The following is a 144179-nucleotide window of genomic DNA, read 5'->3' on the forward strand; positions in this document are numbered from 1 at the left end:
TGTAAATAATGCTGCAATGAACCTATGGGTGTTTATGTTCTTTTGAATTAGTGTTTTGTGTTCCATCAGATGAATCTTCAGAAGTGGAATAACTGGGTCAAAAGGAAGATCCATTTTTAATTTTTTGAGGCATCTCCATATTGCTTTCCACAGTGGCCACACCAGTCCGCATTCCCACCAACAGTGTAAGAGGGTTCCCCTTTCTCCACACCTTCATTAGCACTTATTTGTTGATTTATTGATGATAGCCATTCTCTCAGGTGAGAGGTGATATCTCTTTGTGGTTTCAATTTGCATTTCTCTGAACATCTTTTCATATGTCTATTGTCCATCTGTATGTCCCCTTTGGAGACGTGTCTATTCTGGTCCTTCCCCATTTTTTAATTGGATTGTTTGGGGAGTTTTTGGTGTTGAGTTTTATAAGGTCTCTATAAATTTTGGATATTAACTCTTTATCAGATGTATCAACAACTCTTCTTACTTTGTTCAGGCCTCCTTTGCTGTGTAAAACCTTTTTAGTTTGATTTAGTCCTATTTGCTTATTTTGTTCTTTTGTTTCCCTTGCCTGGGGAGATATATCAGATACAGTATTGCTGCGTGCAATGTCTGAGACTTTACTGCCTATGTTTCCTTCTTGGATTGTTATCATTTGAGGTCTAATATTTAAGTTAATGGAACAGAATAGAAAACCCAGAAACAAACACACATATTTATAATCAATTAATATTCTACAGAGGAAGCAAGAACATACAATGCACTAAAGATAGTTTATTCAATAAGTGGTGTTGGGAAAATTAGACAGATGAGTGCAGAAAAATGAAATTATACCACCTTATTACACTACACACAATAATAAATTCAAAATGGATAGAAAATCTTAAAGTTGAGACAGGCATATGGAATTACAAAGATTTTAGGTAGAGAATTTCTCTACTGAGGTCAAAAATTTGTTTCTGAGACATTAGTCTCTTACAGAGTTTGTGAAACATGTTATGCTATCAAATTATATCAAATGATGGTAAAAGGTATGATCATTTGGGGAGTGATATGCTCATAAACACCAGAAATACCAGAATCCTGAATTGTCAATGTTTCATCCCCACTTCAAATAAACAGGCCATTTATTAATAAAAGTATAACAGACAAGGATTAAGATTTTAAAATGCTTCCCACTCATTAAACATCAAGCCCAGTCTTAACATATGAATTACTTTGGTAGAGTGGCCATAACAAAGTACTGATAAATGGATAGCTTTAAACAGTAAAAATTTAGTATCTACAACTCCTGCAGGTTCGAAGTCTGAAACCAAGTTATGGCAGTACTGGATTCTTTGGAGGACGGTAAGGCACCAGGAAATATAACTCAATTCAAAATCCTCCCTTAACCCAGAAAACTGCCTCACAGTGGTAATGGAGAAAAAACATAGTTTCATTGTTGAGTAAGAATTAAAGTAGAATGTGCTGTTTTAACAGCCAGACCACTAAGAGGATGAGAAGACAGAAAGAAAATGTACCCTTTTATATAAGCAAGCAGCTACAACATATTACATATATATTCTGAAGATAAGTAATAACTGCAAGTGTTGAAATTTGTGAACCGGGGATAACAGCAGAAATTAGCAGATAGCAAAAATTTGAACATTCACAATAATTTCTAAAAGACATTATTGCAATCAAAATACAAATGGAAAGAAATGCATATTGTTGAGGTGTGCATTAATTTAATTTTTAAAATATAACTCAATATTTGCCAACTCTTATGATGTATGTGTGTGAGTAGAGGACTAAATCCAATGAATCTGGAGTAGAACATTAAAAGAAATATTTTATTTTATATAGAATTAAATGTATTAAAATTGTATACCAATTTTATCATTAAAATACTTTTGAATCTAAATTAATAGGTCTCAGGTCACATTAAATTTAATTAACAATAAAATGTACAATTTGAATATGTTATTATATAAAATATAAATATACTGAAGCAAATGGCTTCCTTTTCTCTCATTATGTATTGTGGTATGTACCTCAGGAATAAAAAGGCACAATACATGAGAAAAGTACAAATTCACAAAAAAGTAAAGAGCAATGAATAAGCCACAAATTTCATTAAAATGGTTAATTTACACAAAACAGTGGTTCAGCAAAACTCAACACTCTGATTGCATGTAGCATGCAAAATGTGTTGAATCATATGTTACCTGATTTCCATTGCTCTAAGTATGATTTTTTAAAAGAAATAACTTTATAAATAAGAATTAGCCATCTAAAAGTAAGCTAAATCTTCATTAACTGTTCGAATGGATATTCGTGATTAATTATTAACTAGAAAAAGTATGTCAGAGAATAATTTAGTAAATGATACATACAATGACTTTGTAAGGTGTGTATGTGAACACATAAACACATAAATGTATGCATACATGTGTATACACACACATACACATAAATACATAATTTAATGATTTCTGAGTTGCAATGTAGGAATTCATTTCTAACTAAATCTGATATATAGAAAGTTGAAGCATGTTCTAGTTTTAAAGAGATGAGATGGTGATTTTGTTGGCCTTCACTTCCCTGTCGATGATTTTTTCAATAGTCTCTAAGGACAGATAATGGTGCTGTATCCCTGAGTATCTCATCTTGAGAGAGCACAAGATTATCCTTCTTAAATGATAATGAGTTTGAACTAAATTTTGGCACAGTAATGAGATCGGAGCATGCCATTCTTTGTCCTCACTTCAATCTCTGTTTTGAAAAGGAAAGGTAGACTGTTAACAATTGATATTGTCAGAGCAAATAATGGCAATGCAGACATCTCTTTCTGAGGAATTTTGAGTCAATGTGGTGTACCATGGAAACAATCTCTCAGCAACAAAATAGTTCAAATTGGGAATTAATCCCCAGGTCTATTTACTCTTTTTACATATACTTTTCTGGTTTTCTTTAAGCTATTATAATTTTCCCATTAAAGAAACTCCGGTGATAAAAATCCATGCCTACATTATTAGAATATCCTATTTGAATTAGAAAATCAAACAACAGAATTACTGCTTTGAATGTTCCTGTAGAAATAATCAAGGGTAGTATATTCATTGGAAACAAGAGGAAAGCAAGATCCAGGATGCCAAGTGCCTTGCCCAAGGCCAATCGGCTAGTGACTGACACAGTCTCCAGGGACATACAATCTTCCTCTTCCTTGGCAAGGGCTATTTTACTGAAGCTGTAAAAACTATACAATGTAAATTGAGGAGTTATCCACATAATTAAGAATAAAGTACACTTTAAACAGTGTGTATTTTGTTTTAAACTTGATTCTGGAAAATATTTCCCTTATGAAACTTTTTCATTAATTTGATATTTAAAATGTATATTCATTAGAGGTGATAATTTAAAAATTTTAGTTAATATCTTTTAATATCTATTAAATTGGGTTTATTAAGTATTACATCATATCTTTTATTTTTTGCAAAACAAAATAAAAAACAGTTATGTATAAGAAACTTCTCATTTTGCTGTCAACTGTAAAAGGAACTTGCTTCCAATTAAGACCTTTTGGAAATAAAAATATTTGAGTAATGATTTATAACCAATCTTTAGGAAAATAAACTTTCCTGTATATGTAAATATATCATCCATCTAAAGACATTTTGTTTTTGAGTTTTGTTATTTGACATTAATTCAGTTCATTTTTTATGTAGCATGTATTTTTTATTTTATATCAGCAGCTGCCATCTGTTCAAACAAAATAAACAAAAGTTTCCAGAATCCTCATTTTCTTTTAGCTTGTATAATTCTGAACAATTGGTTCCAGTATTGCCTCTGGCATCTCGCATCCAAAAAAAGAAAAGAAAGAAAAAGATACAAATGTGCTTTAGGTAATTTAAAAGCAGAATGCTTCCAGTGGCGATGCCTTTGGGAATATACTGTGTTGTGTACTCTATGGAGCATTATTGCTCTACATCACTGGCTCTGTATACTGTAATCCATTTATTCTCTCAAGTATTCAATGAGATCATTCTATGTGCTCAGTTTAAAGTTGAAATAAGCATGCAAGTTTCTTAACTTGTGGAATCTCAACCTGATGGGATATTTAGTAAGCTAGCAAACAATCAGAGAAATAAACAAATACCTGTAAAATACCATAGTTGTGCTGAAAACAGTCGTGTTTTAACTTTGAAATACTGTAAGAGGAGGGGTTAATCATTTAATTAGATCAGAGAAAACATCTCTGAAGATTTTACTTATAATTGAAATTGGAAAGAAAATATAACTTCACAAGTGGAAGGATGTGTGAGGCAGAATGAAAAGTGTCCCAGGCAATGGAGACAACAACTGTGTCTTTGAACAGAAGCACATCTCATTTGCAGAACTGTGTAAAGACAGTTGGCTGGTATCCAGGGGGAATGGGGGGTGTATCTGAAGCAGAGCTGGAAAGGCTTCTATGTCCTGCTAAAGAGTTTAAGAGCAATGGGAATACATTAATTTTTGCTTTTAACATTATTTTTAAGAATATGCAGTAACAAGATTTTAACTTTGTAAAAATAATCTTTAATGCAGTATAAACAAAATGCTTTGAAAAAAACCTGAAGTACTAAGAGGCAAATTAAAAGGCTATTGCTAACCTCCAGAAATGGTAATGGCAGTATCTTGGGGTAAGAAAGTGTTTTGCATGTGGAAAGAAGTTGACGCATTTGAATGACATTCAAGAGAAAAAAAATTGACAGGGTGTGATAATGGATTAGGTAATGAAGGCTACAGGAGCATGTGGTGTTGCAGAGCTGGCTTACATAATTGGTTGAATCAGTTCATTTACTAAGATAGGGAAGGCTGGAAAATAATGATTTTGTGGTGTGGAAAGATCATGCCTTCTTTTTGGTATTGTTGAGTTTAATTTGTCTTTGAGTCAACCAGAGGTTGATTCAAGTAGGCATGTGGGTCATACATCTAGAGCAAAGAATATTTTATGGTAAAGAGTTTTATATGTGGAAGTAGTCACGACTAGAAGTAAAAAGAAATGTAATTTTGGCTGACAATATAGAACTGTTATTAAAATTGTATTCATCCCAAGCCAAATTAATGTAATCCTATCTTAAATTCCATTCTCAAGAATGGCTGTTATGAACATGAATAACTCTTTTATTGTGAAATTACTGCTAATCTTAAAATTACTATTTAGGCACATATTGAAATTTGAAGTAAAAATTACAATCTAATTGAAACAAAATAAATAGACGTATCTGAATGGAATACTATATATACATATAGATTTAAATATATGCCAAAATAAAGTCCATCAACCAGGTCAAAGACATTTAATTGACTGGTTTTATTAGTAAAGAGATTTAGGCTTCAGAAGCATTAAGACACTTTAATTACTCCAAATGTCATTGAAGACATTGGTGCTTATACAGATTTCAGGGAACATAAGCAGTGAAATTTGGAATATTTGTTAGTTACCATGCTGAGGGAGTTGTCCTATATGTAAAGCTTATATGGACTTTAAATTGTATCTCTTATCTAAGACTTCCTAATTGCATAAAACATCATTTGTTCCTTCCATAAAACACAGTAGGAGAGTATTACATGAAAGTCACTAGGCATAGCCTGCACTGTAAGACGAAGTTCTTACACTTTTGAGGTACTTACAGGCTATCAGAGTAAGACCGCTATAAAACTTAAGTGCTAGAGAGTGTTAACAGGAGCACAAGATTCAGGGTCAAGTACTAACCCAGAGGAAAGTGGTCAATTGTCTTGGTAGTGGGGTTAGAGTCCTATCAGGGCACAAAGGAGTAAGTGCTGGCACTTCAGATGGAATTAAGCTGAGTACAGTTGATGGCACAGAGGCACTCTCTTAGATACCTATGTCACATCTTCTCTCCTAAATCATTTTACCACTTCATCTTCCTGCCTCGTTCCCAGAAGGCTTAGCTCTTTTTCACTGAGAAAATGGAAGCAATAAGAACAGAATGTCTATACACATCTACCATCAAATTTATGAAATCCATCTCGATCTGTGTTCTTGTCTGTCTTCCTATCACAGTGTGCACACTGTTTGGATTCCGTTTCAAAGCAAAAAGACCCACTTGTGATTTTTATCTCTTTTCTTCTTTACCTTCACTTCCAAAACCGCCCCCTCTTTCTACTTCCTCTACCGGCATGTTCTCTTTCTATTGAGTCATTTTCATCAACATATATCCTGGCTTTTAATATATCCCTAGTTTTGACTCCAAGTTCCATCCAGCTGACAAAAAATTTCATTGGCTCTTAACTTAAAGGAAATTATTTTAATGGGAATTTTTCAATCTTCTGGTTTACTCCTTCCTTTCTCCTTTGAAAACGCTTCAGTCGTTATTCAATTCTAATGAGTCCATTGACACAGCTCTTCTCATTATGTTGAGAATCCATACCTCTAGCCCATGTCTGACCCCTGACCTCCAGAAAGGCACCTCCTCAGTTGCACATGTATATCTAGGAGAGACTTCAAACTTAATGTGCATAAAATAAAACTTTGTAATTGCCTCATCAAGCCTACGTCTTCTTCAGTACTCCACCCTCCCTAAAAAGGCACATCCATTCTTCTACTCATTCAGAGAAAATTTATGGAATCATCTTTGGTCTTTCTCTACCATAGTTCATATTCCAATAAATCAATAATACTGTTGGTTGTTCCACTGAAATTTATCCCTTGTCTGAGCACTTTTCATCACTTGGCAGCAGTCATTGCCTATGACATCAAATTTAATCCTTTAAAAATATAGCACATCATTGCACTTAAAGTTGTGGAGGTTCTCCCAATCTCATTCAGACTGCAGTCCAAATTCTCTGTGATGGTCTCACAGGTTGTATGTAATCTGGGCCACAATTTTATAAACAACATATTTCTTACCTCCTTACCTTTTTCTCACCCTCAGTTGATGCTTTGTTGTCACAAGATAATTTCTGCCTCAATGTCTTTTCATTTGTGTTTCTATCTGGGAAATATTTCCCCAGAATTTTCAAGGTATTTTTTCTGTATTTTTATTTTCTTATACTGTCTGTTCAAATATTATCAGGGAGCCTTTCCCAATATCCTTATATGAAACAATACACACCCACTTAAAATATTTGTCTTGCTTTACTTGCTTTATTTTCTTTCTAGCAACTTAACTGTCTATTATAATATACCTATGTAATTAATTTTGGTCTATTTCTCTATTAAAATATAGGTTACATCCACTAGAATATAACTATAATGAAATTGTGTAGGTCCCTCAGCTCTATTAATTATACATTGATCTGTGTATAGCATATATTAATCCCATAATATTTGCTGAACAATTGAGTGATTGACAGACTAAATAAATCAATGAATGAATAAATGAATGAAAGACAATGTGAGTAAGCTTTCTGAGGTTATGGAAAACTCAATGTGCCTAGAAATGTGTAAGTTTTAAAATATTGCCAGAATAGCCCTGTCTGGTGTGGCTCAGTGAATGGAGTGCCAGCCTGTGAACCAAAGGGTGGCCAGTTCCATTCCCAGTCACAGCACATGCCTGGGTTTCAGGCTAGGTCCCCAGTAGGGGGCGCACGAGAGGTAACCACACATTGACATTTCTCCCTTCCTGCCCCCTCTCTAAAAATAAAATAATAAAATATTTTAAAAATAAAATATTACCAGAATATAGTTAGAATTTGTTTTGTGTAAGAAAAAACAGCATGGTTAATTATTGTTTTTCCAGAAACAATTAATTGCTCTTTTTCTATCTTCATCTATACAATCTTAGGACTCGATTTCATTCAGGATTTCCTGATGTAGATGAATAATGTTGAGTGTTTATCATGTGTTTGGCATCATGTTAAACCATTAACACAGAAAACGAAAGCAGAAGACTAGACATCATTGATCAGGGAGAATAATCATTATGCAATTTCTATAGAAAAAGTAAGTGCTATAATTGGAGAACATTGTTCTAAACTACACTTAGAAGAGGCATTTTATATGGTCTTTATTCTAGGCCTTGGAGATTTAACCATCAGATAAATTAACCACTTGCTTATAGCATCAATTAAAAATGAATTTATTAACATTTTGATGCTAAAACAGGCTCCAAAAAGTTTTAAAATGGCCTCTCTTGTTTTGTTTCTTCAAGTGGCACCGATCATAAAAGTCTTTAACCACATTTTTCTGAAGAGAAGCCTATATCTTTAATTTTATCACCACACATTCAATATAAAAGCCTTATGTTTAATGCTTATAACTACATTTATCTAAAAACTCAAACAATCGTTGTTGAATACTGATAGGTAGAGACATCTGCCAATGCAGATCAAAAGTATGCTGCACTATTTAAACTTACACATAGTGGACCATAACAAGTTAAAAGTGAATGTTCTTATTCTATTTCCTATTTTCTATAACTTTAAGTGCTTCTTTCATCTTGCTCAGTAGCTATAATTGGGACACTTTTGAGTGAGAGAACCAGGAGTTTCACTGACAAGGGAATAATTTTGTTTCCTGAGGGTATGATTATCATTTCATTAATTTGCCAAGGATATATTTTAATTCAAATATGATTATTGGATTCCTAAGAAAAATATACAATTTTTCTACTGGGAACAAAGGGATAACACAACTGCCTTTCTAAAATAAAGTTATAAAGAGATCACACTACACACCGGAATAGCTATTTTGCATTGATGTTAGTATTGCAAGAAGTGAGATGGAGGGACAGAAAAAGAGACACACTAAGTGGCAGAAGTAGAATCTTCAAAGAGCAAAAAATAGCATGGGAAAAGTGAGCAAAAGACATAGAGAGTTTATACATTTTCTCAGTGAGTACAATGAGGGTTCATTTGAATTCATCCTTTTTACACATTGGATCATTTTAGAGAACAGTAATATCTAAAAATCATACACACAGGCAAAAGTCAATGGATGTACAGAAAATAATTTGAATGAAGGTGGACCACAAAGAATGAAGTTTCTAAACATTCATCCCTAAATACAGTCTTACGAACCACCTAATGAATATCTTGACACAAAATTAAATGACTATATTTTTAGTATATTGCTATACTAGGTGTGTTTTATTTACACTAAATGTATAATATTTAATGTAATTACTTAATAAGTCTAAGTATACAATTAATCATAAACTAAATTATTTGTACCACATTATATATTGGCTAAATCATACATTATATTTGGTTGGCTTAAAATGGAGACATAAGTCAATGGAAAGTAATGAAACAAATCACTTTAAGTGTTATTATTTTTCTTGTTACCCATAGTGTCATGGACTAAACCCTTTATGGTGAATAACAACTTAGTTTTGTAACATTTTTAGCCCTAGAATACTCAATTAGTTATACCTGTACTCATTTTTCCTATTTTTTCTTTAAAATATATTTTGATTTTATTATCTGCACTGGAGAATATTTTTCTTGATTTTTAGAGGGAGAGGAAAGAAGAGAGAGAGAAAACGTGAGACAGAAACATTGATCAGTTGTGCCTCTGCATGGCCCGGCCGAGGATGAACCTGCAATTCAGGGATGTGGCACGCGAAGATGCTCCTAACAAATAGCAACAAGGCTAGGGTAGTTTTTCTTTCTAAATATTTATTTTATGTGAACAAATTCTCAGTGTGACATCTGGAAAGACAAGTATATAATTTTATTATAAACTTTACCTGAATCTTTTATTGTAACCTTGATTAAAGTGTAACCAATAAATTGTACAAGTGGTAGTTGATATATCACATAGTTTTAAGAATTCAGAAGAATAAAATAAGAATTTCAGATGATGATATCAAGAGAAATATTACAGACTTCCACAGTCCCTTTTGGGGCATAATGGTCTTAAATGATATTGTGCAAAATGTTGTTGGATTTATGCAAAATGCTGAATTTACATAAGATTAAAAATGATTTTCTGAAGTAATTTATGCAGCCATTTCTTCATGCTTTGGGGAAATTTCTTCTTTCAGCTGGACTTGAATTATGTTTTTGTCTTCTTAAGTGAATACATTAGGAACTTTTACTTCAATAAATAGCCATAAACTCTTGTGAACCTCAAGGGCTTCTACCCCTGGCTCCCATTCTTTCACTCTGAAGTGTAATGGGCCAATCATTTCACCATAGCCCACTGATAAACTCACCACATGGGAAAAGACTAAATCCATTCCAATCAGATGTAGGAAAAATATGACTATGGCTGTTAGTGTTTAGAAGTAAGCATATATCTCCTAGGTATTGGAAAACAAGTTTGCCCTTACTATGACCTTTGTGTATTTTTCCTTCCTGCCAATATGGTCTCACAGCAGATTCAAAGCGAGTCCATTAACAAGCATCCACATATCCATTACCTTGATCCTTTCAAGGTTTGAGATAATTGTTGTATTTTATTCTTCTACAGAGGGAACAAATTGAATATCTTTATGTCAAGGTGTAAAATAGAATTTTATTTTATTTTTTACAGAGGAAGGGACCTACAAAGGCAAAATTTCTTATACTCATCAAAGCTATAACTCAGCCATGGACTATATCGTACTGCAAGACTTGGAATAAAGATGTGTTACTTCCTGTGTCCCCTACAATATTAACAATCAGAGACAAGTCAATACCGATAATGCTCAACTTTCAGATGCGTAAGTCTCATTTTTATGTAACACTGAAAACATACAAATTGTTCATGAAACATTTATGGTTAGAAATCCCTCTGATATTGAAAAATGTACAATTCAGAATGACTCTGGGAAGTATCTATAATAAAGGTGCTCAATCCTTTTCTCAACTTGGCCAACTCAGTGAATGATCTTAGTCTGGATCAAAATCAGAAATGATATAAATGTCATTTTACATTAATAAGTGAGGCATATATTATAACAGAAAAAGTGTTCTAAGAGAAACTCAGTAGAAGGCCTGGTCCTTATTCTGATATTCAAATAGATACTACAGGCTGAGAGACAGCAGAATGAGTAGGACACCAAAGCCTTGGCTGGATGTCCAGATAAAACCTGCTCAGTAAGGGACACTTCATCTCGATGACATGAGAATTACAGTTCTCCAAATGATAACACTTGATAAATGCTCACAAATCTAAATTGCTATTGTTCTGTATTTGGAGGACATCTACTACATAAGCCAAATTCAGTTTTTTTCTAGCAAATATATCATTTCTTTGGTACTGTTAATTATATACTTTTCTAATTAGTATACTTGTATTAAACTACTTAATAATTTCCTTTTTTGGGTCATGGCCAAGTTAGTCTGTAACAAAGTGATACAAATCCTGGCTGATATTTAGAGCTGATTTATTTTCCCACTATAAATATATCATATTTGACTTATTCAAAAATTTTGCCATCTTCAGGCTCCGTTATTTAATTCATCCTTAAGGAAGCAGATTCGAGGTTGATTAAAATAAGCAGTTTAAAAGTTCACTATGATAGCCCTCCCATAAAATATCCCTGGCTTATTACATAGTGGTTACATCAACAGAATTTAAAGGCAGAGTGCCTGGGGAATATTTTCAGCTTTGTTACTTATTAATGGTGAGAATGTATGCAAATTGTTCATTCTCTGTATTTGTTTTTTTATATCAGAAATGTATGTAATAATAGCTCTACCTCAATAATAGATTGAATCAATTAATAGCTTTAATGAGCTTAGAATAGTAGCAAAGCCATAGCAAATGTTCAATAAGTAATATTAAATACTATACACTAAAAAAGTACTTTGATGTGAGGTAAAGAATAAGGAAGATGTTGGTATCTCTTTTTTGTTTACTGTTTTTCCTGTAAGGCCCAAGTCCATGGTAGACAGTTATTTTTGATGAATTAATAAAACTCAAGGCATTCCCACCAAAATACATCATTTATCAATTTGCAAATGAAAACTCAATACTCAAAGTATCATTTAATGTAATTAGCATAGCATAAAGTCTGTGAACCAACATATTGGGATGAATCTTTCTAATTTAAATGCTGATCTTCCACACTCTATGGTTTATTTAACTTCTGAGTCTCATTTATCTTATCAATAAAATAAGACTAATAAAAGCACATCACTCAAGTTGTTTTAGGATCAGGTAATATTATATGCCTAAAGTGCTTAAAATACTGATTAGAAAAATGATACATGTATTACTACATGTACCATGTAGTAGATGATACATTACTAAATGATACATGCATATAGTAATACATGTATCATTTTTCATATATTTCATACATGTATCATATATTACTACTATTATTATTACTTACCATTCAGGTAATCATTAGAAGTATAGAGGTTCTCTTTATGCTTTAGTTTCATTAACATTCAGTAGGCCCCCTTATAGTCTCCTTTTTTTTCCTGCATTAACTTTTAAAATGCTTGTTTTCTCAGTAGTCATGTTTTATACCATTTTATATTCCATCTGCTCTCACTGGTATATGACTGCAATGAATGCCAACTGGTGATTCATCCTAGTGATTTAAGAAATAGTGCTCTTTAGATATAAAATCAAGTAAGCCATTTTCTCTGTGATCAATTACTCATGTCCTTCCTCCTTAAAACAGAGTTTTAACAGATCTGCCACTCAGTAACCTCTTAGAAACACGCTCTTCTCCAATACCTTTTTCATTTAAGTGAATTTTTTTTGTCATCATGCCCTAGAATAGAAATACTTCTTTCAGACATTTGTTACTAATCAAATCAGCACAGCTGTTGAGAATGGTTTCCACAGAATTTTGTACTTACTGTCTTTTGTTAATTCTCTCACTGACAAAGGACAAGCAAATAATCTTTGACTTTATCATTATTATTCAATAAGTCTTATTAGTGGAGACAATCTCTTTGGAAAGATTCCTATCTTTTATCTAATTTTCTGTCCACAGAATCATTTTGGTTTTTTTCCCAACTAATTCATTCATTCATTTATTTATTTAAAATTAATGTATTTATTTTTATTCAGTTACAATTGTCTGCATTTTCTCCCCTTCCCTCCACCCCACCCCAGCCAGTCCCACCTCCCTCCCCCACCTCTACCCTCCCTCTTGATTTTGTCCTTGTGTCCTTTATAGTAGCTCCTATAGACCCCTCTCCCCACTATCCCCTCCTCACTCCCCTGTGGCTATTGTTACAATGTTCTTAATTTTAATGTCTCTGGTTATACTTTCAGGGATCATTTCTATAGTTTGTCACAGAATCATTTTGAACACCCTCTAACTTCTATACAGCAAGGTTTATCTAGTCTGCTCTACTCTTTGAAGACAAGCAATATGCATCCCAAATATACTGACTAATTCTTAAGTGTTGGCATGTGCTTTGTGCTCAGGATGAGTGAATAAATGGGATTTGGTTTGTGTTCTCCTGGGGTTACCACTCTAGTATGGGAGATAGCTGAAGATGAGTAAGAGTAATAAATATAGCTAGTGCATTTAAAACTTGTATTAAAGGGAACTAATTTACTAAATTTTGAAAAACACAGGGAAGGAAATGTATATATCTTACCCAGGATATTAATTAGGTTGATTTTCAAACTTTATTTTACTGTCAGTCACTATATTTAAAAAGACAGTCTATTACAAAGAATAGGAATCATTTATTTTAGACAATAGCGCCCTTCTTTCTCACATTTTCTACTGAAGCAGTGCTTAGATGAATAAAGTACAAAAAACCACTAAATCATCAAAGAGATCACATTTCCTGAGAATTTATTTTCAGCTTTTAGGAATCTAATACCTTCACTTTTTATAGATTTATTAACATCAAGAAGTTATTGCATAATGTTAAAGTTCAGTAATCTTTTAGTTTTTAGTGTAGTATAATTTTTTTAGAATACAAAACAATTGTATAATCATAGTTTGATTTTCAGAATGTTTTATAATAATAGACTTCTGTTATGCTATCCATGTAAGTTAATTTTTTCTTACGTATTTTTGGCTAGTCAGGATGTTATTACCACTAATCTAAAAATTGTAATTCTATCATAGATATATAAAATTGAGAATTAATTATGTTTTGAAATTTTTATGAAAATTGAAATTATTGAATGCATATAGATTGATGATTTGGGTAATATTACCTTTCAAAAATAATTTAAAATTACTTTCTATTCAGATTATTCTTTGTACTATAACTAACCTGATGATTTTTAAAGCCTCTGAAGCAAATCACAGTCCAGTAAGGAAATGTTCAGGTTGATAGAAGATACTGTCTGCTTTGAGATGTAAGAATGATTACTGACTGGAGTTGAGTCTTTTGGAAGGAGTTGACATTGGTGATCATTTAGCTTGTTCAGAGTTCTCTTAGGAGATTCTTAGGAGACATCTTTAAATCAACTGGGTGATCTGCTGAGAGCTACTTACTAAACAGTCTTCTTTTTCATTTATTTTCTTTCTTTCTTTTTCATTTTAATACAAAGTACTATGTTAGAGTTTGCCATCCAGGTTTTAGCGGAAACATTGTACTCAATTTCCAGGGGTAGACTGAGAGAGACTGTCTCTTACAATTTGACTGAGCATGTGCGTATAGATGGCTCCTGGCTGAGTGCTGTGTTTGTGGAGAACGATAGACTGTTGGCACCTCTAGCTACTCAGGCTCATTTGAAAATCTGCTTTAATTTCTCCCTGTTAATTTCAGTGGTGCTTCTTAGCCCTGGGTTTTAAGGGATGCCAGCATTACTTATTTCACCAGTAGCGATATTATGGAATCTTTTCAAAGTAATGCAGAGAAGTTAGCAAAATTATATGCTCTGGCTCCAGACTGCATTTTTGAATCTCCAATCTTCTTCTTTTTAGCTGTATGACCTTGGAAAAAATAACTCTATATACTCCGGTTTCCTCAACTGTGAAATAAGGATAATAATGATGCTAACCTCATAATGTTTTCAAGAGGAATATATGCATTCATGGACAGAAAGCACGATGCCTGACACTGAGTGCACTCAGTAAATATTAGCTTTATATGTGCAGAATGTCACGGATGTTGAACGGAACTTGTACTAAGGTCTTATAATAGACAACCTTGATGGCTCCTTTTTGTTGCCTTACCTGATCAGTTTCCCAGGCTTTTCTGACCTTCTTTGTGTTCTGCTCTATGATCCAGAATGCTAATACTGCACACCGTACCACAGGTCTTTCTTGTTTTTTGTTTTTTCTCATAGGGTTTAGCCAATGGATACCACCCAAAGCAAATAAAGTGGCAAGAGGGGAGAGGTCAAAATATTGTTTTCCTCTCCTTGCCATGGTATAGTATTAAACAGATTTCTCTAACCCCCGATGCTGACTAGAACCTTATTTCATAAGTTATTTCTGTCGCATTGCTATTCTCCTTATTCTTGTAGGACTGTGTATAAAAAGTGTCCTCATTGTCATTTTTCAGTGGGATATTCACACACCTTTAGTTTCTATAATTGGTTGTTTCTGTCAAGGCTATCCACTCTTTTGTACATAATACTTTTCTTCAGTTAAATATTCCAAGCACATGGGACATGACATCTTTATTTATTGATGAATTAAATAAATGACAAGGACAAAAATGTGTCACTAAATATTCCTTTGAGGTTTATTAAGAGACCACTGAAAGGTCTGTGCTCTCCAATCACCAAACACCCACTGTTCATCTATTCTTGATGGGATGAGCTACAGAAAATTTATGTCCAATTTCTTTTCAGTCTGTCGTAGTTCTACCTTTCAAAGTCCGGTGAAGCGTCTCCAAGAGAATCAAACATAATTCAGATCAATAATCCTAGATCAAACAGATCTAGGATAATTAAAAACATACAACCCATTTCTTTTTCTCATTAACTAGATGCTTACTAAACTCCTGAATGGGTGCTTCATTCTATTTTGTCATCAAAGTGGAAAATCTATTATGTGTCCTAATTTTCAATGATGGGGGAAATTCCAGAGGCTCTTTCTGTTGCCAGAGGAGGACTGAGATGGGGCAGGTCTGCCCTGGTATGTCTAGAAAGTAGTTTCTTGCAGTGTCACAGGTAAGAAATGTCAGGGACACTTGAAAAGGAGAAGTTTAGCAGTAGTGGTGGAATTTATTAGAATGGAAAGAGATAGCACACCCTCCAAGAGGCAGAGTGCAGTCAGGTCATAGCAGTGGTTACCCCAAGGTCCTTACTGACTAAGCCTCCATAGATTTCCTTGGGTTTGGGGAAACCACAGGCTTTCTTTAACTCCTTAGCTCATTGTCACTTTGTCCTCAGTGGATGAGTACTTAACTAATTTGTAAGGTTGATTTTATTCTCTTTTGCATTTAATTTTAGATTAAATTCTAATGAGGTAATATGCTTTTCCTCATAAATTGAAGAAGAATAGAGGTGAACTTTCTCCTTTTTCTCAGAACAGAATTCTACTTTTTAAAACATATTGAAATTACAACTACCCTTTGAGATTTGTTATACACACACATATACATATATGTATATATACATAAGTATACATATACACACATATACCTACATGTATACGTGTGTGTGTGTGTTAGCTTGGGGTTTTCTTTTTGACCACTTACATTCACTGCTTTTCTCCTCGGACCTTTCCTAAACTTTGAAACAGAGTTATCCCCTCGAGGATGAGCGGAATTTCCTCTTAATCTAAAGTTCACACCCTTGATCCCAGTTATCAAAGGTGTTTGCCTCATACACAGAAACTAGTCAAAAATAGATACCTAAAATTAAGTGAGCATTTATTTTTCTTTGGAAATATTATTTTATTTGTAGACTTTTATTTGTGTGTGGCATTGATATTTATTTATAAAAGGAAGACAACTACATTATTTAAAGAATAAATAGAACATATTTTTTGTTAAGCTGCTGAGAATAACAAGTCATGCTAATTAGTCATATATGAACTAAAAGCTAGCAGTTTAGTTCTATTAGTTTCAACTGCATTACAGTAGGATTTTAAATAAAATATTTTAGGAATTCAGTTCACTCTTTTATTTAACATAGATTTGCATTTAAATATCTTTTAACATTACTTTTAATTATTTGTTATTCAGTGAACAAAACTGATGGTTATTGCATTAAAGTTTTAATGAGAAAAGGTTGAGAATATTTAATATAATTTCATGATAATAAGTGTGTGAGTAGATTAATAATAAAAAATGCATAATATGATCTTTCATTACAGCTGGAAGGTTAAGGAATTAATTTTACAGACCGTGAAATGGAAATAATGTCCCCACTATTTTATTAACTAATGCTTAGATCAGTAGAATAAACTTTTCTATTCAGAGCATGTCTGTTGTCTCACTTAGTGTCACTATAAAGAAATTTCTATCAGGCCATAGGGTTACTATAATTCAATAAATAATATACAAGAAGTAGATTATATTATGTAATTTTCTTGATGTTTTATATTACTTAACAAATGCATCAACAGCTCTGAAAATGAAATTGTTAGCTACATTAATTATAAGTTAAGCAGTTTATTAGCATGATGCCATCAATGTGGAAAGCCACCATTAAACAGGCAAATAAGCTGAATATTTAGAATATTGTAAGCTTCACAGTTTTTTCCCGTTGATTGGGTAAGTTGTAAGTCAAAGTACAATTTTTCTATAAAAATTAAAATCTGAGTGTACAAACATACTCAAATAATTTAGATGAATAATCCTCCATATTTTAAAACTATATAGTATTAAATAGATGCAATCCACGACTGAGAATCAATATAAGAACTGTTCAGTGCAATGTTTTTCTTATTTTACCCTTGGTGATGGCTGAAGTTTTCAATCACTGAAAAGCTGTCTCAGCACTTGAAGAACTACTTGCCTTTTGACAAATTTAACATCATGCTTGAGAAAGTATTTGTGGGGGTACAGGGGAGAGTGAGCAAAATGTCTCCCTGGCTTTCCCACTGTATTTTGATTTAATTGAATGAAAATGACAAAAAAATACATTTTATTCATTGACCAGATAAATAAGTAATGGGCTTTGTGTTACCACTGTCCATTTCTCTATTCTCCCATATTACTAATATGTTCCCAAGTTTCAGATTGAACTCTTTAGAATGAATGTGGCTAATGACATGGGTAATCTTCAATCTTGTGCTTGGAATTAGACTTGACTGCTTCTAGCCCACATCTTCATTTGCTTGCTCCACAGATTAATTTACAGGTGGTCTTTTCAAGGTTTCAAAGCACCATATAAAAATTCAAAATGTATGATCTCACTTCTGTCCTCAAATTACTGTTGTTTCATAGTGCTTCTCCACCTCAATATTATGCAACAGGGCAAACTTCCCACTGAAACCTTCCTTCAAGGTGTGAATACAAATTTACCTACTATTGTCAGTTTTAATAGAAGTGGGGATTAATGTAAAGTTATTTTCCTGCATCTACCAACCTCTTTCTTCTCGCAATAGTCAAATACACATCACGTTATAATTAAAATCATAAATAGATTCCAACTAAAATGTTTTAATAAAGTTGAATATTTTATTAAGTGGATAAAATTAAATTTTGAGAAATTTAATGATTAAAAGAAGCATTAGCAAATATCTGAAATAATATGACGATGAGCATAAAAAGCAATAAAAACATATATTTTAGAATATTTACAAAAAGTCCATGAAGGTTATTAAAGTTGTTTTTAACCTTACTAAATTATTATTTTATATCAAAAACTTAGCTATATTTGTGTGTTATTTTTGCGTTGCTGTCACTTGATCAAGGAGACGGACACCCCCTCAGGTCTGGGTTGCATGTGCAAACTGGGGATGCTGTGCAGGAACACCGGTGGGATAGGAAAGGCTTTATGACTTACGTAATTGATATCCCTGGGGAGAGCAGCTCGTATCTCCAAAGCAAGTTCAAAGTGGCTAGAGAGAGGAAGGAAAGGACACTTGGCCTGTGTCATTACTGTGCTGTCACACTGGGCCAGGTGAAAGTTCGCTCCAGTGCGCAGGACTTCTGAGGTTGGAATTTTCAGTCTGTCCCAAGGAAGAAACACACAGGCTTTTTTATCAGCTTGTCTAGATGTGGGCTTAAGGAGAAGAGGAAAGAGTGAGGCTTTAAAACTATCAGTGGTCAGATGTCGAAAAACGGTGTCAGTGTCTTCATTATATTGTGACTTTAAATTTTAATATTAAAATTGACTGAATTTAAGTAGTAACAGTTTTTTACCATATTTTATTCAGAGACTGATTGGTTTTTTACTAGATATAGTAATTCTCATTCATATACTGTATTTTTTAAAAATCTAATTTTAAAACACATGTGAAGCTAAAAAATATTTCTTACTTTTTTCAACCTTTAAAATCATTACCAAGCCTCAATCAAATACCACTTTTAGTTACTTTTTTGTTTTATCTATTCAATTGAATTGTAAAATATTAAAAGGAATAGGTTCTGCATTGTACCATTTTTTTCATTTTTTTATCTAGTGTCACATGTGTTGCATTTAATAAAGATTTGCAAAGTTAGTAACTCTGTTAATCATTAATTTACATAAGATCCTTTCAATAAGGTTTCTTTGTTGATATAACATAATGAATACATTATAATTTAAATTATAACTTATAATGTGAGACAAAATTGTTTATTAATCATACTTTTCTTAGTATACTGTTCCTGTAACTTATAGAATAAAGTACCAATGCTTCCTATAAAAATAAATTTTGAAACATATCCCACAACTAAGACAGTCATTGTCAATTAGCATTAGAGAGTGGTTGCAAATGTCACATACTTTGATAATTATAAGTTCTAATTCAAATAAACATAAGAATTGTATATTTGATTTCTTTTTAATTACTCTCATATAAATACTGTTCCACATCAAGTTGTATTTGATTATTAAATGAGTGTGAGAATACTAAATTCCAAGTATATAAAAGGTATTAAATGAAATTTGTAGGATACTATACATTGAAAAATATTATTGAATAAACATAATGAAAATGATTAAAAATTGATCTGAATGTTTATATTTATCTCAACAACACAATCACTTAAGTACATTTCCTTATAATCCATATATGTGAAGTTATTATTAATATCAGTAATAATTATATACTAAATATATAATGATTAAACCCAAATAAATATATTTATTAATATAGCATTCATACATTTTTAGAATTCTGTTCAAAATTATACAAGTATCATAGGATTTAAAAATGCAATGCCTAATGCCTATTAGGAGCAGTCAAGCCATATAAATTAATGAAGCAATTAAGTGTTCATAAAATAAATTTCTGGTGACTAAAGAAAGAGTTAAAGCACTTCAAAATACTAAGAAAACTTCAGGGTACCAAATACGTCTAGAGCAAAAATAGAAAGAAACTAATTGATTACCAAGAAATAATTGTTGCTTAAAACATAGTGCAACCATCATATTAGAGACAGATAAGCAGTAACATTATTTGGAAGATATATAGATCAAATTAGCTTAAATATAAAGAGGATGAAGAACAAGGGAAGCAAACCAGAAGTGCTTGACGTGAGCTGTGGAACTCACGACTTTAACCCTAAAGGAGAGATCCAGGAAGTGTGCAGTTTGATTGGGGGAGGTGGTATCAGGATGTACCTGGAAGAGAGGGCAATCAAGTCCATCCACTGGAATGTTTCAGTGACTGAAAAGATATCTTCAAGGGGATAAAATTGGCTCTCTGCTTTTTGTGGTTGAGAATCTCAAGAGAGAAAATTTAGATGATTGACAAAGAGCTTGGAGCCAAATTAATAAGAAGGACACATATAAAACCAAGCAAATTACAGCAAGGAAACTGTAAACCATAGAGAGTATAATTTTGATAACATTGAAATTAATCATAGTAAAAACCACATATTTATGAATGTTATTTATATTGTTGAAAAACAGTTGCTATAAAATTTATAATTATGCATTTAGACACAGTAAATTAAAAGTATCTAAAAGAAAACTGTCTCACATAATAACTAGCAATTTATGAAATTAACTGAGTGACACATTAATATAAAGGACTAATGTGTTAATCTCACTAGGAGATTCTTCAAGAAGAAGGATCGGAAGGGATAGATTTGTAGGTAAAATATTTGACTTGTAAATGCTGGCAGTAATAGGAGATTTTTTTGTCCCAGTTGTTAACACCATGTTAGCTAGCGATCTGCCAAACAACGAAGACAGCAGGGCAGATACGACCGGCTGTCTGTGCACTGGGGCTTGACCACACACACTGAAAGCGCTGGTGTCCATTTCATACAAACTACCATCAACTAATATCTATTCTTAGAAATGGCTACACGTTATTTCTGAAATTGGGAAAGCAATTAAATATTTAAGTAAGAAAATATTTTGAGGGTCAGGTAGCTTGCTTTTACCTACATTCTATCACCCAAGTATTAAAAAAAAAAAAAAAAAAGCGAGTTAAGACCAGGCCATTGATTAGGAGATTACGAAGATAATTAAAACTTCAGAAGAGACGATTATTATTTTATCCCTTCTTTGGGTTGGCTTGTGATTTAATTTTGACATTTGTATTTGGTGGCCTGAAATCTAGTTACATTTCATTACTATATTCTTTTACAAGCAAAGATCATCTAATGCTATTGTAGCTCAGTGTGAGGTTTTAAAAAATACTGGAAATATTATTCATGCTTTTCTGTAATTTTGAAAATATCTTTTGAAATAGTGACTAAATTAACATAAACCAGAATTTAGGAACAGTACTTGGATTTAACAGTTTATGCTCTAGTCAATGTGATGTTGAATGAATGCATATTATTATAAATTTGAGTAAAATTTATTTTATTTATGTCTTTTATTTTTTTCCTAATTATTCATAATATTTTATCAAATTAAGAAGAGTATCATACTAAATACTGAGCACGTCATTTCACATTTGGCAAACATTTATAGTATAATATCTAAGTAAAAGGCACTAACCTATGAGAATTAAGTGATAGAAACTAAATTAATTGGGTGTATTTTTTGCATCTAGTAAAATAAAATCAAAATCCAACAGGGTAAATATTTTCATGTCCACTTTTCTGGAGAAAGTAAAGAATTATTTTTAACTTGTCAGTAAGAAAATAATAAAATCTGATCTGATTCCTAAATGCATTTTTTTCTCACAGTAGTCATTCCCTAAGTTACTGGAAAATTACACGAAGTATTGGTATTACATAGATCTGGTAATTTCACTGATAAAATCAGATCTGATTTATCACAAAAAAGATTATTAACTATATCTATTAAATTTGAAATCTCTTATATCTGTCTTAATAAAGATTCAGTATATTAGTCATTTCCAGATGAAGAAACAAGAACTCTGAATCAAACTTCATTATTTAATTGCCAAATTGCCAAAAAACTGGTAGTCAAATTAATAGTTCTTCAAATAGAGCTTAAAAAGTCAATGTCTTGTTCTATGTAGTATATGGTTAAAATATTATTTTATCATAGCTGTTTTCTGAGACATTCCAATGATTAAAAAAATCAAATAATTTTTAAGGGCACAGTATGTTTTTTTCCTTAACATTACATTAAATCTTTAATATGTGTTAGCTAGCTGTAGTAAAATTATTAAAACAATCTTACTTTTTAAAAATGTTACCACATAGTACGATGATAGAACACAAAAGTGCCTCTTTGTGGTTTGGTAGGTATAAGTTATTTGAAAAGTCTCAGTAACAGCCTATTCAATGTTAAATTTCTATGTAACTTTCACCTGGGAATCACCCTGACCATGACTTTTGCTCCTTGAAAGATAAGTAATAAAAGGGAAAGAAGATGATCGTTAGTGGCACAGAAAATGGATAGCGAGGAATCTCACTGTGAAATTTTTTTGTTTAGGTTTTATTTTCCAGGCCAAACCAGGGCAAGTGTTCTATACAGCAGTCTTTGAAACATTGCAAAAATGTTATTATGCACAATTCTCCACCTCCTTCTTTCCCGTGTGTGAAAGTGTCTGTGTTCTGTTTTTGGACTATCCCATCATTAATTAAATTTTACATTTCTTCAGGTTTGCTGTGTTTAGTCTGTATGTCACTAGTTTTTCCAATATTTCCTCAAATACAATGACTACGTATCTACTCAATAAAATAATTAAAATACTTCTTTAGTTCATATACACACATTTTAAATGTTACCCAAGTTATACTGCATGAATTGCCTGATCATGAAGAAAAAAAAAAATCAGAAGTATTAGTTCTCATTCTGAAAACTACTATTGATAGAAGAAGAGAGATTTGGATATCATCTACATTACATTACTGACAATTTCTCTATGAATTCACCCATCTATTTCATAGAAAAGAATTGTACAAAAAAGTTAATCACTCACAATTGTAATATTTTCTATTCCAAATGTGACTTATACTCTATTGATGAGTAGACACCAGTGGCTCTGTAAACACTTGTCCGTATTTAAGTTCTGAAGTAGAAAATCACAGTTTGTACTAAAGTTCTTTTGCAGTTCCAGTACATTCCAGTTCCAATCGCATGTGTACCATAGCTGCTTTTTCCCTGAGTACATTTACCTTACCATGTCTTCCCTTTAAAGATGTAAAAAGTTTTGTTATAAGTGACATCTGAACTGCTTCTAGCAATTAAATAAAATGAAATTTATTTTATAAATACTAGTTTATTTCATAAAAATACAAAAATATAAATATACATTTATAAAAATATGAATAAATTAACACCAAGACATTCTTCAACTAAATAAATATGGCAGTAATATTCATTCCTATTTCTTTAGGGATATTTTTTCCATTTTAATTTACAAAGCAGTTGCACAATATTTCATTTAATAGTAAAGGTAACTGTAATTCAGTTAAGAAAACATTTATAAAGTTCTTATAGCTAAAGAAAGGCACAAAAAGCCTTTATATATTTTTATTTATTATTGATGTGATACACTTTCCTTCAGAGATTGTTAGGCAAAGAGGGTGAACTGGTTTATTATTACTTTTTAAAAAATCTATGTCATTCATATTCATTCACAGAAACTTACTGATTAAGCAAACCCTCACTAAGACAACACCTACGTATTGTTTGCAATTTTGACTTTTTAAAAACTCCCTCCAAGGAAGAGAATACAGGCCACTCAATCCAGTAACAAAGAATACTTCCACTAACATCGATCAAGTCATAAAATACTGTTAATCTCGGTCACTCTCATCGCCCCCATACATATCTGCCAGTTTTTTAAACCGAGGCCCCCAGTCGCTGAGGTAATCATAATCTTGGTTACAATCTGCAGTGAGAGATTCTAAAGAACTGAGTGAATCTGCTATGGAATCAGTGCCTTCATAGGCATATGTAGCCAGTGAATCATAAGGAGGTGCATTTGGGTCTGTGTCATTTTCTTTTAATCTTCTATGGATAAAATCTTGTACATCAATATTTTCCCACAGAGGCACAGCTTTCCTTATCTGAAAAATAGTTTCTGGCATTACATCCCTTCTAAGTTTACTTTCTTCTCTTGCTTCAGGATTCCTTAATGTGCCTATGTCAAAAGCCTGAGTGTCTTCTTCCCCACCGCCTTCATCGTTGTAGGTCACGATGTTGTCCCGGACATCGTCTTTTGAAATTATGAGAGGTTCCTTTTTTCTTTGCCTCTTCAATGCAGCAAACAGCACTACTAAAACTATGGATAGAGAGAGAGAGAGAGAAATAGTGAGAGTCCATGATTCAGATTTAAATTATATATAGCACATTTCTGTGAATTAAGTTTGTGTGGGGTGAGAAGTTTTATTATCCAATAAAATTGGATAAAAATAGTAACTGTCATATACAAATGCGGGGTGCTTTGAGCCAATGACTAAGTACACTGAATTGATAAAGTATATATTACAGAGTCATTTATTTACTTTCAAGACTCAGCCTCCCATTGAGCCCTGGCATTGAAAAAGATTTATTCAATGATGGTTAATATATCTAGCCAACTATAACTATTTGATATCTTATTTCTCCCAAATGTATGTTTTTATTAAATACTAAAATTTTAAAGCTGCAGTAATTATTATGGCAAGAGAAATTGAGCATCAATTTAACATTTTCTTAGTGACCTAAGGGAACATACAGAAAACATTACTCATGTATGTGCATATATACATTTGTACATTCTATATATGTAATGCATATATAATGCATATATATGCATAAGTATATGCAAATGTACATATATAACATATATAACAAAGATGTATAACATATATGTGCATATATATGTCTGTGCTGCTCATCTCATCCCTTCTATTGCTCATACCTGCTTACTTAAATTTCTCTCTTTACTGGTTTTGAAGCCTGCTTAGGATTTCAAATATAACTCAATATTGACTTTTACATTTACAACATAAAATACAAACTCAAACGAATCTTAAGCATATAATCATCTTACAAGATAGTTCTGATCATATCTTGTTACCGAGGACTTCCTTGAATTCCAAAATTGCATTAGACCTTTTGGGCTAAAATGTTAATTTGTACTCCCTATGCTTTCTGTTTTGTTTTATAATTTACCTATATTATATAATTACCTACCTATATACCTATATTATCAAGTTTGATATACTTTTGATATACATTGATATACTTTATGTTTCACATTTGATATTCTTTATTTCACATTATATTGCAGGAATTTAACATACTGACAGTGAAGATATGCAGAATAAATATTGACCTTATGCCATTTAAAAATACATTTATTTGAAAAATAAGAAAAAACACATTGTTACCAAAATACAACTTTTCCATTTATTTAATTATTTATTTATTTACTTACTTACTTACTTACTTACTTACTTACTTACTTACTTATAGAGAGGGGAAGGGAGGGAGAAAGAGATGGCCAGAAATATCAATGTGTGGTTGCCTCTCATGTACCCCCTACTGGTAACCTGGCCCGCAACCCAGGCATGTGCCTTGACTGGGAATCAAACAAGTGACCCTTTGGTTTGGAGGCCTGCACTCAATCCACTGAGCCAAACCAGTCAGGGCAAACTTTTAAAATGTACTACATCCCTGTTTATATGTTATAAGAAAATTTAAGAAATAACTAAAAAAAAATCCCCAAAAGCACATTACACATTGCCTGAAATAACAAACAAGTTTCCCTTACTTTAGGGCAGTTTAATATTTTACCAATACTATTCATGTTTCAATGCAACAAGAAAATGTTGGCTCAAAAATCTATTGTTTCTTTTCTCCATCTTTGTTTCAAGATTACACAAAGCAAATGAGACTATACCTCACATTGGCCCTTAAGGCCTTTATACCTCCACTAAAAGCCTGGCCAAACCTGTTGTCAAATTGGCCAACAAACGTTCCTCAGCTCCTACTAATTGGTAGAAAGAATTTTTTTTTAAATCATTCAAATTATCTTCAATATCCACACAATGGGCTTTGAGTGATGAGCTATACCCAGAATTACCTTAGAGAATTTTTTTAATTTCAGTAAAAATAAGACATACTATACTAAAAAAGATAAAATTAAACTGATTATGTCAAACATATATTTAAAATCCAAACCCCGAGGGAACCATGTAGTAGTAAAAAAGGGTTCTTTGTAAACTTAACATTGAATGCATTAATTTATAAATTTTCTACTTTTTATACTCAAAAAAACAACTATATAGTCAAATTATTTTAAAATTTATTAGCTAATATACTGTTTCCTAACTCTCACAGATGGTCCTTAGTACCTATTCTGAGTGTCTGTTTGGTTTTTTTCTCTACCAGGTCAAAATTATCTGCTTCTTTTCCCTAGACTGAGGTTCTCAGTCTGGGATATGTGAATGGAATGTAGAGAGGCTAAGATATGGAAGAGAATAAAGTACACCATTATGTTCACTAGGCTGTAACTGGAATTTAACATTTCTTTCTATTATGAACTTCAGCATAAACCATCATGACAGTAACAGTACGTGTGACTATAAACCAGTACCAATCACTCAGTTAACCTTGCATTATAGTTACAACCTATTTCAAGTGATTATTAGACTTGTACCCGAACGAGGCAATGTGACAATAATCAAGCACGGTTTGTTTTCTTTTTCAATTGACATATTTGTTTTGTCTTATATATCTGATTTCTATAAATTGAAGTTATTCTAAATAGGTCCATAAGCTTTATCGGACTGCCAAAGGTGTCCTAGGAACCAAAAAGTTTAAAAAGTCCTGCCCTAGGTTTTAATCCCTTACTTTGTCTTGAAACACAGATATAAACTAAGAACTACATTTCCTCCCATTGCAACAGGGCGTGTGTAAAGTATCACTGCCCGTGCTGTATCACTGTCTTGCAAGAGCAGACTCTCTTAACTACACAAATGCAATAACTCTGTCCAGTCATCCGCATGCAGCCTCGAAATAGCAGCAAGACTGCACTGGAACTGTGATAATGAAACCTGACGTTTTATTATCTGGTTCTAACCAATTTTAACTAAAATAATAGCAAATCACTCTACATTTAGGCAATAACTTGGAAAGATGAACAAGTGTGTGCCTTCTATATTGCTCTGGAAAGAAAAGTGACACTTTTTAAAATAAAATAACAAGCCTTATGGGATTTCTGCAGAGGAAAATATACAAGTTAGTTTAAGAATGCTATAATATCTAAACTTATTTGGGAGGGGTGCTTTCGCCCCCCCCATGTATGCATCTATCTTTATGAATGTGTGCATATTATGTTAATATGTGAAAAAATCAATTTTGAAATATACATGATTTCATGTTATTAATTAGGAAGGTAGAACTATCTGAGCAAATAAAACAATATGAAAAGCATCAAAGTGGCACTTAGCTGGAAGGGTAGGTGGACATTTCATCTCCATGGGGGATACAAACATTTACTACTAAAGAGCCGAACTTCGTGGCAGCAGGCGGAGATGGGGACTGCTGATGGTGATGATGGCATGCATGCTCTGACACCCTGAGAAAATGTGTTTCTAAATAGTTGGATCATTTGAACTGAAAAATAACAGCTTCCCCTCACTTTCATCAGTCCCCCACTGAAGTCCTACAAGGATATCTGGCCAAAGGGATTTCATCCAGATAGTTTGAAAGGATTTGCAGTGAAAAGGAGCCAGCACATATGGGCATTGGAACATAAATTTGGCTAGATCTCCTGCCCCAAGCATAAGCATTTTGGATGAATACTTGCTGGAAACAATTCTGGAAGGATGTTTTACAGTGGAACAACTGTTTAATTGAATTAAATCGTTGTCCTGTTAGGGCAGGCTCAAATAAAACATTTGCTACTGGAAGCATGACTTTATTTAGAAAACATTGCAGGACTAGATATTCCACAATGCCACAGGGATAATTTGTTTAAACGAACATGAGCTTTTAATCTGGTGTATTACACCTACACATAACACATTTTATGAAAAAATTATCTTGTGAAAACTTAAATACGTTTGCCATTTAGACGTCTGATGTACATAACTTAATAATTGCTTTGTATTTGTAAAGACAGACTGGTTTTGAGACTAATGGTTAGAAAGGAGAATTCTGAATTCAAATAATTTGGGTTTTAAACGTAGTTAGAATACTCTCCAAATGAGTGACTTTGTGTAAGTTATTTGGTCTTTCTGTAGAGGAATAAAAGTATTTCCCTTATAGTGTGTATATAAATATTAAATCAATTCTTAAAAATAATTAGAACAATGACCATGGTTAGCTCTAAACTGCATTGGGACAGAAAAAGCAATAAATATAAACTATTACCAGCTATTTTGTCTTTTTTTAATCTCTAGAGAACTAGACCTATCTCCACAAATACTCAATTGTTTTCCAGGTTAAAAGGATAATTAGTTTTAGGTGTGGTTGTTAATAACTGTGAGTTTGCTGTCATTTTTACTGTTCATATTTTTTATCTTCTTTTTCTTAGATAAGTCCCCTTAACATTTCATATAATAATGGCTTGGTGATGATGGACTCCTTTAACTTGACCTTATCTGAGAAGCACTTTATCTGCCCTTTCATCCTAAATGATAGCTTTGCTGGATACAGTAATCTTGGATGTAGGCCCTTGCCTTTCAAACAGAACCACAGAAATGGAGATCACATGGAGGGTTATCAATAGGGGATTGGGAGGGGGAGAGAAGGGGGAAAGGTACAGAGAATAAATAGCATAAATGATAGGTGGAAAACAGACAGGGGGAGGGTAAGAATAGTGTAGGAAATGTAGAAGCCAAAGAACTTATAAGTATGACCCATGGACATGAACTATAGGGGGTGGGAATGTGGGAGGGAGGAGGTGGGCAGAATGGAATGGAGTTGGGGGGGGGAATGGGACAACTGTAATAGCATAATCACTAAATAAAAATAAATAAATAAATAAATCCAAAAAAAAGGATAATTAGTTTAAAAAAGTTAAAGCATTCAGCCTTTAGCTACAGAGAAGAGTGCTTTTCAGTGCAGGATCACTGGGCAATCAGAGAGAATTCTGCAAGTTCAATAGCGTCTGGGGGTGGGACTTTACCGAGTAGTATGAGGACGCAGAGAAGGATGGCAACCAGAGCCCCGGTGCTCAGGCCGGCCGACAGGACCAGGGCCTGCGCGCTGCAGGACTGCATGTTTCCTTGGCTGTCGCAGGCGCACACCCGGATCGTGAGTGTGCCCGTGCTGCTTTGAATTGGGTAGTCGTTGTCAAAGATTAAAACCGGGAGGAGATAGGTGCTCATTTTGTGGCGGCTATAGCCATCTTTTCGAGTCATGATTCCTGCTGTGTTATCTGGAAAAAACAAGTGGGGAGGGGATAACTCATATTAGTTCTTAATCTTGCAACTTAAGGTCTCGTAAATTTTGATATAAAAAGTATTCTATACCTTTATTATCTACAATAGTGAAGTTTGGATTGAGGGGAAACTCCGGCACTGGTTCAAAGAAGAATTTGTGGCCTCGGGGAGGGTCGTCTTTGTCCATGACACTGACAGTCTGGATCAACTAAACAAGGACATCAAACAAAGCACGACAAGAAGCAAACCTCGTTATTTATTACAAGAGAATGTTAATGAGTGCGCTTTAAATATACTGAAACTAAGGAAACAAAAAATGTCATCTCAGAAAATCGCGCCAAAGTTTTTGGTTTTGTTTTAATGGTTATATTTATTGTAACTGATTTAATTAAGAATGAAACAGTGTTCATCAAGTATTCCCACACAGGGCGTCTCTCTGATTCACTGTTTGATTCCTGCGCAGTGCAGTGTGCAACCTCCAAGCAAGAATTGATCACTCCGATATCAATCCTCTTTGAACATTTTAGAAAGTACCCGTCTTTTGTTATTAACTTTTTACCAGTCTATTGACTTCACTAGATAATGGTTTTCTCCAAGGGAGAGAACATAAGAGATGTATTAAAAGCATAAGTGCTTAGCATAACCACCACCTATAGATTAAAAACATTATTAATACAGTTTCAGAAAATAAGCAATATATCATATATCAGAAGTCAAAATCTTTTAAAGCTGTGCACCACCACAAGTACAATCATATTTCATTCAAATTTTTGCCTATTAATGGTGTTTGGAAAGTTTAGAAAGATGTAGAAATAAATGCTTCCAAAGTTTTCTAAAATCCGTGTCAACTTGGAGAAAATACAGAACCTCTTAGCTGTGCTCACTGTAAGCCAGGGGTAAGCTGCAGTGTGACCACCGGAGCAGCAAAGGTCAGACTGTGCACAAAAATTCCACTGAGTGCTTGCTGCGGAAAAGACACTCAGCTACATATCAGGGGTCTGTTTTTCTAGTCCGGGGCCTGTAATTTGTGTGGTTTGACGTCACAGTCATTAATTACTCGGACTTTCAAATTTCTCTTAAAAAAAAGTTGTACCACTTTTAGATATCATAGCATGACATTCTTTGACAAACAATTATTGGAATTTCAGAGTAATTTAATGTATGCTTTGTTTGGGGTGTTGTGTACCTTTTTTTGACATACTAATCATCATACTCATTAGTCAAGAGTTGTCCTCTATAATTTGATATAAACCATAATTTTATTCATTTTGAAAGAATGACATGTAACTTTATATCTTTTTATATGATGCTTCTGAAACTGCACGATTATTGATGCAAAGTGGACCTGCTGTTCTCCTTACAAAATTGGAGCATAACATAGAAAAAATGTACATGAGGTTTAATATTATTGCTCAATATCCTGTTTCAGAATAGCAAAATCATATCTATTATTTAGTAATATTTGTATCATAAACAACATTGTTCCTTTGATTATACGACTGAGTTTTTGGAATGATTAGGTGGGCCATTTTTTAAGCATATTTTAAGAGAGAACACACATCAGAGGCCTTTTTAACCTTGTTAATTTTTACAAGAATATCAATTTATATCAAATATACGAAAATACATAGGCATTTAATAGTAGTATATATTAACCTTTGTATTAGTCAATATCAAATATAATCTACCATTATAAAACATTAATTTGTAACATATGAATAACTCATATGAACAAAGAAAAGGAAAGCCTACTAATAGCCAAATAAGTAAAGAACCTCCACAAACCATCGCTGGTTGACTTGTGCCCCTCCAAAAGTTATGTTCAAGTTCTAATCCCCAGTACCTATGAATGTGCCCTTATTGGGAAATCAGCTCTTTGCAGATGTAATCAAGTTAATATGAGCTCATACTGGATTACACGGGTCCTAATCCAATGAACACCAAGTCCTCATAAAATGAGAGAAATTGGGATATGGGAAGAGACACAGGAAGAATGACATGCAACAGTGGACACAGAGATTGGAGTCACTTGGGTCTCCAAGCAACTACTGAGGTTAGGAAGTCACAAAGAAGAATGGTCCACTTGTGCCTTCAGACAGAACATGCACCCGCTGACACACTGGTTTTAGAACTACGTCAGAGGACTCATTTCTACTGTTTAAACCATCTAATTTGTGGTAATTTGTGATGGAGGCCCTCACAAGGAAACTAACTAGGAAACTAATATAGCTGTGAAGATTTTTTTAATGGCCACATATTTATGAAAACAATCTTCAACCTCAATGTTTTGGAGGAATTGATGTTAAAATTATTATGAGATATTACGTATTGTTATTGAAAATAAATGTTGCCAAATGAATAAGCAATTATCCACATTTGATGAGAGTTATCAAATATGACATATTAGATATATGCCATATTTGGAAGCATATGAGCAAAGATCAAATTTAATTATTCCTACTTTGAGAATTATATCAAATAAAAATAATACCAAGTAGTGTATACATATAAATGTACTATATAGTATTCAATATAGTACCATCTGATAAAGTAATACTTTATTGATAAAGTGATTTTCATTAGTAGGTATATAGATGAATAGTCTAATATCTAACTATGCTATAAATATTAAGCATCAATTTAAAAATAATCATTTATTGAACTGGGAATATGCTCATTCCCTGTTGCAAAGAAAAAAATAATGTTTAATCCAATAACTGTAATGATTCGTTGTTGGTAAATGAAATAAAAAGTTTGAGATCAAGGTACAGGCACGGTGAAAGATCACTTCCTGGCATGCAGGTGTCTGCTTTCTTCCTGTGCATCTCTACATAGCCGTGCCTTCGGGTGTGTGCGTGGAGGGAGCGTGATCTCTCTGGTGTCTCTTCTTCCAAGGACAATAATCCTGTTAGTTCAGAGCCCTACTGTAAGGACGTTTTAAAATCCATTGCCTCCCTAGGGGCCCCGTCTACAAATACACAACAGTGGTCAGGGGGTTTCAATATATGAAGGTTGGGCGGAACAGAAACACTCAGTCCGTTACAATCTCTATTGGAACAGAAGACTGCATTTGACGTTTATCTTCCATATTAAAAAAATAATCACATTACACAGGATTCATTTACCTACATTTTCTTAAAGAAATACCTAAAGAATTGATTAAAATTTCTCTCAGTAAAATTTACGCCATTACTATCATTTTCAATTACTCTATCAGTGTCAAAAATAAACATATTCTGACTTTGCCTAAAATTACTTTAGAGATATCTGAAATATTGTTCCAGAGGGGCTTAAAATATTTATTTTAATCTCACTAATATTCAAGTTGAAAAATAACAAACAAAATATAGCTTATGTTAGACCAAAATGTTCTAAGCAACTAAAAGCAACAAAATAGAATCAACAAAACAATGATTGATTCCCTTTATACTAACAGAGAACAATTTTATTTTCAGTTTTGTGTTTTTTTATGTATTTCCATTCTGATTATACTTTAGTATCAACATAATTATGAATCCAGCTAGGACTGGTACATAAATTAAAGCACATATTATATTTTTCCTGTTATAACATGGATTCCACAATAAAAACTATATTTAAATAATCTTATTTAGATCACTGTGACTTTTGTGATAAAGGAAGATAAGTTACACAAAAGATTGACAGTAGTTTGCCTGAAAAATAAAAAAAGACATGTGCAAGTAAAGTAAGGCAATGTCATCTGCCTTTGTGAAGAAAAAATATCATTTTTAATGTTCAAAATAATTTTATTTACCTGCCCAGGTTTTGCATTTTCACAAACAAAAGTTTCGTAGTACATGGCGAATTCCGGAGCATGGTCATTTATATCTAGAATTCTGATGAAGACTGGAATGTGGCTACTTAGTTTAGAGTTATCTGCAATGAGAACATGGATGAGTTCAGTCTCGTTTACTGAGAAGCAGTGATACCAGTCTCCCCATTTGTACTTTCGCAACAGATCATTTATGTACTATTCACTACTTGATTGGATGCTGATGGATATCTCAGCTGTCTTACTTGATCCACACGGAAAGCATGATAAAAAGAAGAGAACATGATTGATAATAAACTATTATTTGTAAGAGATAACTTTCTTAAACTGATTAACTTAATGAGGTTAGATTTTACTTCTATCTTAAAGTATTAAGAAAATCAAGTTTAAAAGAGATGAATATTTCTTAATCATTAAAATAATTAAAAAGGCAACCCACTGGAAATCATTCCTTTCAGATCTTTCTAATGATAAACTCATTCCACTCAAGGGACAAGAGTCCTTTTTAATGTCATCATTCTACCATTTTGGTTAAAAATAATGTGTTCAGGTGGATGTATTTCCCACTTACTTAATTCTGTGGCTATCACGGTGATGTTGTGCCAAGGAGACGATTCCCGGTCCAGGGGCTTTAAGGTGAAAATAGAGCCGTTTTCCTCGTGGATACTGAAAACCCAGTCCCCATCGGTGTTCCGATCAACAGAGTATCTACCAGAAAAGAGAGTTCCAAACCCAAGCATCACTTTAAGCTTAGTTCACACAATCGGCCATTCACACCATGTTCTGATAAAAACATAACCAGTAAAATGCTGAGAACTGTTTTAAATTTTTATTTAATGTAATTGTTATTTAAACAATGGGATGTATTTGGCTGCTTCCATCCTATGATTATATGTACTTTGAAGTGATCATTTATAATCATAAACCTTTGTGGCAGCTTGTAAGTAAGCTTTTAATTGTCACTTGATTTAGTTACCTTATTATAGACCCATGCAGTGTTTGAGACATATTAAACAGTTACGTTAAACTTGGAAGAGTCAATTAAATTGGATAAATAGAAACTCGGGTTTAAAAAATCACATTAAGAACACATGTCCACAAAGTCCTTAAGAGCATAAGAAAATGCAGAGAGGCTGTAGTAAAATATATTGCTCTTAGATGGCTCTCTTCATAAAACAAATATTTAAGCTGAATCAAATGTCTTCCTCCAACTTATCCCCCCAACCTATACCAAATAAAGATTAAATGTCATTTGCAACATGAATATATCTTATTAGGTCTAGATATGGAAGACGTCACCATAGACCTCCTATTATGCTATGGTTTGCAAAATAATGCCATCCCATAAAGGATGTCCAACTCCATATTCCTGGCACTTGTGATAATGTTACTTTACATTGTAAGAGTTATTTTGCAGATGTGATTAAGGTTAAAATATAGAGATGAAGATTAACATCAATAATCCAGATGGGCCTAAACTAATCATACAAACCTTTAAAAATAGAAGAAAACAGAAAAGTGAAATGCTAACTTACATATGACTCACATAGGAATCTTGTTAAAAACAAATTCTGATTCAGTAGCGTTAGTGTGGGAGCTGGGATTCTGAATTCCTAACAAATTCTTAGGTGACTTTTATGTAGCAAATACATGAAAAAAGGTCATATAGCAAGGTGACAGACCATGGGATAAACTGGTTAGAAAAAAAAAAAAAAGAATAGGCTTCTGGTTACTTCAAAAATCAGGAGGGATTGAGTCCATACAATAAACTGCTTCAGTCTCAAAGAGTCCCTCTTAAAGAACCCACACACAAACTTGCTCAGAGTGACGTCCTCTGAGTTCCTGCGCTGGGCTGGCAGCTTGAAACGCATCAGTGGCTTACAGGGAGGAAATAAAGTGCCTGTCACAAAGCAAGAGCTAAGGGACAGCTTTCTCCTGAAAAGAAAGATGGGCAGAGGCCATTGTCCCTTTTCTAAATCCTCCCCCAATAGAGGCACAGAGCCAGCAGGCAGGTGCCATAATGGAAACTCCATCAACCCAGCTAACACTGTTTTCCCCACCTTGGAGATCTTCTGAGACTACACTACACCCAACTTAGGCTCCACATAAGCTGTTAACAGTGAATTTCCCATATGAATGGTTGGTCTTGGCTCATGCTTCACAACTTCCTAAATCTTCTCAAACAAGCAACAGCTGGCCTCAGTGAGCCCCATATCATTTGCCAAGTGCCCCCTCCCCCAACACTAGCTGCAGCCAGCCAAGATTCACAGCTTGGCTTTGCTTGGGAGTCTCCAAGCTCAGCACAAGTAGCAGTGATCTCAGATTACTCTATAGCTCAGGCAGGGTGGCACCAGGCTAAACACGGAGGGGGGGGGCTGACCTTGGCCTGAACCACCCAAGAAACCCCTGAACCTGCACACCCAGTGGACAGCTAGAGACCATGTCAGAGCACCACCACCCTGTCTCTGCACAGCTGATATTCCACGGAAGGCAGGGATTGGTGGTCAGTGGTCTTAGCCAGTCCTTGAAGCTGACTGGCCTGAATAAATCCCTCCCTTTGACTTCCCAGAGCAACCAAGCTCACTACAAGAAGAGGGAGTACTCAGCTCCCATGAAGGGTGTACCTCAAGTGACCAGCTTGGGTAATACAAGGGGCTGTGCCACTGGGCTCTAAAAGACACTTGTTACATTAGACAATGCTACCAAGACAGGGATTCATAGCAGCCCTACCTAATACATAGAAACAAACGCAAGGAGGCTGCCGAAATGAGGAGACAAAGAAACATGGCCCAAATGAAGAAAAAAAAAGTTCAAAACTCCAGAAAAAGAACTAAACAAAATGGAGATAATAATCTATGAGATGCAGAGTTCAAATCACTGGTTATAAGGATGTTCAAGGAACTTATTGAGGACCTCAACAGCATAAAACAGATCAAGTCAGAAATGAAGAATACACTAATTGAACTAAAGAGCAATTTGCAGGGAATCAATGGCAGAGTGCATGAAGCTGAGAATCACATCAATGATTTAGAACATAAGAAACAAAAAACATCAACGAGAATAACAAGAAAAAAATCCAAATAAAGAAAGTGTAAGCAGCCTCTGGGAAGACTTGAAGCATTCTAATATTTGCATCATACGGGTTCCAGAAGGATAAGAGAAAGAGCAAGAAATTGGAAATCTATTTGAAAAATAATGAAAGAAAACTTCCCTAATTGGTTGTAGGAAATAGACATGCAAGTCCAAGAGTCACAGAGAGTTCCAAACAAGATGGATGGATAGAGGCTCACTCCAAGACACATCATGATTAAAATGCCAAAGGTTAAAGAAAAAGAGAAAATCTTAAAAGCAGCAAGACAAAATCAGTTAGTTACTTACAGAGAAGTTCCCATAAGACTGTCAGCTGATTTCTCAAAAGAAACTTTGCAGGCAAGAAGGGATTGGCAAGAAATATTTAAAGTCATGAAAAGCAAACCTACAGCCAAGATTGCTCTAGCCAGCAAAGATATCATTTAGAATCAAGGGGCAGATAAAGAGCTTCCCACACAAGAAAAAATCTGAAAGAGTTCATCATCACCAAACCATTATTATATGACATTTTAAAGAGGCTTACTTTTAAAAAAGAAGAAATCAAAACTATAAACAATTAAATGGCAATAAATACATATTTATCATACTTGACTCTCAAAAACAAACTAATCAAAACAAGAACAGAAACAGAATTATGGATACAGAGAAAGTTTTGATGGTTGCCAGATGAGAGGGTGCTGTGGTGGAATGGGTGAAGAGGTGAGGGGTTAAGAAGTACAAATAGGTAGTTACATAATAGCCATGGGGATGTAAAGTGCAGTGTAGGAAATGGAGTAGTCAAAGACCTTATAAGCATGACCCATGGACATGAACACTGGGGTGGGGATTGCCTGAAGGAGTGGGGGATACTGTAGGGAGGGACAAAGGGGGAAACTTGGGACAATTGTAATGGCATAATCAATAAAGTATAATTTATATAATAATAATAAACAAGTGACTTCACTAATAAAAAAGAAAGAAAAGAATAGTAATGGATAACTAACAGACTAATCAGTAATTAATGTTGTCTTTATTTGTTAGGTATCTATTACAAGCACTTAACAAATGAACTCCTTTTAATCCAACAAATTAAGGAATTACAGTTCCAATTATAAATCTATAATATATTTACTACCAGGCATGGACTTTGATAAACATAAGTAATATGTATTGAGGTTTATAAACATTGTAGAATATTGGCAATTTTTAAACATTGGATGAAAAGGATGAAAATACATTTATATAAATGATAGAGTATTTTTGGTCTGGGTTGTCTTAATAAAAAATGAGTTAGTCTATTAGTATATGAACTATGCTGAATATAAGGCATATGTTAGTAAACTCAGAATTCAAAATTAATTTAAACAACTTAATGTAGTACATACTTGTGCTTGCCTAATTTATTTTCCAGTAAACTTTGTACAATGAAATGTTCAGACTCACGAATATGGCTTTAAAGTGAATTTGAGGCATATATACAAAGGTTTGTCCAGAAGGTACCCAGTCATGTAATATGAAATATAGAGGCATTTTCTGAAGAAGACAAAAGATACAAGAAACACTGTACATAGGACAATGATGCCCCAGTCCCCTTCAAAGTAGGCAGCTTGGGACCTCACGCAGTTCTCCCAGTCACCATCAGCTGCCCTGTCGTATTTTGCTCAATCTCACTGATGGTCTGAAGTCTCTTCCCTTTCAAAGGTGATTCCAGTTTTGGAAAAAGCCAGAAGTCACAGGGTGCCACATCTGGGCTGTAGGGAGCTGCATCCATGGTTGATTTGATGTTTCACCAAAAACCTCTGCATGAGACATGGATGTGGGCATGTTTTCACGAGGAAGCTGCCAATCACCAGTTGCCCATAACTGTGGCCTTCTGAATTATCTGAATAGTATCTGCTGAGGAATGTTCAAGCTTAACACAAAATCTGATGCAGGTTAATTGCTCTACTCTCTCGGTTATTTTTAATGTGATGGCCACACAGTACACATGCTCACTCCATGGTGTCTACCACTCACACTGACTAGTCTAGTGAAGTTGTCGTTGTTCACTGATATGCATTCCAGTCCACTCACCTTGGCTGCCAGTTTACATGGATGTTGTGGAAACTGTTCTTATTATATTAACAATGGCTGGACTATTTCCAGGCAGACCTCATATATTCATCTCAAACATGGAATAGCTAAAACAATTTAAACATACGTTCTTAGGTTTTTTTCTGTACCTCACTCCCAAAATATGGAACCTTGGCTCTGTCACCTTCTTGTGGTCTTTTGGAAGGGTAATACAATGAATGATACAGCTGCCTGGATATGGTAGTATTCCCTCACTTTTTCAATAACTATTGTTGGAATTTCTTACATAATTATTATAAAAAGCATTTGATGAGTTTGGAAAGACTCCTATGACATACAGTAGCTGCCTAAGACTAGCTGTCTTCTGGTGTGGAAAATCCTAGGTAGAGGATATTTAGAAACCTAGATATATTAATAAATAATGAATATATAAAAATAAATAAACATATATGTATATCCGAAAAGCAAAAATTGTATTACTTTTAACCAAAAATTCATTGTCAGATAAGCAGCTGAGATAGTTCATATTTTTAAGGTTTCTATTAATGTATTAAAATGAAGGATGACGGTCATGTATATTTTTTAATCTCCATTGTTTATTGGTGCTAAAATTAAATTAAATAGATTGTTCAATTCAAGGTGTCACCTCAACTATAATTTAGCTCTGAGTGTGGGCTGAGTCACTGAAGTATTAAAATACTGTTTTATTTTTCTTAATTCTGCTTTAGAGTAAAAACATCCTGAAATAAAAACAAAGAGCCAAATAAAACAACTATATCCATGCATTGAATGGGACTCAATTTACAATATTCACCTATATATGTTTCTCTCCATTGTTGGAAAGATAAATAGCTAACCATTTTTTGCTTATGGCTGTTTGCATTGATGATCAAAGAGGAAAATAAATATACCTTTGCGCCCATCGCTACTTGCCCCAGATATTAGCACAAAGGTTTCTATAATGGAGAAATAGGTACCAGTTCTAACATTGTGCAAATCTAGCTTTGAGTCACTTGGAGCTTATATGAAGTCAGAATAAGTCAGAAATTCCGTTGCTGTACTCTTAGGTTCAAACTTGAAAGGCACTGCTTTCAAATTAAGAATTCAGGAAGATCCACCACTGTGATGATTTGGAAACCACTCACTTAAACATTAACACTACCAACTTCCAATATATATTCAGAAATTTGCCCTAGTGCAAAGAATGACCTGCCATTTTCCAAAGCCTGAGTATAATTTTCTTTTCCTTAGTAGCCAGTGTCCTATTTTCAACCTTCTGCTTTACCTATTAATAATAAACACACTGTATTATGGCAAATGACCAGAAAGAACCCAGTATCCACTTGACACAGGACAAAGCTATCTCTGTCCCAGCAGATGACCTACTAAAACATTTTCTTGACCTCTTCACATTGAATTCAAACAATAATTTTTAAAAAAATCACTGGTGTACTTTTTTTGAATGAGTATCTTCCTCAGAGACTGCATCCAATTGTACAGGCTGCAGATAGAGAGTAAAAAACAATCACAAGAAAACCAAACCCAGGGAAGCTGAAATCTGGTTTTAGTAGTTTGCTTTATTTTAAATGTTCTACCATTAACAAACACACATCAGAGCCCTGTATTTTCACCTACTATAAAATAAAACATGTAAATTAAATTGCAGACACCAGAACAAAATGATAACATGAAGAAATATGTCAAAGATAGCATTCCTTTTCCTTTACTTAATTTCAGGCACACTGCCAACTGATTCGATATCATTAAGCTATACCTATGAGTTTTCCTTCCCATGTCCTGCTTTTCAGAAATGTATCTTCTGGCTATGAATTGTGAAAACTCATTCCCCTGGAAAACGAGATGTGGCTATAAAGTTTGAACAAACTTTTGCAGATATTGGTGACTTTTTTCTAAATTATTATTTGAATCTCTGTGATAAAATCAGGAAATATCAGGGAGTCACATATATGAAAGCACTTATTCTCTTATTCTAGCTTTTGGTGGAACCAAGTACATTTTATCAAGGCATAACTCATTTCTCACTAGCAAGTTTGTTTTGGACTTACTCTCAATTTGACTGCAGGAAAAGATCTCTTTAAAATTTCATTGAACTTTAAATATTTTGAGCATAAAATAGGTGTGAAATGAGAGAACATGTTTTTTTTTCAGAACCCATAAAGTTTGTTATCAAACTTATAACCTGGGAAATTCATGATTACTAATAAAGTAAAGCAAAGCTGACAACAGGTGCTAATTGTAACCATAATCTCATACTGCAAGTGGCAGATATATTTCAGAAACTATGTTCAGTGAACAGATGTACTAGTGGGTGAGCATTAGTTCCTGAGCTTTGCACGGAAAATGTTTTTCCATGATGCTTACCATAGCCTATTCCTGCTCTGGGGGTCAGTCATCCTTCTAAACTCTATCAGAGCAAACAGAAGAGTCACACATTACAATTTTACCTCCTTGTTAAATTATTGCTGGGTTTTCCCACTGTAATTGGATATCTAAAGCATTTTTTTCATACATTTCTATGCTAACAGGAGGCAGCCTATATGATATATTTTCAGGAATGGCCTTAAGCATTGGCAGACTTGGCAATGTAATTTTAGTTACATATTTTGAGATTCATCTGTTTTCAAAGTTTTTCTTCTGTCATTTTTCTTGAGATTTTATAGGTAAGACTGCTGTTCATTGTCTTTTCAAGACTTTAAACCCCATAAAAACCAAACAGTTCTGAGAGAGCTTTGAACTTAAGTTCATTTATCAGCCACTTTTTTGGTTGCAAATTTTACTATTAGTTTTTGACCCAGAAATTTTACTTCTGAGATTGTACCTGGCTGCAATCAGATATAGAAGAGAAAAAGTGTGTGCAGAAACATTTTTCAATTTTTTTGACCCAGAAAGTTTACTTGTGAAATTGTATCCCAATATTACCAGACATAGAACAGGGTAAGTATGTGCACTCACACATGTGTGAATGTCTCCAAACAATCTGAAATCGTGTCAGTGATGTGTCACCTGCATGTTATTTTATGCAATAGAAGTTTAAGAAATAATGATATTGTCAAATATTCACAATTAATAAAAATACAGTCCTAAATGTATATTGTATGAGCCCTACTTAATTAAAAACAGTTAGAGATATAAATGTGTAGAAGTGTATTGTAATATCCACATATTTGGAATAACTCAAAATGTTGACCAATAAGTAAATAGATAAGCAAAGTGTGGCACTCCCATACATTGGAATTGGAAAAATAAATTGTTGATGCACACAATAATGTGGAACAATCTTAACAACATGGAACAATCTAAGATATTACTGTTATACTTAGTATATAAGTATATAAGTATAACTAACTATAACCTATATACTTAGTTACAGCTAAGTATATACACTTAGTTACACTAAGTGAAATAGCATAAGACAAAAGAGAATAAGCACAGTGTGAGTTCATTTGTATAAATTCAAGAAAATCCAATCTAATCAAATCCATATTGATAGAAAGAAGAATAGTGTTAGCCTGAGAATGAGGTTTGGTTCCAGGAAGTTTGAGAGTAAAGTATTACAAAGCAACGTGAGAAGAGCATTAAGATATTTGTACATCATCTTGATTTTGGTGATGTTTTAATGGGTGTATTAATATGCTAGACTTTATTGAATCATATCATTTATATTTTTGCAGTTTATTTTTGGTAATATTTCATTAGTTTTGTTAAAATGAAGAATAAAAATAAAGCCATAATTTTTAAGCGAAAGTGTCTATAGTGTGAGCTTATGTAATTCCATACTGTGGTCAATGGAAAAAGCAAAGAGAAACAAGACCGAAATCTGAGTGGACAGAAGTCCTGTTTTTCCTTTTGTATAATTTTGTCTTTGAGGACTGCTTTGTACCACTGAATTCAGTTGAATTAGTCGATGAATGAGGGACATTATATTAATTACCTTTAATTAATAAGTATAGTAAGAAAGCAGAGTAGGATATAGTTGCTAAAGAACTGGTTATACATTCAGATCAACAAGAGTTTGAGTCCTCCAGTTGCTAACTGTGCTGTGTTCTTGAGAAAGTTCCTTAAACTCTTTGCATCTCAGTTTATACTTCTGTAAAATTAGGGTGATAACAATAGTACCTACCTTATAAATTTGTAGTGAGGCATCAATGAGCTAAAATGTAAAGCTTTTTAGATAGTTCTTGTTCATAGCAAATGCTTAATAAACTAACAATCATTTTATGCAGGAAAATACAGGCAAACTGACAGTTTCATCATGATTTTCATGCAACAATTAGAGTCACAGAACATATATTTTGTTGCTTATTAGTTAATAATTAATAAAAAATTGTGTAAGGAGGAGTGTTAAACTGATACAGCTTGATGAAACTCCTGATGTTCTCTGAATAAACAAATACCGTTGGCAACATGCAGAAGTCGGAGTGTCTCAAGTTAACCAACATTCATTGAATTCCAAATACTTGAGATATCATACTAAAGGAATGGGAAAAGCATACGGAGATTATTAAAATTTGGTCTCATTCATACTGATGAATGCTCAATAGTTTGTCAACAGGGGTTTTTATCTGAAAGAGTTAATCTACTGCCACTTGTCCACACTTTTCTAACAGTAGGTGACATTCATAGACAAAAGTCACAGTCAATGACTTTTTAAAAGTATGAATGTGGAAATTTAACCGAAGACTTTGGTGCCTGAAAACCGGAAGAAATAAAGGCACAGCCAACATTAACTATTATTATTATTTAATTATTATTACTGAATCTGGCTAAAATCATCAAGGACAGATACTCATGCAGCATTTATAGCTAGCTATTGATAGGAACAATCCCTTATCATTTTATAATATGTGGTGATTTATTTCAATTGCAGTATTGCAAAAAATCTGAAAATACTTAAAGCTTTCTACTATTAATTAAAAAATAAGTGAACATATAACAGCCACATACAATTTCAATGAAATAAAAATAAACATTATTTTGGATATAAACATTCTGGTACACATATATAGAGCACTGGAGAAAGTAGATTACTATTCACTTCATTTTAGAAATTTTGTTTTATTTAATACAGGGATTTAAATAAATTTGACATATGCTGATAAAAATTGTCAGAGTAATCTATGAATTGCTAGTATTTTAAATCATGTTTGTAAATAATGTTGAATGGTACACATAATACATAAATATTCATTCATTTTAAAAATTCATTCATTTTAAAAATTTGAGTAAATTCTATTCTAATTAACCTAAAATTAACCAAGTATTTCAATCTTATATATATTTGGAGTATTAACTACACATTAAAATTTTATGAATTGTAATATATTAATCAACCAACAAAATAAATATCCATTAGAATATATTTAGTGAAACAAACATTGTTTTATAAATTAACACTGAGTAGTCATGACATCTTTTAAACATTAATAACTATATATTTAATATTGTGTTTATTAATTTTCCGTGTAATAGATAACATTAATTCTAGGAAATGTGGGTTTTTCCAATGCAAATTTAACCATTTATCTTCTTTAATTAAAAATTAAATTTTAACAAAACAGAATTGTATTCATTTTACTAGCCACACATTAACACATAATGCGTTATTTATCAGTCCTTCAGCATGCTGTGTCTTTGATATATCTACCCTTCTTCATTCACTCATCCTACATATCCGTTTATCATCTACAGTCTCCTTAAGTACCATGTATACAAATCATTTAAATTTCAGGCACATAGAAAGCTTTGAACTATTTACTATATTATTCAAATTTTGTGAAAGCATTACACTATACTGTATATCACTATACTAATTTTTAATATTTTTACAATTATCAAACTTTTTATTCTCTTTACTAATTTCACCATTAGCATATAATTGACACTAATTCTCCAATAGGCATTATATATGGTATCCCTAGTGACTGTCATCAAAAGAAGATATTCCAACAATGTCCAAGGTATAATATTTCTAGAAGAATAAATTTTAATTTATTTTTGATCACTTATTATTTGAACTATCATCTACCCAAGAAGTACCACAAGATAGAATCACAAGAACTAAGGGATGAAAAATCACAGACTCTGAAGACCAACAGCCTGATTTTCAAACTGAGCTTGACACGGACTAATTATCTGGCAAGTTATTTAAATGCTTAGTGTACTAGTCTTCTCATCTTCAGGAAGGTGTAATAAGATCCACCTTGTGAAGTGATGAGTTGAATTAAATATTAAGTATATGTAGAGAACTTAGAAGACAGTCTGGGTAAGAGTTTTTTATAGGAAAGTATTTGTACTTGATCAACTTGTACAAAGTACATTGTACAGTGTAATTTTTTTCACACAGCTTATAAATGGTGAGGATGTTATTTTTCTGCAAACTTAAATTTTCTCAAAATACTTACTTTATGAAATTATTCATGGCATCTGGATCATATGCTGTCACTTGTCCGATGATGCTGCCCTCCTTCACATCCTCATCTACCTCTATCAGGTAAGAGACTTTACTAAACACAGGAGGCTCATCGATGTCCTCCACGGATATTTTGACCACAGCTGTGTCTTTGAAAGGTCCCAGGTGTAGAAATCGTGGATCTGGGTGTGTGTTACTTGCATCCACTCTTAAAGTGTACAGCATTTTATTTTCAAAATCTAAATTCTGAAATTAAATAAAATAAAAATTAATCTAATAGAGCAGGCATGACAATGGAAGACAACTTCAATGTTTAATATCCAGCATTCTTAATTCTTTTTAAGTAATTTTCCCAATTATTACTTCATAGGTATAGCAAATAGGTTAGGAAATATTGCTGTGCCTTATGTTTATTTATAGGATGTAACTGAATATTATGAGAAACACATTAATACCAGTCCCCACGTAGTAGTACACTTCACATTTTCATGGTCACAGATTTATAATCTAATGTATACAAAGATTATTTATTATTATTATTATTATTAAAATTATACAAAGTTAAAATGAGAGGATATTTAGAGATTTCCAAAGTAGAGATTTACCAAACTATTAATATAAGTTTATCCCTGAGGTCCTACATTTCTAAAACTGGTATTATAAAAAGTATTAATCTTAACACTATGAAAAGCAAGAAATGAATGAAAGCAAGCAATCAGGACAAGAGAAAGTAATTAATATTTAACTGAATTATTTTATATAGAGCTTCAAAATATTCTCCCACATTACATTAACATCAAGAAATCCAACATAAAACAAATATCATCTTCAGATTTTATTACCTTGAATAGAACATGACATTTAAAACTTTAAATATGCATGAAACAAAGTGATGGCTGCATGCATATTTTTCCACTGTGGATAAACATAAAACAAGTACTTTGGAGGTTATCTAACCCTGGTTTGACTGGTGGCTTCTATACGCACAAGCAGTTGAGGTTTTGTATTACTTCTTAAGTGTCAATAAGGAAGGTGCTTAACTTGAAGTGAAATCACAACTATTCCCACTTCATGAAGGATAGACAGCATGTAAAGGGTGGGGAAATAAATCCTAGGCTTTTCTTCCCTTACCTGGAAAGCAAAAATCAACCATAAAGTGCTCAATGAAAAAATGAAGACAGCAAAAAAGAAACCTGTTTGACAGTTATAATCCCTTCCTGTGTATCCTTGTCAGTGAGGACGTCGAACACGTCAGCTCCTTCTCCTTCAGCAATGTGGTATTCCATCTCGGCATTCTCCCCCACATCGGGGTCACTGGCTCTTATTCTTCCAAGCTGGGTTCCGAGAGGTACAGACTCAGGGGAATGAAATTGATACGTACCTGAAAATTAAACAGGAGCTCTTCTGAACATTTCATCTTTAGATACCAAAAATCCTTTATTTCCTTTGTCCTTTCTACTTAAATAATTTTAAATTGGTAGAGTTTTTCATCATATTGAATTTTAAGCTGTCAAAAATTATAGATTTATTAAGTTGGAACAATAATTTATGGAGGCAGAGCACTCTCATTTTGTAAATGAGAAATATAAGTTCCAGAAAAACGAGTGAATGTCCCAAGGTTATTTAGATAATTGATTGTAGGCCTAGTATTAGACTCTAGAACTTTGAGGGCAAGAGCCAAATAAATCTTTTAAATAATTTAATACATATAAAAAGTGTATGACAATGTTGGAAGCTCTAGATAACCTGTAAATATTTAGATTTTTTAACTTCTCAAGCATTTGTTTTTATATTCTAAATCAGGGATAGACAATAAATTTATATTTTTATATATTATGTGTTAATGCCTTTAAGTGGGATATGACTGTTTCTGTTTCCTGCAAGTTTAGCCAACCACTATGTGCTAACCCTGAAAGCATTTGCCATCCCTGTGCTATCCCTGAAAGCATTTTTATATAGTTTCTGACTATGTATTCAAAATACAAATAGGAAAACAAATACAAAATATATCAATGAAAGTCAGAAAAATTTTTAAATAGTTCATATGTGCTGAACTCTATATAACTCTAAAACTGTTTAGTTAACTTATTCAATTCTAATATAGTTTTCTGAGGACCAAGGTAGGTATATTGTCTTCAGGGGTAAGGCTCAGGGAAGTCATCCTGTAAACTTGGGAAAAGCAGGATGCAGAACAAAGGCTCTCGGACTTCAAAGTCTGCTCTCTTTCCATTTTGCATGGTGGTTAGGAAGAGGGACTTCTAAATATAACTGCCTGGATTGAAATTTTCATCACTGGACAAATTAGTTAAATTCTCTAACCCTTGATTTCCACATCTATAAAATCATAATGATAATGATAGCAATGGACTTATAAGTTTGTTATAAAGATTGCATGAAATTATGCCTTTAATATGCTTAACTCAGGGATAGTTCTTGATTGCTGTTGTAGTTCCAAACCTTTTGCTAAGTTTATAACAGATCATAGAATTAGAGAATGACAAACCATTTGAGAATTCATTAAATCATACTTTTCGGTTTATATTTATGGAAACTGAAAACAAAGTCTAGATTTATGTTGACCAGGCTTACTATTCTTGTTCTTAGGAAACTTTATTTTTAACTTTTATCATATGTTTAAGTCCACCATCCAGAGCTGAATCATCGAATATTTTAAATTTGATTAACCTGGGAAAATGTTTTACTGTATTGGAATTGATGTCATGAATTTAAATTCAAGGTCTTTAACTGAACATTTTAAGATAAGGATCTCTATACCTTCATTTATTGCAGAATGGAAACAGTTTCAGCAGAGGGTGGGCATATCTTTCGGTAGGACCTCATGGCATACAAAAGGCTCTTGACTGAAAGAGCACTGACTGATTGAACCTTCACAAACAGGCAGCAGGTACCAGCAAACTTGAACATGTCTCAGATGCCATCACAGCGAACGTATACCATAACTCTTTGGGCCTCTAAGAAAATGCAAAATGCTGCCAACTGAAACAAAATGCATTGACTTTAATATGGTATCTGATTTCAGAGATTGGTAAAGCACCAAGTCTGTGTTTCAGAATCAATTCAATAAGGAAGTATAGTTCTTATGCACAGATAAGAGAACTGAGGCAAGAGGAATTGTAGACATGAGATTTGAAACCAGGCAGTGAGATTTGAGAATCTACACTCCTAACCAAGAAAGAGATTAAGGGGGGGAAAAAATGTTGGTCATAGTGAAGGTTGCAAAAGTCAGTCTGGAAAACTTTTACTACTCTTCCAAATGTAGAAGACAAAGTTACCAAAGAATAACATTCGCATGTTTTCTCTAACCACCTACTGCTCACTGATAAGAATGGTCACAATGACTTTGTTTCTGGCAAACTGTGATATTTGGTAGGGACAAATGTGGCAGAGTAGCCTCTATGAATAAACATGAAGTGAAACCACTAGTACAACCACTAGCCTGTGTGTGTTGGGGGGGGCAGGCCTTTGGACAGGAAACCACTGAGACCTCTCTTACTCTGGGGAAATCGAGGAGGGTTGTTGTTGACGTCTGTCAGAGTGATGTTCACCGTGGTGGTGCCAGAAAGGCCCCCCATCTGGCCGCCCATGTCCTTGGCTTGGATCACCACTTGGTACTGCTCCCTGTTTTCTCTGCTCATGTCTGGCAATGCCGTTTTTATAATGCCTTTTGGAAAAGTAGAAACATCGTTTATAATTCAATCACTGATTTTTAAACTTAAGCTCAGCAAGGTCCATTTTATAGAAGTTAAACATAACAAAAAGATAAAATGTTGGTGTACCTAAATGTGCACTTCAGTTTCTGACCAATTTAACATAATTGACAGAACAGAAATAATTCTTCCATTGGCTACCGTTCAGGAAATGAGTCTTTCTAAATCAACTTGATTATCTTTTGATTAATAAAACAATGAACTTCAAAAATCATCAGATCAGCTTAATTTTGATGATTGTCCCATTCTTTAGGTTTGAATATTTCCTATGACACATAAAGTGCTGAAGTTCTGTGACGTTAAAATTTACATTGCTTACGCTATTACAGTTGTTCCCTCTTTCTCTCCCTTTGCCCACCTCCACCAGGGCCCGCCTGCTCCCCTCCGTCAGTCGCTCCCCATGTCGTTGTCCATGTCCACGATTCACGCATTGATGTTCTTGGCTTAATCTCTTCCCCATCTTTCACCCAGCTCTCTCCTCTCCTCCGGCAGCAGCCAGTGTGTTCCATGTAACTATGCTTCTATTTCTGTTTTGTTCATTAGTTTATTGCATTCACTAGACCGAAACTCTTTGAAATTTTGTGTTTACTGTCACATATTTATACTCAATGAATAGTCCAAAGGGCTAATGATTCAAATAATGTCTATAAATTACAGGAAATGTGTTATTCACATGTAATAACTATAAGGAATTAAGTAAAAACATATAGTTAATAGCTAGCTTTTGAAGTATAGAAATATAGAAATTAATTGTGTATCCAGATGCATTATATAATGAGAAAGAGATCAGGCGAAATGCCGGTACCTGATTCCGGGTCCACTGAGAAATACGGCTGTCCTTGCAATATGCTGTAGACCACTTTGGCACTGTTTCCATAGTTGGCATCATCTGCATCCGTCGCAGTCACTTGTGTGACAGATGTACCTACGTGAAACCCGACCCAAACACAGACACTTAAATACTTCTGAATTAGAAACCATCTTCTCGCAAGTTTGCTACTGGTAGTGTGATGTGTTAGACCATGGTTAGTTTGAAGAAATTTGTTTAAATGATGTTGCCTGAACAAAAAACCAAAACTCTCATTTTTGTTTTTAATTCTTTTTTTAAATATAAATACTCCTTGCATTCATGGCTTGAGCTAGCTCAAAATCCAACACATCTTGTATCACAATGATGAATACAATTAGACAAATGCTACTTTTTACTCTGGTAAATTAACTGTATATTGTAAATAGAATGAAAACGGAGAGGCCCTTTTTAACGAAAAACAAACAAGCAAACAAAATGACATAAAATTGACCTCCAATGTTTTTTATATGCAATATATACATATGTAATGATTAAGTGTTGCCTCCTTTAAAATGTAGCTAGCAGTCATATTTGATTATACCTGTTGATAAGCTGCTACACGTTATTATTGTCTGCACACATGTAAATCAGTAGACATTTCCTTTACAATGAAAAAATGTATAATTCTGTAGTGTGCAATACTATAATTTAACATTAATCTCTTTAATTTTCTTTTATAAAATTTAAATTATTTTCTTTGAACTTTGTCACAAATAATTTTCTTTAAAAGATTTTTAAAAGTCTCAAAGGAGTTAGCTAAACATAATACAATATGTTGACAAACTTTTCTGATATTTCACTATTTCTTACTTTATAGAGAAATTTATATTTCTCTATAAAGAGACAAAGCATAATTGTAAAACTACTATTAACTGAAGCTTACTTTGGGAAAAATGAGTTTGTATGACATTGTCCAATATACTGCATATATTTTTTCAAATGTTTGACTCATTCTTACATAGGTTTTAATATTCTTTACCACAATGCCCTGCCATGCACCCCACATATATTACACACTCATACCTTGTCTAATTGAGTTGTGTGGTGAATGTTTTCAAGTTTTACATGTATATGTAAGTGCAAATTCAAAAAATTAATATGTTGTACATGAAGATTAAACTAACAGCTCACTTCACGCCAACATGTTTAAGGTGATAAATTCAGCAGACTTCTGTGTTCTCAAAATTAATTATCAAAAAATGAGCTCAGTTCTTCTTCTTGTGGTCTATGTTTCCTCAACTGCAATGGAGTTGGGGTGTCCTGTGAGAAGTTACATGACAACTAACTTAGTCAATTCCAGATGTACTCTTTTATTATGTGGAAAATACCACTAATACACTAGTGTCCTATTTAGACCAAAGTAAAGCAATGCCCCCCCACACACATTACAATGTGCAGGGTTCTTGACACTTGATTTGTATTATTACTTTATCTTAATAATAAACATAGTGCTGGGCCCTGCGGTATCTAGCGGTGGCTAATGATCACACACCTAGGAGGTGATAGGGATGGGATTCAACCTCGCCAGTCTGAGTAAAGAAACTTCATTCTAAATACTTTCCTAAATGGCCTGTCTGATGTTATGGGCATTATGGTACATGTTGTATATCGAATTCACAGGTGGTGAACCTCTAACTATGTTCCTGAATTAGGACATATCCCATTTTTCATTTTATATCTTCACATAGTACCCAGATCATGCATTCTGCTCAGACGATGATAATGTGTTTCACATTTCAAGAGTTAATTAGAATCACTGGATTTCGACTAAAAAGGGAGAGGGGCACATGATTCTGATAATTAAAATGAAATATTGCATATGATTTTGAGAGGAACATGAGCAGAGGGAAAAATCAAGAAGAGTAGGTGAGAAAGAAAAAGGAGATGCAAATGTATTGAGAAAAGTAAACAGGAAGAAGAGAACAGTACAGAGAGTGTCAGAGGATAGCATTGGAAAGAAGGGTCTAGTGTACAAAAGAAATTTTACTTTTTGCATTAGAGTCTATTTACCCCCAAAGTTAATAGTTAGTTTTTCAACTCTTTGACTTAAATCAAATTCACTAATATATTAAAAATAATATTAGAATTAAATCATTGTGTATTTATTTATTTGTAGAGGCATTCCTTATTATTTGATGATGCATGGGCTTTAACTATGGGTGTGTGGGTTACACATAGTCTGAAGGAGCTGCTAAGTACCATCCTTTTAGTGCTGCCCTGTGAGGGTTTATTTGTATAAGGAAAAGAAGAGGAAATCACATCTGCAAAATTATAATGAGTTTATCCTTTTTAAAATTACATAGGAGAGTAACTTGCTAAAAAATGTTAGAAAATCTTACTGTAAAATGCAGTTCCTTCCTCCCATGTCTACTCTTATTTGTATTTAATTTTTCCGAGGGAGGGAGACATTCTAATTAAAAGAATAAAATTAGAAAAATGCTGCTTTTGAGGAGTTACTAAGACTCTAATAATAATAGAAGTTTTTCGAACTATGCTTTGCCTAAGCATAACAATTTTATAGCAGAGAAAAATAGTTAAGCATTATATTTATCCTGCTCTTTGTCATTTATCAACCTTTTAAAAAGATTTTATTTATTTATTTGAGAGACGGAGGGAGAGAGGGAGAAAAACATCAATATATTGCAGAAAACAGATTGATTGCCTTTTGTATGCCCCCAGCTGGGGACCTGGCCCACAACCCAGGCCTGTGCCCTAACCAGGAATCAAACCAGCAACTCTTCTGTTAGTAGGCTGATACTCAATCCACTGAGCAACACCAGCCAAGGTCCTACCTTTAAAAAAAAATTAGTATAGTAATAAACTCTTTGTGTATTGTGGAGCAAGTTAGTTTAACTCTTTGGGGCTCATTTTTACTTATTTATTAAAATATATGAAAAATCAAGTATATCTTCCACATGTAAATATTGTATATATTTAAGATAGATACACATATAAAGTCTCTGGGTGGGCCAAGGAAGAAGCAAGTAATGTTGTGATGTTAATATGAATAATAAAGAATAATAACTATCCTGTATAAATAGGACTAAGACTTCCTTGCAGTTCTTATCTTTATTTGTTAGTACCGAAAACTGCAACCAGAGCCACACTGTTGCCTGCTTTATTTTTTAGGTTTTTTTTTTTTGTAATTATAGAAATGGAAGAAATGCAATTGGCAATGGTCCAAATTCTTATTTTTTAATGCCTGGAGTTATCAGAAAATTCACTGCCCACAATTTAAATCTTATCTAAATAAAGTATGGATTGCTTTATAGGAAGGATGTTTTGGACAAGATTACAAGCAAGCCCTCTTCCATGCAAAAACTTGTATATTCTCTATTTTATTGCAAGCATTGAGCAAGAGGAGGGCTTTTAAAAAATAAAATACAGACGTGCTTGGTCCGCTCCTGGTCTTACTGCATACATCACAAGTACTAACAGAATCTAGACTGTATTTGTATTTCAGGTGAGGAAGAACGTGTTTGAATTAGGTCTATGGGGGGCTGTCAAAAGCAGGTTTACAGCTGTGAATACATGAAATGGAGTTCATTCTTGTATTATTATGCATTAATTATTGTATTATTTGTTTGTATTGTAACTGTAAACCTACTTTTGCCCACCCCTGTATGGGTGATGATATTACATTAAATGCACAAAATAATATATGAGAAAACCCAGGTCATTTAGTTTAAAGAGCAATAGACTCTAACAAATGTTGTGATTTTTAAAATGAGGCAATGCATTGAAAATTCAAAATTTTACAAATTTAATGCCATTATTATCAAAATATATTATAACCAAATATCTTTGTCATCTCAATTATGCTTTTTTACTCCTATAGGTGTATCAAACCTTTTCAGAGAAGGAAAAGTGAAAGTTTGTGTACTGTTAAGTGTCAAAATATCTGACAAAATGTATATAACAAGAAAAGCATTAATGTTTTTTTAAGAATACCAAGCTGCATTAGAATGTTCCTTAGCAGCAAGTTGAGGTGGAGAGTCCAGTTTTTAGATGCATCTCCATCCCACGTGTAATCCCACAAAGAGAACATGATGCATATCTGCGCCAGCCCACTGGGGGACCTTCCTGGACCACTCCAGTGCATTTCATGGAACTGTACCAGGACAATACATATTTTAAATTATTGAAGAGAACACAGCTGCCCATATTTCATCTGAGGCTTTATGATTGTTTAGGACTCATTTTAATTTCATAAGTCCCTTTCGTATTATTGAAATGAATGCCTGAAAAGGCAGCAGAACTGCAGTTTTCTCAGACAGATGGGATTTCCTTTGCTGTTAGAGGAAATTATAGCTTTTTTAACAAACTCTTTGTTCTTCTGACTAAATGACAAAAAGTTAAGAAACACTTTTAGATCAGTCACTCAGTAAAGGTGGGTATGTTTGTTTTCTTCATAAAATTATTTTAGATTGAAAAAATGCATTAATTAGCATAATGTCAAAAGTATATACTTAAAGCTGATTTTTAAATACTATTCAAATAAATAGCATGAATTTGTGAAAATCAGCTCAGTTTGGATATTACAGTAAGCTTATTTTTGATGTTTATTTTTAGAACTATGTTATGATTTAAAAGTCAGCTCTTACCTCACTAACAAATCTAAACTTTTCATAAAAGTGGAGTTAAAGGTAGTCAAGACACACAGATTAAAAAAAAAAAACAGTACATACCAAGTGGTATTTAAAATTCTGGGTACCCTTAAAAATGAAATAATTATTTTCAGTTTGCATGATAGTAACTGAAATGACATATGAGTAAAAAGACTTGAAATATTGCTGTTATGCTACCAAGTCATTTGATCTTAATTCAGTTGCTTAATCTTTCTGAATCAGGGGTTCCTAATGAACAGAATGGGGATTTGAAGTTGTATTTCCCACGCCTACAACATTATGTTGTTCCAGCCATCAGATGAGATGATCAAAAGAAATTTGTCAAAGGCAAGAGCATTACTTGTTATTATGCAAAATAATGCAAGCAAAACTCTCCCAAACTACTGATACTTTGTATTCCTTTCATGTTAGACAAAAAATATACTCAACTCGACTGCCATTTGAATGGCAGTCGAGTTGAGGTGAAAGTGGTTGAAATGCAACAGAATAACTGTCCTCACTACTAATCACTTTAGATATGGATTACAACATAGCAAGAAACATTAAAATATATAGCATTGGAAATACTTAAAAGTGGGATAGATAACACTAAATACTAGTTTTAGTTATAGTTCTTATCCTGAAAGAGGCTATACATCATATATCTGAATGTCTATAATATTACCGTAGCAAACACATAAAAAGGTTAGTTTACATGGATTAACATAATACCTACCTACTCCAGACATCTCAGGAACACTGGCAGTGTATAAGTCTTTTGTGAATTTTGGTTCATTGTCATTGATATCATGTATTTTAATGATAAATTCAGATTCAGGTTCCACCTGCCGCCCCGTCTTTCTGTCTATAGCCTTGGCACGAAGAATGTACAGGGATTTTTCTTCTCTGTCTAATTTCTTTGCAGCATGAATATCTCCTGTATTTTCATCTATGACGAATATACTGCCAGCCCCATCTCCTGTTAATATGTATTTTAAATTTCCATCTCCTTTATCTTGGTCAGTGTGAAGCTTTAAAGAAGTAGAAACAACAAAAAAAGAGTTCTATAAATATATACAACGTTATTAAAGAAAAAATAGTTTGGCACAAATCAACTTATCTCCACATAACCTCACTGGAACAATGATTGCAATGGTTATCTTGTCACTGTGGGAAAACTCAACATTTTAGTTTTATCATTCTCAAAACTTTTCAATAATTATATTTATATACTATAGGGACTAAAATAAAATATGATGAAAATGAATATATCTTTTTTCAAAGCACACTGTTTCAGAAATATTTTTGAACAGAATGTTACTGAGATATAAACCTCTAGTACATTAACAAGAAAAAAGTTTATTAACCTAGGTCTTGAGTGCAAAATACTAATAGACTCTTGACTGCATTTAAAATCACTAAAGTCAGAGAAGTAATATGAGGAATTTCTGAACTTGTAATGCTGATAAGTTTAGGAAAAATATTTTAATTTTAAAGTGGTTTAGCTCCTTACGGCATATGTTGATAGAGGCACAGTTTCTGTCACGAGAGAGTCCAGTCGAGAGAGGGCTTTGATCTTGTATGTTAGTCTCCATAAGACTTGGGAAGGGTGCTCTTTCAAACACAGTGTTCCTACCTTCTTTTTTTGAAAGTAACATTTTATAGACATTTGAAATTTCAAGTGATGCAGGGCTTTTCTACTGGCCATATAAATAATTTCATAAAAATATTAGGATTTTTCATAAATTATCTTTCTTCTGATACATAGACAACATCTTAGTAATCAACTTCTTAATGCAGAAGGCTGTTCATTGGGTATTTAAAACAGGTAAAGTGAATCAAGTATTCACGGAAAGTTTACATTGGAAAAAAATCTTAACATGTTTGCAAACTTAACTGTCCGGAAACCTGCACCTTAGCTGCCCTGTCCCTGCTATGTTATCTTCACTTATATACTGCACAGTTTTCGTTCCATCCTGGCTCTACCTATTTCTTTGGTTCCGTATTCCACCTGTTAATTATCTGACTACGTAAATCTGTTTTTTATGTTAGCCAAAATGAAAAACTTGGAATTCACATTTTCCTCCTCCTTTGCTTTTCACTCCAATGTGAAAACAACCATCTGCAGCCTTTTTTCTCTGAAATACCTTCCTCACTCATCTATCTGCTTCCATTGGCATAGTAGCACCCTTATTGTGTTTTCTGTCATATCTTAGCTAGGCCACTACTACAATCTCCTAAATGAAACCTGCCTCCTCTCTGGCTCTACTCCAAACAGTTTCTCACACTAAAGAAGTTGTATCTACATCGCAAATTGGTCATACTGGCTCCAGCTTAAACATTAGTAAGGCACAGTGCAATAAAAATCATGAAGCTAGCCTCACAAACCAGTGTTAGCCTCATGCAAATGTCGGTGTTATATTGGGCAAATGGTGTGTGTGTCTGTGGACGTGTGTGTTTACTAAATTTGTTTTATTAATGGGCATGATATTCCTTTTAAAAACAATATTTACTTTTATTGTAATTCTAATTTCTTGGACGTTGTAGCCTTGTTTATACATCATCCGTAATCCAGTCCTCATCCCAATATGTGATGCTACCACCTTTACCACTTTAGCTAAGCATTCTATATAAACCCACTTTTTTTGCCTTATTTTATTTTCTTCACTTCTGAGAACTGTTCCAGACTTATACCTCATGTTGGCATATGTTTCTCTCACCCTTTAACATCCTTCCTCTTCTCTGCATTTTCCCCAAGTAAATATTTATCATATCTCATTTTAAAATTTTCTTCTTAGGGATGCCTTTCCTGACTCCACAGAGACCCTCAAATGCTGATGCAATGAAGTCTGTAGATTAAAATAGACATGACTGCTCTGTAATTATAAAGCACATTTCACTTTTCTATTATGATATTCATCACACTTGAAATTGTTTACCATGCCCACTAAACTGCAAAATACAAAAGAGGTTCTTTTAAAATGCTAGAATCTCAACACATTCTATCCCAAGTATTTCCTCCTTTTTAAACAGTATGTTTTCACATACACACAACAGGTTTAATTGTAATTTATTACTAGAAAAATCAGGAAATATATAATGTAAAGCTTCTTTTTCATATATTACATCTTAAAAATTTCTATGTCAACAACATTCTTTAATGACTGGATTTTATGGATATTTTTCAAGCTATTTTGTAACAAATATTGTTAAACATATGTCCTTGTGTTACAAGTATTTTTCTTCTAAGAGGGAAACAGAAAAGATACTTTTAATGAGAGGGAATTATGAGGAAAGGATGAAAAACATAGATAGATGGGTAGATTGAGAATTGATATGTATGACAAGCCCTAACTTGGCAAAACCTGTAGGAAGCTAAAGTTTTCACCTTATGAATTTGGTTAGGCTAATTAACTAACATACAATGGCATTATTTTTAGCCATTAAAATCATGATTGTACATGTGTGTGTGTGTACATATATGGACATAAATCATTTAAGATATTCATGTTAAAATACATGATATAGTCTAAACTTTTTACATATTTTTATAAAAATACTCAACGAATATATAATATTGAAAACAGTTTTATAGTTTATAAATATTTTATTTTAAAATATTAAATATTTTGTATATTTCATACAATATTTATATTAATTTCTCTGAATAGCTTATATTCAATTAAAAATTTCAAGGAAAATTCAGTATTAAAATTATGGTGTTTGCACAGAAGATGATGTCCAAGAGAAGTTAAAATATTAATGGAATTACAAGATTTTCAGAGTAATTATGTTGTCTAAATTTATTAAAATTCAGTTATAAAATAAAATATTTGGATGAATTATTTTAGTAATTCAAATATTAAAATCCCTATTTAGATTAACTTATTCATACTTGTTTTAGTTTCTGTCATGATATATATGCCCTTTATTCTGTTAATTTAGAGCACCATTAAAAAATTTCATACATAATTAAATACATATTTTAAAACAGTGTCTTTAATTCAAAATTTAATTTTAAGAATGAAAACTCCTAATGGTTATTTTCTTATGCAATATTACAAAACTTCAACTACTATCCTGAAATACTGAAATTATTTATTAATTACATTATTAAATTTAAATCATACATTCAGCCCTGGCTGGTGTGGCTCAGTGGATTGAGCACTGGCCTGCAAACCAAATAGTTGCTGGTTTGATTCCCAGTCAGGGTACATGCCTGGGTTGTGGGCCAGGTCCCAGTAGGGGGCTCATGAGAGGCAACACGCATTGATGTTTCACTCCACCTTTTTATGCCCATGGTGTCCACTCTACACTGCTTTCTCTCTCCCAGGCTGCACCTGCGGTTTCACAAGGAATTCCTTCAATCAGCTAAAATAAGAAAAGTCTTGGACCTGATTTAGAGATACTTCTACATGATATTCAGGCATCACTAAATAGTGGTTAGCTGAATCATTATAGTCCTCTTTCTGGAACATCCTTAAAGGACAGTGGTGAGGAGAAATCCTCTCAGTAGGCAGAGCTTCAGGCAGTACATCTGGTTGTATCAATTCATGAGCTGTCACTAATGGTGTGGTTGGATGTTCAACAAGTTGAAAAGACTATGATTTTAAAAAATGGTGAAAAGGAAATTTGAGGAAGAATCTTCTGGGCATATCTCTTTAAAAGTGCAAAAAACATGCATCCCCTGAGAATGCTCACCAAAGAATGACTTCAGTAGACTAGAATCTTATTAACAAGGAGATAGGATGAACTGTCCTGCGTGTACCAGTCTGCCTCTTTCCCCAGCCACGCCTGCCATCTCATGGGCTCATGAACAAACTGGCCACTGTGGCAGGGATGGAAGTTCTGCATGATCTCAGCTGCACTGACATCCTCACTCAGGGCCATCTGGCCACTGCTGAATGCCTAAGCTGCCAGCCCCTGACTAACAGCGAGCTCCTGAGATGACACCATTCCAGGGGAAGCAGATTGATTACATTGGGCTGATTCCATCATGGAAAAGGCAATGTTTTATTGTTACTGGAGTAGACACTCTGGATTTGGATTTGTCTTCCATGAACATAATGCTTCAGCCAAAGTTACCATCATGGACTTACAGGATGTGTTACCATCACCATGATAAAAAACACAACATCGCTTCTAATCAAGGAAATAACTTCACAGCAAAAGTGAGTGGAATGGGAACGGAATGCTCATGAAATTCATTGGTTTTACAATGGTTCACCTTATCCTGACTTGACAGAATTGTGGAATGGCCTTCTGAAGACTCAATCACTATGACGGTGAGGAGCCAATACCTACAGGGCTGAAGCAAGTCTCTATAGAAGGCTGCATATGCTCCAGATCAGCATCCAGTATATGGTACTGGACTCACAGGTCTAAAAATCAAGAGATCAGAACAGTTGTGGCACCACTATTATTATTAGCGACCCACTAGCAACATTTTTGTTCCCAGTTCCAGAAATCTTATAATATGATGGACTAAATTTTTTAAATTCCAGAAACAGGAATGTCTACAAAGAGATAGAAAAATGATTCCATTGAACTGGAGAACAAGTCCTTGGCCACTTTAGATTCTTCATGCTTCTCAATCAACAGGCAAAGAAAGGAGTAACTGTGCTGCCTGGGGTGACTGATCCTGATTATACAGGGAAAAGCGGACTGCTACTCCACAAGCAAGGCAAGGAAGAGTATATCCAGAAACATAAGATTCCTTAGAGGGTCTCTTAATATCACTATGTCCTGTGATTAAAGTCGATGGAAAACTACTGCAACCTAATCCATATGAGACCACTAATGGCTATTATTAATGGTTATTATTAATGGTTAAATTATTTTTGTTTAAAGTGTTTTTAATTCCAAAAGCATGTCATAATGTCCAACTGTTATTATCAGCAATACTCATATATCCTTAAAAATACATTTGAAATCTTCTATCATTTTGGTCAGTTTTTAATAAAGAAAAGACATATGCTCTATCATTGACAGATGCTGAAAAGTACTATTAATAATAATATTTATTTCTGATGTTTTAATAATGTTCAAATACACCAATATATTTTCAAGAATAGTATGATTTATGTCACCCTTAAAGGTATATTTTTCTTCTTAAGTTACACATTTTTCACTGTTATTATTAAACAGAAAGAATCAAGGAAACATCTTTTATGACTGTATCACAGAACTCATTGCTTGCAGAGAAATGCTCCATTCAATAGGCAATTGAAACACTTGCTACTTAACATGGGTGATGTAAAGGCCCTATAGGTTGGCTTTATCATTTAATGAACATGTTGTAATTTTGAATATCACAGGAAGTAAGAGGAGCTGTCATTGGAATTGTTTGTAGAATCTAGACGCAAGGATAGAGGACTAGGGGGATGCAATTATAAACACTTCACATTTCTATGTATGAAACTTTTTCTTCCATTATTCCTTTTCCAGTGATACCAGGCCAATTTAAACCTTTTATATATATATATATAATTAATACCTAAGGTCTAATTTCGATGTGATTGAATTTATCAGCACATATTTCTAAAGGTATTTAAGGATGAGTCATAACATCAACCTTTATGGACTAACTAGAGCTACCTATAAGTTCAGTTCCATTATCAAGCAACAGGCTTGTCTTAGATCTTCTACTGGACAAATCCCTAATCTGCCTAGAGATGGGGGTGGAAAATGGCTGAGAAGTGTGAGTAAGGCTGCTTTTATTACCACCTGCATAGGTAGATGTCATGCCTGCTAAACTAACGGTAAATCCTAGGTGGAAAAATAATAAATATAAATAGGAGATATAACAAAAGGAAAAGGTATTCATAAAAAGATTAATGTACCAGGGAGGGATGCATTTATGCAATTTCCAAGTGAGCATCTCAGGGCAAATAAACAATACTCTTAGTTATCCCTTTCCAATCTAACGAGGACCAATGGCAAGTGGAGGGAGAGACCTCAGTATTTGATATCCCTGCAGAAGAAACACTGAACTCCTGCTCATTTTGCCACTGCAAAAATATATGTAGTGACTTGATAAGCACTGCCCACTATTTAAAATGTTCTGTGGATATGGTAAGAGCTCAACTGTAGATTCTGAATAACACTAAAATAACATTCCTAGAATATGGTCAGCATAATGAAACAGTCTTCCTAACCCATATAAGGACATTAGAAAAATCTCTTCTTTAGGAGACTGGTGATGGCTGGAAATTGATCTTGAGAGAAAACAAAGCTCTAATTAATTAATTAAGTAATTAGTTTAGCAGAGCTGTCAACAGTGGTTGAAAGGGCTTATTCATTACAAAAAATGTCTACCTGACATCATAATCCCTGGTGGCTTTAAGGGCCAGTAACTGTGTGGCTTAGTCAGCCACTTACGAGGAATGCAATTTAGCCCTGGATGGTGTGACTCGATGGATTGAACACTGGCCTGTGAACCAAAGTGTCGCCAGTTCAATTCCCAGTCAGGGCACATGCCTGGGTTGCAGACCAGGTCCCCAGTAGGAGGCGTGAGAGAGGCAAGCACACATTGATGTTTTTTTCCCTCCCTTTCCTTCTCTCTAAAAAAATGAATAAGTGAAATCTTTTTAAAAAGTAACGCAATTATGTGAATACTGTATTAAACTTTAGCAATAGTAAGACATCACATAAAAAAGTGTGGCTTTTATCGTGGCTTTTAAAGTCCTGAGTATTACAGATTAAAAAAGTCTTTACAATGGTGTAACTCATTGGGTTTCAGTAGATAGAGCAGCAAGGTTTCGTTATTACACCTGGCAGCCAGTGTTCTAAGCCCTTTCCTGTTTTAACTGGGATGGTATTATATCCACAAACCAAATGTGGCCAAGAATTCACAGAATAATGTTTTTTAGTTATTATCTCAGTCAGTTGGAATGTATGGTACACAGGGAAATTACTATATTAATCTCTCTGGCAAAGTTATAGGATGAGCAAATGATTTGCAAATGGATGTATAGAATTAAATTAAAACTAGACTTGTGTAAATGATAACTCTCCAGGAGGAGAAAATATTTTATCTGAAATGAAGTCATCACTTTACAAAAGGCTTCTGAAAACTGTCCAGAAAAGGAAGAACACTTGGCCTTATAAAAAGTACAAATTCGATAAATACTCACATCAACACATATAAAAATGTTCGACTGACTATGGCCCCTGGACGAATAAGAGTAACTGCACTGACAAAAGACTGTTGAAATAACTCTGAAGGGATACCGCCATGTTAAGAAGCTTCGCAGAGGAAATTATTATTAAATACAGTATGAGTTAAGTCCATTTTACCGGTATGGTGTTATTAAGATTAATATTTGTAGAAAATATAACACAAACTATAACACAGAGAATTGAAAACATCTTAGGAATATAGAAATACTGCTTGAGGATAGAGAGTTGACTAGGAAGTTCAACAGCTCACCTACAACAGGTTTCCTTCACAGTACCAGAGAGAGGTTGAACTTAGGCAGGTGAACATGACCTATCTTTTTGTAAGTATGCTGAAAAAATGCCCTAAAAAAAAATGTTATTTGGTAGAAGGAGAATACTTAACTTTAAAGTGCTGTAGTGTTTAGTGGACTGTCCATGGTTTCAGGTTGCCTTTCATACTTAAATCAATAGTTTATGATTAATGAGGCATGCTCTCTGGAAAATGTCTCATAAGCTATGTGGGTACATAATGGAGATGCTTCATAACTTAAATAAAATATTTTTTAAAAGCAGGTGACTATCTACTTAGGACCTATTCTTTGGACATGGGGTAGGAATGCATTCCCTGGAGATTTGGGAACTCGCAGTGAATACCTTTCACCTTTTCTTACTTTATATTCTTCCATAGATTGCACATGCCCTTGAAATTATCAGTAAAGCTTCATATTGGGCAATATGTCTTTTTATGCAAGTCTGACTTGACAATTCCTTATCTTTACTCAGAAGGCAAGGACAATCATTAATCAATCCTTAATAGTGACATCCTAATGCTGTTCTCTCAGATACCTCTTTCTATGGTCCAATAGTGCCCACAAAACTTTCATCCTCAACACACAGGTACGGTTAAAAAAAAACAACACAATTCTCTCTAGGAATTTATTTATTTTTTTTGTTTTAAGACACTAATTCTCATTAAATTAACCCAAAATGTCTCCATTCCTTAAGAACACACATTTACATACAGAAAAGCCAAAACTGAATACCAAGGCTGTTATTAAAGAGTAAGAAAATTAAAATAAATGTGTAATTAAGAATCATGTTATATAATTAATACTCTATGTGCTATCAGAATAAAACATACTGATATCAGTGGATTCTTCTCATTGACTTCAGTGTAACCTCAGTGTTTATGGAAGCTGTTATGTTTCTGCAACATATTTACTCATTTCTTATTGCAAAACATTATAGTTTATACTAAGTAATACATCATTTTCTTTAGAAAATCTAATAAGGCAGTAATTTGACAAACATAAACCTTATATCATTTTGATTCAATTATTACAGTGCAAATTTTAAATAACTATCATTCTATTAAATTGTTCCCCATTAGACTTCAAAATTATTTTTAAAAATAAAATTGATGCACTTATAAACTACAAGTGAATTCACAAAACATTTCTCATAGATACTGCCCTAATAAATGTATCATTATACAATAATGAGTTCTTATTTCTATCTTTTATTTGTACTTTCTAAGTACTTTACCTCATCAAATGGTTTTATAGACAAATTATATGGAAGCACTCTCACGATGGCATTTCATTCATAACCTTTACTGTTTTTTTCAGATCGAATATTTCAATGCTTGCTTTTCACACCATCAATGTGTCAAGTAAGCCATACTTTGTTTTATATGGTCCAAACAGAGTTCTTTATTTCTCTCTTAGCCATCCTCTCACCTTCCCTTTTCCAGTACATTCCACTGTAGTCAGTGGTGCTATCCTTTGTATGATTAATTATATCAAAATTATTTTCTCTCCTTCTCTCTCATCTCCTTCATCCACTCTGTCTGTAAGCCCTGGCATCTCAGTCTTTTCTCTTAATGTCTCAGTTCAAGCCACCAATGTTGACCACTTGAATTACTTCAGTAGCTTCCTACCCACTGTCCCTGAATCTTTCTCCTCCAGATTCCGTGTTCCACATAACAGTCAGAGTAATTTTTTCAAGCTAGATTTAGTTTATATGAGTGACTTGCTTTAAGCAGATCTATGCCTTTTCATTCCAATAACTCACTCTTCTCTCTCTCTACCTCTCCCTCCCCCAATGCCTCCTCCCCCCACCGCCCAGAACAGATACATGCATACACACACACCAAAGAAGCAAATAAAACCAAAAGATTACTATGACTTCCAAGAACGTACATGACCATCTCTCTTTCTACCTCTTTAAATTATGTCCTCATTGTTTCCCTCCTCACTCACTAAACTATATCCATATTGGCTTTTTTTCTTCAGCATGCATCTCAATATAATTGAGTATAAATTCTTTAGAGTGACAGATTAATTACCTTGCCCAAGGTCATGATAGACTTTTATTGCAGAAAGGTATTTAAAACAAAATTTCCTGACTCCTCATTATTGTGTTTCATTCCTTTCTATAACACATAAATTCCAATTAGCAGTAACACTTTCCACAGCTTCCTTCATTGGTGATTTAGTACCAATTTTGAGCATTAATTCTCCCTCTAACTAGAGTTCTGGAAAATTTAAATCTTTTTCTTTTTGGTAACTGCCCAACTGCCCCCATTTGGAAAAAAAAATCACCACTCTGAATCTTAAGAATTCCCTTTCTGTGGTAAAGATAAAGAATTATACCCATCGTCTTATGGAGGAAAATTATACAGAACAGGTAGAAGCTGGGTATTAGTCCATATGTTTATAAGCCTGTAAAGACTAAAATAATGTCCAAGTTGAGTTGGTTATGTTGAAATATGATGAAAATCATCACTGAGGTAAAACACTTATATTAACTGAATGATTACAGGATATACCCATTTTTCAGGATGGGTGTATATATTTTACAGGGTACATATATTTGATGGCAACTGCATTTGGACTCTTAATAAAGGAATCTGTAGAAAAACCTGCAATATGTAATTTGTCCAGATGAGTTTATATTTGGAGAAAGAAGTTCTGAAATATTCTCAAAGCAGTTTACTCGGTTTAGAGTCCTCCACAAACAGAACCACTGTGAAACGATGCTATGTGAGGTAGGAGAGAAAAGTTCCCTCTGTTTTTTGGAGGGGCTGACTGTAAAAAATACTCAAATGGCTAAGTTTATGTGGTAAATTAAGAATTTAATTTTTTGACTTCAACATTGCTGTTACATCTGAAATCAACTTATGCTCTGATAAAAAAATTATAAGAAAATATATGATAATTTTTAAGTTATAATAATTTCAACAAGACGTTTTAAAGTAAAGTGTTGTGTCATATGTCATCATAAAGTTCAATTTAAACTACGATTTACAACAAACTTTAGACTATTTTTCTAAGCTGTTAAACACTTACTGTCAACTAAAACCAAACATCACTCTCTATTGTATCTGTCCTCAACTATTCTTTTTTAGCTGTCCGCTCCCTCCTTATTTTCAAGCATAAGCTCCCACTATCTACAATGTCTTCTCTATACTTCTTGAAGTTATCATTTGCTGACTGTTCTCCAAGGTTCATGTTAAATGTTACAATATGTAGAAGTCCTTCCTTATAACTTGTGTTAGTTTCCTGTTGCTGCTCTAAGAATTTCTACAATCTTAATGGCCTAAAGTAACACAAATATCTTAACAGTTCTTACAGTTTTCTAAGTGAGAAGTCCCACAGATCTAGCAAGGTTAAAATCAAGTTATCAGCGGGAGTGCATTCCTTCTGGAAGCTCGGGCAATCCATTTCCTTGCCTGATTCCTTGGCTCTTAAGTCCCTTCCTTGATCTTCAAAACCAGCAGCAGCAGGTGAAGTGATTTTCACATGGTAGCTCTCTGAACCTTCTTTTTTGGATACATTTATATCTATCTGTCATCTATCCATTTATCCATCTATCTGTCTGTCTATTTGTCTATCTAGATATCTATCATCTGTCATCTCTATCTCTATTTCAAGAATACCTGATTAGCAACCTCAATTCTCTTTTGCCAGGTAATGCACTAAAATCACAGATTCTAGGTATGAGGACATAGGGGTACCATTCTTCCTTCCTATCACATATCTTCAGGTAGAATTTTAGACACTCACCTTTCTACAATGAGCAGATACACTATTGCTATATCATACACTAAGCGACACTAGGCATCAGTATAGTGGAAAGGTTTAAAAGGATGAATTTTCAGAGGTGGACAAAAATGTTTAAAATCCTAAATCTGCAATTGATGCTCTGTGATTTGAACAAGTAATTTAACCTTTCTCTATCTCCATAGAATCATGATAATAGCAATCACTCATAGGATTGAGGCTTAATTTTTCTTTAAAATATATGAAACAATAAAATACCTAAGCCATGGTTAGTACTTAATAAATATTACACAGAAGCATTAGTAAATTCCATAAAGTTGTCTTTTCCTCTGTGTTTTTCATTTGTCTATGAGGACATCTAATTAGCTTTTATCTTTAGTACTTAGCTCTTAACATTTTATTCAAATATCATAGTGGAATTAATTTGATAATTTCCATACCTCCATTTTTTAATTCACTTACTTGCTTATTCAAAAATATCCATTTAGTTGAATTTTCATATTTTTAATTCCAAGTAAAACCCTAAAATAAATAAACTTATTTTTGAAATTTGTAATTGCATTTGCTATAAAACTGGCATTGAATACACTTAATAGGAAATTCATATCATTTATATATAATATTAATGAGAAATGATATTATCAACACAAGTTAGGAATAATAAAATCCAATTATTAAAGATTGTTTTGTAGTCAAATTGTTATTTCCACAAATATTTGGAATTACTTACTAAATGACAGGTTCAGTGCACAACTACAGGCCTAGTGCAGACTCCAGACTATACAATGATATGCTTGCTCTGCATCAGGTTAATCAGTATGTTCTAGAACTGCCTATGTTTTAAATAAATTGCCATTACTTCACATATGATTATATCAACAAATTACATCAGTCATTGCAAGACTTCTGATTTAATGATAGAAGAGAACAAATTTAGATTCCCATCCTTTCTCATAAACAAACTGAAACATGACAAAAGAAATATTAAAATAAATGGATTTAAAATAATGTTGAGAACAAGGACTGATGCATTAGTTAATTTTAGCCAATTCCTGGAGGAGAGCAAATGGAGGGGATTTACTAACACATGATTTTGAGAAAAGAGCCCAAATTTCAGTGAACTACAACAAATAACACTGTAGTGAGGGACAGAGGAGTCTGTTATTTTTTAGTACCATGATCCTCTGAGGTGAACGGGAGTGGAAAGTGAAAATGAGGAAGATGAGCACTGAGGGAGTTCACCAAAGAACGGTTTATCAGATGGCCTCATTGGTTGGTTGGTTTTGCCACTCTTCTTCCCTAACCAACATTTAATTTGAAACAAGAGATATGCTTTCTAAGACATCAGAAGTCTTACACTAGTTTTCCTTATTTATTTACCAGAAAGATGACTGCCTTTTTTGCCTGCAAAGTACCCACACATGCTTGCTAAAATAATGTCTCTCATTCTGTAGGGGTCTTCCCTAAGCACAAAGCTGAAGTTCAGTATAAATTAGGGGAGAGTGGACATGATAACAGTGATAGATATGAACAAAACAAAAAATGCTCATGATGTGTTTGAAAGAAATGGTAACTAGAAAGTAACAGATTAGAAAACTGAACTTGGAAGGGTCATCAAGGGACATGTATAAAGGATCCAAGGACAAAGCCAAAGGGGGGAAGGATTGAGGGTGGGAAGTGGGAGTGGGTGGGGTGCAGGAAAGTGGTCGCAGGAAAATGGAGATAACTATACTTGAATAATAATAAACAATGCAAAAAGAAAAAAAAAAAGAGAAGATAGTGCACCCCTACAATGAAGACAAAATTACTTTAAATAAATTCTAAATAGTGTGCTTACTGTACTCATGAAGAACTTAGGCTCACCAAGGAAAAATATTTCATTATAAAAGAAAGATGATTAGAAACACAGAAAGAATCTATGCAGCACAATGTTAGTAAGAACGACCGGACAAAGGTTGGAATAAAAATTAAATCAGGCCAAAAATGAACTCAAAATAGGTCAATGACCTAAGTTTGAGTTAAAAAGAATAAAATTGTTAGAAGGAAATGTAAAGTAAATCTCCATAATCATGGATTTGGCAGTGTGTTCTTAAATATGACACCAAAAACCCAAGCAAAAAATAAAACATAAGTAAATTGGATGTCTTAGAAAAGAAAAAAAATTGTGTGCATTGAAGACACTACCAGGAAGGAAAAAAATAATAGCTACATAATGCAAAAAATATTTGCAGAGCACATATTTGATAAGGGTTTAGTGTCCAGAATATATAAAAGCTCTTACAATTTCACAGCAAAAAGGCAAACAGCACAATTAAAAAAATGGTTGAATGACTTGAAGGATATTTTCCCAGGAATATACACAAAACAACAACAAAAACATGAAAAGATGCCCAACATTATTAGTCACTAGAGCAGGGATGTAAAACTTATTTTCACGGGGGCCCACATCAGCCCCGTGGTTGCCTTCAAAGGGCCAAATGTAATTGGAGGACTATATAAATGTAACTACTCCTTAACCAGGGGCAAGCTGCTGGATAGAAACAAGGTGCTGGGCTGGATAAAAAAAGGCCGAGGGCCGGATTCGGCTGCAGGCCTTGCGTTTGCCACCTGTGCACTAGAGAAACGCTAATCGAAACCACAATGAGTTAGCACTTCACACCAGCCACATAAGTATTGAAAATAAAATGGAAAATAAAAAATCTAGGCAAGGATGTGAAACTGGAACCCTTTAGTATTGCTGGTGGTAATGTAAAACAGTTCATCTACCCTGAAAAATAGGTTAATGGTACTTCAGTAAGTGAAAAATAGAATTATCTCATGATCCAGCAATTCCATTCCTACACATATATGTCCGAAAGAATTGAAAACATGTACTAAAATAAATATTTGTATATTAATGTTTATAGCACCATTATTCACAGGAGCAAAATATGGAACCAAACATCCATCAATGGAGAACGAATAAAGAACATTTGGTATATTATACAATGGGATATTATTCTACTATAAAAATAAATGAAGTACTGATACATACCACAATATGGATTAACCTCAAAAAATTACACTGAGTGAAAGAAGCCAGAAATAAAATATAACATAGTGTATAATTTATTTATATAAAATATGCAGAAGAGTTAAATCCATAGAGACTGAAAACAGGTTAGCGTTTGGCAGGGTCTGGAGGTTAGGGGACCAGGGAGTGACTGCTTAGTAGGTATGGAATTTATTTTGGGGGTGATGAAATGCTTAGGAAATAGAGGTGATGGCTGCACATTAAAAATGTACTAAATTCCATTGAATGGCACACTTCAAATTGTTTTTATATTAGTAATACTTAAAAGAAGTAAACTAAAAAGATAAGGCAATGAGTCAAGGGAATCTGGATCCCTTTCATTTGATTTTGTTTCTCTTCTGTTGCCATGGCTTTTCTCTACATAAAGAGAATCGCCTCGATGCTTTTCGTAAGGGAAAATAAGCAGCTCACCTGTGGGGGACGTGCATTTTATAAACAGTGGACTTCTCATCAACAATCTTGAATACTAAATGATAAAGGAGTGATCAATGCTCTAAATGTCGATGTTCAAATTGCTGTGAAACTTGAATTATATGCTCAGGAAAGTTATTAATGAAACATGAGGATAGCCCTGACTGGTGTAACTCTGAGAGTCCTCGCACAGAGCAAGAGGTTGCCAGTTCGACCCCAGTCAGGACACATGCTTGAGTCGCACGTAAGGTCTCCAGTTAGGTTCCCAGGAGAGGCAACAAATTGATTCCCTCTCACATCAGTATCTCTCTCTCTCTCTCTCCCCCTCTCCCTCTCCCTCTCTCTCTGTCACCCTCCCCCCTCTCTAAAAATAAATTTAAAAGTATATTTTTAAAAATAAGGATAAAATCAAGACAATCCATGCACAGACACAAAAAGCATACATCTTGTATCCTAGTTCTAAAATAACTGAAAAGTTTACACATCACATTAAACATACCAATTAATAATGTAATTATGACACGGGTTTTTTGGTTGAAAATAACATTTATAAATTTTGTTAACATAAAAAATCAGTTACTTAAAACTAAAATGCTCTGGAAAGTATAAACAGTTCAGTTAGAAACCATACACAAGATGTCCTTACTGACTTTATTGCCCCTTCTTCACCAAGGCAGGTAGCCTTCTATCCCTGGTAGTTTCCTAAATTACTGTCTTTTCTTGTACTCGCCACCAACAGGATGGAATCAAACAGAAGAACAACAACAAAAACGTTCTCCTTTTAACTTTTTGTTTTTTAATGTTGGTTTAAATTCTTACATAAAGATTTCACTTTCTAATAAGTTTATCTTTTTTTTTCAAAATAATATGTTATAATAAAAGAATCCTCTTGATAGCTAAGTCAACATATTTTACAACAAAAAAATCTACTCTCTTTGAACAAGTTAATATGCAGAATGATTTCATGAGCATACAAAAAGTAACAAAAAGTATTACTACTATTTGCAAATACAATTACAATGATACCAAGCAATAGTTGGTGAGACCCATTAAATCACATTAGAATTAATCACTTAGAACCTCTGGTAATGATATAAACTTTAATCTATAGCATTTAGAGGGTTTTTTTTTTTTCTTTAGAGGTATAGGGCTTGCTTTGTCTAAAAGAAAAATGTATAGCATAAAATAGTTCCAAGATAATTTATATTCGTTGTAGGATAACAGTGGATATAGGTTCTGGCTCCAGTGCCCTTTAAAGTGCCTTTGGTAAAACTACTTTTGAGTTGATTTTGAATAAGCTACTCATGCCTTAGACTCTCTCAAACTTGATATAGAAAAGATGGCCAACCACAAATTTATTGAATGCCAACTCTGTCTTCCCTGATGTTTGGTGACAGCAACTATTCATTGCTGACATCTGAGCCCAGCTAGAGAATTTCAGGTTAATACTTTATAGCTTGCTCCAAAGATGCTATGTCAGCACTAAAGAAATATGTACATACATACACACACACAAACAAGTATATAAGGCAAAGTGAATATGAAGACCTCATCTTACGGACCTGAAACAGAGTCTAATATATCAGGAGGTATATATATGCAACTATTACTTGATGTTCTTTGTCCTCCTAAAATTAAACTATGTACTTTTTTACTAAATAATCTATATCAGATGGCTTCTTACATCATTTTTAAGTTTCATGCACTTGGTTTTCACTGTGAATGAATGATTTATTTATATTTATGCAATTTTCAATAAATAAATATTTAGGTTGATTCTATTGTTATTTTCATTGGTTACTACATTGAGTACTATAGTGAATACTCTTAAACATACATCTTCATATATTTCTAAGATTATATTTATGGGATAAATTTCCAGTGAGTGAATTGCTGCATCAACTATTAATTATTTTATTTGTGTTGCTTTCAGATACTTTTCACTAAAATGCCCTTCAAAATCCCCTGAAAAGTACCAGCCTTCTTCATTTTCACAACACTTATTGGAGAATAATTGCATTTCACTATTGCTCTGATATTATTTTTGTTATTTTGAATAAAATGGAGAACTGTTTTTATGTTAGCAAGCAGAAAATGATTTTCAGAATGATAATCATTTCAAATTTTTGAAGTATCAGTGTGATAAATTAGAGCATGAAAGTAAGGCAAAAGCAGGGATTCTTTTTAAGTGGGTTCTGAAAAACATTAGCTCTTACTTTTGTATGTACGGCCCTGCTCCCTGTGCTTGTTGTAAGCAAACATTCATTGCAAACCTGGGATGTCCTAGCATAGGGCCTGGAACTAACTGATAACAATAAATACTTGTAGAGTTTAACTGGGCTATACTGAAAACATTTTCAACCTACCAGTGAAATCAACAGAAGGAAAGAAAAATAAAATTCTAGGATTCCTAATGTCAGCAATGAAGAAAAGGGAAAATAATTGAAATAAATAATAAGCAGAGTTATCAAGCAAAGGAAATTTTGAATTTTAAAAGCATCAATACAGCCCAATTAAACTCTACAACTATGTATTGGTATCATTTAGGTCCAGGTCCTATGCTGGGACATCTCAGGTTTGCAATGAATGTTTTCTTACAACAAGCACAGGGAGCAGGGACATACATACAAAAGTAAGAGCCAATAATTTGAGAGGTGTTGTTTTTCATCTTTTTGTTTATATGTACAGTTTAACTTATTGTTACTAATCTAAATCACAGTTTTTTATAACCAATTAAACTTTTTCAAAAAGCTTATTGAAGAAATGACCATGAAGCACACTGGTTAGCAGTAAAAAGTCATCCTCATAGATGTATTTATAGTTTTGCTAACCACTTACTTAACCTTAGAAATGGGTGAAGAAAAACAACTTCACTGCATCAGCATCTACACATATACATGATGTATGTGGTTCTGTATGTTCTATAAACAGTTTCCCGATATTGGTTTGCTTGGATAGTCACGGTCAAGCTTCGTTGTTTAACTTATGTCACATTTATCAGGCTTGTTTTAGCCTAAGATAAGCATAGAAAATAACTAAATCCTTGCAACTGCAAAGAAAAATAATAGAATAACTGAGTACAAGCTGAAGTTTTTTCATTAGTAATCAGAATCTTCATTTCTCTGTCTTTCCTGAATTTTCTTTCCATATATTTACATAGATTATACCTTATTTATTTGACAAAAAAAAACCACTAATTTTGCAAATTTGACCTTGTCCTGGATACCTGTATGCATATAAATAAGATAATTTCTTTCTTGTAAATATTGCAAAGTACTACAGTGATTCGAATATCACATATAAGTACAATAGAAATGGTCCTGCAATTGTCACCTATAATTCAAAATGAATATCAACATAAACTATTATTTTCTCTAAATTTTCTGATGTGTAGCAGAGAAAAGGATGTTAGCAACAAAAACCTCAGAATACTACTATAAGAAGAGGCCATTCTTATCACAGTTCATACATTTGTTACATTTTATTCTATGAAGTTCTTTTTGACATAAATGCAAACTTGGCTTCTTTTCAGTTTTATGCAAAACTAAAATGTGAGCCTCTATTTCTAGGCTTGACCAGAACATCAGAAAAGAGAAGGTACACTGTCTGATTTCAGCATTATTCACCATAAAAATAGTCGAGATGAAGCACATACTACCAGGAGTGAAATGACATGAGAGAATATTGGGATTCACTCATTGGTCACATTGTATCTCATAGAATACAAACAGAGATTATAGCCTAGAATACATCATTTTCAAGAGGCAATTTTTATACTCTAGGGAGTGCTAACTACAGCAATGTATTATCACTCTTTCTTTTTCATTCCAACTTTAGAAAAATAACTCCTCAGTAGCAACAACTTTAAATAGTATTATTCATTGTGTTTTCAATGCACAAAATCCATTAAATGTAAACCTGCAAGTCAAAAAGAAGGAAGTATAGACTGGAACATTATTATGTGACATATGTGTGTGTACGTTGTTAAAATCAACTGCATGGCTGAAATATTTTGACGAGAGAATTTGCCTTAAGATATTTGCTTGTGAAGTTTAATCTCCTTATTTAAAAAAGCTATTCGTATCATGCTAACAAAGGTGTGTGTGTGTGCATATGCCAGCACCGCTCTTAGGAGTGTTAACTGCAGCGAGGTAGTAGTAAGCTTCTATTTTTATCCAACTTTGAAGTGATATGTGCTCATGAGATGTGGCTTCAAATAGGATTATTGAGTGTTCTCTCTGTATTAGTTCTATACCATGTCTTACATTAAGAGCTTAAGAAATTGAAAAACCTAAGGTACCAAGATCTGAATAGCCTGTGTAAGATTCTGGTAGATATCTGATTGTATAAATAATACATCATTGGCTTTTGTATGTTAGTTTATAATCACCTCAATGACATTAATTCTATTTTGTGTTCTTTTTAAAATTTTTTTTTTTTATTATTGTTCAATTACAGTTGTCTGCATTTTCTCTCCACCCCTCCACCCCACCCCAGCCAAAGCCACCTCCCTTCTCCACCTCCTCCCCCACCCTTGGTTTTGTCCATGTGTTATTTATAGTAGTTCCTGTAATCCCCTCTCCCTACTATCCCCTCCCTACTCCCCTCTGGCTATTGTTAGATTGTTCTTAACTTCAATGTCTCTGGTTTTTAATTATTTTGAAATAAAGTTAAAGAAACACACAGAAATATTGATTGGAGGACATTTAATCTTTAGATTTTTTTTGCCTTCTAATCTCTAAGTATATTGTATTTCTCCATTTAAGTCTCCTTTAACATTTCTAGCATTTGTTGTTTAATCTTAATCTGTGTGAGTTCCAAAATATACGTATCACCATCTCCCCTTTGCACTTCATGTCACTCTGGGTTGGAATGGTTTAAATCTACATTTCTTAATGAGTTGAGGACTTAATGATTTATGTGCTTCCTGCAGGAGATTTGGATATCTTCTGTGGAATACCAATCCAAACATTCTGCCAATTTTTATATCCCTGTTCATATTTTCTTACTGTTTTATAGACTTCCATAGGGCTGTTAGTATTTTTCCTATGTATTATTGCCTGCTTTATACATACTAAAATTATCTTCTCCCATTTGTAGAAATTGTATCCTCTTACACCTCTAGATGATTATTTTATCTCTATAACCTTAGAATTAGGACACTATCTAATATATTATAACAAAATTTAAAAATTAACAATATAATTACATTTACCATTAAAATAAAGACCATTTTCAAATATGTTGATTATTCCAATAATGTATTTATGGTAATTTCCCACTTAAACCAAGTATTCAATCCAGGATCACATATTTCCTTAAATAGGTAGATCTTTTTAATTTCATTAATCTGAAACAGTTTTTCATCTAGTGAAAACTGAAAACCTAATTTTAAAGGTTTTATGAAAATGCAAAAGACCTTGAAAACCACAGTGAAAGAAGAGGAACATGGTTGAGGAACTTAAATGACTAGATTTAAAAAATTGCTTCAATAATTAAGGCAGCTTGGTATTAGCACATAGATTAACAAAAGATCAAAAAATGACTAGAAATACATGCACCCATAAACAAACACGTGAATTTTTTAAAGGTCATTGTAATTAGATGCATAAATGATTTTTTAGAAGTAATGATTCTGGGGGAACTCCAGATCTTCATGGGCCTTTTGATCTCTACCTTACATCTAGTCCATAAATGAATTCGAATTTGCTTATAGACCTAACTATGATACATAAGATTACCTGAATACTTAGCAAATGTTTCTTAATAGGGCACCAAAATTAATAACCTTAAGAGTTTAACAAATTCAACTGAATTAAAAGTAACAAACTTTCTTCAGCAAAAGACACTGTAACAGAAATGAAAAGTAACCTGAAATTGGAAGAAAATAATTTCCCTATCTCTATCTAACAAATGACTTCTATCCAGTATAAATAAAGGGCAAGAAATGACAAGAAAAAGTTAGATAACAATAAAAAATTGAGCCAGTACCTATGCATTCAATTCAAAACTAAGATCTCCAATTGTTCAATTTAAAATAAAAACATGCCTAACTTTAAAATTTTCAATGTCATTCAAATTAAAACTATAATGAAATAGTACTACACATCACCAAAAAAGATTAAACTTTAAAAAATATATAATAACAACATAAAACATTAGTAAGATATGGAGTAACTGGAACTCTCACAAATTCCTAGGTAGGATAAATTCATACATCTTTTTGAAAACCTTTTGCTAGCATCTACTAACAATGTATGTCCACTCCATGATTTAGCAACCCCATTGTTGAAATATGCCCAAAGGAAATGAATTCATATATGAAAATAATAATGTATAAAATTTTATAGCATTTTTATAATAATCTCCAGTTAAAAGCACATCAATCAGCTATCGCTAGTTGAATAAATAATCATGGTACATTTATACAAGGGAAAACTGTATCGCCAGTAAAAATTTAACCCTATCCACAGTGTCATGGATAAATTCATCCCCATGATGTTGACTGAAATAAGCCAGACATGACATTTAAACCCCTACATATGAAATTCAAAGACTGTCAAACTTCTCCTAAAGGATTGGAGTCAGCGAAGTGGTTACCTCTAGGGTATTGATGAAAAAGGCATGAATGACAGGGTGCATTCTTCGATCCTGCCAATTTTCTACTTTGTGGCGTTGGTTCTACTAACATAGATATATACAAATGTAAAATATCTTTGCCACAATTAAGATGTACATGCATTAGCTTATACATATACATCCTTGAATAAGCAAGTTGTTAACACATATGCATAGAAACACACACATATATTCATGAAAATTTTTGTCTATTGATTCAGAATTATTTGTCCAGAGTCATTATTTATGTCACGGTCAGCATAGCTTAATGATGAGCGTATGTTCTGAGAAATGCATCATTAGATGATTTGGTTGTGTGAGCATGGTGGAGTGCACTTACACAAGCTCAGATGGTAGAGCCTACTACACACCTACAATAGATGGTGTAGCCTGTTGCTCCTAGGTTAAAAACCTATACAGTATACCACTTTACTGAATAAAGTAGTCAGTTGTAACACAATGGTAAGTGCTGTGCATCTACACATATCCAAACAGAAAGAGATACTGTAAAATATGGCATAAAAGAGTGTGTGTGCATGTATGTGCTTTCCTTGGTGGGACTGGGGGGGCTATGAAAGAAAGGGCTGGTGGAGAGAGAATAGACTTCAGGAGGAGGGAGGGAGAAGGGGAAGGAAAAGGAAGGGAGAGAAGCAAGATCAGAGATCAAAGAGGCCCAAAGAACAAAGCTTGAGAAGAGTTACAGTTAGGAGGAGAGGGAGAGGTGAGAAAGGGAGGGAGAGGTGGAGGGAGGTGGAGGGGAGGGAGAGAGCAAGGAAGGTGAGAACAAGGCATGGGACCGGGAAACTAAGGGAAGTGAGTTTGTGTGCACAGGTGTGTGTGCATGTGTGTGCTCAGAGATCAAGACTCAGGGCTATCATAATGACTAAAACCGAGAGGAAGACACCTGGGAACAGAGGGAGCCAGGGAGAAGATAGCCCTAAAATTTGAATACACTCAACATGTTACAGGTGGCTGACCTGAACACTGATCATTTGTACAGTAAGACTCCAAGAATTCAGCCTTAAGGTTAAAAACTGAGCAGAGAGCTTATGCTACAAGTAATGCAAAAAGAAGTCTTCAGGTTGAGAGAAATGATAGCAACAGAAATTCAGATCTACAAAAATGTATAAAATGCACTGTCTGGAAATGATAATGATATAAAATATAACATTGTAATATAATATAATTAATATAATATAACTAATATAAATGTTATTTTTGTAAGTTTTTCAATAAATATTGAAATGCTTAAAAGATTAGTAATGTGTGATTAGTTTTATAGTATATACAGAAGGAAGTATATGACAAAAATAAAGTCCCACAGTGTTGGGGGACTTTAACGCAGCCCCCCCGGTCTGCCACAGATGAAGAAAAAGACTACCAAGACATGATCTGCTTGGGGAGGAAAGGTGGCCACTTCTCTCAAAGGAGAAGGGCCCAGAGCCTTTCTCTCCAGGGGCTTTTATTAGGTTCATTCCCACAGGAATACAGATAAAGCTCATCAATCACTGTCAGCCAGTAAGGGTTAAACAATACATGATTTATAGAGAACTTTGAGGGCTTATTCTGAGTTACAGCCAATTAGTTAGAGGGCCATAAAACTTTAGGCGCCAGACTCATCTCAGGTCTGGACCCTTATCTCTTAAACTGAGGGTACAAATTAAGTAGGTTTCACAGGAATGTATGTATTTTTCTTAGGCCTGATTCCCCAGGGAATCCGCCCCTCCCAGCACAGGACTGCACTGCCCTCTGTTATTGCTTCAGGCTTAAGTCAGGCAAGGGAAGTAAGGCAGCCAAGAGATTAGGAGACTTCTTGCAGACAGAATGAGGACTCAGGCTATTTCAAAGCTGAGGGGCGAGGGTCCATCACCCCCTTTTTCCACAGCCCCCCGAGTCCTTCCCTGAGGGCCTCTTCCGTGACCAGAGCCTGTCTTAGGTTGATCCTCCCTTGAGGATTCTTACCCATCATTGGCTAGCTGGCCAAGCTCAGGGCCAAGCAGGGTGAAGTGGGCAGAAGTGGCACTTCTGCCAGGGAGACAAGCTTTGTCTCCTTAGTGGCTTATGGTCCCAACTCTGACTCAGCCTTAACCATGGGGGGTTACAGCCTCTGAAACCAGGCAGGGCGGTTCCCAACACCACAGGGGAAATTAAATTATAATGTTGTAAGATTATTTCATTATATACTAAAATATATAACATTAATTTATATTATAATAAGAAGTATTTATAAAGAGCATAATTCAGGTATTTTTTTAAATCCTGAATTCATCCAAATAAGTTACAAAGCAAACACAAAAGTTTAAAGAACAATGGGGTAAATGAAAATAAGAAAATGATAGACTTAAATCCAAATGAATCAATAATTGCGTTATACACCCTGGCTTGTGTGGCTCAGTGAATTGAGTGTAGGCCTGTGAACCAGAGGCCCTGGTTTGATTCCCTGGGCACATGCCCGGATTGCAGGCTAGGTCCCCAGTAGGGGGAGCTCAAGAGGCAACCACACTGATATTTCTCTTTCTTTCTCCCTCCCTTACTCTCCCTCTAAAAATAAATAAAATTTAAAACCTTTAAAAAATAATTTCATTATTTGAGTATGTTAATGGACTTCACATTTTAATTAAATTTTAAGATTTTCAGAGTGGAAAAAACATAAATCAAATTTTAGCTGTTTACAAAGCTGAGTTTTAAATAAAATTACACAAAAAGCTTAAAAGCAGAAATATAGAAAAAGATAAACACCACAAACACAATCATAAAAGTACTGGTATGGGTAAAGTTGCATCAGGGAAGGTAAACTTTTAAGCAGGTAGTATTATCAAACATAAAGAGCACTATTCTATAACTAAACATCAGTTAATCAGAAACATAAAAGATAATTGGCTATTCACTTAATAATTTCATAAAAAAATGAAGGAAAAAATGACCAAGGTAAAGAAATTGAAAAATGAACTTTTTATATTATTCTTGATAGTTCTTGTGCTTATATTTTTTTCTATCCTTCTCTGTGTATTCCCCTGAAGATTTACTACTCCTATTTTAGTTTCTTTTTCTTTCTTTCTTTCTTTCTTTTTTTTTTTTTAACACTGATGATTACCTAAGGGTGGATTTGATGTTCTACAAGTTTGGAAATAGGAGATAATGTGGGAGTATCAGAAACACTGAAATGAGTGCCAGGGAAAATCACACATCATTTGTAATCTTACTAATAAACATATTTCTACCACACTCTAATAGTTTTTAATTGTTTACTAGTTATTTATATTCCAGTAAAAAAAAAATCACTAAAATTTTAAATGCAAATGTTTCTGAGTAGTTACACTTCCTTTCCTTATTCAGTCAGAATTTGTTTAATCTTATCCTGTAATCATTAATACCTCTTTGAAATTATCCGTGTTAAGGGCATAGAAATTATTCTGGAGTGAAAGTAAATCTAAAGTATGTGGTTTGAGAGCAGAGAGCAAAACAGGAGGGGCTTGGTTGCAATTAGGACCCTCCAGTGTAATGGAAATACAGGAAAGGAGTTGAATTTGGCACAAAATCTGTCAGGAAAGGGAAATATGCTTATTTTAAATTTTCTCTGCTCTTTCTGGGCTTCATAGTGTCGATCTCTCAGGACCCAGGTTATGAGAGCTCAATATGGGAGTACTGAGAGAGCACGTGAATGGGAAATTTGAGCACCTGTATAACGTCAAACACTTTGGAGGACTAAAACACAGCACGGATTCAAAGGTCACGGATTCTAGGCGGTAAAACAGTAGGCCAGAATAATTAAAAGTGTGCCCTGAATAAGATTTTGAAAGGTGATATAACGTTGATGAGAAATTCTAGGTGGGGGGAGTGAAGCAGGCTCCACGTGACAGGATGCATTTGATATTAGACGTCAAACAAGGAGAACAGAAACAATCGTGGGAAGGGTGCTCAGAGATTTCCCGGCAACAGGTCTGTGCACATAATTACATATCAGTCAAGTATAAGGGAGGAGAAAGTTTTATTCTGCCTGTTGCTAAGACTACATAGTTATGATGCCATCAAACAGAGGCTGAAATATTTAATGGTATTGAATACTTTGAATTATATTTAAGTAACTTTGAGTTATTTTTCTATAGATATTTTGTCCAAGATATTGGTATCATTCAAGAAACAGTGTGCAATATATTTTGAAACTTAAAATAAATTCATGTGAAAAGGCTATTTAGTGTACTGTACTATGCAGCAATGTGATTATACAGTACTGGCAGTAAGAATTAAATGATAGCATTCTATTATGAAAGCAGGTTTTTTATATAACTCATGTGAAATAAGCATTTGTGCATTGTCCTGAGAACCTAGTCTTAATGCTTAATATTTTTCTCATGTGTCCCTAGTTTTAAACAACCAACCCATAAAGAGAATGCAAGGTGCTTTCAAACCAGAAGCAGCTGCTACATGTACTGCACTATAAGAAATGGCATTCTAAAACCTTTAGAAAGGTAATTTATTTTGATTCTGAAAAACACTGTAATACTATAAACATTTATCAAACATCCTGCAGCAAATTTGAGGCTTTGTTTTTTTTGTCTATACATATCAAACTGCCATATTCCAAAGCCTAAGAGAAACCTGTCTACCCAAATACACTTTGTGTATGCTTTAGGAAAATATCAATGTTTAGTGCTTACGTCAACATAGATAAATGCAAATACTTGGTTACTCAACAATTTGATAACTCAGCTTAATATAAACCAGACTCTTATCTGTTTTGGAGTTGCTATCTGTGTTCCATTGTTTTAGTTAACATCTAAACCAATTCTATCAAATTTTAACAAAGGCTTGATAAATGTTAAAATCCCCTTCCATTCTAGGATTCTATGGCTACACTAATGATGATTTTAGATGTGGAATAGCAATATTTTAATAAAACTATGAACAATTGATAGCTAACTCTGTAAAAAAGATATGTAATACTCAGATGGTGACTAGTTATAGTCAGTTCCAGGATACTATGCCCATTGCCTTGAGCAAAGTAAATGCCAAAAACATACCTTTGAATTAAAATATAATGGCCAATGAAGTTGATATTTCAGAATTATTTATATAACCTAATGTTTTCCTTAAAAATGAATAAATATTACACCTGTAATTTTGGCATCTCTTCATGCAATAAATGAGTTTTAATAACCAGGTATTAAAGTCAAATACTTAAATTCTGCTAATTTTAATAACAATAAGCTTATGATCAATTAATGATTAATCCATAACACCTAGGGATTCTTCAGGAACTACATCTAATTGCAAAGAAGCAAGTGCATATGAAAATTTTCTAACAGATAAGTAGAAGCCTTTGCTGTACTTCTTGTTAAATGTATTTTAATTCATCTCACGTAATGTTACTAGTCTGCCTAAGTAATTCAGTCACATGTACTTATTCAAATTATAGGGAAGCTACATGGCAATTGCTATGACATTGTAATGCTCTTAAGTAAATACCAATGGTTTCTCTTGGTACAGAAAACAGAATTGGTAAATACCTGAGAGTTTTAGTCAGAAGTGAGCAACCAAACTCCAGATGATATTATTGGGAAAAACAAAAATTGCTTTTAATTTCATTCAACACTTCTGACTTTTCTCTCCTATATTGCAACTGTCTGAAATGACATAAAGACATTCTACAGTACTTCCTTATAGAAATATTATTGTGGTTTATTTTCTTGCTCCTCCAGTCCATTCTGACAATGAAAGCAAACTTACCATCCCAGACTGGGCTTCACCCATAATGCATTTGTACAAACATTTTCAGCAGGGACTCACATACCATGCTGTATGTAAAAACAATTCAGCCTGGAATGTGGGTCCTTTTATGGTGATGGTCTACACTTAGCCTGCGTGTGTGTGTGTGTGTGTGTGTGTCTTTTATCAGGACTAGCCTGGGTGTGTGTATGTGTCTTTTATGAGGCCACATGCAATCCCACCCCCTTGGATTATCCACAGGCACATTTTTATTACATTTCTACTAGCTCCTCCAGCCCACAGTCACAGCCTTCTCCACAAGCTTAGAATACATCAGAAATTTGGACTTAAATAAATCTTAATGACAATTTAATTTAACTTAACAAGAATCTGAGGTTTGGGGAGTTTAATTGACTTCTAAGTTCTACATAATTATTAAATGGTGTAACCAGGACTGAACCTTGTAACTTGCACACGTGTAAGTGTGCAAACACAGCTTATATTAAACCTTGCTAGTACTACTTTCTTTGTTCTAAAACGGTTTCCTCTACATTCAGAGTCAAACCCTGGGTTTTGCATGCAAGGATTATATATCTTTCTGACTTTATACAATTTTATGTAACTTATACATTAATATGGGTCTTATTTTTCTGGAATACTTAGTTTCTGTAAAACTAAGAAAAACATGAAAATCTCTCCCCATTAGAAGCTACCTAGTCTTTCCCAATCCTGGTGGCACATGGTGAAGATTTTACTTCACACGGGACATTGCCAGTTCAGGAGATCCGGGAAGACTAGGTTTGTGTTCACCCAGGGCAACCAGAGCGGTGTGATCAAAAAGACAGTCTGTGTGGATGTCCAAGCAGTTAAATCCTCATCAAAACTCATGTGTTCAGCCAAGTTCAGGGGAAGAGTCTAACTAGTCTCCGTATACACAAATGAATAATAACGGCAAGAGCCTGGAGAGCAGGTTAGGAGAGGGTTTACTGACTCTGGCGGGCTGAAGGAAGGCTAAGTACTTGCAAATGCACTTTTATAGTGAAATAAATACGCAGTGTACGGCATGTCTAAGACAGGGCCTTATTACAAAAGAGAGAAAGTAATTGCTTTACAAAGTAGTACAGATGTTTTCATTGAACTTTCTCTTTCACGTGCATATTGTTTTCCATTGATACTACCAAATAGTTGACACAGACTTGATTTGATTCTCCTCATTGGAGAAAAGTTATGATTATTATAGATGGCTTTTCCATTTTGGCTTATGATCTGGTTGTAAAAGACAACTGAACACCTTACTTTGTCTGTAGGTAAACACAGAGGTTATTTTCCCCAAAATAATTGGTAACATTTAATGAAAAGTAATTTAAAAAACCTGTATATCCACTGTTAGTAGCTACCTTTGACAAATTACAGAATTAGTTAAAAATAAGGAAAATGGTACAAAATATCTACAGCATGATGTATATTTTATTTACTGTTTTTGGAGAATGAGAGAAACATCAATTTGTTGTTCCACATATTTATGAATCTGTCAGTTGATTCTATTACATGCCTTCACCAGCAGTCAAACCTGCAACTTTGGTGTATTGAGGCCATGCTTTAACCAACTGAGGCCCAAAGCAATGTATATTTTAAAATATCAGTGCAGCAATGGTGGTTAATTAATCAATGAACAATCAATTTTTAATAGAAAGCATTTTTGTTTACAGCTAAAAATAAAAAGCTTGTAGTGTGGCCTTGATTGCCTTAAGCTTGTGAGTGTCTTTTTATCTGTCCTGTATCCGTGAGTCTCCCAGGATGAAACCCTTTATATAAAGCCCCATGAATGAAATGTATCCTTTATACACTGCCTTCGAAAAAGAAACATAAAGCAATTTCAAATTCTTTGACACAAATATCTGTCAGTTGAACTTGAAGTATCAGGATGTTGGTTATTAACTACAGAGTGAAAAGTGATGTTGAATGCAGGTTGCTGGAGGATGCCAGATGACTAACTTGAGGAGAAATAAGAGAGACAAAGGAATCATCAGGTGAACTGTATGGGGCAAAATGAGTCTGACCTATGAAACCAGAGGAGACAGATTTCAACAGAAGTGGGAGTAATAGACTTCTGATAAAGGAAGCTGCATTTGAAAAAATATATACTGTCACGCACAAAAAATAGAGAGTCATATCAAGGCTCTGGAAAATTCATAAATAAAGGTATTTCTTGCTTAAAAGCAATAAGCATAACATTGGTGATATCGGGTCCTTTTCTGTTACAGTTTAGGCCTCGTCTATCATATCTGCCGGATGTTGCAGTGAATCAATCGATACTCATATCATTACAATCATTTCTATTACCGCATGCTAAGAATCAAGAAAAACAAACAGGATCTATGGGAAATGTTAGTATTCATAGCATTTAGTACTCAAACATAATTGTTTATGGTATGTTTTATTCTCAGGATTTGCAATCAGTGGGCATAAGTCGGGGATAAAGCACAGTGAACAGAGGAACTGCCTGGCATATAAAGTAGCGTGAACGAGGTCGTTAAGGCAAAGTTAGGTAAAGGGAAAACTTTGGACATCAGAAAAATCCCGTCATATAATCTGAGACACAGACAAAAGGGAGGGAGAAAGGTAGTGAATCTGTTTCTCAAATTCGAGTTCAAGAAGGGAGTTGCATATCCTCCATCGTCATTTGCTCCCAGCTGCTAATGAGCAACATCGACAATCTGCAGAAGGATAATGAGCAACATCACCCTGCTACTAGAACGCTAGTAAATCTTTCTAGAGGAAGTTTCTTTTTTAATTTTTTTTCTTTTCTGCCTCCTTCTGCCTCAAACCCTTCGTTCTGTATTGTTACAAAGGAGTAGTTCAGTTTAACTTGATATTAAGAAACAGGAGCATCCACAAGAATTTATGTCTATTTACTTCTCATACATATCATACTATTCTTATGAATAGTATGCTCTTCATCAGTAGCGAACAATATAATGTAATGATTTTTGGTGTATTATAATTGTTTCTGTATTGTCACCTATAACACCCTAGTTATTACTTATCCATAATTTAAATTAAATTTCAAAGAAAGTTTTTTTCATTGCTTAGATGCACATACAGGATTAAATCTTATCTAGCTGATGAATAATAAATCAAGTCCACATATGACTCATTTTATTTGGAGGCATACTATGAATACAGACCTACATTTAGCTAGTCAAATAAATCACACTCCTGCCCCTAACCTACTGAACTATTGTGCAACATCATGCCTTTTGCAGATCATAATTAGTTAAATATTTTGAATAATCATTAGTGATGTGAAAAGTTACTGTAACAAATAAATTGCTACCACTTTCAGCTTCCAGATTATCACACAAACATTCTTACCTTGCCCACATATTGGGTGTCTTTTCCTGTGTACTCTTCCAACAAGAAGAACTGATTCCACATCCAGCCACGCTTGGTGCGATGGAGCATTTTACCATCATCTTTTGTCAGACTCATTATCGGTTTGCTTGGTAAATCACTGTTAGCTTTTTCTTGTAATGGAATAGCATCAACTGTATAAAACATATAGGTCCAGATGAATAGTGGTAGGCAATGGTAAGTCCTCATTATCTGCGGCTTCAGCAGGATATCAAATTCAATGTACCGTCTATTTCCCCTGAGGAGTAGGGGGAGAAAATGGTTTATTAGATTGTGTTTCACTTTAAAATAACCTGTAAACTATAAAACATTTTCTAAATGTTATTTAAATCTTATGTATAATATGTTATTTATACACCATTTTTCTATGTAACATCGGTAAACTATTCTCTAAAACTCACATGGATAAATTGGAAGACATATGTAACACAAGTAACCTAAACAGGAATTAATCACTGACTTTAATACATAACTATAATGCAGCATACAAATGTGAATTACTTGTAATTTAAAATACTAAATATTTTGAACAATTAATCTCTACAATATATCAAAGATCATCTGGAGCATTGCTTGAGATAATAAAAGTAGATTGCCTGTTATAATATTCAGACATGTGAACCTATATACTTTAACACTGTTTTCTGCCCACAGTCTTTTAAATGTTACAAGCTTTTTCTCCTTCTCTTTCTCCTCTTCTTGCTTTTCCTCCTCCCCCTCCTCATTCTTCTGTAATAGGTTGAGATGTTGCCTCAGGGCAAATTAAATGATGCCAAATACACTTTGGATTGTATCTTGCAATACCTAACACTGTATCATACTGATCCTTTACAATTAATAACTATTTTTCCAACAATCACTTGAATGAGTACCTCAAATTTATTTGAGACTGAGTTGAACATGTTCTAAGTGGAAACATTTTACCTGATAAATAAAAACAACAATGCATTTATTTCCTAATATAATAATAATAAACAGCACACCAAATTAATATCATAAAATTAAATGTGCAGTTTTATCTATGGCACATTTTGATCAACAATTTTGAAACGAGCAGTGTCTCTGTTGAGACAGTAAGTAGATTCTTCTTGAACTAAAAAAGACAACTCATTTGCTGTATCAGAATTAATTGTATTTATGAGCAAATTGGTTTAAATGTATAAGGCATTTAATTTAGATGTCAGAAGATAATAATGATGCTCATTTGGTAAACAATAGAATCCCATCACAAAGTAGCACCAGTAAAAAAAAAAAAAGATTAGATCTTAAAATCAAATTAAGTCTGGAAAGGAAAGAATGTAAGAGGCAAAGAAGCTATAGGGCATTTCTTGCTCATGAAAACTAGAATTGCGGGCCTGAGTACTTCAGTACTATTCTCTGTATTAGATTCTGTCTCTCCCTTTTCTCTCTTGCTTTGAACCCAGCCTTCTCAACTTTAAGGACTATAGGAATATATGGAGTTCAGATTTAACATGTTTCAACCAGAAATCAACTGACAGTAGTGTATTCTGATTTGCCTGGTTCAGGCCAGATGTTCAAGGCTGGGCTATCTGGCTACAAACTCAACTGCAGTTATCCAGGGATAAGTGTCACATATAAAGCACTAGTATGGTTTTATCCCTTATTAACTGTGAGACATTGGAATATTTACCCACATCACTAGGCCTCAACTACTCTTTCCTGCAAAGAAGAATAATTAATACCTGACTCAACAAGGTATTATTAATTTTGCTTTGAACTTTTAATAGTCATTTGTAGTACAAGGGATTATTTTTACAACAGCATTTAACTATGAAAATAATGAGGTGTAAAGAAATTAAGTACTTTGATAAAAATCTTACAGGAAATAGCCCTGGCTGGTATATATAGCTCAGTGGATTGAGCACCGCACTGTGAACCAAAGGTTCGCCCATTCAATTCCCAGTCGGCACATGTCTGGGCTGCAGGCCAGGTGCCTAGTAGGGGGCGTGTGAGAGGCAGCCACACATTGATATGTCTCTCCCCCTCTCTCTCCCTTCTCCTCTCTCTAAATATAAATAAATACAATCCTTAAAAAAAAGTCTTACAGTAAATAAGTGTTGGAACTAGTTTTAGACCCACAGCCTTAAACAGTATTTTTTTATATTATATATGTAAAGAACTTGGCACAGCGCTGACATACAAATTCTCAATGTTAATGTTTTATTATCACACGTGGTGGGTGTGTATGTGTGTGTGTGTGTATATGTATATATATGCATGTACACATTATATGTAATATATACACATATATATGTGTGTGTATAAATATATATATATAAAATCTCCAATGCAGCAGAGAAGAGAATTTTGATTGACAGATAATAGTATGGATGCTTACTATGGTCCAGAGCTATTGGCTCTGTCCAGCACACAGATACACTAATTTTCACACCTATTATTTTTAAAATGCTCTTACTTACAAAAATATACATACATCTACAAATACACATATGGCTACAAATCCATATACTTAACAATTAGAGGAAACAATGTCACATCACTTTTGATTCTGCAATCTTAGGCGATAGGAATTTTCTTTTATCAGGACTTTATGCAGCTATTCATAACCTTGTAACTATGGAAAACTGCTAACTTTAATCACAAGCAATGAATGTAAAACTCTGAAATTAACATTGGAAAACTGCAATGTCAAAAAGTGTGATGGATATGTGCCACTGAGTGGCCAGTAGCTCAGAACATGCCCCGCGTGTTGTTGATTAGTGATGGTGCAGTGGAAAATGAGCAGCCAGGGAATCTCAAGGGCAGCTGCTATCTCACTTTGTTAAAATATGACAAACTCTTTAGTTGAACACACTGATTATCCCAATTTCTTCTCACTGGGAGATTTTTTTTTTTTTTGCCATTGTCCTTTCTGATCACCCTTGCCAGAGGAAGTAGAGTGCATTCCTCATTTCCTGAGGTCTGTTCTCATGATGATGCCCACTTTAGGTGGAATGTAAGCCTTTAAACAGAAAAGTCCAGTTGTATTAAATGGAACCAGAGGTTTAGGCAGGGGCTAGGATCCCATAGGCCTTAAAGCTAGAAAAAAAGAAAAAAACTGCATTCATTTTCAGTGCACTGGAAGAGAGTTTGCAGATTTTAACGTGGTGTGTTTATAAAACATCAATCTGGCTACAGCATTGAAAATACATTAGAGGGTAGGAGACGACTTGGTTAAAGGGGGAATCAGTTAGAATCCCTTGCTCTAGTCCATTAAGAGATGGCAGTGGCATATAGAGAAGTGGTTTGAAGTGCGCAGTGATACTCTGTTCGGGTTCCCTTTGATTTTTTTAATATGATCACACACACAGCATACACTACATTTTTGTATGTTTTTGCTTCTTCTAATGGCTTGCACCTGCAACTCTTTGAAGAATTTCCTTTGGCTCCTGGTGCCACTTTGCGCACACGCAGAGGGATCCTGAAGTGCTTGCAACTCTACAATCACCTCCCACAAAGTCCCTGGGCCATTGTCTAACAGGTGCAGAAATATGAAAACCTACATATTACTTACATCCCAGAGTCCCCTGCAGAACTACTTTGAAGTGTTGTCATATATATCTATATGTATCTATATATATGACAACACTTTAAAGTGGTGTCTTATGTAATTTCTCATATGATCATAAGGTAACTGAGGTAGAAAGAGGTTCAATGGTTGCCTGAGTTTATGTAAACAGAGACAGAAAAATTGAGAAGCAAAGCTAGGTCCTCCATTGCACTTGGTAGGTCCTCCATTGCACTTGGGCTTAACCTACTAACATCTGTGATGCTGGCAGCCAACATTTCTCTTAAGTTGCTTCCCATTCTAGGCAGTTTGCTGAGTCTTTCTTCAAACACTTTTTATTGAACTTTCGTCTCAGCACTATTACGAAGAGAAAATGGCTGTGTTAGATGAAGGATTAAACTGAGCTTTTTGCTTGTTGAAATAACTCACTAATATCACAGGATGGAAGGCCCCCATGGAAGAGGTGGAGGACATCCAGGATTTAAATTCTGCATGGCTGATGGCAATTCTCATGACGGTACTTATACAGCTGCTAAGTAACCTTGACCCGTAAGTGTCTATCAGGAGGCCTCCTTCAGGTGCCCAGTCCAGGGTCATTGCCTTTACTCACATTCTGTCCTTAAAAAATCTTACCTGGCTCATCCATAGCCATTTCTTCCTCATTATTTTCAGTCTATGTAATAATCTGAATTCTTGAGAAGCCTTCTAAGCAACGTTTTGAAAAATTGCTTATCCCACTTCATTATCTATCAATTTCTTTTATACCATACATTTATTTTCTTTATACCATTTAACATGATTTAAATTATCTATTTCATTTAGTGGGTTACACGTTCATAGACTCTTTCCACTTGTTATAATGTAACTTGTGTGATGGTGAGATATTTTGTAAATCACTGTGTCCTGTATAAAGCAAGTACTGATATACAGTAAGTACTGAATATGTACTTGTAAACTTAATTGGTTAACGGATACATGCATAACATTGGTAATCCCCAATATGAGTTCGGGATCACCTAGATTAATTTAATATTTCATTCTATAAACAAGGTAATAGAAATATGGAAAGAGTTGACCTGGGAAGAAATGTGCCTTTTAAAAGAATGTTGTTGCCCTGGTGGATGTGGCTCAGTGGGCTGAGCACCAGACTGTGAAGCAAAAGATCACCGGTTCAATTCCTAGTCAGGGAACATGCTGGGATTGCAGGCCAGGTCCCCATTAGGAGGCGTGCAAGAGTCACTACACATCGATGTTTCTCGCCCTTTGTTTGTCCCTCCTCCCCTCTTTAACAATAAATAGAAAAGATATTTAAAAAAATAAAAGAATGTTGTTTTTTTCAAAACAAATGGAATACATTCTGCAGTGAAGTAAGAGTAATATTCATTCAAAATGTGCATAACAAGGAATTAGTATAAATTTCACAACATAATTGGTATAAGTGAAAGTTTGCTTAAACTTTGAAGACCTTCCATGAAATATTAACTTTACTTTCCTCATAATTCTTGGCATAATTCTTCACATTTAGGAAATATTATTGAACCCATCCTGTGACTGATTTAACATCTGCATATTTCTCTCCTCTACACAAAGTGTGCATTCTAAAATACTTTTGTTGCATTTATTTTTAAAGTTAGCAAGCTCTTTTCCCATCAGTTTTATTAAAAATTCTTCATATCCTTTAGCCATTCAATAGCAACAAGCTGATTACTAAATTTTCTACGTTTAATTATCTCTATCAGCCTTAAATGCTCTGCATTTTAATCACATTTTTGTTGATAAATAAATAACATCAGATGCATTATAAAGTACTATATTTTAAATTTGGTTTGACTTTGATTTTGTAAACAGGGAATTCACTTGCATCTTGTTAACTTTAAAAACTGAAAATTGTTTTATTATTACTCCCTGTTCCCTTAACTATATTTCAATTGCATTTGAGAAAAAAAGGCTGTTGGCTATTTGTGAATCAAGAAAAAAAATGTGCATGATTATAATTAAGTAGATGTTCACCATATAAAATCCACACCCCAAATAGATTATATTGTTATTTCTTATCCTCATAGTTTAAACACAGATAATGTATCTTATCTTAATAAGGTCAATCTGGTTTTTCAGGCAAAGCTTCTCAGATGAAATGTACACATAAGACAAGTGCATGTGATTAATTTTAGTACCTTATTATACAATTTGCAATCAACAAAGTACTTTCTCATACATTAATTTATGTATCTTCAAAATAGCAACAACTGTAAGATATGGTCACACAATTTAAGTACTTTTCCCAGATGAGATATATGAGGTTTGGAGAAATGAAAAAAACATTTCTGATTATCCAGTTATTTTGTGGTATTGGCAAAATTCTTATGTATATTGTTTGATTCTTTGACCATTAATTTTTTCTAACACATTATTATATGTTTTTATATCAAGGCACTATTTACAGATATATGTTGTAATATATATTTTTATAATAATTGATAATAGTTATATGGATTATGCAAATACAGGTGGACATATATGACTATATATGTAATAGATCATTAGTTTGTTACATCATATATATATACTATATATAAAATAAAGTACTATATTTTATTCACATATAGTTATATTCTATTCTATTGTATTATACATTATATTTAATATATAATAGATTATATTACTAATATATATTATGTATTATATATTATATAAATAATATATTGTATTATATATATATTTTTTTTAAGTCTCCAAAATAATGTACTAGTTCTTTTAAGACTGTATGCCCACATATTTTCACATTGTATTTTGGGATTCTACCCTTCTCTAAATAAATGTTATGAAATAATTTTTAAAGCAGAAAATGGTGGAAGAACTATGAGCTGCCAGGTTTGCAGAAGCAATCATTAACGGTTAACACCACTATGCTCCCAGCTTTAAACATTTAGCATTAGGTCTTCCCTAGGAAACCGGCTGTATAAGCTGTTATTAGGAGAAGGTCTTGAATCAGGTTTTGCCAATATCCTATCAAATGAACAATAATAGTATTATACATAAGAGGATGTAAAGACACATATAGAATATATAGTATTATAGAACATAAAGGCATGCAAACAACTAATTACCAGTATTTGAGAAAAGTAACCACAACATGTCTATATGGATAATAGAGTTGGGTTAAGAAAATAATGATTAATTTTTGATATATGAAAAACACATGGACTTACAATTAAAAGGAGATAACAAGCAAAAATCTTCTCCAATATTGGTCCTCTGAATAGGCATCAAATGTATCAAAATTCATATATGACCCTCTATTACAAAGATGCCCCTTTTGAAGTTGGCCAAGATTTTATTATATCTACTCGATTAATGCACTCTCTAAAATATAACAGGAAAAGGAAAAACATTAGACAACTGAGGTGGTATTATATTGGAAATATTTTAATTTTTAGATATGCCTTATAAGTCAATCATTTTAGTGTGTCAGTGATTAAAACAACAATTAAAAAAAACCAAACCTGCTAGAAGGGAGCTGTCGATGCTCTTGACTTACTTAAGACTGTGGGCTCACAGGCATTATTGGTGTTAGGAGAAGGTAAAATTTCATATCATCACGACAAGTGGTGACATGTTTAGTCTATGCGTTCGCATACACTGGAAACTAGACAAAACAACTTACAGTTTGGTGCGGCACAATGGTATAATATGCAGCGTAAGTTGGGCTATAATAAAGCAAGGGAAATGCGCACCACCCTGTCAGCACAAGAACACATCACACTTTCATCTGAGGGCAAAACACAAAAAATAAATAAATAAAAGCACAACACAGGGTCTATGAAAAGAGAGGAAATCCGAAGAGGGTGGGAAAGAGTCATTAAGCCCGTACAGGAGATGGAAGTGCCCAGTCTCCACACTTCCCCCAGTCTGGGAGACTTCCCCGGAGATACATGAGAAAAGGAGGAAACAAAGGAAATGACAGATTTTATGGAGAATGAGTCAATATCATTAACATATAAAGAATGTTATTTAAAAACATAAACAAAATAGTAGTTATATGCAGGTATTTTGAAAGAGGTACAAATGAATTACAGACATTTATGCATCCACAGTCTAAACAAAATTGATAAAAGTCATACCATATATAAAGACCGTTCCTGGCATAGAGCAATGAATTGAACAAAGCACCTTACCCGGTAGATGTGGTGACCGGAGAAAAATAAACAGATAAAACATGAGGTAACCCTCTTGGTTTTTCTGTAAAGATAAAACTGATCTAAGAAATGAAGTCTGTTTAAGAAAAATAAAGCTAAATGGTAGAAAAACTGTATGTGTTGGGAGAGGTACTGTTATTGGGAATGTGGTCAAAAGGGTCTTTCAATTAGGGTGACACCTGAGCAGAAAGCTGAAGGGATCTAGTGATGAGTTAGGAGGATTTCAATGGAAATGGTGTTCCAGAAAAGGAATGAATGAAATGTAATTCTTGGTGACGAGGATTTGGGGGAGATAGCATACGCATGCGAGGCACCTTCAAGTCAGAGAAAGGACCTACGTGTAACTCCAGTTGAGTACACAGGGGAGTGTTACAGATTCCAAGGCCAAGGCTTCCAGAGTCTTATAAGCCATAACAAAACTTTACACCTTCATGATACTGACATCACCTGAGAGCTTGCTTGCCACAGGCGATAATCATGACATAGTATTAAATGGGTACTTCTAACTGGCATATGAAACATAGACTTAGCAGGCAAGAAAAGACTCAGAAAATGCTGAGAAGGTGATTGAAATAATCCTCACAAAAATTTTCTTACTGGTTTACAATTAACAGAAGCGGGGGAGTTAGAAGTACATCACGGGCTGTGACTTGAAAAACAGACTTAGAGCTGACATTTACTGACAAGCAGCACTGGAGGAGTTCGGGTTTGTGCGGCAGCAGAAATACAGCAGATCTGCAATACGTGATTACACTCTTCCTTTTCTTCAAACGGAAATTATTGATGAAGTCATTATATAATTATATTCTATTAAGCAGCAATAAAAGAATATGTATTGTCTAGGAAACTATAAATGAGAATTGGGAGAGTCATTACAAACTATTACATAAACCATTTTAAGTATAAGCACACTCACAGTTTATTGTAAGTTCTGTAGATGGCATGGTGCTCCATGCAGCTCCCACTGACGAAGCCCTCTACTTACCAGCCAGCTACTATGAGGTCTGGCTGCCAGCTGCCTACAGCTACTCCTTTTTCTAAGAATTATCCTAGAATGATGAGAACCACCAAGCTAGGGACATTACTTCCCTCACCATCAGGGTCAATGACACTGAGGTACACATAGCCAGACCCCTTGTCTCAAGGTGGTCAACTTTCATCTCATTTCATGCTCAGAGCTTTCTCTCTGCAATCAGGCCCAAGCTAGACTCATGCTGAGACCATGTTGGTGCTGTGTTCTTTCCACTGCTCCCTCCTGCTTCATTTTCTCCCTTACAGTATTCACCTGAGAAGCACATTTTAAATCAATCACCTGTGTCAAACCCAAGTCTCTGACTGATTCTAGAAGATGTACGTACACACACACACACACACACACAGTCTGAATGAGCATCTGTTTTATTAGACATGAGTCATTTAACTGTTCTTCAAATAGTTATCAGGTGCCTACTATTGCCAGGCACACAGCACACTTTCGGTGCTACGGATATATGCACACACATACACCAAGGCTCCTGCCACTTATGTTCAAACTGGAACAGACAAACACTATTCAAGCAGCTCAAATATGAAAACATAAAGAGTATTCAGTACTATTGAAAAAATAGAGCAATATGGTTGAATCTCGGTATGGGTAAGAGAAGGGAAATGAAGTTCTGTGGTGGTGTTATGGAGAATAAATTACTTGAGCAAATATTTGAAGAAAGGACAACATGCAGACATGTGGAGAAAGTATTTTCGGTTAAGAGTAAAAGAGAGAGCAAGGTTCCTACCACAATAGCGCTCCTGGCTTGTTTTAGACTTCAGTGAGACCTGGCCTTGTTTTATTTGTTTGTTTGTTTGTTTGTTTAGTCTGGGCTTGTGGTTTCTGGCAGGACAGCTCTATCAAACACTACATTACTCCTTATCTTTTTTACTCTGTTTAGTTTTATGTGTCAAGGGACACTCCTTGGAAGTATTTTTTTTAATTTAAATATACTTGTTAGAGTTCATATATGTATTTTCTTACCATGATTCCACAGGTCTGGCTATCTCTACTTGATTATAACTTCCTTCCTTTCGCCAGACTTCCCTGGGTGTGCCACAGCTCTAGTGTTTGTAACAGCGACACGTTCTGTCCAGGTAACATTATTTGCCTGGATCCAAACTCTTGGCTGGGTCCTTCCTTACTTGCTGATATCACCCATTCAAAAGTTTTAAAAATAGCTGTGATGGCCATTCTCTTGTTTTTGCTTTAAAAGTTTCAGTCAGTCATTTTCAACAAAGGTATTATTTTTTTATCAAGAAATGCTGGCTCTCCTTTCAACCTGCCAGCCCCTCATCCATGCTGTCTTCATTTTCTTACTTCCTGCCAGCAAACTGGCAATAGCTCTTGAAGTTTTCCCTTTCTTAAAGTGTTTTGATAACACCACTATAGTGATACTCTGTTTTTTCCACATTTTTCCCAGTGCTACAAGTTCATTTGGCTGAGGATCTGCATTCCAAATTACCACAATAACTTTACCAAATATTATAGCACTTTATGAAATAAATTTCCATTTTTTGAGACTCTAATAAGGCTTTCCCCACGGCTAGATGGCCAGATCTTAACCGAATGTTACAAATTCTATGTATTCTCTTATTGTTAGAACAGCATGTCGCTCCTAGCAGATTTTTATTCACCAGTCACAGCAGACTGGGCCATGCCGTGGTAACTCAAACTTGCTTATGGTATGTGACCGCTGTGGTTTCCCAGGGGGCTTCTCACTGGGACGCCAAGGCAAGGGAAGTTTCATCCCCACGTTCCTAATTGCAAACACAATGGGGAAGGAACATGGAAAACTCACGCTGACCTTTAGGCCTTCCACAAGGAAGAGACACTCACTTGCACTACCATTTCAGTGGGAGAGCAAATCCCACAGTTACATCTAACTTCACAGGTAGGGGGGTGTAGTCTTATGACATGTTTGGGAGAGATTAATTCATAAAATTTGGTTAATTGTTAATCAAAATTAACAGCTCTGATATTGTTTCACTAGAATGAGAGTTATTGTTATGGGTTTAATATTGTCCACCATAAAGATATAGGGATTTAACTCCTTACCCTGGGACCAACGATGTGCGCTTATTTGGAAATAGGGTGTTTGTAGGTGAAATTAAGTTAAAATTAAGCCATCTTTAACTAGGCTGGGCCCTGATCCAACATTACAGGTGTTCTCATAAGAAGAAAAGCAGCGGCACACATAGAGGGGAAGCCGGTCAGGGGAAGACGGAAGTGGAGGTTGGAGCTATGCTGCCACCAGCGAAGCCACTAGAGGCTGGAAGAAATGGGAAGCATTATCCCCCACTGCAGTCTATGCAGAGAGCGTAGCCCAGACAACAGCTCAACGTCAGAAGTCTTAACTCCATACTGTAAGGGAATCAATTCTGATAGTATTAAGCCAAACAATGAATAATTGTAAAAATGGGACTATAGTAATGTGTTATGCTAGTAATAGATACAACTGGATGAAGGGCATATTGAAACATTATTATGACCTTCTCAATTTTTTGGTAAATCTAAAACTGATCTAGGAAATGAAGTTATGTAAGAAAAATAAAGTTAAAGGCTAGATAAATCATGGAACCAAGAGAAAAATAAAAACTCTGTTAAGGTTAGGGCTCTTTAAATTACTTGTGATTCTCTCTTTTTCAGACTATAGTTTAAAAGACAGTCTTACACAGTGCAGGAGCAGATTAGAAATATATGTTGAGGAACTAAGGAACTGGAATTTAAAATCCTTAATATCCTGTATGTGGAATTACATGTAGTATATCTCGATATTTTCAGAATTCATATAGTAAAATATAATGTAATATGGAAAGACACTATATGAGGTACTCTGATATCATTAACATATAAAATCTTACAGATCATTAAGATATCCATTTAAGTATTTTACTCGTCTATTATTTAATGTATATGCATACATTAATTTGTTTCCACCAGCCTACATAAATAAAAATACCAACAAAATTACATTTATATTCTTGAAATGTACTGTGAAATACTGCGAGAGCTCTAGTAAACATTTCCTGGCACTGATAACAATTTAAATGTTACTATAGTAATCACCATGGTATCATTTTCAACTAGTGCTACAGGGTCACAGCATATCATGAGTCTAGTGTACTATTTGGCAACATCATAATAGACCTCAACATTATTTCATTTTGTCAGTCAAGTAAACTTGATCTAAACCATCTACAAAAATGAAATAAGCAACCACCATGAAATATCCTGTGGTTTCAAATTTCAAATACCCTCTAACTACACTTTAAAATATGTTTTAGTATAAAGATGCATTAACACATTTAACTTTTCAAATAACCTACCCAAGCACAATATACTTACAAAAAATATTTCCTTAATATGCATGTATCAGGTATTGATATTAAAAACCCTGTGTTCATTTCATCTGGAAAGTCCTTCTGAAAATAAACTCACCCATGGCATATAATTATTAATAAATCTTATGGAGGGAAGACAACTGAAGATTATACTGAATAACAGTAGTTAACTATTGTCATATCTAGCACTTATTAAGTGCATTTTATGGACCTGTCACTGTTCTAAATTGTGGCAACCATTCATTCTGTTCCCAAACAGCCCGTGCCTCTGTGCAACCCTCTTCCTAGAAGACTGGGATTGTGCTTGTCTGTCATCTTGAAGTTGTGTGAGGCTATTTGGCGAATGAAGTTTGAGTGGATGTGACGTAGGTCCTTTCTGGAAAGGAGGTGTATGAACTGCTCCATGATCCCTCTGCTGTCTTTTTTCCTTCGCCATACCAACTAGCAAGACTTCCCAGCCTGGAACCCAAAGTGATGACAAGGAGCTACCCTGCACCCTTACTAGCCAACCTGTGATAAATATATAAAGGGAGAGATAAAGTTTTTTTAAAAAAAACATCACTGTCCACACTAGTCCTTTTGATAGATACACATCTTTTATTAATAAATCACATAACAGTCTCAGAATCTACTTGATGAACACATTGTTTCCCCATTTGAGACACGAAAAACATGAAATACCAAGTGTTTAAACGGATTGCCCAAGACAACCATCAGATAGGAGATGAGGAACTAAACAAAAATCAGCTCTGAGAGCTGATAGTTGGTAGCTGCCTGGCAACTCAGAGTTAGGATGTGGTTTCCCCTGATGAACACAGTTTCAGCATCAGAATATCAGCATCAGATTAGCTCAACTGCTATGAGTGAAGTAGACAAAAGCAGGGTGCTAGGTACACCCAAAATGGTACTTCCTCTCCTGGTTACTATACTTCCTCCCAAAGTCAACTTCGAACTTTTTCCAGCTTTCTATACAGAAGCTAATACACATCGACAAAATTGCCTCAATCTCCTGATATTCACCAATCAAGTGCTGACCCTTGCTTTATAAGCACTTCCCAAATGCTCCCGTGCATTTCCAGACTCCATAATAAGCCTACCCTAATTCCCTCTGACAAAAATGCCTCAAATATCCCTATGATAGGCAGGAGGACTTGTTGCAGGAAGTTGATAAACCTAATTGTATTTGGCTACAGGTGTGCTCCTGGTGATCTTTTGGGCATTGGGTTTTTCCATTGGCTGCTGAAATGTACACTTAGGGAGTCTTTCTCTAGTACCCATGACAAATCCACAATACTGTGATCCAAATAAAGCAGTATAAATTTGGAGAATTAAAAAGGTAATTTACATAGGTAATTTCCTTTCTTAAAGTGGTTCTATGACAGACAATTATATTAAACAGATCATGAGGTCTGATTAAAACCACTCAAAGGAATTTGGTAAAATAGTAAAATTGGCACTGGTGTAGAATATAACTTATTGGGGTTTAATATAATATAAATTTATAAGGAAAATTATTAAGGAGTAGACTGAGTTCCCATCCCACTGCCCCAACATCATGTGCAGACAGCTGAATCAATCATACTCTCAGTTCACGGACCACAATTATTGTTGATTCATACGAGGACCTTCTCTTGTTTTGTTGATTTATTTTTACTTTTATCTCCAGCAGCCAATCTCAATTCCCTCAATTCCCCCGAGGACTTTTTAATCACAGTCTGTGAATCAGAAGTGTTTTACAATAAAAATTAATTATCTGCACAACGTATACAGACGTGGTGTAGAACTTGGTCAGATTTGGAGGAGGAATGAGAGCCCAAGAGTCCAACTGACTCAGACTGTGCACTCAGACTGTGCCTTATAAGGTGGCATATAAAGAAACACCCGACTACGCGGACTGTTTCAATAATTTGAACATGTTATCTTTCACTTTACACATAATGAACATAATTGTCCTCATTTTTAAAGCACTGCAAAGTAGAAAATGTTTAATTGTTTTTTGAAATACTATAAAACACACTGAAATACAACAAAGATATTACACAACTGAATATCTGCCATAACCCACTGAATTTAAAGAGATAACATTATTTTATTTTAAATAATCATGCTCTCCCTCTGATCTTTTGGGACATCTTTCATTTGTGAAGAGGAAATCTAAAAAATAAAGATGCACCTGAGTTAATCTTCCAAAACCAGGCCTTAGTGAAGTTCCTTACATGCCTTGCTAGGAATCCTTCTCTTTGTGAAACTCATTTGTTTGCCACATGGTAAGATCATATTATTTTACTTTTTATCTATATTTGCTAAAGGAACATATGTTTGCTGCTTAAATAGCATCATTAAGCATGAGAGATATGATATACTCAAATAAATATATGTTCATTGAAGCCAAAAAATCCTCAAACACTTGCCTCTTAGGAAGGTGCCTGTGACAAAATATAAATTTTAAAATATATGCTCCGGTTTCTTGTACGTTAATGGTAATTCCCAGAATCATTGAATTCATGTTTCTATTGCATAACATTATAACTCTATATCTGCCAAACACTTGCCACGGCTGCCTTTTCGAATAGCATTCTGCTTATTAAGCCGACGGGGGTTGCCTGTGTCAACACTGAGATGCAGAGTGTTCAGAATGCCATTATCTCCTGATGGTAACTGAGTGGAAAACCATTCTTAGTTTAGGGCTTTGTCACCCTACTCTAATGAGACATCATACCATCAGGACTGATGTAGGCAAATTGATAAAGGAACTGTATGAAGACAAATAAAACATGCCTTGATGATTTGTGTCATTTTTGTTACTGAGATAATTTATTCTCTAACATCCTACAGAGTTTACTGGTTTTAAACAGTTTGTTTTTTTCCTTAATTGTAACCATCCTCAGAAATACATACTGTAATGTTTCAATAAATCTCTAACAATCAGCAGTGGTCTGTGAGTACTTCCTACTAATAAATTTTATCTTTGATTTTCTGGAACATAGATGGATGCAATACCAAAAGTGGGTTTGGGCCATGCATTCAAAGTCATTCCTACGACACAGAGCGGGAATAAACAGACTGTACGTGGTTGAGGAGGGGTATGAAGGTGAGATTGCTGTTTGACTAAAAAAATACTCATCACAAAATGCCACAGTGTGAACAGAAACAATTATAGGATTTATATACGAAAATTTAATTACTTTTAAACTCGTATTAATCAAGTTTGCCATGAATTCAGAAAGGGAATCCATGTGGCCAATATACTTAATATATGTACTGTTAGTCTTATAAGAATGCTTACTTAATTTTAATTGTCTGTGAACTAGGAGCTTTTCAGTGATTGCATTTAAAAGCCTAAACATTTGATTCTACCCATTTGGGGAGCAAGTTTATTGCATTGGTCACATAACTTTCTCCTAAGTGGTAGTTTAAAATCCAGCATGCCTTAAATCCAATGTGGAAATTCTCCACGAAATAAAATTCTGTTTTCTTCACCTGACTGATAAAAATATTTTTAAGAGTCAAAAACATAGAATGTGATAAATTTTATTTATGAAATTTTGGTTAGATTGAGAGAAAAATTAGAGGTTCAGATAGAAATTTTCAAAGAACACATTGTATATATGTCTTTGTGAGATACATATATATGTATGTATATTTATGCATATATGTGTGTATGTATATCTTGTACATTGATAGTAATTCCCAGAATTATTTAATTCATGTTTCTATTGCACAAATACACACACACACACACACACACACACATAGTCTGTCCAGAAAATATCCAACCATGTAATATAAAAAATAGAGACATTTATTGAAGATACAAGACACAAGAATCATTGTACACAGGACAATGACACTTCAGTCCCCTTCAAAGCAGGCACTTTGGGACCTCACACAGTTCTCCCCATTGCCAAAAATTGCCCCAAAGTATTTTCCCAAATCTCATCAATGCTCTGAAATCTCTCCCCTTTCAAAGGTGATTGTAGTTTTGGGAAAAGCCAGAAGTTGCAGGATGCCAAATCTTGGCTGTAAGGAGGCTGACTCAACTGGGTGATTTGATGTTTCACAAAAAAAAAACCCTGTACCAGACATGATGCATGAGTGGGCACATTGTCATGATGAAGCTGCCAGTCACCAGCTGCCCATAGCTGTGGCCTTCTGAATCATCCAACAACACAGAACCTGATGCAGATTCACTGCTCTACTGTCTTTGTCACTTTGAATGCAACAGCCACACAGTACACATTCCACATCAATGGCATGTACCACCCCCACAGACGAGTACAGTGAATTGGACATTGTTCATGCATGAGCATTCCAGTCCACTCTCCTTGGCTGTCAGGTTATATCGATGTCGTGCAAACGGTACATTAACACTGGCTGGACATTTTCTGGACAGACCTCATCTATATCCACCAAGAGGAAAAGCATTTTTTAATTTACATCCTGACAGTTTTCAAAATGTTGCACTTAGGTCACTTAGAGTTTCAGATGCTTGAGTGTTATCAAGTTCTGTTATTATTGTTTATGTCTGTTTCCTCTTTTGCAACATGACAAGCTTGAAGTTTGAAATGCAAGAACTCATCACCCTGAAACTGTTTATAACTTTCTATTCTTCATCATTCTATTTTTTTTATTTCTGACATACATATTATATAAGAATGTTTCTCAGATAAATCATTTTCACTTAACCATATATTAAACATATGTAAAGTTAAGTAATTTTTATATTTGCCTAAAATTAAGAGGAAAAAATAGTACAAAATATTTCTGGTCCATGAATAATTATTATTAGGACAAAATGTTATTGACAAAATTATAGCCCTTTTTTTAAGATTCTACTACAAGAAAGTGATTATCTTTACAGAAACTCTTTCTATCCTCAGGGAGTCCTTTACATCAAATAGGTGTAGGTTAAGTGGTGGCCTTGCACTTTCTATTGGAAAAATCCAAATGCTCATGTGTCACATAGTGATAAAGCATTTTTAAAGTTTAGATTATGTAGGTGCTTGTATTAAATTTTTAAGTGACAATTTTTCGAATAAGATATAATTATTGTAAGTATGCATTGTATATGAATATAAATACACACATGCATATATACATAACACATATGTATCCAAGAGGTGACACATATATTTGTTTTATATGTCTTTATGCATTATCTTCAATATAATTACTAAAATAACCATGGAACATACATAAAAACCTATAAAGTAAGAATCCATCAAATTTATAAATACTTTTAAAAATATTTTTCATCATTGTGATAAAATAACTATTGTGTATTTTATGAAATAACTGAACTGAAATATTTTATTTGAAGAGTTTGTATTTAAAATCTTCATAAGTGAAGTAAATATTTAATTCATTTCAAATAATATGTACTAAAACACTTTGGGCAAAATGCATCTTTAACTTTAAAAGACAGTCTTCACTAACTAAACACTCAACTAAGAAAATACCACTACATGTAGGCTTGACATGTGTTCATTTGAAAACTGATTAAAAGGGCTAATTTTATGCAGTATAATAATGGAGGAAACATTGCATAAAATATTTTGTAATGCCAGAAGGAAAAAAAGGCAAATTAGGGTATTCTCTTCTATTTTCATTTTGTAATGTGAGCCATCCAAAAGAGGGAGCTAATGTACTATGCTAAGTAACTTGTTTTTATGAATGTGAGATTTTAGATCTGTTTCTTATATGAACTGCACAATATGTTTAGATGTAAATTTAACTGAGTCTCATATTAATCTCACTTATTAACATTTACATATTAATGGATAGTACTTACCTTGTGGCAATAAAGTTGTATAATCTTCCAGGAGAAAATTATTTTTTTCAGTCATCATAAAATTTTAAAAATTAATTACAAAAGATGTAAGGAACATCAAGTAAAATTTCTTATGTTTTTTTAAGATTTTGTTTATTTATCTTTAGAGAGAGGGAAAGGGAGGGAGAAAGAGAGGGAGAGAAACATTAATGTGTGGTTGCCTCTCACACAACCCCTGCTGGGGACCTGGGCTGGAATCCAGGCATGTGCCCTGACTGGGAATTGAACCAGTGACTCTTATGTTCACAGGCTGGTGCTCAATCCACTGAGCCACACCAGCCAGAGTGAAATTTCTTAATATTGAGTCTTATAAAGGAAGGGGAAGAATCACATAAGCCTCAAGTAAATTGAATCACATGATCTTTCTCCACACTTACGGGATTATAGTAATCCCCCTTATTTGCAGTTTCATTTTCCATGGTTTCAATTACCCAAGGTTAATCATAGTCCAAAAATATTCCATAGTCCAAACATTTCTATTATAAATGGAAATATTCATAAAGGTTTAAAGTGCACGCCATTCTGAGCAGTTTTTAAAAATCTCACCTTGTCCTCCTTTGTTCCCCCAAGACACAAGAGTAGTGATGCTGGTAATTAAGATATGCAGAAGAGAAGCCTTAAAGTGCTTCCTTTAAGAGAAATGTATGTATAGAAAGGAAAACAATGACAGTGGGATTCGGTTCTGTTTTTTTCAGGTGCCCACTGAAGGTCTTGGAAAGTACATCCTGCGGACAAGGAGGACCGCTATAATCACACCCAGGTTGTTTCCGTGCACGTGCCCACTTTGCTTATTTGATTGTTTGTCCTAATTCTGGAGTCTAGTGAGTGATTCTCCCTAGATTTCTCAGTACTGGGTAACTTTTCCATGGCGAATGTATTCAGTAGAAACAAAATGAAGGGCTCGAGGACTTCCTAGGGCAGGCAAGCTGAGAGACCCTTGTAGTCAAGTCACTTGAAGCTAAACTATTTTAAAAACATGCCTTTGAGAAGCAACTGAGTTAACTCACCAAATTTCAAAACTTTGATATTAAAAATAAATTTAAGTAATATATGAACAAGTAAATTAATAAATGATGAATTGATCAATATATTTATCAATGGATAAATAACAGGTTTTAATAGAAGACAAACAGGGAAATCTGTCCATAGAAAAATTTAACCAGACTACTCATTTCATCTAGTCAGTTATTGCTATTTTTTTACTTTGTTTCATACCATTTGGCCAGTAGTAAATGTAATTACTTAGAAAATCAACAATACGAAAGGCTCACAATGATTCTGGATTCTAAGCTAAGATTTCTGGATTAAACATGTAGGATTTCACAAGAGGGAAGAAAAGGGCTCCTCCATGTAATTTGATTAAGTTCCTTATCTGTGGTACAGTGTAAGTAGATGAAGAATCAATATTGACAGGACAAACTGAATTTGGATGCATACCGTATCTTTCAAGAACACTCTTAAAAGTAATATAATCTGCTTCATCTATAAAACACACCCCAGGAATATACAACTTCAGCAATATCACTGGCAAAGAGACCCAGTGTGCTAATCATGTGTGTGGTATATCCCACACAGCTGCCACTCCTTTTCCCCACAGACTTGGGTAAGACACCGTTATAAACAAAGTTCACTGCCAAAAGAAAAAAGAAAATCTGCAGATCCTTATCACAAAATGGCATTTTACAATGGGATTAATTTAATTAGTGAACAGATTAATTTCCTTCTTTAGCACATCAGAAAGAAATCTGTGATTCCAGTAGGAAATCACAAGAAGAGGAGATAATTTACCTATAAATAATTAACTTTCATGTAAATAGATTGTGAAAGTAAAATATTTAATCAGATATTCATATTATCTTTCCTCAAGAGATTACATTGAAACAGGGCATGTTGCTTTTCTGTGGTTTGGGAGAACTTATCTTGCATGCTCATGTTTTTTTTATTAATCTCACAACACTACAGATGGAAAATGGTTATGAATTGTAATTTCTTCTAGGTTTAAGTGGGGTCTAGTACCTGGAGTGCTTAAGAAATATTAGGTAAAACAAAACAAAACAATGAAATAATATCCAAGGATAAAACAAGCCCTGACTGGTGAGGCTCAGTGGATTGAGCCCGGACCTACAAACCAAAGGGTCGCTGGTTAAACTCCCAGTCAGGTCACATGCCTGGGTTGCAGGCCAGGTCCCTGGTAGGGTGAACGTGAGAGGCAACCACACATTGATGTTTCTCTCCCTCTCTCCTTCTTTTCCCCTCTGTTTAAAAATAAATAAATAAAATCTTACAAAAAAACCCCACCTGTGAAACGATGTCAATATATAACTTCTTAAAGAAATAACTAGCCTGATATTCCTTTTAAATCTAATATTTTACAAATTGAGTTTTTTAGAGTTTCATTTCCCATTACAATCATTTATTCTCCAAATGAATTCAATCCTTTTTTAAAATCATCAAGCTTACATATTTTCTTTTTTCCCAAATATTGGGTAATTGTATTAAGAAATTGTTCCATATCATGCAATGTTTGCTATAGTATGAAAATAACTTGTTTCTATAAATAGTATACAAAAGTATAATTTTATACGTGCAGATGTATAGTCGAACAAATGAATATATCATTCTCTTTCAATTAGCTTTAGCACACAGAAGTGTATTGACATAAAGGACAAACTTGTCTTACTGTGAGGTGGTGGATATTTTAATGTGTTGTAATAGTTGTGACTATGCTGATACAGTGTTTGAGACAGACTGTAGACACACTGAAATGAATACATTTCTGAATATATCTGGTAATAATGTAATTCCAACTGATTCTTTGCATACATGAAAATTCTGATAGCAGTTTTGGAAATATAGGCAATATGAAGAAGGTCATTTGAACAGAGGCAAGACATCTGTTACTAGACTGGACACCCACATAGAAAAATCCACATCTCAGAATAGGCCTTCGAGAGGACCAGGTATGAGAGCATGATATCCAGGCTTTTTGGTATTTTTAAGCACAGCATTTCTATTTTTTTCAAGATTGATGCTTATTATAGAAATAGTTGAAAGTTAAATATATAATTATTTCCAAGTAAAGATTCAACTGACTTTGGCATGGAAAGAGCCCTTAAATGCTTCTAGTCTCTTTCCACCACTTTTTAAAATTTTTTATTGTTATTCAATTACAGTTGTATGCTTTTTCTCCCCATCCCTCCACCCCACCCCAGCTGAACCCACCTCCCTCCCCCACCTCTACCCTCTCCCTTGATTTTGTCCATGTGTCCTTTATAGTAGTTCCTGTAATCCCCTCTTCTTACTGTCCCCTCCCCATTCCCCCCTGGCTATTGTTAGATTGTTCTTAACTTCAATGTCTCTGGTTACATTTTGTTTATTTTTTTCTTCTGTTGATTATGTTCCAGTTAAAGGGGAGATCATATGGTATTTGTCCCTCACCGTCTGGCTTCTTTCACTTAGCATAGTGCTCTCCAGTTCTATCCATGCTGTCCACCACCTTTAAAATGAAGAAATTAAATCTAGAGTGGGAAAGCTATACAGACATTTTATCTCTGTTTTTTTCACTCCCATTCACTGTTCTCCTCTCTATACCAGGTTGGATTGTAATGCCACCATGCCAAAGTGGGTAAACAGTCAGTCAACCCAGATAGCATAGACGTGGCATACGTTTATTTTTCCTTCTCTACATGCAGGATTCAGCTGGTTCATTCTACTTTTGGTAAGGTTTGTGGAGAAAGCCCAACCGCATTGGTTAACAAAAGGGCAGACATTTTTTTTTACCTTTAGCTTCACATGCTTACTGTAAAGCCAAATTTCCCTGTACAGAGTTAGAGACCAACAATAATTTTGTAAAAATATAATACTTTTTATTTATAAGGCATTTCTAATTACAAGACTTATCTCTGGAGACCTGGGTTGTGCACTCTGATTTTTTCCTCTAGGATAATTTAAGCAAACTTGCTGTTGTAATCCCTGATTATATTAAATCATTCTTTCCTTAATTTAAAATCTTCCTTCCAAGGGGGATATCACATTTTATATGACAAACTTTTTCCATTTAAAAATAGAATGTAATATTAGAAATCATTATGACAACTTAGTCTTATTTTCATTAATAGTAAACATTGTACAAATATTTTTCCAAGACCAATATTTTAATACATTTTCAAACATATTTTTATAATCTGATAATTGGGGTGTTTTTTAGTGTTCTGTACCTTTTGAAAGTGTGATCGGGTACATAATTTTTAATATTTCTTCGATTTTTTCCAATATATTCTGGTTGTCACTCCTAGTCTGCTTGCATGACTGATAATATGGTATTTTTAAAAGCCAGTGTATATTTTTTTATATAAAATACATTGCTTAATCAAGTATCCTAGCACAGGCCAAAGGCATCTTTTCCATCAATTATTTGAAGTATAATTATTTTTCATTTTCATTTTAAAAGTCTAGAGAGGGGAAATTCTAAAAATATGTAGAGAATGTTGCAACTACTTTCCCAAATAGAGTAGTAAAATTCTCCAAAAACTGTATTATAAAGTGACAGCTTTAGCACATTTTAATTATAATAATAACAGTAAGCAAAATTAATATTTAAAAAGTGGCTACTATGATAAGCACTTTCATTCATGTAATGTCATAATCATTCTTGAGAACATCCCTAGTGATTATAATTATTCACATTTCACATGAGAAAACTGAAATTTAGGAAAATAAATCAAATTTGTTGAGACCACACCAGAGGCAAGACATGAGCTTCTATATCTGGCTATATCTGACAGTTAATATTAAAATAAACACGATCTGTTCCTTACTTTGTACCTCAAAAGAAAAGCACGCAGATTTGGGTTGGGAAGAGGAAAAGCAGGGAGTTAGGAGATCTTGAGTTAGAATGAGTTAGTTATAAATACCATACTTCCAATATGGTAGATGAATCAGTTTCATAATTATGGAATGCAAAACTGAGAGAGTAATTTTGCTGAACATGATTCATCCAAAACACACTGTTATTCTTTTCTGTTGATAATATTCAGTAAGTTTTTATAATATAATATTAAAACTCCAAAGTAGGCATATTTTCATGTTTGTTTTATAACAATAAAATAAATTTTCACCAAAATGTACACCATTTGTAGCATAAGAAAGAAACATATTATCTGCACATTATTTGGGGGGGAGAATATTGTCATTATACTTTTTACTTTCACAAATAGTATGGACCTATTAATATACAGTGAGTACTATGTTGACAGGTCCTTTAAAGAAGGGTGTCTCTCTAATCCTTGCAAGGCCAAAAGTTAGTTTGCCGGGATATACATTATGCATCAATAGATACCCAAGAGAAGATAACTGGAGATGTCTAATTCAGATAAGGTTAGGAAAATATTGAATACCGACCAGAACACAATCTAGGGTCTTGGTACAAAGAAACAAAGTTTAGATTTATGCAATTATGTCAAAAAATTTAACTGAGATCACCAGAAAGAGGAAATCAGTAAAAACGAAAGAGGAAATGTGGAAGTGTGTTGGTACGGCATACAATGCAAAGTGACGAGAGTGGAACCCGTAGGGGAGCAGACCTCCAGAAACAGAGACCTGAAGTCATGTAATTAGACTCCTTCTTTTGGAAACTGTATTGGGAGTATGAAAACCATGTTCAAGATAAAATCACACAAATATGAAGGAACAGATATTTGGAGACATTTGAGAGAATTTGAGAGTAGATCATGCTATGCCTAGTGTCTCTGAAGACAGAACCTTCCTCGGTATTCAGTACTAAGGAGGACCAATCCTATTACACATCCCATTTTGTTGGAGAGTGGGGAGACCAACTGGCCCTTATCATTATAGATGCTGATGTAGAAATATACAGTGATATGTGCAGTTATGTATGTCCTTCTTATAATAAGTTACCCTTCCCTGACTTAAGTGAGATTTCTACTTATAACCAGGAGAAACTAGAGAACTAAATATTTGGACATTCACATTTAATATTTAAATATTCTACAATAGCTGTCTATGTACATAGTAAGATTTAATAAGAGCTTAATTTTATTTACATAAAAGATAAATATTATATTGGAACCACTGATGTAATGAAGTAAAAATATTCAAGAATACAGGTTGTTAAGATAACATGACTCTGAAAAGTAGAAAATGTGTAGTTTACATTCTTATTACTGTTTATCTCTAAGTAAGCATAGTATAACAATGTAGTATTTATAAATTGAAATAATCATAACTAGGATTATATTACAAAATAAGCAAAGTTTGTTAACATACCAGAACCTTTGAGAATAATATTTCATCTTTTTAAAGATTTTATTTATTTATTTTAGAGAAAGGAGAAGGGATGGAGGGAGAGAAATGTCCATGTGAGAGATACATCGATCCATGGATGGGCTGCCTTTCACCTGCCCCCACCTGGGGACCAGTCTGCAACCAAGGCATGTGCCCTGACCAGGAATCGGGTGTGGGTCGCAGGCCGGTGCCCAATCCATTGAGTCACACCAGCCAGGGCAAGACTGCTCTTTCTTTTACTTAAGATGATGTTGCTCATAATGTTTCCTTCTTTTTATTCAGAATCATTTCAAATATCACCTTCTCAAAAAACCCTCCCTCAACCCTGAGTAGTGTGGCTCAGAGGGTTGAGTGTTGTTCTCCACACCAAAGGGTCATCAGTTTATTCCTGGTCAAAGCATAGGCCTGGGGTGTGGGCCAGGTCCCCAGGTGGGCAACTCATGGATATTTCTGTCCCTCCCTTTCTTCCTCCCTTCTACTCTCTGTAAAAATAAAATTTTCTAAATCTTAAAAAAAAAAAACTTCCCTCACCACCTTGATGAAGCTCCACCCACTCCTTTAAGCGACTGTCCCTCACACTGCCGACTTTTCCAGCAGTCAACAATCCCATATGTATTCATCGTTTGTGTCATTACTCTAGAGAGGAAATCCTTGCACTGTGTTCAATGCTACAACCTCAGCACCAAAAAAAAATGCTGTGCACACGGTAAAGGCAGAAAAACTATGCGTCACTAGTACATGGTTACAGAACAAATGTGCTAGATAATGTAATCATTTCCACATGTTATGAATAATGTACTTTGCTTTTACAAAGATTAGGGATAAGCTATCAAACTGTTAACATTCATCACAAATGTAACTTCCAAGCTAATTTTGGTGAATATTTCTCACAAGCTGCCATCATTATTACTATTTGGGTTTAAACTATAATTTTTAAATCATAGTAATATTCTCACACAAATAAACCATCTTTATAAACTTTATTCATTTTAAGATCAAGAATGTAATTTACTATAGTTATTAATAAAAATCAAAAAATAAAAGGGGACAACCATAAAAATGATAGAAAAGTTAAATGCATAGCATTAAATTATGTGAGATATGAAATGCTATTGATTTAAAAGACTTCCATGACTCTTATCTCTAAGCACCATGTGTAATGTACTCATTCAGACTTAAAGCAATAAATTTTATAATATTCTGTGACAGTAAATATCTTATATCAATTTCAATATAATATACATTTACAAAACAAAATTATTCAAAATTAATATTCTATTGTATGTTATGTCAACTTAGAGATCACATGGTGCATATTAACATTTATATACATAATGTTGTAAGTCACAAAATTTGTCTTATCTAAATTAAAGAATAAAGAAGTTAGTCAACAAATTAAGCCAGGTCTCTCTTATACTTTTCTATATTGAGAGTCCCAATACTCTTTACCTAGATATAATAAACCCGAGCAACAACATTCTTAGCAATAATAATAATAATAATAACAACAACAACAATGGCTATAGGAACAATGATTGTGTCTTCTCATAATACATTACAATGTCGATATGGTTAATATGTTAACTTCACACAAGAAGCTCCTGGTGCTCCAAGGTGTTAAAAGAGGTTCTCAATGTCATACACACAGTAAATCATAAGTACAATATTTTTGTAAAGATTTCAGTACAGTTTTGATCTTTTAAAAACCTGTACTTTAGGCTCGTTAAGGCTGTGGCCATTGTTTGAAACTCACAATTTAGCGAAAAACATAAAATCCAAGATAAAACCAATTACTGAAGGCTTAGGTGCAAGGCTGAGGAGTACTGACTAGTTTTTAGATTTGAAAGGCTGTGGGTTGCAGGTGTGGGGAGAAAAGTTTACTTGAAAAACCTTTAATTTACAAAATTATACTTTGTGAAATAGATAGGTAGTTAGATAAATTGTTGCCTAAGTGAGTGATTAAAATGATGGACTAGTACAGCAAAGAGATACTAAGGTTCTCACAAAAGGAGTAGCCTGAAGGCTGGACAGTAAGAGAGCAATGCAACCTGTCACAAGGCTTGCAGACCTCAGAATTCAGTAATTTTATCTAAGAGATCATGAAACATCATAAAGATAATTTTCCTATGCATGTCTTTGGCAGCATTGAGGAAGAGTGAAAACACAGTCTTGGATTAATTTGAAAAGTAGATTTTGAAAGGGAACTATAGCCCCACTATTTTGTGCTTTGTATTTCGTGTTGGCATCATCGATTTCATTTTTAGGTACACAATCAAACAAGAGTTCATTTTACCCAGAGCAACCAGAGCGGTAGAGCAGCCTGTAAAATGGGACTTGTTTTTAAGCTGAAGTAATCAGGAATGTTTCTGCGAAAGAGAAGCTACAGAATGCACAAAGTTTTCTTTGCATAAATTTAAAGCTCTTAGGTAGGGGTAGAATAAAGATTAGTTCCAAGCTGCATGGCAAGAAGAGAACCTCTAACATCTAAAGTGGTTTGGAGGCAACAGTGATGTCCATGAAAAATCTCCCAGCTCCTGTTTCACCACCACAGCAAAGAGCCTGAATCACAGCAGGGGTGCAATAACAAGTAAATTCAAAGATGAGGAAACAAAATAATCCGGCAGTGGATAAATTAACTAATTATTGCAAGGAATACAAAGATCCTTTTTCCTGATTGTAAGTTTAAAAAAAGAAAAACAATGATAAAGGGGGCAGATAGGATTCTGACTCCACCTCTCAACAAGCTTGCACAGGTTTAGGACACTGCATTACGGTACTGATGTAACGATAGCATAGCTTCTGCTTCCACCTGCAAACTCTAAGGTGGACTTGCCATTTCTACTACCTGGAAATGGAACATGAGGTCAGCTTTTTAATGTGAAAAGTTTGTATACTTTTCACATTCAATTTCAGAACTCCTGCAGCCTCTCAGTCAATATCAAAACACTTTGCCAATTGGTGTCTTCACACACACACACCTTATGAATATTAAGTCTGCAAGGATAGCTTTAGGTTTTCAAGAATCTGTTATTCTCCAAAATCCTCCTGCAGGTGGGTACCTGCAGGGCCGCATACCTGAACTTACATTCAAACCCTCTTGTCAGTAGCAACATATCTCCTTGTTCCCCTTACCCCTCCTTAAGGAACTGGGACGGTGGTGGTCCTCAGCACACTAGAAGGCTCATTTCCAGTCAAACAGACGGTAAAAGGAGGGAGCGGCGGAGCAGAGTCTCTAAAATCGCCCATGAATATGGTGACTAATTTTTATTATCTCCATATCTGAGGAGTTTCTTATGTTGGGAAATATCCTTTTTCGTTACAGTTCATCTCCACAAAATACCTGCCCAGGGAAGAAGGATACTCACTAAGAGTCCAATCCATTCTGTCTTTGAAGTGAAGGGAGAAGGGAGGGGATGATGAGGGGGAAGAAGCCAAGCAAAAGGGAAACATATGTAGCAGCAAGACTAGAGTTGCAATGAGGGTAGGACACCCAAGAAGTTAAAAGTAGCAGGAGACATAAACCGTCACAATTCATTGACACCAGCCACACTACTGGGAATAAAAAATAATGCAATCATCAACTAGTTACATTTAAAAAAGTGATCTAAAACTTCAAATTTAATAACAAATATATATCACCAATAGCTTGTAAAACATCTCTCATTTATAGGAAGCCTCTGTATTATATGAATTTGTATAGAATTTTATAATGATCAAATACTTTTTAAAATTTACTTTCAGATCTATATTTTATAGAGTAAGATATGGTTTATAAATAGTTAGAAATATGTTTGTCCAAGCCCATAATCTGGATAAATTTTTCATTCTGGGATAGAATTTCTTCACACTCTTTCCATACAGGTTGTTTACTTACATTTTCTGGTAAATTTAGAAAAGCTCAATTTATAAATATGGTCACTGAAATACAGCGCAGGGCATATCCAAGTGACTTTTTTTATTCTAAGATAACATTTTCATTCTCCCTATGGGTAAAGCTCAATTTCAACGTAAGACTTCCATTGACACAGTTCAGTCTGGAGTTGCTGAAGAAGGATCTCCACACCCACATATAATAAAGGGCTGTGGCGATTGCTAAGGCCCTGCTTCATTTGTCAAGCAGCCTAGGTGTGGGAAGTCAGATAACGCGATGACTTCATTATTAAACTCAGACCATCGCGAGCCGCTCCTGAGTCTGCCATAGAATCCCACTACTTTCTTGTTCCCTTCATTCTATCATTTGGTCTCCCTCAGTTTCCACGTTCACCTTCGGGGGCAGGTAATTACAAACTCAAGTAGTTTCCTGGTATATACGTATGTTTAAAAATTCTATCAGAACAATCATCCTCTTAGTTTTCTAAAATCACAAAAAATGTGCAAAGGTGAATTTTTTTCTACGTAAATAAAATAATCTTCCATGTTAGGTATTAAAAATAAGACATCACAAGGTCTCAAGTCCAAAGTAGTGAGCCTGAGACACATCATACTCATTTAAATATCTACCTAGATTTATAAAAAGAAATACATAGAGACAGAACTGATTAAAAGAAACATTTTAATGCACTAAAATAACCCTGTGGTATTAAAAATATGTTTATTATTGACATTTACTATTTATATTTAAATGGAACTTCCTATTTTTAACTGACCAAAGTTAATTTTAATTACAAAGAAAAATGTATTTATTGCAGTTATGATAACATTCTTCACCATTAATGACTGTATTGGGGGTCTCGATTTTAAGCTAAACATAAAAGACAGAAAAAGTGTGATTTGCACACATAATCATAATTATTATGAAAACACTGAAGTGGTTATTTAATCCTTGGAAGAGTAAGTATTGTCAGAAATACAAATCTGGATATTATTTAATTTTTATCTGTATTAAAAACATAGTTGAACTGAAACTGTATACAATATCAAATTACCTAGATAAACTGGAAGGGTGGGGGGGAAAATGAAAAATATTATGTGTCTTCTGAAGGCTAAGCCTATTCTGATCCCTGCTCAGTACATGTATAGTTGATTTATGATACACCCTAAGTTATAACATTAATATGGAAGAGGTGGCAATAATACAAATACTTACTTTTGACTGTTTTATTATTTACGGCACATGTTATCAGATATAAGGCAATGTTATTTAATCGTAGTATCATATTTTTAATACAAAACAAATTTCCAATCAAGCAGAGTTAACTTACCCAGTAATACAAAAATATAAAATATCTAGTGGCCTGAATCTAAGCAAGGGAAAATGAGCAAGTAAGTAATTTAAATTCTCATGATGTAATGTGCTTCCTTTGCATTATACAAAACTAAGGAAAATAATAGGAATTTTATATCCTGATATATTAGTAACCTGATTTTTACATGGTATTGTTTGAGATAGCATTGTTATTACCCCTTAATATAGCACTTTCCAATCTACCATAAGACTGGGTGAAGAGATTATATATTTTTATATACATATTTTATCCTTAACTGAGTATATGTTTCTTTCTTTCTTTTTTTTTTTTTTGAAGAGATACTGGGAAAGAAGAAGAGAAAGAGAGAAACATCCATGAGAGAGAGAAACATCACTGGTTGCCCCCCTTATGCACCTTGACCGGAAATGACCCCACAACCTAGGCGTGTGCCCCGGCCAGGAATCATCCAACAGGCTGCTATTCCGCTACTGGATGACTCTTCAACCAAAAGAGCCTCACTGGCCAGGGCAGGAGTTATATTGTTTTTTACATCTTCAAAAGTTGTGGACATTGAGTGAAGTATAATTACTTCCAGTTTCAGTTTTAAAATATGAAAGCCTAATTCTCCCTAATCAAACAAATTATCTAAATCAGCCATAACACATGGAGTGTAACTGAGTCTAACTTTTTTCCTAAATTAAAATAAGTCGTAATTGTTATTTTGGCACTTCTTCATTATATAATGTATATGGTTGTTTAATGTTAACATTAGACAACCATATACATTATATAATGTATGTTAACATGTTTCATATTACACCACTGTAACAATTTAAATCTATAATAAATGTATACAGTGAAATAATTTATTGTTAGTTCTTTTCACTTCCCAGATACATTGACATTATACACACATACACCTTTACTTCTAGACACAGATATGCAGAAATTTAAATGAAAACACAGGCATAGATGCAGATATATAAATAAAGATATAAAATTACGGATATATAGATGTGACTTTGTATTTCACCTATAAGTTTTCTTGTATGATTCAACTGTGGCTCAATTACCATTATAGTGCACATTTATATTTTAATGTCTTGAATCTCTGATATATATAGTCTTTGCATTGTGAAGTATACATAACACATATTGTGGATATTGTGAAAATGACTTCTGGTAGTTACAGTAAATTATTATGGTAATCTGCATTCTAGAGAATAAAACAGGTAAAAGAAGTTAGTTGATTGTCTGAGGGAAAACTACTATTGAAAACTTTTAGAATTGATGTCCCAGTTTTATGAATAGATCTTATCTCACATAAATACTGCATAGTTTACACCGAGATCCTTTTCATTATAACCAAGACTAAACTTCATTTACAGATGTGCCAGGAGGTGAATTGTTGGTGTTTATTTGCTTAGAGTACACCTTGTTTACATGGGTTGTTGTTTTACCTCTTATACTGATGTCCTGTAAATATTTTTCTTGTTTTTCTTGGCTTTCCTAAGATTCTATTTTAGTAAATATGATGGGAAAGTCCACATGCATTGGATATTCTATTAATATTACATAAAATATACTAAGTTTAGCATGTTCCAATGTAAATTTTGTGAGGTACATGTATTTCTTACAATACATTAAGAAACACTCATCTTTAAAATCCAAATTCAATAATACCTACTAGCAATTGCTTTTTCCATTTTAGGCTGATTAAGTTTCAGAGTAAAAAACATAGGGAAGTCATCCATGCTCTTCAGCACTGTAAAGCCAAGCTCAAAAAGTCACATGAGTGGCAGCCTTTTTAATCCATCCTTATGAAACAATTATACTCTGCTGTTTCATTGATCAATTAGTAGGACCAAGAATTATCTTGCTCATGAAGAGAAAGAGTATGAGATGAGAGTTCTCATTCCTCCTACAACTGATTTATAATTTGGCAAAGTAAGGGAACAGAAAAAGAAAAAAAAACTTTGAATACCACTTTAAGAAATATTCAAGTTTCCCCCTTTTCCTTACCTTTTCTCATAAAAGTAAATAAACATCACAAAAACACACACAAACACACACCCACACACACCCCACCACCATAACCATCACTACCACCCCAAAACTAGTACCTTGAGAGGTTTCCATTGTCTCTTCATAGGAAGACCATTATCATGACTTTTTTTTGTTTTGGGAGCTGTTTCTTGGTGGTGCCAATGTAAAATGTCTTTGTTAGGCTCCAGGGATCGTGCTCTTATTCAGGCACTTTGCATTTTAACATGGCTATAAGCCCCTCTCTTACTAGTCCGGGATGTAGTGACAAGCGCGTTAACTTGTTCGAGCCACTATGGAAATGTATAAAGTGCTGTAAAGGCATTCTCCTCACTGCGTTCTTCTCTGTATTTTAATGGTGAGAGTAATGGTCTCAGGCAGAGGAATGTGAAATGAGTCATAAAAAATTAAATTAAATTAAATCAAAAAGGGTTTTCAGGATGTTTAAAACAATCCAGATATCATTGTTTCCTCCTAGTCACTCTGTGGGTATGTGTGTGTAAACTTCATACACAACTTGACAGCCTCGGAGATGTGACCTGACTTTGTAATCCTCAGTGCTCTTGGGTCACATCAGAGTTGGAGGTGGTTAAAACCCTTTGCTAAAGTTCTAGAATTTATGTAAATGCCTAAATAAGATGGTGCCATAGATATTCATAGACTTTCAGGGACTATATCTTAATACACAACTCATTTTTTATAACAATTATGCAAAATACAAAGAAAAAGTGTTTTGTCTCAGGAAATGGCTTATGTTCTATAACACAAATGGTCATATTTATAAATTAGTGTCAAGTAAAAGTAAATAAAGTTAATTAAAACCAAGGTGTTCTTGTTCCTAATTAACATATTTTCTTCCTTCTCAAGAAAGTTTAATATTAAGTAAATAATTTAAAAAGTAAAATACCTAACCCAAGAACCTACTACAACTTTTATAGTAAAATATCTTACCATAAACCAAACTTACTCTATAAGTAATATTACTGTGATTTGATATGATAAATAATATAAAATAAAAAGAATAATATAAGAATATATATAGGAAGTATAAATATTAAAATATCATATTGGACATTTCTTAATGTATCACACTGGTTTTTTCCAATGTTAGATTTTTATACATTACATTTAAATTTTCACTTGCTGGAACAAAATTAGTCAAAGAATAGTCAACTAATGATACATTCCATTGAAGTATTCTTATTATTGCTAAATAATCATCCTTTTAGACTCTTCACGTTCACAGAGGGCAAGATGCATACTGACATAAGTCATTAAGTTAACTTTTACTTTAATTTATACTTTCTTCCATACAAAGTACTGCCATATTGCTCACATATTGTTATGTAATTACCCAAAGCATTTTGATTAACTGCACCTGCTCATACTGCAAATATTTGCCTCAAATCACTACTAATATCTAGAGAGGTAAGCCAATAGAAAAAAAAAACCATCCATTAACTTTTTTTAATCCTGTTGGTGACTGTACCACAGTAGAGAGATTGAGTGTATTGGCTAAACTTTGCAAGTACTGGGGTCACAGGAAAACACCACATGAAATCTCCACTCAAGGTAACACTCAGAAGAGCTTCTGATCCAACACACAATGTACCAACTTGAGCAACACAGCATTTAAAAATGTAATTTCAAAGCCAATTTTGATACTGTGACCTTGTTACACACAGGCAGTGGTATAAGACATTGTTTCAATTAGGCAATGAATACAGTGATGGTGGCATGATCATTTCAAAATTGTTTTAAAAACTATCAAATCATGTAGTACAAGGAAAAAGTCATTTTTTTAATTCTAGAAATTATTATCTTATATGACTTGATTCATTATTCCTACCAAATATATCTGACTAAAGTTAGTGAATTACTTTTAAATTGATACTAATAATCAGCTTCCTCTAGCAATTTTCTAGTTATTATTTACAGAATCAGGTTTCATCATACTCTGCACTTTATCTTACATTGTGTCATTTTTCAAAACAAACACAGAGATGACAGTATGTTAACATCTCAGCATATATCTAAGTGCATACTATTATTTTTTGCTCTTCCTTTGAGAAAACAATGCAGTTAGATCAATAATATGCTCTATGACAAGATCACAAATGCAAGCTGTTCATATTATGTCCAACTTCTTTGCTTCTACATGCTGGAATAGCATGTTATTTCATTTTCTTTATCTTTCAAAATTTCCATCATTCTAACCCGAATTAAGCAGTTTCGTAGTTGCACGAACGCAGTCTGTACTTGATATGGCATTGCCTGGGCAATAAAGCAGTGTCTGCACCTTAAAGTAGAATTCATCCTCTATTGTGTGCAGGAGGTGTTTAAATTATAATTTTTCCAAGTAAAGGACATTGAATGATCAAATTCATTCACACTCAGCTATGGTTGAAGATGGGTAACACTTTTAATTCCATAGATAAAAGTACAAAGAAACTTTCATGCAAAAGTTACCACTGTTTTGCTATCACATAATCCTTCATTTTTTTCATACTACCATGAGTTCAAAAACCTTGTAAAAAAACCTTGATTAGTAGTCATATAGATCTTTCAAACAAAATATTAAATAACAGATCTCCAAAAACAACTTCAATTTCTCCTCAAATCTATAGTCCATTACATTCTCATTAAAAGTACATTATAAAAATAAATGTCACCTTATGTACTAGAGGTGATCATATTTATTTTAGTGAACATTTGTTGTTTAAAGTAGACTCCAAGAGCATACAATGTTAGCAATATCTAACTGCAAATCCTATGGAATACTGATAACCTTATAATTAAAATTTATCATACCTTTTGAGATTAATGTGCTTAAAAATTAATTGATGAGCATGATTATATTGAGTATGCAAAGAAAAAAAAACAATGCTTCATCAAATCAATGCATTTCCCATGTCACTTCAACTATAACATGCCGATTTTGCTTTTGAAACTCTTCATCCTGTGGTTTTGATCCAGTCTCTTACATTAGGATACATTTGCCTACTGGAAGGGAAAGCAATTAGAGCTAACCAACATACACACTCAGAACACTGACCTGAGGGAGGACTGTGAATGTCTGAATAACCCTTTACCAGGTAAAGTGACCACATAATCCTGACATTGTATGTCCACCCAAATATATCATTTATATATCACTTCATTTTAATATTAAAAACAAAGAAGCCATATCTTCTTAGCCTATGAAAAAGATGTGTTTATTGTAACAGTTCTGACTCCAGTTAAATAAACGACAATTATGAGAAACACAAGGGTCTATTTAAAATTAACATAACAATAATATACGTAAATCCATTAATGTGTGAGTGATTCAAAGCTACTGAAATCAACTCACAATTTAAAGTTTAGTTTTATTTTTATAACAATACTCCATATGCAGATTTGAACACTGTAACAAGAGCTTGGTATCAGTTTTGTTAAAGTGAAATAAGAAACTAATGTTTGCATGTTTTTACCTGAGCATTTTAATAAGACCTTATTCAAATACTACCAAATGTATTCTTACCTGATCCAAACGTGGGGAGAGAAAGGGAGAAATATAGCTAATAGGAGAAAAGCAGTATTTGTACTATTTCATTATTAGGAAGAAAAATTGAATAATGAATTGCTCATATTTGCAAGTAAAGTAAACAACACTTACTGTTTTAAGCAATGGAACTGAGTTTAGCCCAGCTCAGCCCTGGCAATCCCGGCAGCAGTGTGGCTCTGTCTTATTCCTCCTCTTTTTATAGTATCTTCACAGCTGAATCTTCATGCATCTCAGTGTTCCTCCCTCTTCGAGCATCACTTTTAACTCAGGCAGGCAGGAAGCTGAAGCCAAAGGAACTCTGATTGGTTTCCATTCAGCATTTGTGATTAAGAGACGGTCCCTCGCACAGGAAGATATTGCCACTGAAGGCGCTGCAGGGCTCCAGGTTTGGGGCTGGGGCAGTAAAGAACTCTTTGCGCACAGTGATTTGCAAGCGAATGGAGTGGGAGGGCTCGGAGAGGAGGGATTTGTCAGAGACCTCCGTAAGAGAAAATAACCCCGTGTTTTTAGTCTCCTTTAATCAGCTCCTTTAATCTGTTTGCAATTGGGAGAGAAAGGTCACAGCATGTCTGACTTGTAAATCATCTGTCGAAAATATAACTCACGTGGAGAACACTGTTTCTCAAAACGAGTTCCCTGCCTAGTCTCTGCAGAATTCACCACCACATCTTTCCGTTCAATACCCAAATTCCAAGTGTAAGGAACGGTGGAGGAACAACCCATATTAAATTTATTATTGATGATAATGAATTTTTATCTGTCTCTATGAGTTTATAAACTAAACTAAAATTCCAAAACAATACCTTAAAAGCATCTAGTGTTGATGCCTTATAATGTTCTTTTTCAGTAAAAAGACTTATTTCAAGTGTAATTTCAAGTTGCTACAACACTTTGCCTTATACCTGATAACGTAGTTGAGGGATTTTCACCTGCTCTGGAAAAGTGACCACAGCCAAATTACAGAAGTGGTCCACCTGTTACATTCGCTGTCGTACATTGCACAACCTTTAGAGAGGGTAAATCCTAACAGAGTCAAACCCTTTTTTCAGAAGAGAAGTCCCTTTAGTACTTCTGGAAATGGCACAATAGAAGGATATTGATTAGCAGATAAATCCTTCTGAAAAGAAGTCGCAGTGATAGTTGTAGGAAATGTACGGCTGGGAATATGACTCACTTTATAATGATTCATTAAGTCACAGTAGCTAAATAGCTTAAATGCCAATTTTATCAATACTCTATTTGAGGCTTCAAATGAAAACGCACAGTAGAAAATAAAAATACAATTGCCACTTCTCTTTATTTTCCAGTGCTGTCGCTTATCCATGAAGTGTAGATAACAGAGCCGTCTATCTGAGGTCTGTCAGTTACGGAAATTCAGTTCATACAAAGGAAAACAAGTAGGTAGGAAATACAGGGTTACATTTCCCCAAACAGAAGGTGACAGACACTGCTACTGCCTGCCAACTGAACTTCTAGTAAATGGCTTTAAATAATTATGAACTTAAAATATAGGATATAAGCAAAAAAGTGGACTTCATTTGTTCCTCTACAACACAAGGAAAGAAGAGGAATAAATAAAGATGTATGCATATCGTCCAGGGCCAGACACATTGAAATGGTTAACAACAGCTTAGTGAATTCTTCATAGAGGCTAAGAGGGTTTTCTTGAGGCAAAGCCACTTAATTTAAAATTCACATGTCCTTTTATACTTACTTCTTCCAGATTTACTTGTTCCTTTCTACAAAAGTATGCATTATAGAAGTCTCTTTGTTAACACCGAGACAAAGTAATATATGTAAAATGGGAAACAGAAACCAAACAAAGTATTTTATTATAGTTTAAGGTAAGTATTCACAAATAAGATCCTTAAATCTCTAAAGGTGCATATATTTCATCTCTCACTGACACACAGCTGAAAGGAAAGACTGTTTTGTGTGAAATCCACAAGGCAACAGAGCATTCTATTGCCTGATTTGAAGTTATTTTTACTACTCCTAGAAAAAGAGACATGGGCTGGGGGAGGGGCAGAGTATTGCCAAGTTAAAACTGATTACTATCTCAGGAGTCTGCTGCCTTTCTCTTCATTATCAAAGTGATCACAGAGCATTTGAAAACAAAGGACTCAAATCTTGGAAATACAGAAAATTCTTCTAGCTCATGTGTGTAGGTAATTATAAGTTTTCAGATATAAGTAGTATCCAATACTATATAAAAGCAGTTTTGTTTTTTTTTAATTTTTATTGTTATTCAGTTACAGTTGTCTGCATTTTCTCCCCACCCCTCCACCCCACCCCAGCCAATCCCACCTCCCACCCCCACCTCCACCCTCCCCCTTGATTTTGTCCTTGTGTCCTTTATAGTAGCTCCTGTAGACCCCTCTCCCCACTATCCCTCCCCACTCCCTTCTGGCTATTGTTACATTGTTTTAATACTAAGAATAATGCATGTGAATATTTAGCAAATAGATTTGCAAAAATTACTAATCATCATCATTATTTACAGCGGTAATATATTTCCTCTTCCTATATATTTGGATTTCAAAATTTATTAATAGCAAATGTAAGCTATTATTTGATTTATTTTTTCTAAATTACCTTAGTTATAGTTAACTTAGCCATTTGGAACTTTAAATGTATTACTATTGAAAAAGAACATTATGGAATTTTTCTTCTGTTTTTAATATATTGCATCTCCATACTTGAGGACTCCTCCTATTTAATACCATTCAAGACAACTGATGTATTCCCACTGCATAGAAAACTTCAATATTTTCAGCATTTTATTATAATAAATACTATTCTATTATACAATAATCTTTTTGCAAATTGTTGAGAGAAATGTTGAAAAAATAGTGTAGTCACAATGCTAGTTAATCTTGTACTGAAGTGGAAAAAAAGGTTGCATTCATAAATGAAATCAAGCCAAGCAAGTTTTTAATGATACAGTTGGTCCTGCCTGCAGTGTTTAGTGAGGCCTTTACATAAAGACCCGTGTATGTCCCTGGTAGAGCTATGGGCCAGAGCTCCCTGTGCAGTGGCACCAGTCACAGGACCACCCTGGTAGGAACTTCTCTCTCCTTGCCAGCTAAAACCGAAATGCTTTGCTCAACAGCTTCCACTTGTCACTGTTATGAATACCCCCAAGCAGACTGCGACACCAAAGATTTGCTCTTACAGCCTCAAGATTAAAGTATACTCAGGAATGGAGCAAAAAATTATAAATCATTCCCTCCTTTTCCTTTACAAACCATCATTACTCACACCCAACTTACAGCAAACCTTCTCTGGAGTTGAAGCTTCTTCAATCACTTATCATCGTTGTGATTTTTTAATCACTGTGGCTTCGGGCATCCCCAAATCTCATTGGAATCCCCTCAGACCAATTATGCCTGATGGTGAATCTGTTTAATCTCACAAGGTTCTTTGTGTACTCAGCCTTTTCTTTGAACATCCCCTTCAATTTTCTAACTCAAAGCTGGCAGTCACATAAAAACTATTTTCCATTTCATATTTCTCAGCTGAGAGATGATTATTAACCACATAGCCCATGGACCAGGAGGTCTGCAGTTGGGATGAGTGATCTCCTTGTTTGTCTTTGCCCGACCGTTTGTTCTCATTCCTTTACCATAGATTAAGGAATGCCTTGCTTTTCATAGATTCAGTCATGTCTTACTCTCCTTGTTTAAATCATTTAAAGACCTTAATAAATTCAGCAACCATTTAGGTGATCCTCACAATGCATTGATTCCTCCTTGCCTTGCTTTTTCGATTTCCAATGATCATTTCCTCCTCTCCATTTCAGCTGTAAATTCATGGTTATATCCTATCACAAGAGACAAAAACTTTTTTTTTCCCTTTTGAACAACCTTGGTAAATCTCCATTTTTTACCTCAAGGTGAATTAACGATGAGTTGACTCAGGAGAACTAACTAGGCATGAAAGACTACTGGGGTTCTACCTGCCTCATATGACTGACAAGTGGAGGTCTCTAAGGGCAAGTCAGGGAGGAGAGGTAGTTTCATCCTGATGGCCTTGTCTCAGCAGGGAAGCTCACAGGATCTGGTGCCCACACTCCCACACTTGAATGGGAAAATTCTTTCTGAGGAATTACCTTGAATGCACAGCCGAAACCCCCCACCCTGTGTGATGGAGAAAGCTGAGGCACTCAGAAAGACGTCTCAGTCCTTTCAGGTTGCTATGGCAAAATACCATCGACTGGAAGGCTTATACGTTTACAGAGATTTATTTCTCACTGTTCTGGAGCCTAGAAAGCCAGCACACCCTCGCTTTAAGACTTTTCACTACATCCTCATGTCGTGGAAGGGTCAGAGATTGCTCTCTAGAAGTTCTCTCTAGAAGAGCACTGATCCTATTAATGTAGCCTTCACCTTCATGACGTAATTATGGTCCAAAGGCCGTGTCTCCTAGCAGCATCACCTTAGGCATAGGGATGTCATTGTCTGAATCACAGGAGAGCACAAACAGTCAGACCACTGCAAGGCTGTGGTGGTACTTTTCATATAATATTATTTTTCTTGGGTGAACCTTGGCTTGTACCTGTGTGTGTGTGTCCAAATTGGTGTTTGTTGCTAATCTGTGGCTTAATACTTAAACATCTCATTATAAAAAAATAGTATGACCTGTATATTATGTTTTTTGTTTCCAAAAATCTCCCAATTGTGAATCCTAATGTTAAGTCACTCTCTCTAATCCGATGCCAGCAAGACTTCTCCCCCTGCAGGAACTCCCCTCCTCTGACTTCACACCAATGCTCATCCCCAAACCACTCTCCTGCATAATCTCTTGTTCTGTTTGCACTCCATGATTGTGCACACACAGACGCCAGGGGGTAATTTTTTTTTTTGAGAATGGTGAAAAAATTTAAGGAAAAGATGCCATGAATGAAGTGTGGACAAGAAATGCTCTGGGATCGACATTGAAGTTAAGAACAATCTAACAATAGCCAGGGCCGGGGCGGGGGGGGGGGGGGGGGCGGGCGGGGACAGTGGGAAGAGGGGATTACAGGAACTAATATAAAGGACACATGGACAAAACCAAGGGGGAGGGTGGAGGTGGGTGAGAGAGGTAGGTTCACCTGGGGTGGGGTGGAGGGATGGGGAGAAAAGGCATACAACTGTAATTGAATAACAATAAAAATTTAAAAAAAAAAAAAAATGCTCTGGGATCATGCAGAGAGTCATACTTCAAATAACACAGAAGTAGAATTTTGGAGCCAGTGTTGCAGTTCTTAGTTGTTCTTCATTTTTTTCTTCAGAGTTCAGAGAGCTTTGACACATTCCAGGCTTTTTATAGGAGATGAAAATTTAGCAAGTTCACCAAATCCTTGAAATCTCTCCTTGGATGTTCATAAACCATGCAAAACATGAATGGCTTATAGTTACTCTTTCACTATTTTTTAGAAAATTCTTCTTATAGTTATAATCATCTCTGGAACTATTATTACACCTGACATTTCTGTCACTAGTAATAACAATACCATTGATTATAATAATAGCAAAGGCTATAATTCATTGTATACATTTATTAATACCTATAAGCATTTCTTAAATTTCTTGAAACAACTCCACAAGGTGGAATTTGATTTTTTCTTTTCTTGATATAGTGCAAAGAAATATGGTCAGTGAAGTTACTTGTCAAAATTCACTTACCCAGGATTTTGATCACACCAGGAGCAGAAACTAGCTCTGTTTAAATTTAATTCCCATTCTTTTAAGCGTTATGACCTACTGCACCTTCAGTTGCCTGCTGGCAACAAGTACATCCCAACTCATGAGTTGATGAATACAGGTAACTAGAATATTATTACATATCCCCTGGAGGAATTTCTCATAATTTCTGAACAGTATAAAATTATGTCTAACATGTTTTCCTTGTTATAGAGATTTTTTATAAATATTATCTAAATATAGACAGTTTGTATCTAGATTTAGAATAAGTTCTAATAAGGAATTAGGTTAGAAGGACAAGACACTTTTAAAATTATTTATAAGTATATAGAAAATTTATACAAATTGAAACACTTTGATATTTAAAAGACTGATAACAACAATTTAAATTCTAGAAACATTGACTCTAAATCAAAGAGCTTTGTAATAAACACTATCTCAAAGCTTCAAAAAGGAGCCTGCCCATGAAAATAACAAAAATTGCAGGCAACTGAAAAAAGAAAAATATGTTTTCCAACAAGTAAGCTAACATTTATCTCTATGTATCTGTCATGCTTTAATTTAGTTAATAGCAATTTCTTATGGGTGGTTCATAGGAGACTTCCATCAATGACTTTAATATAAATGTCTTGCACAGCTTTCTGCTAATAATGTCTCTTTTAAAATTTCCTAAGTGTTTTAAGGAAAAATCTAATTTATAGTCTTTTATTTTTTTCCTTTTAGATGTTTTAAAATTTTAAATTATTGTTGAATTTACATTTGTTTCATCTTTGCAATTTTTATAGTTTTACAATGTGTATAATATTTCAATACATTGTATTTTATTATCATTGTAATAAGTATAAATTGGATAATTATATAAAATTATAATTAATATAGTACAAAATCATACACACACACACGCACCCATACATATCTTAAGGGCACAGCCAAGAAAAGATTGAAAGTTCTGAGTTAAACATTGACTTTGACATCATCTCTCTAAATTAGCAAACCTGTAAAAAATAACTTTAACACACACAGGACTTTTGTAGAAGCGCTGAAACACCAGAGTAGAAAGTCTGAGTTTATTCTCTTAAGATACCAAAAGAATAATTTATACCTTGCAGAATGAAGGTGACCTTGTGAAGTTTCCTTTTAAACTCACCTAAAGGAAATATTTCTGACTCTTTTCTACTGTCTGATGGCATCTAACTCTGGTTGGAATAAAACTGGGTCAGTTGTTCTTGACCGTATCCACACATGACAGACAATCACCTGAACATAAGCTCCTCCTCTTGAAATTCTGATTCAGTTGTTCCAGGGTAAAGCCAAGGTCCTGGTGATCTCCACAGTTCCCCTGGGGATTCCAATGAGAAGGTCTGAAGACAAGCACAGGCCAGGGAACCCATCTGAGCATAACAAGCTTACAAATTCAGCCCCTGGGGATGTTGAGGAGAGGGTCTAAGCATGCGGGATCACAGATCTCTGAAGACTTCGGTTTCCAGTGCTTCCAGTACCATTATTCAGGACTCAAGGTCAATGGAAGTTTCCATACTTCCTTGAATGTATCGCTTTTTGTTTGGGCTGCGTTCTTTGCATATACTGTTCCTTCTGCCTGAAAAGTCCTTCTGTTCTCTGCATATTTTTTAAATCCTTCAGTACAGTGTAATTGCCACCTTTTTTATGGCGGTGTCCCTGGTGTACCACTCCTCATCAGGTACTACTAATGGGCACACATTTCTTTCTGTCTCTTTTGTCTATTGTTGGCAGGCCCATCTCCCTCCACCCGACTTAAGTTCTTTGGAGGCTGAAATCTTTTTTCATGTACACATGGTGATATTACCAGCCCCTACACCATTACCTGCCTGACAACAATAGTGCTCACAAAGGGGTTCTCTAATTTTTTAATTAGCCAGTTGATTAATACATATGATTTAAAGGGTTTTTTTCACTAAAAAAAAAAACTGTCTGCAATCACCTCATTGTATATAAAATATAGCTAACCTTATCTATACAGCAGAGTAATTTAACAGACACAACTAGAGTAACAATTTAACAAACACACCTTAAAAAGAAGTGTAATATTAGTCAACACTTGGCTTCATTGTTTTGATACTTGTGTATGAAAATTAATATCTTAATACCTATATATTAATTTCAGTTCATAAAAGAAATATGCACAAAGAAGAGCTAGACCACACTTCTGTTTTATTTGGTTTAGGTTTAATTGATGTTATGTTTAACAAAACTACCGAAGTTGAAAACCAACCATAAGTTATCACACTATTTACTTCCTAAATTTTCCTCATTGGATCTCCATAACTATATACAAGGGTATGCAGGAATTTTCTCACCCTACAAATAAAGAAATGTAGGCTCAGAAATGGTCACGATGTTACAGCCAAATCACACAGCTACCAGCTGGTACAGATGTGATTGAACCCAAATCTGTTTTATTCTGACACTTATTTCTAGTACGCTATACATGATAACATCACATTACATGTTCTAAGCACAGTTGTCTGATTTTCTTTTTATAGTCCACTTTTCTGGAGACTGGGTTCAGTGATTTAGACAGTAATTCCAAGTTTTCCATGCACTAGTTGTATGAGCCTGGGCAAGTTACTCAATAGCTCACAGTCTCAAATCCATACAACAGAGGGAGGAATAATCATAGAGTATTTGTGAGGATGCACTGAGGCAATGACATTGCTATAGAGCAGGGCTTCTTGACCTCTGGGCCACAGACCTGTACCAGTCAGGGCCGGTTAGGCACCAGGGCCACACAGCAGGAGGTGACCTTGAATGTAATGTGCTTGAATCATCCTGAAACCATCACCCCCACTCCAGTCCACAGAAAAATTGTCTTCCATGAAACTGGTCCCTGGTGCCCCAAAAGGTTGGAGGCCACTAAAGAGAACTAGGTATTAAGTGACTAGTATCAACTTTGAAATGTTTGCTTTCAAAACATACAGAAGTGCTTCTACGGAGATGAGACCCAGGTGTAGTTTAAGAATTCTGTTGGCCTACTTAAACCTTCCCACCTGACGCTGGCTATTTTTCCAGTTTGACACCTGGGCCAAGACATTCTGTATTACAGCAATGTACTTATAATATCTGTTCTGGGTTCTTCACTTACAGATTCCAGACTAATACTGAGAACTAACATTAACTGAGCCTGCACATGGACTATAACGCAATTACGCAAAAGGTGACAAGGGAAAGTTGATTCGGAAAGAGTATGCCAAGATTGCTATGAGAAAGCTAAAGGAGAAAGTACACAATGTATTTCCCAAACCTCTGTAATATGCAACAGAAGAGCACTTCCATTGTCTTATGGGGGAGAAAAAAGCGTAATGAAAACTTGGTAATCATGTCATTGGTGTTAGAATTGAGCTTTACATAGTGCATATTTCTTTGAGAGGGCATGCTCCTTTCTGGGTATTTCAGGCTTTATAAATAATTAATTAAATTTGATGTATACATGTTTTAAAAACAGTTTGAGTAATTATTACTTTAAGTCCTATCTGATTATCGTTGTGAATATTTAGATCATTTACATGTAAGTGCTGATACCCTTGGGTTGGGTTCGAATCTGTCTTATGGGTCTTTGTTTTCTGTTCATCATTTTCTTTTTTATTCTTCCTTTCCTGGCATCTTTATATTAGATATTTTTATTTCATTTATTTAAATTTCTTCTGGTAGCTTCTTGGCTATACATTTTATTGCTCTTCTACTGGTTATCTTAGAAAAAATAAACAGCTTTAGTATATTAGAGGGATACTATATATGTTTTATTATTAAACAAGTTACTATTATTTTTACAGCATCTGAAACCATACAAAAATGATTATAATGGAATGAGTTCATTTTCTGTATCTACCTGTGCAATTTTTGTTATGTTTATGCCTACATATGTTTATAAAATACAAGACATTGTATTTAATAGTTTAATGCTATAAACAATAATAGCATTTTGTATTTAATTATATGTTTACCATTCCATTACTCTTTATTCCTTATTAGAGGAATTTCTTATCTCTTTCCATTTCCTGTAGTGAAGGTATACTGAAAACAGATTTTCTTAGCTTTTATTTTTCTGATAATATTTTAATTTCCCCTTCATTTTTTAAAGACTATTTTTGCTTGATATAGAATTCTTTCTCAACTGTTCTATTTTTTTAGAACAGTTAGAATCAACTGAACCATACAATTTCTTTGTTTTCTGCTAAGAAAAAGATTCTGTAGAGAAATCAGTTATTTTTCATTATTGATCATTAAAAATAATATTTATTTTTTTCCTCTGGCTGATTTTAAGATTTACTCTTTATATTTCATTCTCTGAGGTTTGTTTATGCTTTTTGTTTAAGTGTAGTTGTCTCTGTGTTTCTTTCTGTGGTTCATTTATTAAAGTTCTTGAATATGTGTTTTGATATCTTTCTATTTAAAAAGTTCTTACTATTTTTTCTTAAAAATTACTTCTGTAATTCCCTCACTATCTTCAGTTTCTATGACCTCATTTACATCCTTGTTTTTTATCATATGCTACATTTTCCTATGCTGTCTCCTTTTTCCACTGTCTTTCCCTGTGTTTCATTCAGATGGAGTATTCTTCTCTTGAACTACCTTTAGGTTTTCTAATCCTCTTTTCTAGTCCATAATATTAGTGTAGCATTGTTGGGAACCGCCCTGCCTGGTTTCGGAGGCTGTGACCCCCCATGGTTAAGGCTGAGTCAGAGTTGGGACCATAAGCCACTAAGGAGACAAAGCCTATCTCCCTGGCAGAAGTGCCACCTCTGCCCACTTCACACTGCTTGGCCCTGAGCTTGACCAGTTAGCCAATGATGGGTAAGAATCCTCAAGGGAGGATCAGCCTAAGATAGGCTATGGTCACCAGGGATAAGCTCGCAGGGAAGGACTCAGGGGGCTGTGGCAAAAGGGGTTGATGGACCCTCGTCCCTTGGTTTTGAAATAGCCTGAGTCCTCATTCTGTCTGCAAGAAGTCTCCTAATCTCTTGGCTGCCTTACTTCCCTGTCTGACTTGAGCCTGAAGTGATAACAGAGGGCGGTGCAGTCCTGTGCTGGGAGGGGCGGATTCCCTGGGGAATCAGGCCTAAGGAAAATACGTACATTCCTGTGAATCCTACTTAATTTGTACCCTCAGTTTAAAAGATAAGGGTCCAGACCTGAGATGAGTCTGGTGCCTAAAGCTATGGCCCTCTAGCTGATTGGCTGTAGCTCAGACTAAGCCCTGGAAGTTCTCTGTAAATCCTGTATTGTTTAACCCTTACTGGCTGACAATGATTGATGAGCTTTATCTGCATTCCTATGGGAATGAACCTAATAAAAGCCCATGGGGGAAAAAGGATCAAGGCCCTTCTCCTCTGAGAGATTGGCCACCTTTCCTCCCCAAGCAGATCATTTCTTGGTATTCCTTTTCTTCATCTGTGGCAGACTCGGGGGGCTGTGATAAAGCCCCCCGACATAGCATTAACTCATCATTTCATCCATTTTGTAAAATAGTTTTAATTTAACAAATAAATAATTTTCTGATGCTTGTGTTTACTTCATAATCTCGGTTATTTTCAAGTCAGCTTCTGTTGACAGTTTTACCTCCCAAATATCACTTGATGGGTTTCTCTTTCACATATCTAATGACTTTTGTTGCATTCTGAACATCGGGCATTTTACTATGAGAAGTTGGCATGTGCTGACTTTTTCTGAGAGTCATGATATTTGTTCTGTTATGCAGTCTAACGCTCATGGATGACCTGGGTCCTGTTGATTATAAGGACGATTAGTGTGGATTTTAGGGCATTTAGTGTGGACTATTTTTAGGACTACTCATGTGCATTTATTTCTGTTAGCTCTTTCCTACAGTTTTCAGTGTCTCCTTTGAATACCCAGAATCTACATTAAGTTATCTCTATTCTGGCTGAGTTTATACACCAATGGATTTCAACTCTGCGGACCTCTGGCATTTCTATTTGGCTCTCAGTCTCTCAGAATCTGTTCTCTCCTGGGTTTCCCAAAGTTTTGTCTTGAATATGTATTTAGCCAGGGATACCAGGAGAATTTTTATATAGATTTTTAGATATTCTTGTAGGTAGTTTCTGCCTTTCTCATAACCTCCATCCCAAACTTCATCTCCCTGGCTGCCTTAGTTTCCCATTTTCATCCATGCAGCAATATAGCCACCTCTGCTTCTATTGCATTTTCCCTTGTACTTTTGGCAAACACACCAGGGGGAAAGCTGAGATAAATGTAAAGTTCACTTTTTACACTTTCCTTATCTCAAGTATCATAACACTGAATTGGTTATTGTCTTAGAGAAAAATTGGTGTCTCAATTAAATTGACCTCAATATGGAAGAGGTGACTCACAGATCAGCTCCTGCTATCTCTTTTCTTCCAGGACAGCTTATGTGGCTCCATATGGGACAACATCTCATCTCCTGCACACATGCCTGAATCCGAGCATTTGTTCTTATTTTCAGGTAGCAGAATATGTCAGTTTATTTTTTATTTCTACATGTTGATCCCTACTCCTAGAAAGTTTCTAATTCTTTTAATTTTATATCATTATTACTTTGTATTCATTAATTTATTTCAGTTTGGTTTTTGCCTGATTGGTTCATTTTTGCTTCTTTGCCATTCTCTTCTATCCTTCTTGTTTTAAATTGAATTTATTTAAAATGAATAAAATAAAAGTTCACTCATTTGTTATACTCCTGACCCCCATCTCTGGCAGTGGCCAATTGACTCTCTGTAAGTAGGATGTCTAGGGACCTTGGTAGTTTTGTTTGTTTTTAGGTTCCACACATAAGAGAAATTCAAAGTATGTGTCTTTCTCTGGCTTATTTCAGCTGTCATAGTGCCTTGGGGGTCCATCCATCTTGTAACAAATGGAAAGATTTCATTCACTTTTGGCTGAATAATATATAAATATTACCCATTATGTTTTTTTTCTATATATTTTCTATTATAAATCATACCACAATGATTATGGGGGTACATGTATCTTTCCTACTTAGTGTTTTCATTTTTGTTGGATAAATACCCAGAAGTGGAGTTGTTAGCAATTCATTTTAATTTCTCCCTCCCAGTCCATTCTAATTTCAAACTCAATCTACCTGAAGAACACATACTCAATCCTAAAAACATTGGTCAAATATCATCTGCTTAACTCTCTCTTACCGTTCAGGCTGAATTAAAAGCTTCCTACTGTATGTTCCAGTAATTATTGAACATGATTCTATATTAGCATATTTATGGTTAATATATCGCATACAATACTAGATTACATGTTTTCAAGTAGAATATATTTGTTCTTCTGTTATTTCTATTTCTATAACTGCCTCTGTTGTAGATATATGTGAGTGGGGGAAACAAATACTCATTGGGTAAAAAATAAAAACCTTGTGAATAAGAAGTGTAATAATGTATCTGGTTTATTGAACAATATTGGTATGATATATTTAGAGTCTTTTATAAAACAACTCTTATTGTCCTAACCAACTTCCAATGTAAGATTAAAAACCAAGCACAACCAAATGAAGCACAACAATTGAAGTAGAGAAAGTTCTCGTAATAGGTAGCTATGAATTCAATACTGTGAACCTATATTTCAAGACTCTAGAATCCATAGTGTTTCCACTAACCAAAACTGACTATGAAATTCTTCACTTGAATAGAACTTTTAGCAAAATTATACAAGTGACATATTAAGATAGTAATAAATGACAGAAAATATTTTACATTATATGTTATAATTCTGATGATAGAATATAGTCAAAGTACATTGAGTATAATATCTTAATATACACATACAAGCACATAAGACACATATCTTAATATACACATACAAGCACATATTATATGTTATAATTATAATGATAAAATAGTCAAAGTATATTGACTATAATATCCTAATATACACATACAAGCATATAAGACATATATATTGGAAAATATATACCATCAATTTCTTAAAATAGAATTTATGACCTCAAAGAAAAAAAAGACAATCTGACAAAGTTAATAATATATTCACAATTTTGAAGAAGTAAATAGCATATATACAAAGTATGTTTATATAATTTGATATAGTAAGCAAGTGACTAATTTATCTGTTAACAGTAAATATTTTTAAACTGTAAAAGATAAACCAAAGATTTCATAAATCTTTATAAGCATGTACACACAATTTGAATGAAAATGTTCTCTAAAAGTTAAGTGTGGATGATATATATACACAGATATAAAATGATTATTACTTTTGAATAACAATTTATAGCATCTAGGTGAAATTGTTCTATTGTTAATCACTAACATCAAAGTAGAAAAGGCATTTGTAACAATATGTTTAATTATGAACTGCACAGTGAGTCAAATTTAGGCAGAATTATATAACTCCTATTGTTCTCCCATGAAAGTGAAATAAGACTCCTCATTTATATTGCATTTAACAATAGAATTGCATTTTATGTTTTAAACGTGTTTTATCAATCACACAGTAAGTCAAACTGTTTCTGATTTCAGCAGTTTGAGACTTCTGCTGCTGCTATATAATACTACTGATTAAGCCAAAGATGCAGAAATGCATTTTTAAAATGATTATCTAAACTCAGATACATGCTCACTGAGACTAGACTTACTGTTAAATTGATTTTTCAAGTAATTGACACAGTTTCAAATTTTTTGTGCAGACATCTCATTCCCTCTCTCTCTCTCTCTGTCTCTCTCTCTCTCTCTCTCTCCCCCACTTCTTATTCACCTGAAGTGCTTTCTAGTTTGGGACACATTACTGGCAAATAGCAACTAACTATTAAATCTTTGCATCTATGTTGGAAGTTTAATTTTAATATGCAAATGAGAGTTTTTCAATCCCTTACCAATTATTGTGCTAATGTACAAAAGTTCACAAAATTAGATTGTATAATTACCTACCAGTTTAACTAAAAAAAATAAAACTTGATTATCTTGTTTTTTTAATTATACCTTATTGATTATGCCATTACAGTTGTCCCAATTCTTCCATCTTTGTGTCCTTCCACCCAGCACTCCTCAGGCAATCTCCACATCATTGTTCATGTCAATCACTTATGTGTGTAAGTTCACTGGTAACTCCATTTCCTGTACTGTACTTCACATCCCCATGGCTATTCTGTAACTACTTATTTGTACTTCTTAGCCCCTTCACCTCTTTGCCCACTCCCCCACACCCCCTTCCCATCTGGCAATCATCAAAACCATCTCCATATCCATGACTCTGTCTGTTCTCATTTGCTTAGTTTGTTTTTTAGATTCAGTTGTTGATAGGTATGTGTTTATTGCCATTTTATTGTTCATAGTTTTGATTTCTTATTTTTCTTAAATAAGTCCCTTTAACATTTCATATAATAATGGTTTGATGATGATGATGAACTCCTTTAGCTTTTCTTGTCTGGGATGCTGTTATCTGCCTTTCAATTCTAAATGATATGTTTGCTGAGTAGAGCAATCTTGGCTATATGTCCTGGTTTTCATGATATTGAATATTTCTTACCAATCTCTTCTAGTATAAAATGTTTCTTTTGAGAAATCAGCTGACAGTCTTACGGGAACTCCCCTGTAGGTAGCTGATATCTTTCCTGTTGCTGATTTTAAGTTCTACATAATCAGGCACTATGGTTTCCCAGGTGGTGCAGGCCAAGTGTTTTGCCTGGTGTCACCCTGGCTGAGCTATAAAGCAATCTTAGATGGCTGATGCTTTTGATGGGTTTGGAGATTCCCAGGAAAAGTGAAGCTGTGAATCTAGGCTGGTTACTGCTGCTTCAGTGCCTGGGGCCACTTAGCAAGTGTTACAAGGGGCTGGAAACTCACTGACTTTGGCTGTTGCTTGTTTGAAAAGATTTGGGAATTTGTGAAGAATGAGCCAACACCAGCCATTCATATAGAAAAGCCACTGTTAAAAGCCGTATTTTGGGTGTAATGGTACCTCAGTGGATCTCCAGGGTTGGCCAAACAATGTGAGCCATGTTGATGGAGTCTCAGATTTAGCACCCACCTGCTGGCTCTGTGGCTCTGTGGGTAGAGGGTTTAGAAAAGCAACAATGGCCTCTGCCTACTGTTCTGTCTAGGAGAAAGCTGTACCCCCAGCTCTCACATGGATGCCAGACATTTCAGTTCCCTCCCTCTTTCAAGCTGCTACCCTGGTGCTGGACCTTGGAGGGAATGAGTCTGTGTAGGTGAGTCCATCTGCAGGTTATTTAACAGGAACTGCTTGGGACTCCAGAAGTCTCTTCCGCCAATTCTATCCAGCTGGTTTTTGTAGACAGAGGTCATGGGGACTTATCTTCCTAGCAATGGAACCCTGTACTTGAGAGCATGGTTGGGGCTGGGACTCTTTGCTCCTGAGATAACCCTCCTGAATTTTTGTCCACTACACATGGATGTGGGACCAGCCCATACCACATCTTTGTCCCTTATACCAGTCTGGATATGGGGACTTCTAGTCAAGATGGCAGCATTTCTCAACACAACTTGTCTCCTTGCACAACGTCATCAAAATCACAGCTAAATTATATAACAACCATCACTCAGAACCATCAGAGTTGAATGGAGGTCTGACAACCATGGAATTAAAGAAACCACATCTTGTTTTTTTATGCTCTTCTCAAAGGTCACACTCTATATAGAATCTTTCAGAAGCTGTTTCTAGAAATATGCAGAGAAAAAAAAACCAAAATTTAATAAACATTAGTAGGTATGAAAAGATGAAGTTTTATTAGGTCTGCTTAATTCCTAAATAGCAAAGTACCAAAGAGAAGTACCTGTGCATCTGTTTATCTGTGGATACTCTCATCCCCAAGTAATAAAAGACTTATTTCTGGAGTGTAGTAAATTATTCATTTCCAAATTTGTGTCTGACTATTAAATTAGAAATTAGATAAATTTATGTATGAGGCTATTTTTTTGACTGTCTTAAAATAGTCTTAGAATAAGTCAAGCATTAAACAGTGTCAGCTACTAAAAGAAGAAGAAGAGAAAGAAGAAGAAGAAGAAGGGGGAGGAGGAGAAGGAGAAGGAGAAAAGAAGGATTTTAGTCTGAGTTTTCTTGCAGCAGAAATGAGAAATGAGCATCAAGATGCTAAAAACCTGCCAGCATAATAATCTTAACATTATAATGATTATTGAAATTCAGTTGGAAGACATTTTCATCTTTCAACAATTTTCAAAAGTTGAAATTTAACTTTATAATACTATAAATTAAAAGTGAATTTAAAAATCTAAGAAGTGTTTCTTTTTAAAATTTAATTTAATTTAATTTTTGTTATTCAGTTACAATTGTCTGCATTTTCTCCCCATTCCTCAACCCCACCTCAGCCAATCCCACCTCCTTCCCCCACCTCTACCCTCCCCCTTGATTTTGTCCTTGTGTCCTTTATAGTAGCTGTTTCTTATTCTTGATCAAGTTGAATTCTAATTCTCAAATTGGAATTTTGAGAATTGTGAAGTTAGTTTTGTGTATTAACTTCTATATATTTTGAAATTCTTAACTTCTGCATGATCTTTTAAACAATAGTATAGGATGACCTGATATTTTAATTATTCAAGAAAAATATTGATTTTGCATTTCATGGTTAAGATATATTTTATATTGTAGGAAAAAAGTTGTTAAATTAGTTCACAAAGACCTTTGTTTTGTTCTATTTCTTTTTTCCCCTTGATAAAATCATATTATCTAACAAGAAATTTAGGAGGAAGACAATACCAAAACTCATTTAAAAAGGGTCAAAAAAGTGATTAATGTACTTTCAGAGGTTGAATATTCTCAATGTTGATTATGTCTATAATTGCATTTTTAAGTAGGAGTTAAATAAGCTTATTTGCTTCCCTTAATCAAATTCTGTAGTTAAGTGAGGTTTCTCAATCCCTTCATTAAGAAGTCTATATGCATATTTTATATACTATATTGTTTTTGCTTATTTGTCTTTAGATTTTATTTAAGGATCATTTATTGTATTGATTTTTAAAAAGCATCTTCTGTCAGCTTCTCATCTTGGCCCCTAAAGTAGTCAATTTGGTGGCTTTGTAACTTTTCTTTTACATTTTTCCAACTGTCTCTCTCCCTTCTCTTTGTCTCCCTTCCCTCCCCCTCCCAACTTCTATCCTCCATCCTATCTCCTGCCGTGTATTTAATTGTGCAACACACTTTCACACTTAAGTTATGATAACTTGACATGGATGTATGATACTTCAATGTTATTGAATAGATATAGAAAAGGTCAACTATTTTACACTGTTAGACATTTAATTTATTTCTAATGTTCTCCCACTAATGCTTTACAAGGTACATGCATTGTATTATCAATTCTGTTAGAATTCTAAAATCTGGTCTATGTGCCAAAATTAATGCACATGTTCCATGTCAATTTATGTTGCCAGATAATTTCACAAAAAAACAGTTTGTCCCAATTTCACTTCCTTAATATATTCCTGGATTATCCTCCAAGGTCGTTGCTAGAAGTTATCAAGGTCTAGAAGTTATCATTTGTATGTGTGCATGTATGTTTGTGTGCAAGTCTTATGAGCAATCCTGAACTGCCTCCAAAGGTAGGCTACACAGTCCATGCATATCTGTATAAGAACATTTAATCAGAAAGGCTGGAAGGTTGGGCCTTAAAACTGGACACACCTCACTTGCCATAATTCTACACATTTCAGGATGCAGTTACTAAATTCAAAGGGCTGATCTTACTAGCTATATCTAATAGAGGAAATAAATCTGACTAAGCCTTAATTATCTATATCATTTTAACAGAATATAATAGATCCCATTTAGTTTTTTTTTAAATAACTTGAGTTTGTTTATTTATTTATTACCTTGGTTTACTTCTTATAAATAGTAAACTAATTAATTTTCCTAAGTCATGTGTTATCAAGATATGAAGCCATATTAGTTAAAATATTATTTTCATATTTTGGACTTATGGAACCCTACTAAATCTGTAGGTATTTGTTCTTTATCATATTATACTGAAAATGTGTTATCAGTCAAATGGCCACTGGGAGTACTTGGAGGCTGTTCCGACTGGGGAAGTCCAGGAGACAGAATGAAACATGTAATTTAGGAATCACCGTGTTGAAAGGGCAAGAGGACTGGAGTATGCCTGTTGTTTCTTCCTGCAGTCATTGGGTGAAGTTTAGTCCTGAGAAATGGATACCAATTCCCTAGTATTTCTAGTCTGTTGAAAGTTTAGCAAAATATACTTAAAGAAAACCTTCAGGCTAACCCTAGAAAGTTGGACAAGAATGCAATAAAGATGTGGCAATGTTGGTTGTACTGGTGAATACCTTGCAATCCATGTTTAGAAGCAAATACAAATGGGAGTGAGAAGTATGACCCACAAAATTAGAAGCTTGTTAGCTCAGGAAATTTTCTATACTTCCAGTGGACTGTAGTGAGTTGAGACATCCCTACAATGTTAAGAACATACTGCAACTGGTATTTCCCACCAAGAAAGACTTACCATGCTTAAAAGTGTCTTTGTGTTTTGCATACATTTTATGTTATTTGGACATATTATTGGACATGTTATTTGGACATATTATTCAGTAATCCATAAGGCTGCTAGATTTTAATGAGGCCCAGAAAGATGTTTATGTAATAATTCCAAGCCTCACCAAAACATATCTGGTCCTTACTCAGTTCCAACCCTTTCATCACAAAGAAGGCATTGGTTTGTTCTCACTAGACTAGATGCTTTTCCTGGATATGAATTTGTCTTTCTAATTCCCAATACTGCTGTCAAAGCCACCATTGACATATGTACATAATGTTTTGTTCATCATCATTTTATTCCTCTTTTGACCAAGGGACACATTTTAGAACAAGTAAAGTGAGGCAGTGAGTTCAGTTCAGAGAACTTACAAGTATTGTACATACCCATTGCCCAAAATCAGCTCACCTGAGGTTTTCTCAGAGCTGTACCACATGCTGTGGCTCTTCCTAAGTAAGCATTCTTTCTTCTCACCTTTCAGAGTTATCAGACCAGCATCAGAGACTCTAGGTTTTGGCTTTTAAAACCTAGAGTCTTTATCTTGGTTCTATCCACCTTATCTTGGCACAGCCTTAACCCACAAAAAATCCCTTGCACTTCTAATGTTTGTTGACCTGTGGTTCCTGGAGGAGCCAAACTGACACAATGGTCTTGTCAGAAGTGGTCTCAGGAAGCGTCAATACGATGGGCCCCGGGAACTGGATCACATGCTATCATGAGGCCCATGACCTCTGAACAGTTGCTGGAACAAGGTGGTAGCCCAAAGGCTAAAAATTCTTCCAGATGTGATTTGGGAAAATGCCCCATTGGAAAAGAGTGCCTTATTTCTGTGAAAAGCCAGGCATTTCTAAGGTGTGAGGGGGGGTACCCCAAACAATATTGCAGTTGTCTGTTTACTACTAAGATTCATTGACACTTTCCAGGAGGATGATAGAAACTGAAGGTGCTTATCAAACAGTAAAAATGATTTGGGAAAGACAGGAAAAAGCTTTTCCATGTTATCTCTTATCATAGGGCCTTACCTCTTACACTAGAAGATCAGACACTGCTGATGGCAGTCTCAGGATTTTGACAGTTGGAGTTTCAGACTATCAACAACTGAATTGTCAGCTGAGACAAACTTGCTATGCCAAGGTCTAGGGTCTGGTAGAGAAAACCTTGGACTTGTAAATATGAACACCTGGATGGATCCCACTGGAACTGTGGCTTTGATGATTCCTCTGAACCCTCAGAATCTGAAGAGGAATTTCATCCCCTGCTATAAGAACTACCACTTCCCACACCTGAAATTACCTTGCGGATGGAGACCAGTCACACAAGGCAGGGGCTGCTCTCACCTTCCCTCCTGGCTTTCAGACCATTAACTAATATTAAATCATAGAATAGGCAACCTGGAGATATCTCGGACCTAATAAGGGTAAAAAGGATTATACACCCACTTTTCTAGTGAGGACCAGCACAGACCTAGGTAGTACCAGTGGAATTGGATTTTGACCAATGGTTTAGTCCAAAATAAATATGCCAAATGAGGGTAAGAGTACATCGATTTGGGAACACTCTGTGGGGGTAGATGATTTAACTTCCTAGCAAGGACCCCAGAAAATAAGGGAGGCTCTTAGCAATGTGAAGAAAGTAATGACCCATAATGAAAAAGTTGAAATTCTTTAGTTGTCATCTCAGAATATGCCCAAGGGACACAGGCAGGTAGAAATGGATGCATTATATAAGGTCGGAAGAAACATCAGATGATTTTGCTCCATGAGAAAGGCTCAGAGGGAGTACCATTGACTATGGCCCTCGGGGTTATCCTGGTGGGCGGATACCAGCTCCACTTAGACATTTGACATTGGATCTCTTCTGCTGGCCAGGGTTGAGGCTGGGAAATGTAGCCTCTTGGCTCATTAATAATAATGGGGATTTTGAACACTGAAGCAATTGAGGCCAAATGTAGACTGCTAGGAGTCAGAGGGTTACAGTTACTGTACCAGCATTGGAGGGACAGATGAAGGGGTTTAAGGGGTCCAGCTCCAGATGGTAATTCTCTGTGTGATCTTTCAGCTTGGCAATAGGCAATTAAAAAGTCTTTACCTGGAAAATTTCAGAGGGGAAGTGCCCTCCCCATACCAGACTTGGTGAATAGCTTATTCACTGCAGCCTATAAAGGAAGTTTCAGTCAAAGACTCAGGCCTTGCCTTAATAGAAGAGATTATTTCCAACTAATTCTTTAGATTACAGGCCAAAGAATCCATCTTATCTATCTTTAACCCACTAGCCTGGTGAATATGGTACCAGATGAACCCTGGAGAATGACTGTAGACTAGAGTAAACCAAACCAGTTAGTAGTTCTAATCACAGCTCCATGCTGGAAGTGGTATCTCTAACAAAACAGATTAAAAGGACTTCATGTACATGGTATATGGCTATTGATTTGGCAAATATTTTTTTCTATCTCAATCAGTAAACTGAATAAAAACCAGTTTGCATTCACATGGAAAAGTCAACAATATTCTTTTACTGTTTTGCTTCATGAATATGTAACTCTGTTGCTCTCAACCCAAAATAATCTGGATTGTCTGGGTATCTCAGAGAATATCACATTGCACAGTTACATTAATAATATGAGACATGTAAGACAGAATGAGCAAGAGCTGGTTAGCTTGCTAGATGCATTGATGAAAAACGTGTTCTTTAGAGGTGAGAGCATTTCACAAACCTACCACTTCTGTAAAGTTTTGGAGAACATGCTAAAACATTCCTTTCAAAATAAAAAAAACAAATCCATCATGTACCTCCTAATACAAACAAGGAAGAACATGGGTTGGTGGGCTTCCCCTTGGTTTTTAAAGGTGATACATACCTTTAAAGGTTCATACCTATTGATACTGCTCTGATCCACAATCCCCTTAGCACAAAAATTAGATCTAAGTAAGATCAAGAGATGGTAGGTGCAGGAAAGTACTCCTCTTTTCTTTAACAGGCGTTACTCCCAATAAGCCTCTTGTACTTCCAGTAAGACCCAAAATCACATCCAGGAACAGACCCACACACACAAACACTCAAAACCCATAAGAGACTACTAGGGGCTGTTATCAGATACAATCTAGAAAGTTTTCATTTAAACTAATTACTACTACTTTTAAAAAAATGTCCTCTGTTTCAACAATGAAATTTGAATAATCACAATTGGCTACTAGCTACCATATTAGACAAAGCAGAAAGTTCTACTGGACTGTGATGATGTAGAAGTATAGATATGACCAAAATTGATAAATCAATGTAGGAAGAACTTTTAAGAAAATGCTCAGGATCATAAAGATCATGAAAATTCTTACATAATGAATAAAAATTATAGTAACTAAGTCAAAAAAAACCTCACAGTGCATTCAAACTGGCCACTTTTAAAATTTATTTATTTTTCATTTTAATGTTTTATTGTTTTTCACATTACTATTTAGTCCCTTTATACCCATCCCCACCCCTGTAATCACCTCACTGGTGTCCATGCCCATGAGTCCTTTGTCATTTTTGCTCAATCCCTCCACCCTGTAACCTCCCCACCCCCTTAGCTGTCATCCTGCTCTCCATCTATGAGTCTGTATCTCTATTTCATTTTTAATCTTATTTAAATAACAATAAAAATGCCTGGCATTGTAGAGTATTCAATACTATTACTATTTAATAGCATCAATATCTGATACTATTCTTTCATTGGCACGTGCAATACCTCAGTGTCTTTTTCTTTCCTCTTCAACTGTGTACTCTGTCTCTCTTACTGATGTTCCTTCCTCCTTTTTCTACCTAAAAATATGTTTCTTTTTTTCTCTTTTCAGCCTCTTCTAGTCCCATCAACAATGCAACCTTAAGCAAGTTGGCAACATTCTCTAAACCTCAGTTCTTGCATCAGTAAAGTGTGGTTAATATTAACCTCTATGATAGTTTGAAGATTAAATAAAGTATTATAATTTTTCACTGGACACATTTTTCATGAAGAACTAGTCTTAACTCACACAACATATTTCAATGCAGATCATAAGAAGGGTTACATTTCTGAGGCATCTATAACTGTTGTTTGGACTTGCTCTTAAGGAATAGTTCACCTTTGTAGCCTTATTTAGGAGGCTACAAAGGAGCCTTATGAGGAGATAGGAATGCAGAGAGAAAAGGGAAAAATATGATGTCAACTTTTAAACCATTCATTTTTGGAAAAGGATAACAGAGGCAAGTGGAAATGTTCTATAAATTGCTTGCGAGCTATGAAACTACAAGTCATATGCAAGGTCAGGGCCGGAGAGCCGGACGAAATGTGTTACAGCAGGG

General features: G+C 34.4%; 1 protein-coding gene and 1 pseudogene across 1 annotated transcript; one reads left to right on the plus strand and one right to left on the minus strand.

Moving 5' to 3' along the window:
- Positions 1-13131: 13131 nt before the first annotated feature.
- On the plus strand, positions 13132-13220 carry LOC112321214 (small nucleolar RNA U3; annotated as a pseudogene).
- A 10398-nt stretch (positions 13221-23618) lies between these two features.
- Positions 23619-85747, minus strand: CDH9 (cadherin 9). Its single transcript, XM_024578507.4, has 11 exons — positions 85610-85747; positions 54939-55233; positions 49551-49670; positions 48532-48699; positions 46211-46398; positions 45010-45263; positions 34017-34153; positions 33428-33549; positions 29743-29860; positions 29397-29648; positions 23619-24557 (listed from the first exon to the last, which is right to left on the minus strand). The coding sequence occupies exons 1-11, from the start codon at positions 85724-85726 to the stop codon at positions 24070-24072; spliced, it is 2259 nt and encodes a 752-aa protein (XP_024434275.2). The 5' UTR covers positions 85727-85747; the 3' UTR covers positions 23619-24069.
- Positions 85748-144179: the final 58432 nt, after the last annotated feature.

This window comes from Desmodus rotundus, chromosome 1, assembly GCF_022682495.2.
Source record: "Desmodus rotundus isolate HL8 chromosome 1, HLdesRot8A.1, whole genome shotgun sequence".
NCBI classification, from domain to species: domain Eukaryota; kingdom Metazoa; phylum Chordata; class Mammalia; order Chiroptera; family Phyllostomidae; genus Desmodus; species Desmodus rotundus.

Bases quoted from the DNA above. Each gene is read 5' to 3' on its own strand.
- CDH9 (XM_024578507.4), bottom strand. From the start codon at position 85,726: ATGAGTCTGACAAAAGATGATGGTAAAATGCTCCATCGCACCAAGCGT. The intron at 55,234-85,609 runs GTAAGAATGTTT...ACTTCTTTAAAG, and splicing joins ACACCCAATATGTGGGCAAG to CTTCACACTGACCAAGATAA. The intron at 29,649-29,742 runs GTATAGAATACT...TGTTTTTTCCAG, and splicing joins CACTATTGTAGATAATAAAG to ATAACACAGCAGGAATCATG.